General features: G+C 39.0%; 1 protein-coding gene across 1 annotated transcript; it reads left to right on the forward strand.

The window, feature by feature from the left end:
• The first annotated feature begins 48,510 nt into the window (after positions 1–48,510).
• Positions 48,511–118,218, forward strand: SLC22A15 (solute carrier family 22 member 15). The gene is made up of 12 exons (XM_063106878.1): positions 48,511–48,597; positions 62,340–62,552; positions 92,450–92,582; positions 93,233–93,397; positions 99,959–100,088; positions 104,207–104,422; positions 108,139–108,279; positions 110,277–110,362; positions 114,002–114,122; positions 115,578–115,650; positions 117,627–117,815; positions 118,129–118,218. The coding sequence occupies exons 1-12, from the start codon at positions 48,511–48,513 to the stop codon at positions 118,216–118,218; spliced, it is 1,644 nt and encodes a 547-aa protein (XP_062962948.1).
• The last annotated feature ends 15,199 nt before the right edge of the window (positions 118,219–133,417 follow it).

Below are 133,417 nucleotides of genomic sequence, written 5' to 3' on the forward strand. Positions count from 1 at the left end.
CCAATAATGAATTATGAAACTCACAGAAACGTTTCCAAATTATTAATAAACAAATAGATTTGATCAACAACGCTATAGGAAAGACTGATTTATGTTACACTCTGTCACGTCTCTCCCTCTGGGTGATGGAGATGCAAAGGATTACTCAAAGCCCATTTCTTCTGAGCAGTGAGAAGCCCCAAAGGGGTTAATTTTCCAGGAACCTTCAAGAGAGAGGCATTCCTCCTCAGAAAATTAACACTGAACTGGGGTTCTTTCTCAGCATCTATTCTCCAGGCCAGAAAGTTACAGAAAAGGAACATAGGTGGGGTTCTGGCTAAGTATACTTTAACAATGGAAGCTGGTAACATCAGTGAAATAAAAAAGTGACATTCCATAATGCAATTAGTAAAAAGTTAAGTCAGTCCACCAACAAAAGCTTGTTCTTAGCAAACACTTTCTTTCCTTGGTACCCTCAAAAAGGGAGCCTTAACATAAGAATGTGGGAGCAAATTGGTCACTGGTTAATTATGCAATGGGTCTCTTTAAGGCTTCCCATCTAACAATCTGGAATCTATGTCAAGTCACTCTGAGACCTTTTCTAGACCTTAACAAAAAACAGACATGTTCAAGTCACCAAAAAAGGATAAAACTTAATCTTTGCCCGTAACTGGAAAAACTTTAAATTGGACAATCTAAAGTAAAAAGGGTTAATACTTCTTTGCAATGTTGGTTTTGTTTGAGCATGTTTTCTTTTCTTATTTGCATGATGCTTCTCTTCTCTCTTTAAAGCAGTGGTTCCTTTCTTAACTGCATATGCTACTCTTCTTCATCAAAGATTCTGAGGCTTTATGAGAAAAGCAGCCATGGCTCCAACCAGACCTCCTTTTGGGTCTACTGCTTTTCTCCTACAAACTCCAACAGTCAAATGGCTTTCATTAGCTCAGCACTTAAGCTCAGTAACCCATTTGAGAAACAAAAACTAGACTAAAATCTACCAGTTTAACTAGATGGTCTCAAATTTTCTGGCATCCAGCTGGTTATCTTGAACAGACTTCTAAATTTTCTTCTAGGCTCATCTATGTATTTTTTCACAAAATCCTATGGTAGAGTGCTATGCCATTTTTTAAAAAAGAGGAAAACTTTCTCTGCATCTTGAAAAGGCTTGCATACTTTGCTTTACAATGTAAATTTGTTACCTTGCTTTCTCTAAAATAGGGTGAGCCCTTGCAGATAAGCTTTAACATTCTTTAGAAACACAATCTAAACCTGACTCTCCTTTTATACTAGTGGGTTTTCTATTTTATCTGTCTCCTTGTTACATTTTAAACAAAACCTATAAGATTCTTATTTGTTTTTGTTATTTATGTCCGTATATATATGTATGTAAGCTGTATGTTATGTCCACATATTCATGTCTATATGTGTGTTTGTATTATCTGCATGGTACCAAATTGGCTTATAATTAATGTGTGCTCATTAAATAAATAAGTATACTTTTCAAGTTCATGTGACTTTAATTTTCTAAAGTTTTGATAAGACAAATATGTTTTCAGAATTTGATTAAACCTTTTGCCTAAATTTGTCTTTAAGTCAATATGCTTCTTCCTTATTTCAGCTCTGCCTCCCGGCCATGCTGAGAGAAACAATATCTTTTAGACATTATCTTTGTGAATGCTGCCCTCTGCTTTGAACTCCAGATGGCCTCTCTGGATTCCGCATAGCCATGTGGATACTTGGAACCCAGGATGGCTAGGTGAAAGGGGACCTATGCCCGATATCTCAAAGGCCCTAGTTAACATTATCTGATAAGGGTATAGATTTAATACACCAAGTTTTTGTCTGGGAAACCATAAATATTTATTTGGCAAAAATACCTGAGTCTCAAACTGGGCTTTGCATAATCTGCTCTGACAAATGGACCCCTATTTACTAACCTGTATGTGTAAAAATGTTCTTATCAACACACATCATTGCCTAGATTTACTAATCAAACAGGATTACACTTGTCTTTACTAGAGATAAACCCTGCCAAAACCAGAAAAACCTTTCTATATATAATTTTTAGACAAATGAGGCCAATTTAACATTGATAGAGAAAAAACAAGTATGTAAAAAAGAGGTGATTTTCAAAAGGCTATGGATATAAAAATGTGGTTGTGGTTAGAAAGGCTAAAAAGAAAAAGAAAATAATTTTTATGTGAGAAAGCATCTGTTACAATGTATTTTTGTCCTAGAGTAAAATAACTGTCTATTTAAAAAGTAAGAAGTATAGAACAAAAACAAAAGGTCTGAGTAAGTCATGATAATGGTTTGTACAGGTTAATTTATAAAAGAAACTTTAAAAATTGGCTAAAATTAAAAACAAATTATGCATAAATTTTCTAAAAATTAAACATTAATATCAAAAGTATTCTGATACAGGGTTAGAGTTTTCTCTCCTGCAATGAAACAACCAGATTTCCTAAAAAACACTTCACTGCTCTTAATACAAAAATTATAAAAGGTTTTCTTTATCTTTTAGATAACTGGTCTAAGAAACTTACTTCATGTTTTATCATGATAATTTCTTGTGCTCCCTCACTTTGAAATCCTTTGTCACTTTGGTTTTATTTTTTGTAGTAATTTGTGATCTTATTCAACTAAGTGTTTTAAGCCTTTGTTATTTGACAAACTTTCCAAAACTAAATTCTGAAAGCTCAATCTTTTGACTTAAACTAACTTTGAGGAGTTCCAAGGGCCCTGGAGCTTCTCAGAGGATATATAAAAAAATGTATCAAAAATAATTGGCTTATTTGATAAATTAGACTATATGGGAAAGCATTATCAGTATTGAGATGTTATTAATATGCGTTCCAAAATTTTGTAAGGTCCTTGGAAATCTGTGTCTTGATATGAATGCTACCAGTCATAATCTTGGTTCAATTATAATTTTGAAATGTTATATCTTCAAATATTTCATGAAAAAAACTCTGACAGGTACAGTTTCCTGATAAACTTTGAGTTCATACCTTTAAACTAAATTTCGAAAATTCTAATGAAGAAACTGATGGGTTTATTACTCACCAAGGTCAAAACAACAAAAGTTAATTAATGAACTGATTAAAAAGAATTATGGGTTTTTACAATTTCCTTATTTTAAAACACTGCTGGTTCTCTTAATGTTTTATTTTCCAAATTTAAGAAAACTCTCTCTCTTAAGCTATCTGCAACTGACAACAGTTTGGTAAAATATCATTTAAAACAGAAATAAAAGCATTTGTTTTCTCTTTATTTGATCACCCCAAATTTAATAACTTTCAGTATCTTTATGATTATATGATAATGTGGCTATTTTCATAACTTCAATAAAAATTAACTCTCTCTCTCTCTCTCAGAGGATATAATTTAAAACTTTGGTTATAAGATAGCATGTCTCTTCTAAGTTCCTGACCCCTCTTCATGTTGCCCTAATTTGGCGTAACTGCTGCTTAATCTTGCTGTTTCAACTTTTTCCCGGATGTGGGACATGACCACCTGGAATGAGCCTTCCCAGCACCGAGGGATCTATACAAAGAAAAGTAAGACCTTTTCAATCAAAATATTGATCATCAATGCTTTTATGAGGATTATTTTGATCATAAAGGGGGAAATAATATCTTGTCTACAAAAGCAGTTCTCTAAAGTTTCACAGCCATAAAGAGGGTGTTTATAACTTGGATGAGACATCCTGTTCCTAAACAAAAGATGTGTAATTGATCAAAAATTTTACAAAGACTAGATGCTTTGGAAACAGTGATGTCCTGGACAGGTGAACATCAACAAACTCTGTAGACTAAAAATCAACTATTATATGGAACAGAAACCCATTCTGGAGTTTCAACAGCTTGCAGTTACACCCCAATTCACACCACCAGGAATGATGCCGATGCAACCGCCCTGAGAGATGATGACATCATCAGTCCTCACCTGGGATAAATTAAAAAGGACTTGCCATGCTAAATGATACTACTTTGCTCTAAATGTCTTTGTCTTAACTGTAAAGCCTTGATCTATAGATTTTGCTCTTTCTTTTTTATTAAATAGATAAAAGGGGGGAAATGTAGAGAGCACTAACATTAATAAAGCAAATGTATTTTACAGGGCCTAACCTCCAAAGCCCTGTAGTTTCAGGTTTAGCTTAACTTTTTAAAATTACATATAGAAATGCTAAGCTTGCAAAAGACAGGAAACTTTCCCCAGGCTAAAGTATCTGTTGTAGATAAAGAACTGTAACACAGCAAAATTGCTGGCTCAAAGGGCAGATGTCCTTGGTGCAGGTTAACCTACTGATTTATATGTTAAGAAAGTTACTTGATTGTTATGTAAATATGCTAAGGAAATTGCTGTAGGGAAAGAAAGTGTTTGCTAAGAACAAGCTTTTTTGGTGGACTGACTTAAGTTTTTACTAATTGCATTATGGAATGTCATTTTGTTATTTCACTGATGTTACCAGCTTCTATTGTTAAACTATACTTAGCCATAACTCCATCTGTGTTCCTTTTCTGTAACTTTCTGGCCTGGAGAATAAATACTGAGAAAGAACCCTAGTTCGGTGTTATTTTTCCATGGAGGAATGCCTCTCTCGCTTGAGGGTTCCTGGAAAATTAACCCCTTTGGGGCTTCTCACTGCTCAGAAGAAATGGGTTTTGAGTAATCCTTTGCATCTCCATCACCCAGGGGGAGAGAGGTGACAGATTTATCTTTATACTCTATTGATAAAAAATATTATAAAATCTTTGTCATAAGAAAAGGTGATCTAAGAGTATAGAGCCAAAAAAAAAAAAAAAAAAGAAAGAAAGAAAGAAAGAAAAAAAGAAAAAATTATTCAGGGCTGTCAAGCAAGTAGAGTAACAAAAATATCATGTTTTTTTGTTTGTGTGTTTGAAGTTTATGGCATATAAACATTTTTAAATTGTGTACTTTATAGCAATTTCTTTTCTCAGTTTACACAAATACTTGAACATAATTTGGTATAAGTAATCATATGTTCTTTTTCCTTTAAAAAGCTTCTAAAATTATATAAGATTCAGTTCCAAAAAGCAATAATTTATTAAGAGGAAAAGATCCTGAATACACCTTCTCTTCTAATCATTCCAACTCTGAATTTATTAAACCATTACTGAGATTTTAAATACACCACATACACACTAAAACACAAATAAAAGAAAAATTTCTAAAATGAATGAAATGAACAAAATGGATTTTTTCATATTCTCAACATTTCCTCAGTAGAGATCCTGACACTACTTTGGATTTTGGTGGTGGGATGGAAGATGTGTGTTGGGGATGGAAGGGAGTTATGAATACAGTTCTGGAATTCAGAAGCCCTCTTAAGGTCTGTAAAGGGGGGGGTGGGGGGGAAGAGGATCACTGAATGTCCTAGTCTGCTCAGGCTACTATAATAAAACAATATAGGGGCCGGCCCGTGGCTCACTCGGTAGAGTGCGGTGCTGATAACACCAAGGCCACGGGTTCGGATCCTATATAGGGATGGCCGGTTTGCTCACTGGCTGAGCGTGGTGCTAACAACACCAAGCCAAGGGTTGAGATCCCCTTACCGGTCATCTTTAAAAAAAAAAAAAAATAATAATAATAATAATAAAACAATATAAACTTGGTGGCTTATCAACAACAGATATATTTCTCACAGTTCTGGGGACTGGGCAGTCCAAGATAAAGATGCCAGCAGATTTTGGTGTCTAGTGAGGGCCAATTTCCTTGTTCATAGATGGTGCCTTTTTGGTGTGTCATCCCATAACGGAAGGTGTGAGGAAGCTTTTTCCAGCAGCTTTTATAAGCCCACTAATCCCACTCATGAGGGCTTTGTCCTCCTAACTTAGTCACCTCCAAAAGGCTCCCTTCTATTTATACCATCAACTTGTGGGGGGCAGTAAGGATTTCAACATACAGAGACACACAAACATTCATACCTTAGCACTGCCTTAGGCAATAGTATTTAGAGAATATATGAATAAACATTTACTTTGGACTTGCAGCATCTTGGGTTTAAATCCCAGTCCTACCATTTAAATAGTTTTGTGATCATGAGACATGTGAGCCTTGATTTTTAAATTTGTAAAAATAAGTAGACTATTAAGTGCCTTTTAGATTTCTTATGAAAACTAAATGCTAGTTCTGAAATTAAATGAAGCTATAAGAACTAAATGAATAGGGCTGTTTTAAAGAGTAAATGTACTCAGTGATAGGTATTCTGTAAATGTTAGCTTCCTTCCGAAATATATAGATTGTGATGTCAATTTATGAAAAGAATGCAAATCTGTTCTGGTCATAAATGCCAGTGCATTTTTCCTACAACGCCAGTGAATCCGTAAACTGTATGGTTATGTTTCACCTTTTTGCCTTATCTTAAAGCTAATACCAAATAGGGCAATGACATGTATGGGCAATTTATGAAAGAAGAAATAAGAATGTCTGCTAACATAGCAAGAATTGTTTAATGTACCTGGTCATCAAACACTGGAAACAATCAGATACCATTTCATCTCTTAGACTGGCAAAGATTAAGAAGAATCAGAGGAAGAGATGGCCCACTTATAACACTGCACAGTGGGAGTTCAAATTGGAGCAACTGCTTTGAATGCCAATGTAAAAGTAGAGCAAAAAACAAAACAACCAAAAACCCCAAAACAAAAACTTTAAAATGTTTATCCTGTATGTAAAGCTAAACATATGACTACTCTATGACCTAGTAATTCCACTTCTAGTTTACATTTCAAAAAATGTACATATGTCCCCCAAAAGACATAAGCAAGAATATTTATAGCAACTTTGCTCATAATAGCCTAAATGTCTATCTTAATAAAATGAATCAATAAATTGTAGTACAGTATATTAAAAAAAATATAGAACATATATATACTATACAACATAGTACAAAGCAATAAAAAGAATAAACTATTTTTATATACCACAGCATGGATGAATCTCACAGATATTATATTGAGTGAAAGAAGCCTGAAACAAAAGAATATTCACTCTATGATTCTATTTATGTGAAGTTCAGTAACACAAGATAGATATTAACTAGGAAGGGGCATGACAGTGTGTGCTGGGGTAGTACAAATGTTTAGTATGTTGATATGGGTGGTGGTTATACAGTTATATATACATATGCAGAATTCACCTAGCGGTACACTTTTTTGATTTGTTCACTTTACTGTATATATGTTACACCTCAGTTTAAAAGTGTTAAGAAAACATCCTTTGATCTTGCAATTATATTTTCATCCTAAAGAAAAAGCCAGAGGAGTACAAAAAAGTTTTACATACAAGAACGATCACCATAGCATTATCTATAAGAACAAAATCTGGAAATAAAGTACAATGATAAGGAAGTAGTTAAATAAATTATGATACATTCAAACCGTAGTGTGGAGTATACTAACATTTATAAAGCACATGTATTTCATAGGGCCTAGTTTCCAAAGCCCTATAGTTTCAGGTATAATCTAACTTTTTAAAATTACATATAGAAAATGTTAAGCTTGCAAAAGACAGGAAACTTTCCCCAGGCTAAAGTCTCTGATGTAGGTAAAGAACAGCAAAATTGTAGGCTCAAGGACAGATGTCGTTGGTGCAGGTTAACCTAAAGTTACTTTATTGTTATGTAAAAATACTGAGGAAACTGCTATCAGAAAAGACAGTATTTGCTAAGAACAAGCTTTTGTTTGTGGATTGACTTAACCTTTTGCAAATTGCATTGTGGAATGTCACTTTATTATTTCACTGATGCTACTAGTCCTTGTGTTCTTTGTAATAATTAAATCAACTGAATTTTCTTGTGAAACTTCCTTGTCGTTTCAATAAAAGGGAGAGGCTAACTTTGAATTGGGCTGACACATTCAGTTTCTCTACTCCTACTGGGGAAATTACTGAAGTGCAGTCTGTCCGGGCCTCAATGCATACACAGTGCTTGAGTAATTGTGTGATTCTTTTTTTTGTCTCCATTACACAGGGAAAAGAAATATAACACAGTAGAGTACTATATAGTCAGTCAATAAGATGAAATAGAAAAATAGTCAAAAACATGGAAAGGTATTCATAATATAATGTTGAAAAAATGTAGGCTAACTGCTATAGGTCGAATGTGTTCCCCAAAAGTGTGTGTTAGAAACTTAAGCCCCACTGTAACAGTTTTAAGAAGGTGAGAAATCTGATTATATTTGAAAGGTGGGGCCTTTGAGACGTGATTGGATTGTGAGGACTGTGCCCTCATGAATGGATTAACCCATTCATGGAGTAATGGGTTATCATGGGTGTGGACTGTTGGCTTTACAAGAAGCACAAGCAAGAGCTCTTGTCATTCTCAACATCTGACTGACACTGTGGTTGCCACGGGACTCTGTAAAGAGTTCCCACCCAGAAGAAGGCCTTCACCTGGATTAAATTAAAAACCTATATGCAGTGCTAGCATGGTGTCTGACACATCATAGACAATTCATATTAGCCACTGCCTTACTCTGGGACACTGGCTAAGCCTCTTCATTTGCCAGCACTGACTTAACGGTTATTGCCTTCTTTTCATCTTGGGTACCTGCTGACCTGGCTATCACTTCTTCCTTTAAGGAGTGACTTGAACACTGCCGGGGATGGGCTGACAAACACATCAGGAGTCGATGGCTTTAGTCATCTGAAAGGTCTCATCTGATCAGGGAGATCATTCTGATAACCAGGTTCTAGAATTCTTTTGCAGATGCATCAAATTCCAACTGATGCCGAGAGCCACAAGGACAGCCTTGTGAGTGTCCCTCAGGGAAGCCTCCTGTACCATTCTGTGTAACTGTTTGAGACCTATTCACACAAGTGCAAAGTTAGGAGCTAGCTGATTTGCTTTCTTTTTTGGATTTTCTTCCTAAAAATCACTGTGGAGGTCTATTGCTCAGTGGGTTTTAGTTTCATTTTTTCCATTGTGTCTCCTCTTTCCCTTATTCCCGCTTTCCTGGTTTTCTGTTTCTATTTCTACTCTCCTCTAAAATTTTCATTTCCAGACCTGCTTCTGTGCTCTTCTCCCTGCGCCAACCCACCCCCACCTCCCCTCCTTTTTCTCTCCTTCCTCCCCTTTCTCTCTCTTCCTCTTCATCTCTCTTGAGACAGGTCTAGTGGCCTGGTTGCCATCTGCTGCCTTTTTTTTTATGAGGTTGAGATCAGATGGCATCTAATCGATCGTCATGGTCTCCATGGTTACCAGGGTGACAGAGTACTTGGGAGAGACACATTCTCAAGCCTGGGGCTGTCAGACCATCCCTGAGAGGGGGAAAGAAAATAAAACCTCTTCCATCATATTTACACATTTACATCTTTCTCAAATGCAGCAAAACACAGACCCTGTTTACGTTTTCCACAGCTACTTAGTGGGTTGAGGCCAGGGAATGCAAAGTGACTTTCTCTGTTAAAAAAAATGCACATGGACAAAAGTAAAGATTTTTTTGAATCTCAAAACCGCACTCCTCTCAGCCACCACCACCATACCCACATACTCTCACCTTTTTTTCTTTCCCTTATTTATGTTTGGAAACTAATTTAGTAATTCTAATGAGTTTGTTTTTCTTCTAATAAATCACGGTGTAGTTCTAAAACTGACTATTGACAATTTTTTCTTCAGAAAAAGAAATAGCCATTCATAAAATTGACAATACTTTAACCTTTGATTAGGATCAATGGTACATTAACATTACTGTTGTTTTTTGGCCAAGAATTACTTATAATACAGGAAGCCATTTTTCCCATGAAGAGCAGCCACATATGATGAAATGTAAATGAAATGACCCTTGTCCTTAATGCAAAAGGTGGGAGGACTTGACTGTGGTCCATAACGCTTTAACACCTAGTGGCTAGCCCATCCCTGGGCTTTGTTATAATGCTATATGATGGCGTTCACAGGCAGCCAGGTCTGGTTGAAAGAAACATGAGAAAGATCTTGGTATGAAGGTTATATAACTAACACAACAAAGGCTACATTTTTGGAGTAACTCAGAGACAAGAAAAGAAAATAAGCAGTCATCACACCATTAAATAATGGTAAGCTGCGAAGGGAGTACTGTCCTTGATTTATTCACAGACTCTTAATGTTAGGCACAGATGACTTAGGACTATAGGCTGTTTTACTTCTTTTCCTGGTAATATGTTATGCTTCATAACCCTTATTAGAAGTTCTGCTCTTTTTTGTCTTTGTCAGAGAAAAGCAAACTTAAAATTATGGCACAGATACAAATCCTATCAAGTATTTATTTATTTTTTCACTTAAAGAAAAAAGTGCAACACCAAACGATGGACAGTGCTTCCTTCCTTCCTTCCTTAACTTCCTTCCTTTGTCTTTTATTTCCCTTCAGACCTCCTGCATCTCCTTCCGTACAGTATCTTACTAAGAATCAGATATATTCATCTGCAGTGCCTTCGACTGTTAAGCAAATATCACACTGATATTTGAAATAGAAATAATGCCATCAATTGGAGGAGAGACTTTAATATAAAGGGAAAATAATTTATCATGAACACACGCCCTCATATTCATTTCACACCTCTACATCTTTGCTAACGCCTGCCTCTCCTTTCCCTCTCTGCAGGTCTTCCTACTCTCCCTCTTTACTGGTGATCCTGATCACCAGAAGGCCAGAAAAGCTCTCCCTAAACTCCCCATCACACAGAGATCTGAATTCCTCATGTCCTTTTGGTCTATACCTCTCATTCAGGACTTACCCGGGCCACCTCCTGCCCTAGCTTATATGGTTGTTATGTAAAAGGTGAAAGATTTATACGATCTGAAGAGAAACCAGAGTATATATATGGTTGTTATGTAGATCTCTTGCCTCACATTTAAATGGTAAACTCCAGAGGGGAGAGACTGACCCCTACTTCCAGGCTCCACCATTTTTGTACCTATTTAGCCCTCACTAAATGTTTGATGAAGATAAGAGCAGCCTGTTATGCCTACAAGGTGATCACAGGTTTTCCTTTTTAAGACCAGGAACCAAATTTGGTTCTTAGCATTTCTTCAATGGCAGTGATTTTATTTGTGTCAGCCAAAGGCTTTCCTTTCCTCCCTGTCTTCAACACTCAGAGAAGGTGGGTTCTACCTCGGAATGAAATGACTCGTTTGCTCCCATCAGGACAACTGCCACAGCATGGTGTCAATTCACTCTTGCCTTTCCTAAATTGAGTTTGTCAGTGCTCAGCCACACAGCTGAGTGAAATGTTGTGTGATGGGGACAGTCTCCTGGGAGAGAGAAACTGGCATAAACCACCTCCTAATGGGATCCAGAAACAAAGAAGCGTGAATGAAGTGTTAATTGCATTCATAAAGACATTAACAAAGGAATTAAAATGGCAGAAGCTTCCATCCCTCATTCAAGATTCACACAAAAAACGTTACCCAAAGAATGTTTTAACGATAATCATCAAAGTTTATTGCTTGCCCACTGCAGAGATAACTCTCCGTAAATATTAACTTTTCAAAGAACATTTTGTGTCCATTATCTTGAGTACATTAACTAACAGACAGTTTAATCCATCCAACCTCCAGTTCTTTTCGTGCTTTTGTATGATTTAAGTTTGCAGAATCAAGAGGCAGTTTCAGTGCTGCTTCATTAACCATTAGGATGTCTGTTAACAGTTTGAATCTAATCAATCCTGCAGTTCTTATTAGAGCAAAATGCTCATTATCTGGGAGATTTTTTTGCTTTTTGGAGTAAAATTACAAGGCTGAGGTTTATTTTGCTGTCTCTCTTGAATATTCCTGAGATAATCTGCAGTGTGGGCAACCTGGGGCTCCCTCCCCTGCCCTTTGGCAGGGCCCCCAGCTGCTGACAGCAGGGCTAAGCTGGCAAAAGGTCAGGAGGCTGCATTTGACTGAAGATGGATCACATAGATGAATATCGCGACTGCTTAATGAAGTCAAGGCCACGGATTTGGGGCCTTTCATGGTTCTGCTTGTTCACTCAATTTCACCTCACAGACCACACCACTAATCCCAGCCAATCATTTTGTATATAGGTGCAACTGGTGACTAAGGGATGAGATAAAAGTAAATGAATTTCATCTAGAAGACAGTGACGGGAAATCTACGTGTCTATAACGGAAATGAAACTACAAAATGTGTCACATAGAGTGTCTCATGTAATACTGGCAAAACTCTGTGCGATATACAGAGCAGATATTCCTACCCTCATCCTGCAGGTAAGAAAACTAAAACTCAAAGACATTAAATAAAGTCCCAGAATTAGAATTCAAGTATTTTTAATCATCTGACTTATTTTTCTACTGCAGGAGTCTAACTCTCTTGGGGTCTCATTTGATTCTCCCAAGAATCCTGAGAAGTAAGGAAAGCTGTGTAAACAAGTGGGTCTATTTTTTCAGGAGCCACATTAATGCAACCAGGGGAGCAGGTGCTCTCAAGCCTGTCCCTAGAATTTGGCTGAATCCCTTGCTTACCTAAAAAACCATATTTTTTAGTCGTGTCTAAATCAATTATATTCATGGATGTGGCATCAACCCAATGGTGGTGGATTTAAAAGTGACAAAATTCTAGTTGGTTGTACTGTCTGGGCTGACTAGCATGAATCCGTCAGTGGCAGGGGACTCAGGAGTGCACATTCCGCATCTCAGGGGAGCTCACTTTCCAGTCATCAGAGTCAGACAGATTGAGTCTCTGGTTGCTTCTGATTGTGCTGCAGACATTGGGAACATTTCCTCTCAGACATGGTATGTACGCTAAATTTCAGGACGTCACAAAACCAGAAATAAAAATTTCTGGATTATTTGCTGTTTTGTATTAGTTGTGCTTAGTCTCATATGTATTACCATACACTCAAGAGATGACTGCCTTCATTTCCCATTAGAACACATCATTTATAGTACTTGATTCCATAATTTTCAAATAATGGCAAATTTAGCTCAGTGTAGACATGCTACCACATTGTTCAGCAGTCTGATCCAAATACCGTTTTGAGTTAATTATCTAGAGTTAGTTAATATTATTATTTTCTTTTACTTTATTTTTGTCCTGATTAGAGGGTCTTATTATGCCTTTATGTTGCTCCTGAGATGGAAGACTAGTAAATTTCAATCTTACTTGTCTAAGTCTAGGTGTGGGAAGCAAAGATGTATAATAAATTTTTTAAAAATCAAAGTGAACAGTTGATCAGTTACGTATTCCGTCTAAACAATTGAGGTTAAAGCCTCATTTTTTCATCAGTAGGAGAAGGGCTGAAGATTTTTCCTCTGAATTTCTTGGATTGAAACGCATCACTCCCTGTTGCCTAAAAATGCTGAGAACAGAAGTCTGACACTATAATTATCTACTGAAATTCAAAACCCCTAGGTAATCATCTGGTAAAGCATCTAGTCTTTTAAGATTATTTTATTTTCATCTTGATATTTGCATATTGAGGAGACACGGCCTGAGATGACACCTGAATGCTGGGGACAAAAAGATTTCATACTTTTATTCATTCTATTTATGTCAAAATTAAGAGAATTAGTTCATGCTCCTAAGTCAAAATTGCTTCATTACCATAGGGTGATCATTTATTCATTTCTATTTCTAAAAATTCAAATGGATGAAGTTATTTTCTAGAGCTGTACTGTCCTTTATGGTAGCTTCTAGGCACATGTGGCTATTTAAATTTAAATTAATTAAAATTAAATAAAATTTAAAATTTGGTTTTAAATTGTAAGTGACTGATAGCCACATGTAGTTAACAGCCACTGTACCGGACAGTGCAGATTTATAGAACATTTTCGTCACTGCAGAATGTTCTATTGGACAGCATTGTTCTAGAGCAAACGACTGAAATTCACACACACCACAGAAATACATCCTGTATCCAATTCTATAGTTATTTGTAAAACACTACATATAGTTTCAGGGACAGTGACTTGTGGGGCCAGCCCACTGGGGCCTGGGCATCAAGTAGAGGGTGGCTCGCAGCCTCCTCTCAGAGTACGAACTAGCCCTGCTGTCATGAGAGGGGATGAGCCAAATCTCTGGAGAAAGGGCAGGTGCAGATGAGCCATTTCCATTTTCCACACTTGCAACTCCCAGAACCTCGAGTCTAGACCTGCCGCCAAGACGTGCTTGTACAGCAGCCCAAAATGAAGTGCATTTTGGATTAATTTTCTGGCTGTTATTTCTTTGCAAAATCTATTTTGTGCCTTTGATTAAGGACTTTCTTTTTGCCATGAATTTCAATGAATCTGAACCTAGCAGTGTTTTCCACCAGCCATGACATTTAGCATAGGCATTGACTAAAAAAAGTAAAGCCTCAAGATACACAAGGAAGTACAGTCCAGAGCTCCCAGACTGGTCACCTTTAAGGGAAGGCCATTGGCTCATCATCACTGACAGTAAATAAACATGCCCACAGACTGAGGAAAGGTCTCTCCCTAAGATGATGGCAACATCCTCCAATGTTTGACCCATTAGCCACTTTAAACCTAAAAGTAATAAATCACCAATCATATCCTTTTCTGTGATATATCTCACTAGGACTATCTCTGCTATGTTACGAAAGAGATTGAAGTAGAATGTTTTCACAAAATTGCTCAAAGTCATCTGCAGCAAGCACATGAGATATACAGTTCTCATTACTTTTGTCACTTAATTCTTCAAAGTGGGTTACTGGGTGCATTTTATTTTCTTGGTAGACTGTAAGTCCCTTAAAACTGCTAATTATACATATTTGCATCTCACAAGTACCTGATACAGTAGGAGGTGCTTAGCACCTTGATCCAATCCCATAAGTTAAGTATTTATTGAACAAATGAATGAATGAGTGAATGAATGAGGAGATCAAAGGTAACAAATTTGTCTAGCCAGAGTTATGGTTACTTTCAGCTGACAGCTATGGAAAAGAGGGGAGAAAGAGATACAAAATTTAAGAAGAATCATAGATTGTGAGCTGATTGAAAAGGGTATCATTTCAAAGCTTCCTTTAAATCTCCATAGGGATGTGATGGGAGAGAAAACATTTTTAAGGGCAACTGTGTATTTCAATTAGTGAAGCAGAGGTTCAGAGAACATGTGCCTCTAACCTATTGTCTCTATGGAATATCCTTTCTGACATTCTTCAAGGAAGTAGGGAATCCAAAGGTATTGTGTTAATTTGTGTTGTATTGTTTAGTATTAATAGCGGAATGACACAATAGAGTTAACTGACATTGAAAATGATTAATGCAATTGAACCCAAGCCCATACCCTTTTTCACCAACTGGATGAAAATGAATCGTAAAACTAAAGTGGCCACAGGAAAACCTTGTAATTCATCCCCGTACTTCAAATCATCCCTTATAAGTCAACATCCAACCCAATCTTCAACATTTTCAAGAAAAGAGAACCACAGGTTTGTTAAAGACCATAAAAGAGAATTTTAAGAAAGGTCTGTAAACTCTTTTGGGTTTAAATGATGCCGGTCACCAGCTTAAACAGACAAGTTTTGTGATGCAGCTTTCTAGGCCATGTATCTTTAAATCACCACAACTCATCTTTGTCTCTGTTCCAACTGTTTTCTGGTGTCTCTCTTGCCGAAATGGTTTCAATTAGAGCCTGGAAAGGGTTGATACAGAACTCTTGCACCATGCTTGCCAACATGGGAATCGGTTTTAAACATTGCTGGTTTTCATCCAAAAAAAAAAAATTCCCCCTTCCCACCCTTGAGTTAGAAGAGATTATTCTCAGACAGGCGTTTAGCTGATTTTTAATGTCAAAGAAACTTAATTTACAAACTCGTTAGAAACTCTAGTAAAAGCTGCCTAGTAAAACAGATGATTAATATTGGTAAGCTCCTCATTTGCATATTAATTAGTCTCCATACTCAACTAATTAGACCTGTACGGCCTGTTTGAGGGCTTCCTTCTAGACTGCTGCTGGTCTTGTTTCTATGTTTAAGCATGTATTTTAACTAAAATAAAGGCTAGTGATTATGTCTGTACTTTTCTTAATGTGACACTTAGGACTCCCTGAGGTCCTAGAATCATCTCGAAGCAGCCACTTCATTGGCTCAAATCACTTTTGTCCCAGTATTCTTGTGCTCTTTCAGATTTTGATGGGAAGAAAACATTGGATGACCCAGTGACTGGTAATAATTAAAGATAACTTAGAAAGGTATCAAATTGTATTTCAGTGTTTGTTTTCTTTAAGTCTTGCTCTATAAATGTATCTTCCCAGTACAATTTTTAACATTTAACCTAAGCTACTCTAATAGTTTATTCTACTTTCTAATTTTTAGAAAAGAATTACTGGATGGGAAAGTAGGCTAAAGTAACCATTTTTTTAAAATTATGCCTGCAGAAAGCCTAGCTGTTTGGACCACAAGACCCTAGCTCTTATTGTTATAATGAATTTCCATTGTAGGCAGAATAAAACCAACTAAATAAACAAACTAACAAAACCCCAAAACACTTATGAAAATAAACTACCTTTGAACACAGAGTCCCCAGATGAGATTCAGGAGAAATTATATTGTTCCCAATAATTGGGCAACATTGACCAAATAGCTGAATTTCTTTTTCATCTACAATTGAAAAGAAATACACATTGAGTACGTGCATCAGGCGTTTTCCTGTGACACCCTCTCCCCAAATTGATGCCACTGCTAGGTTCTTCCATAGTACCCAGTGTTTACCCTTCTAGCCCATAATTCATAGTACTATAATCATATCTTTATTTGTCTATACCCCTTATTCAATGCTTCTCCCTACCAGGGTCCTAGTCTTGTTCATTATTATAACACCCAGTGCTTATCACAGTGCTTGTGATATACATAGTAGATGTTAACTAAATAATTGCTGATAAATGAATAAGTAAACAAGTTAATGCATGGATAAACAATAAATAAGGTATGTGCTTTAATTATCTAGTACTGTATAACAGCCCCCCAAGCTTAGAGTCTAAAAACAATAATTTACTATTTTTCATGATTCTGTGAGTTGGCTGGACAGCTCTTCTGCTGTTTCACCTGGGCTCAGTCATGGTGCTGCATTCATTTTGGGGGTACCCAGGGGGCTGATTTCAGCTGAGACACCAAGAGGTCTGGACCCTTCTCTCCATATGTCTTTCACCCTCAAGTTGGCTCCTTGGACTTCCTAACATGGTAGAAGTAGCAGTGTTCCAATGTACAAACACTTAATGATCTTGTTTTCTGACATCTCATTGGAATCAATGAGAGAGTCAATCAATGAAAGTCTGGAATCAATGTGAGAGGGGATTATACAAGGTCATGAATGTTTGGGAGACCCTGAGTATAATAATCAACTGTAACATGTCACTACCTTAAGAAAGTTGCTAATCAAGGCAGATTAGTGAGTGTACAAGTACTCCAATGTGATAAATGTTGTACTAGAGATACCAACAAACTGTTAAGGATATAAGCATAGACAGCATTAGGACCAGGAGATCTTAATTTGAATCTCTCTTCTTTCAGTAACTGCTGTGTGATCTCGGGTGAGTTATTTAATCTCCCAAAATATTGGCTTTATAATTCTAAAAATGGATTTTGGCTTACTTGACTTTTGTTGCAACCTCCTTCTAATATGACCTCCTGTTCTGCAGAGGTTTAAAAAACTAAAAACTATATTTATCACACTCCTTTGCAGCTAAGTCTGTTGATGTGACAGCTTCAAACAATCACATATACACTACGAGAATTGACTTTGAAACTGAAACTGAATCAAGTGGGAAAATATGCAGCAGCTTGAAGGGCATCGAAGGGCATCAACTTTTGCTGGTGTGGCTCTAGCAGCTATAGCATAGCTCTTGGGCCAACAGTCCTGGCAGTGAAGTCATGTCTGGATGCATGGCTCTGATGGCATGATCTCTGAGTCTGCAGGAGGTGCAGCACCTCCTGGACTCCTAGCATGCCAACTACAGTAGAGGGAGCAGTTGTCTTTGCAGGCTAGTTTGATGGTGCTGTTTTGGGAGTCATTCCTGGAGGTCTTGTCTAAAGTCTGTTCATTTAGCCCTTTCAGTACTTATATAGGCATCAAATTCCCTTTCTGCTTAAGATAGCCAGAGTAGTTTCTGTTTTCTGGACTGAACCCTTATGGATAGATTCTCATCCAAAATTATTATGGAATTTACCTAAAACGCTTTATGGCACTAAGGAAGTGCTTAGCAAATATTAATTTTCCTTCTCTTATAATTTTTGTATGTAAAATTACAGATGAAACATCCAGATGTTTTGAAAGATTCTGATAACCGACTCTCTCTCAGTTTTCAATTGACATGTAAACACAATCTTTTAACAAAAACATAGAATCACACTAATATACAAACACAGAAATAGATAGAGAGATAAAAAATACATCCCACTCTTATTCATTCTTTTAACAAAGACTTATTGACCATGTATTAAAATTAAGTGCCTGATTCTGACCTTGAGCAAATCATTTTACCTTCTCAGTTTCTTTATTGAAAGCCTCCATTTTCTCATTTATAAAATGAAAGAGATGGACTACATAATTTTTGAAGTTTCTTCCTTCCTTGCTTCAAAACTGTGTTCATTAGACCACTAAGCAACTACCCACCAATGCTAATCTATACAAGGGGTCTTCAACACGTTGATGGGAAGATTGGTATCATCTTTCAATTCCATTTTTCCATGAGCTTTTTGAAGTACCCTTGTACACAGGCAGTTTAAGTTTGTCTCAGGATTCTAGGCTTCTCTAGTGGTTTGGTATCGTGAGGAGAGTTGACTGTGTGTCTTTGTGTACAGACAGTCCCCAACTTACAATGGTTTGACTTATAATTTTTCAACTTTACCATGGTGTGAAAGTGATACACATTCAGCAGCCACACAACCATTCTGGTTTTCACTTTCAGTACAGCATTCAATAAATTACATGAGACATTCAACACTTTATCATAAAACAGGCTTTGTATGACGTGATTTTGCCCAACTGTAGGCTAATGTGAGTATTCTGAGCATGTTTACGGTAGGCTAGGCTAAGCTGTGATGTTCAGAAGGTTCAGTTTATTAAATGCATTTTCAACTTAACAATACTTTCAATTTATGAACAGGATGTAACCCCATTGTTAGTCGAGGAGCATCTGTATATGTTATTTCTCAGATAACCACTCCCTCTCACAGAACATATTTTTTAGCTCCCTTATTGATAATATGTTTTCTTGACCAAATTGATTATGAATCCACCGCTCCTAAATGCAATTCCTCCCTCCCTTTCATATTTAAGAAAGTATTGTTATCATCATCATTGACAACATTTATTGAACAATTACTATCTATCATGCCCTTTCTAATTTCTTATGTACATGATTTACTGCTCATTTAACTTCCACAACACACTGTGTACTTTTTGTATATGAAGAAACTAAAGCTGAAAGAAGTTAAGCAAGTTGTCTAAAGTCACAGAATCACTAAGAGGCAGAGTTCAATATTGACTAGGTTTATTGAACTGAAAATTGATTTATATTTTTGCATTTCTAAACAATTTTATTGAGATATATTTCACGTAACATAAAATTCACCCACTTAAAGTGTACAATGCTCACTGGTTTTTAGTATGTTCACAGAGTTATGTAACCATCACCACTATCTAATTTTATAACATTTCATTGCCCCCTGAAAGAAACCCCTATTCATTAGCAGTCACTCCCCATCCTACCCCTGCCACCTCCTCACCCATGGCAACCACTAGTCTACTTTCCGTCTTTGTGGATTTAAAACATAGCATTGAGAGCCTCTTTCTTAACCACTGCATTAGATGGGCTCTTTGTAATAATAACAATAATAAAGTAGTAGTAGTATTGGAAATAGTATTATTTTAGCTAACCTTTATTGAGCACTTACTATATGCCAAACACTGCTCTTTTATTCATGTTCTGAATTAATTCTCATAATTTACAACCTAAATTCTTATAATAGGGTCCTTATAACCCCCATTTTATAAATGAAGAAATGGAGGCTTATTCATTTTAAGTGTCTTGACCAAAGTTATTCAGCTTGCTTTTCATTGGTGGACCTGGGCTGTGAACCCAGGCAGTATGAAACTGTAGAGTTCTTACACACCGTGCTTTATTGCCTCCTGTCTCCTAATGGTGACAGTATTGAGGGAAAAACCTTGACTCTGCATTAGTTTATGGAAAAAGTAAGTTGTTTGCACACTTGAAAGCCATGTAAGTAACAAACTACGTGACCCCCACAACAGCTGATTCTGCCCAAGTATGCCATGACATAATGACTGAGGACCTCTAACACAGTCTGTGAACACAAATAGAGGAAGGAATGAAGTGGTATGTGTATGTGGGAAAAGCTATGGCATGGACACACACTCTTCATTTTCTCACATTGGTGTGTGAGGACCATAACAATCCATTTTATTTTCCTCCCAGAGGTATAGAGTTTCTGATCCTTTTTCTATCAGGGTGGCAGTGTTCATGGGAAATCACTCTATACAAGGGGTTGTCAAAAAGTTCATGGAAGGATTCGTATTACCTTTTAATTCATTTTTTTCCACAAACTTTGTGAAGTACCCTTGTATTTCTGTCGTAAACATAATTTTTAATATATGGTAGACATGAGTTTAAAATTTGTGGGTTATTTTTTGGAAAAAAGTATGGCAATATTAAAATTTGAATCAATCTTATAAGTGAACTGTCTGCTAGAATTAATGAGGAAAAAATATTGCAGATCTAAGCACTTAATTATTAAACACCTAATAGCCAAATATAGTACCTGTGGGCAGAGAGGCGCTCTCCTCTGAGGAGGTAAAAACTAATTGCAAAAGCAGAGTTGCTGAGAAGTCACACTGGGAAGCATGGAGTGCACATAGCAGTTGTCGTTTTCTGTTTACTGAGCTACATTAAAAGGAAAGGTGGAGATCTAAGGAAAAAAAGCATTTAAAACCCTTGGGAAACTTATTCAATAACTAATCATGAGAAGAGATAGGTGATAATGAGAGCCAGTAAGAAAGGTGGTAAGGGGATGCTTAATCTGGGTTTCAGGAGCTCTGGGAGTCCTAAGGCTTTCAATCCTCAAAAGAGCACAAGTCTGTCACATAGTAGGTGCTCAAAAATAATTAAAATAACCAGCTAATGAATGGATGGAAGGACCTAATGAATGGATGGATGGATGGCTTTTTCCCCCAAATTTGAGAAAAGAGAAAATTTGATATTTAAAAATATTATTGAAAATAGTAGATGTCATGGAGTGAATGTTTATGTTCTCCCCCAAATTCAGATGTTGAATCCCTAGCCTCAAGCATAATGGTATTTAGAGGTAAATGAGCATTAGGTGAGGTCATGAGGGTGGGGCCCTTGTCCGATGGAATTAGTGCCTTCATGAGAAGAGACAGCACAGTTTGCTTTCTCTCTCACTCTATGCATGTATACTGAGGAAAGGCTATGTGAGGACACAGCAAGAAGGTAGCCATCTGCAAACCAGGAAAAGAGCCCTCACGAGGAATCAAATTGGTCACCACTTTGATCTTGTACTTCTCAGTCTCCAGAACAGTGAGAAATAAATTTTTGTTGTTTAAGCCACCCAGTCTGTGCTATTTTGTTATGGCATCCCTGAGCAGATTAAGATAATACCTATACCTAATTCTTATATATCTTTAAATCTTGCTGTACTTGGGTACATATATAATTATATAATTGTACATAGATTACACATTGTATATAAATTTATATATAAATATTGATCATTTTAATTTTTTTAATAAACAGGTTTTTTGAATGTAAAATAACTTCCTAACTGAACAAAAATTGTACTATTTTCTATGACTCAGATATCCACATCCAAGGAGAAGATGGTATTTAATTCATGGAACTATAACCAGGGCCCCTCAATCAATGTGGTGATATAATCCCCAACATAAGGGAAAAATTCAGGTTTCTGCAGCATAAGTGAGGCACAAGCCCATACTTCACAGCTCACTTTCTCTTGTTTTCTCTCTCTTTCTTCCTTCCTTGGAATAGAAAAGTAATCAGAGGCCAGGTGGCCACAAGCTGGGGTATGTTGGGTGCACTATGGGGCTGTCATAATAAGAACTCTCAGTACAGGTTCAAAGCCCCTGGGGCCTATTTCCTGAGGTTGAGTTTCAGGGGCTGGCGATTTCAGAGCTGGATTTCTCTCTCTCTCTCTCTCACAGTGAATGCAAACCACTCCTGAGCATTGGATACAGAGAGTGCTAAGTCCCTAATTATTAGAGCTCCTGTTTTACATGTAGGACCAGTCCCTTCCTTGGTTATACACAGCCAAGAGCTGACAGTGCTTTAAAAGTTTATCATAAAGGTGAGTATCTCCCTGGAAGCAGAGTATGATAAAAGAGTAGCAGAATTTTGGACACCAGGGTTAGCTCTAATCTCCATTTCTTATTAACTATGATACTTAGTATGTTAATTCTTCTGAGACTTTTTCTCTGTAGAGTGGGGCTAGTAATTTCTGCCCTACCTGCCTCAGTGGGTTGATCTCAGAAACAAGTGAGGCACATTTTAGCATGCAAAAAACTTTTGTAAAATATAATATTCTATACCAGCAGTTGGCAAACTGTGGCCCACAGGCCAAATCTATCCTACTGCCCATTTTTGTATGGCCTACAAGTTAACAATGGTTTTTACATTTTTAAATGGTTGAGAAGAAGAATATTTTATGACATGTGAAAATTATATAAAATTCAAGTTTCAGTGTCCATGTGAGTGAGTGTAGATACTCATTTGTTTACATATAATCTGTGGGTACTTTAACACTACCATGTCCAAGTTGAGTATGGCCCAAAAAACTCAAAGTATTTACAATCTGGCCCTTTACAGAAAATGTTTGCCAAGGCCTGCTCTACACAACTGTATTAGGCAGAGTTCTCTAGAATTTACACACACACACACACACACACACACACACGCAGAGAGAAAGAGAGAGAGAGAGAAACAGAGAGAGAGAGAAACAGAGAGAGAGACAGAGAGAGAGAGATTTTGTATAGGTATTGGCTCATGCTATATTATGGAGACTGTGAAGTCCTGCCATTTGCTGTCTGCAAGCTAGAGAACCAGAAAAGCTGGTGGTGTAATTCAGTCCAAATCTGAAGGCCTGGGAACCAGGAGTGCTGATGTCCAAGGGCAGGAGAAGATGGATGACCCCAGTTCAGAGAGAATTCACCCTTCTTCTACCTTTTTATTCTATTCTGGCCCTCAAAGAATTGGATGATACCTGTACACATTGGTGAGGGTGATATTCTTTATTTAGTCTAATGCTCCAAATGTAACCTCTCCCAGGGCTTGTTCAATAGGCTCATGAACAACCATCACTGGCCATGATGATAGAGCCAGAGTATTCATAGGCTTCACCTCATGGACTTCACTTCTGTCCTTGGGGAAGAGACGTTATTGCCATTGGCTACTGCCACTTCTGAGCACCTAACTTGTTCTCAGCATTGGCTAATCCAGGAGTCCTAATATGGTACCATATTCCACAGGGTCCCACCCCATCCCTGGTAACACTGAGGCAGGAAAGAAGAAGTTTGTCCTGCCTTGAATAGATGTATACTCTAGGCTCAGAACTCTTTCGCCACCCACCACACCTCTGCACCCCTGGTTATCTGTAGAAGTAATGGATGCCCAGTATACTGCCATGGTGTCCCACACAGTGTTGCCTTTGACCAAGGACCTTACTTCTCTCTGAAAGAAGGAAGGCAATGGGATTTGTGGGATTTATTCCCCATCACTAGAAGCTGATGGCCTTATGGAATAGTAATGACAACTAACACTTACATGCTGGGCAGTATTCTAAGCACTGTGTGCTAACTCATTTAATCCTTATAACAGCCACATGAGGCAATTATCATGATCATATTAATATCCAAGAAGAGGACACTGAAGTAAGAATGGTTAATAAACTGATTCTGGTCACTCAGTCAGTAAGGGGGAGCTGAGATTTGAATCTAGACAGTCCAGCTTCAGAGCCTGGGCTCGTAACCACTACTATATGCTGCTTACAACAGAGCTGTGGAACGGTCCACCAAAGGCCCATTCATAGAGTCTTATGAGAAACAAAACAGGTGAGGGTACAGTGTGGTCCTAGAGGGTAAAGTTTATTCTCTGAAACAGTGACCAATATACAGTGCCATTTCTTCCATAGCAAGAATATGGTCATCTGGGAGTTAAGAGGATGGAAGCTGGAGTTATGCCTCACTCCCACATGGAGGATTTTGTATACGTTCCCCATAACTCAGGGCTCCACTGATAAAGAGCATTTAAGGTCAAAAGAGGAATAGTTGAGGGGGATAAATGAAGCAGTGGTTCCATTGAATTAGATGCTGAGACTGACATCTGACCATTTTAGGCTCCTCATAACAATGGTGAGTAGGCAAAAAGGGGAGCTCTGGTGTAGGTCAGGGTGCTTGAGCCCAACACTGTAAAGGGACTATATCAGCTCAGGTGCATTTGGCTTTAAGTAACAACTACAACAATACATTTATTTTTTTATTTTATTTTTTTTTTTTTTTACAATTTTGAAGTTTTATTTTCCTTGGTACTTACCTTTTTTTTTTTTTTTTTTTTAAATTTTATTTTGTCGATATACATTGTAGCTGATTAATGCTCCCCATCACCAAAACCTCCCTCCCTTCTCCCTCCCCCCCTCCCCCCCAACAATGTCCTTTCTGTTTGCTTACAACAATACATTTAAAAGTGACTTAAATTATAACAGCCTAAATGGGAAGTCTGGAGGGAGGCAGTCCATGGGTAGATTCAACGGCTCAAAGATGTCATCCAGGAACCAGGCTCTCTGCAGCCTCCTCCATACTCAGCTGCTTGGCGGCGTCTCCCCTCATGGTGCCATGATGGCTGCCCAGAGCCAGGCATGAGAGAGTGAGGCAGAGAACCAGGGACAGCAGAGAACCTATTTCCATGGCTGGCCACTGTCTCCAGGCCAGTAGTTTCTTGTGACAGCACCAAGCATCCAGAGCTGGTGGTGCTGCTGGTGGTGATACTGGGGGTGCTGGCCAGGCAGTCCCACTGGCATGATTGTGGTTGTGGCTTTTGCTTCCTCACCTCCATTTGTTCCTGGTCATTTTCTGACCCTGAATCCCCAGCCTTCCCAGTGAGTCAGTGAGCTACCTGATATTTCTTTGGCACATCTTTTTTCTGCTTATATCAGCAAGAATTGATTTCTGTTGTCCGTAGCTAAGTCTGACTGATAATGTGCATGTTTAATTGATTCATTGAAAACGAGGTTTTTCTCTCTTTTTGTTGTAGTTGTTCTTTTTGGTGTTTTCAGCAGGTTTCAAGAAGTAGCCAGAGAGCTAATATGACTTTATTAGAAAATAGACCATCTTTACCAAGTCTCTACTTGGTTTATTTTAATGTCCTCCTCTCAGTAAAATCCAGACCACACAAGTCCTGAAAAATATCTCAGGAAGGCGCATAGCTGCTCACAAATACCATTTACTGAGTGCATAACATGCTATGAAAAGTACTTTACTATGGATTTAATTTTCACTGTATCTATATTTTACAGATAAGGAACTTGGCGTGGAGATTGGTCATACATGGCACAAATAGCAAATGACCCAGTGCAACCTGACTGCAAAGGCCTAGGATTGCTCCAGCATTCTGGGTCATTATTTTATTTACTTATGCTATCAGAAATTAAAGCAATAGATTGTACCCTACAAGGTCTCCATAATACTGCTCAGCCACAGTTGAAGTTGATATCAAAGGCATTTATCTTGGAGTCCAGCCAAAGGATTTTGTTCTGGAAGGACCATAAAGACATTGATTACTTTTTAATGTAGAGTAAGGTCAGTGGCACAAACGCTGAGGTTACCTTTAAAGTGTGGCTCCAGGCCATGTCCTCATTTTAACTGAGCTGCACCTGCCTCACTCTGGACTTGTTTATCATGCTTGTCCACCCACATGTCCCTCTAAGAGAAACTTCCCACCACCTCCACTCCCTGCAGCAGTAGCAGACACGTTTTATACTAATTGCCACAATTGACAAGTGAGGAACAACTTGCCTAAAGGCCATCATTTATAGACTGGCCTGTGGCTTATGCAGCCTGTCTTGGAAAGATGGGCCACTCAGATAGCTCTTATCCAAATTAGGATTTGGGAAACTGAGAAATGGAGTTAACAATAGAGCTGAAAGTAAAGGAATGCTCTGATGTCAAACTGATTCGAAAATCACATGAAAGCTAATATTATGAGGAGGTAAAGTTTATGCTCCATTAAATAGAAGATGGAGGGGCTGACCAGTTAGCTCAGTAGGTTAGGGTTCGGTTCCCCATACCGGCGAGCCGCTAAAAAAAAAAAAAGAAAGAAAAAAAAAAATATAGAGGATGGGAAGCCCGTTGGTGGAGAGAGAGGATGAAACAGATGGGAAGAAAGAAACAGAGATGGGGGATGGGGGAAGATGAGAGGGAAGAAAAATGCTAAGAGAGAGACCTAACCCTGGAGCTTCTGGATTTTCTGAATTTCCTAGGAAACTTTGGTGGATCTCTGTTCCTTACAACCACACTGCCTTGTTTGAAACTCTTCCTTGTGAATTTTTAAAAAAGAACTTGTGGGGCTGAACCCATGGCTCACTTGGGAGAGTGCGGCGCTGGGAGCACAGCGGCGCTGGAAGCTCCGAGGCCGCAGGTTCGGATCCTATACAGGGATGGCCGGTGCGCTCACTGGCTGAGCAAGGTGCGAGTGACACCAAGCCAAGTGTTACAATCCCCTTACCGGTCACACACACACACACACACACACACACACACACACACACACACAAAAGAACTTGTGAACTAATTTGTCTTTCATCTTTTTATTTTCCCTCTTCTTTCTCCTATGATCTAACTAATCCAAAGGCTAGAACTTAGAGAAAAGTAAAATAGAAAGCAAGAAGGCTGAATAATGCACAAACATGAAAACCAGACAGTGAAGGGTAGAAAGTAATTATTTTGTGCTACGACATAGGCTTTTATAACCCCTCTGCTCCCCTCTGTGGATAAAGACAGAATTGAGAGGATTTTTCCTTCTATAAACTCCAAAAGCAGAAGCAAAATGCCATTCTTTTTTCTCCTTTTATTTCATGACCACAAACTAAAACCATCTGTACACGTCCTTATAAAAAATTTTTTTTCCTGATCAACAACTTCCTCCACTTGAGTGTTTCAAATTATAGATAACTTGCTTTTAGAAAAAGCAGAAATGTACTATTTAGGTATAGATTAATTCACTGGGAATTTAGAGTATGAAAAATCAGTAAAAACAAAAAAGAATGGAAGACTTTGAAGTCGTTGTGCCAAAAGACCTGGCTGAATCCCAGCTCTGCAACTTTTTACCTGTTTCACCTTAGCAAGGGCCTTACCCTCCCGAAGCTTCAGTGTCTGCAAAATGGGGACACTTGAACCTGTCTCACAAGGGGGCCTGAGGATGAAGTCAGACAACACAGCACAGTGGAGGTCACAGTGTATGCACTTAATGACTCAACGAATGTTTGAACTTAAATTTGTAAACTGTTTCCACCAAGGTCTTACACAGATACCTTCAGAGTATGGCTCAGGACCCACTGATGTCTTATTAAGCACAATTCTACCAGGCCAGGTCATCTGATTTTTCAACCACAACCAGCCAAGGCAGTGAGTGGGTGGTTCAAGAATGCTGCAAGGGGGAAACACACTGACAGGTGATAAAAAAGACAATAAACAAGTAAAGAAGAAGATTGAAAATTTCATAAAAATAAGACAAAACAACTCCAAAGATTAATAGTTGGGGGTCTTTTAGTGTAGGAAAACAGCCCTACATATGACTTAGATAGCCCCTGTGGGACTCACTACAGCACTCAGCCTGGTGCAATGATTGACACTCATGTGGTCCAAAGCATGTTGGGCACAAATAGTATCTCTGACAAATCCTGGTAGGGTGGAATGTGCCTGCATCCCAAGGGAAAGGAACTTAGGGGAAGGAACCACCAGATTATCTCAGGTTATTTGAAAATGAACTGCAAGAAGACTAGGAAAGGCAGTGGCTGCTTGAGGTCCCAGCTCCTCACTACAGCACCTTTAGGGATAGGAAGGGTCTGGGAGGATATCCTTGTGCTACCCGTATAGGGGCAGAATCCTTTGGAACCTAGTTGAGGGTATGCTCCCATCCACTGGAGGACAAGCTGAAACTGTTTCCCTTTGAAGAAGAAAAGAAGGTCAGTAACAGAAAGGGCTGGCTGGGAAGATGAGAATGGTCAGACCACAGGTTACGTCTCCCATAGAGACATGCAGGACAGAAGGCGGGCAGCCCTTTATCACAGGGGGATTGGGTATCAGGGCTTGGCTGCTGGAGCCAGATGCGTGGGTTCAAACCCAGCTCTGACTCTTACTATTTGCATGACTTCCAGCTTAATCTGACTTAATCTCTTCTGTCTAAAATAAATACCTCATAGCATTGTTGTGAGGATAATTGTGTTAACATACATGAGACACTTAAAAGACTGGCACACTGCAATAATGGCAATGTTTGTTATTATCAAATGCATCACTCACATACATTTTACCCTCCTGTATTTCTAGTCATGGATGACTCGGCTGCCTCAGCTCCACTCACAAACAACACCATGGCAAATACCTTCATGCTTTCAATTTAATTTCTTGAGTGCCTGATATGTGCTGGACAATGTTTTTATTTTAGTCCTGTGCAAGAGCATACCATAGGCATATACCTAGCAATGGGTTGCTTACCCAATATCACTGAAGTCTGACTACCTGCTCACAAATTTACATGTGTGCTGGCAGCTCTTGGTTCTCCACACCTCTGTCATCACTTGGTGTTATCAGACATTTTAATTTTTGCCAATCTGATTGGTGAAAAGTGGTATCTTAATTTTCAGTTCTGTTGCGAATGAGATAGAGCATGTCTTCATATACTTGTTAGCTATTCCAACATCTTTTTTTAAGAATCGCCTATATGTATATTTTTCTATTGAATTTTCTGCTGCCTTCTTGTTGCTGTTGATTAAAATTGTTTCTTGTATGTTTGAGATATGTACACTTGCTAGTGTTGTATATTGGGAATATCTTCTCCCGATTTGTCAACTTTTTTTTTTTTTCAATTTGTCAACTTCTTATTACCTTTGTTTAGACTTTCATTTTTGCACAGAAATCATGTGGCACACTGAAGGTACCAAACTCAGCTCAATTCCTGACTAGATTGACTTAACCCTCTATATTGATAGCCTGTAAGAAAAAAAAAAGCATACCTATTTCTGGACACAAATGTTATTTAGCTTATTCTCAACTGTTTTTCTACACACAATGTCTAGCAATTAATCAAAAATTATAAGACACACACAAAAAAAAAATCAAGGGGAAAAAACCACTGTTAAGACATACAGCAATCATTAGGGCTGGCTGGTTAGCTCACTTGGTTAGAGCATGGTGCTGATAGCACCAAGGTCAAGGGTTTGGATCCCCTTACCAGCCAGCCACTTAAAAAAAAAAAAAAAAAAGACATACAGCAGTCAAAAGCCTGATTCAGAAATGACCCAGATGTGCAAACTATCAGACTTTAAATAATTATGAATAACGTATTAAAGGATCTAGTAGAAAAAAAGGACAAGAAGCATTTAGAGATTTTGGTGGATAGATGGAAACCATAAAAAAGAGTCAGAAATGACATACTCTATTTTCATTTTTTCTGGTTGTTTCCCTAAATCATTATGACCTTTGCTCACTTTTATTCTTTTCTCTTTGATTTTTTATTGTTATTTGATTGTTTGTTTTAATAGTTCGGCCAGTTCATCAATTTCTTTCACTTCTTTGGTATCCCTAGGGTTGAGATCGAGGAAAAAATAAAATTTACTGTCTCATCAGAATAGATAACCTTGTCTCCTATGCCTCAGCTGTGATCTTCAAGGAGTGGATACTTTGAAGGAAGTGGCTTTCAGTAAAAATGTCAGGAAATTACCACAAATTTAGTTAAGAATCTCTGTGGTTTTATAAAAAAAAGGTTAATTTGTGTTTTGCTCAAGTAGAATACTTTATTCTCTAATAGTGCCACAAAATGAAATATCGCCTAAATTACAATAGTTTTATTAGCAGGCAGTAGGATTTGACAAACAAAACAAAATAAAGGAGTTCATCATCCAATGGTCATATTATTTGCCCTACAGTTAGGGTTTTTTTCTCTCATTAATATCAAAGTCAGACATTATATCTTATACCAACAGCCACATGTCCTGAAATACACAGTTTCAGATCAAATATTTTAATGTTTACTGAGCTTTGGTTCTACTGCCATTTTTACATATTTCCCTCCATTCATTCACTCATAGTATTTATAGTCTAGACTAGCTCTTTTTATATTCTAGTTACGAAATAGGAATTACTTGGGCTTAAAGAAGAGTTGCTGGAAGAAAACAGAAGATTTTGCACATTAGCCAGTTGTGCTCCACCATGTTTTGTCACTGGAATCAATAGATTTGAGCCTGTGGAGACATTACACTGAGACATCTTCCTTAGGGCTGTTTATCTATCAGGCCCTAAAGGCACAGAACCTAAAGCCTACACATTTTTAAAGGACTTTTCTAAATGTTTTAGACCTGAAAAAATTGTCTCTAAAATAATTTTAAAAATCATGTGTTTGATATGCTATGGGGTAGGGTAGTGGAGCTCCAAAAGAAATGTGCTTAGAACCTATGCAATTCCTAAGCCAGCCTCAAACCTCCTTGGGAATGATCTCCTATCTATTTTGTTCTCAGTCTAAGCTTGAGTTAGTTGGCAGCATTGGCTGATAGAGTACAATGGAGGATGACAGAGAATTAGAACATTTAATGCTGAAAGCTACAGTGGAGACTATCTATCCAGGTTTTCAAACTGTGCCTCAGATGCAAAAGGAAGGCAGAGACAGTGAACTTCTGTTCTGTCCTGCTACTGTTTTTACCCTCATCCCCTGTAACTCCCTGTCCTTACTGGTAAGAGTAGCTCCACTTGAATCTGTTCAATGTATTGGGATTCTCTGTAAATTTTATTTGGAAAATGAGTTCACTGCTTAGTATTAGAAAACCACTGATCTATTCTAACTTCATCATTTTACTAACGAGTGCCCTGAGGCTCAAAGAATTTAAATAAATTTCCCAAGTTCTCCCAACTAGCTGATAAAGCCAGGTTTCCAGAATTCCAGTTCAGGACTATTACTTTGAGCAGAGACTGAAGGATCACAGATGTAAGAACGCAAATTTGTTTCAAAAGCTTCCCCAGACCTCATGTTGAGGTGTTATTGCTGTCTTGTGAGACACTTCGGTTTTGCTAGAGCAGTCCTAGTATGTTTTCATCACCCTTTCTCCTGTGCTGTCTTTCAGGCCAAGGTCACATTCTGAAACTTGGAGGATATCTTTCTGATGGGCTCATAAAGAATCTGTGAAGCTAACCAGGGTAATAAAAATCAGTTTACCTCATTTTTAGTACACTGGGCATCCTCCACCTTCCACCCTGCTTTAGTCCATTTCTGTTGCTTATAACAGAAATATCTGAAACTGGGTAATTTGTAAAGAAACAATATTTATTGCTTTCAGTTTGAGAGGCTGAGAAGTCCACAGTTCAGGGAACACAGTTGGTGAGGCCACTACACAGCAATTCAGGGAGTTGCATGGCGAGAATGGCAGAGTAGAGAGAGAGAGGGGAGGTGCCAGGCTCTTTTTAACAATGAGCTCTTACAGGAACTAATAGAGTGGGAAATCACTCACTACCCTTCCCTGCCAGGTCATTAATCTATTCATATGGGATCCACCCCCCATGACCCAAACAGCTCCCAACACTGCAACATTGGGGAGCAGATTTCAAAGTGGGCTTTTGAGGGCCACTGTATCCAAACTATATCACACCCCTTAAAAGAAAGTTCCTGTTTCCCACTGAAGAAAATAAAAACAGCTAAAAAGAAATCTAATAAGCAAAAAATACAACAAAACCAGAAAGTACATAAAGGAGTAAAAGAGTGCATCTATGATGGCAGAAGAATCACTATTGACTAAAGTTTAGTTAATTGCTCAAGAACACTATAATCATATTGTCCAATATGATAGGCACTATCCACATGTGGCTACTGAACACACCAATAGGTGGCTGGTCCAAATTGACATGCAGTGGAGGTGTAAAATACATGCCAGAATTAAGACTTTAATATGAAAAAATAAAAGAATTTAAAATCTCTTAATAATGATTTATTTCAGTGATTCATGTTGAAATTATAGTATTTTGGATATACTGAATTAAATAAACCATGTTATTGAAATTAACTTCACTTGCTTCTTTTTGCTTTTTAAAATGTGGCTACTAGAAAAATTTAAATGACATATTTAAATGTAATGCTCATGTTATATTTCTATTGGGCAGCACTGGGCTGAAAGTAACTAAAACATGTCCATTGCAGCTGAGCTGAGAAGGCTGGGGTATAGGCTCCTACCTGCATGGCCGCAGACTAAGGTCTTGAAAGAGTAGCTCCAGGCTCTGGACTCAGGCTTTGAACTCAGGCCAGACACTTACGGGCCTTCAGGGAGTGGTCTTCATGCTCTCCCTTTAAGAATAACTTGACTTTAACCTGGGTGCTGTAAACTGGATACCCCCCTGCCCCCGCAACATCATAGAAGCTTAATTCTCACTATAAGTGTTGAGGGTGGGAAATCCTATTATGGTAACTGAAAGTTGGGGCCTTGAGGAGGTGGTTAGATTGTAGGAATGGATTAAAAATGGTGGTCATGGGTGTGGTTCTGAGAGTTTTAAAAGAAGAGCACATGCGAGGTTAGGCTGTCTCTGCTCTGCCATTTTTCTACCATGTGAGATCCCTGGGTCACTGTCGCCATGACCAAGGCCTTCACCAAATGTGCTCCCTGGTCTCTGGACTTCCCATCCTCTGAAACTGTAAGCAATAAATTTCTTTTTCTTACAAATTACCCAGTTACAAGTATTCTTGTTATAAGCAACAGAAATGGACTAATACACTGGGCATATGTAGTTTGGCAGGTTTTCAGGGTTACTAAATAACAGCCTAAAGGGCAAACTGATTTAAGTTGATTTTCAAGCTCCAGTTCTGTGGAGCTGAAAAACACAAAGCTCCCTGCAGTGAATTTCTACTTCATCTAGGTAAGTGGGACTAGATCTGATAAGACCGGAAACATATTAAAAGGTGTTGCTCAGCTCTTTGCCAAACTCTGAAAGCACGTTCCAAAATCTCGAGAAGTTTTATACTCTCACATCTCTAAAACTGATCTTCAATCAGATAAAGATTTACTTTAGTTTCACTGGAGACAACTCTCAAAAGAGATGTCTGATGTAAAACAAAGCTGAAGTTGTTTTGTTGACTTACAATACACTTTCTCTTGTAAAAATAAAGTTTTGGGTCTAGAAGAAATGAGAAGCATTACACATAAAGCTGAAGTAAGCATTGAAAATTGCTAGAACTCTGCAGGAAAAAAAAAAAAAACAACTGTAAGAAAAACCTGTTAGAATTTGTTTTTGTTTTTTTTTAAAAAAAACAACGAAAACCCAATACCAAAAACAAACAAAAATCACCTGTTTGTTTAAAGAGGCAGTACAATAGAAATTCAAATTTGAAATGGTTTTCAGAGATATCCACCTCCTAAACCCTGGAACCTGTGAATGCTACCTTATATCTGCAAACAGGACTTTGCAGATGTGTTAAGTTACAGATCCTGATTCAGGGAGATTATCCTTGATATAGGGAGATTATTCTAAACTATCCAGGTGGGCCCTAAATGTAATCACAAGTGTCCTTATGTGAGGGAGGCAGAGAGAGATTTGACTACAGAAGGAGAGAAGGCACACAAAAGAGAAGGCAATGTGACCACAGCAGCAGAGACTGGAGAAAAGTAACATAAGCCAAGGAAGGTCTGCAGCCTCCAGAAGCCGGAAGAGACAGGGAGGGATTCTCCCCTGGAGCCTACAGAAGGAACCAGCCCTGTGGACACCTTGATTTTTGCCCGGTAAGACTCATTTCAGACTTCTGACCTTTACAACTGTTAGAGAGTAAATTTCTGTTGCTTTCAACTGCAATATTTGTGGCAATTTCTTATGGCAATAATAGGAAACTAATACAGGACTCCAATGACTTGGCAAAATTAACCTAGAGGTTGAACATTTCCTTCAATCACATTAAGTTTTATAGGCTTAAAGCATAGAAAATAAAAATTTCTAAGATATAGTTCTTGGAAGAGCACAGATCAAAGGGTTAAATGCCATTTAGGATATTTGCTCCCTAACATTTCCTCATCTTTACCTCATTCTCTGGACTGTCCTTCCTTTCCTTCCTTCCCTCTCCCAGCACCTTCCATCCTCAGTGAAGGAATCTATCCAGATGCAACTTCAGATTTGCTTTTATGCCTGACTTGCCAAGCTGCCATAATGTTAGCAAAAAACATTCCAATTTTCCTTTCAGGCTATGTATGGTTATAATTGTTAATAAATATAACCATCAGCTCTGATTTATTGTAAATATTAAGTTATTTGTTCAACAAATACTTATTGAGTACCAACTACGCCCTAGGCACTGTGCTAGATCCTGGGCAAGACAACAGTGAACAAGGTAGATGTGGTCTGTGCCTTCATTTACAGATTAGTAAAGCAGATAGACTGAAGTAAGTAAATACATATATAAACTACCAACTGTGGTTAAATGCTATGATGGAGTGAAAGGGAGTGCAATGACATAGCTGGCCTCTCTCAGGAACTGGCATTTGTGTTGTAAAGGTGCTCACCTGTAAAGAGCAAGGTGGGTATGTAGGAAGCATCAAACGTAAACGTACAGGGACAGAGAGGGAAAAGGCTTAGTGTGTTAGAGGAACTGAAATAAAACCCATCCAGGTACAGTACAGAAAGAGGGGAGTAGTGATAGCACAAGGTGAAGTGAGAGAGGCAAGCAGGGGACAGATGACCTAGGGATTCAAGGGTAATGGCAGACATTTCTGTTCCCTTTTCTCCTAGTGAACAGCCCAAAGAGTCAGGAGCTAGAAAGCCTGTAGCTAAGAAATATGCCCATAACTGAAGTTTTCCCAGTAGAGGTACACTCCTTCAAGTTAGGAAATTTGATCTCGATATACTCCACCGTTTAGGAAGCACTTTAAACCATTATCACATAACACTTTGGTGGGAATTATGTTTCTGGACTCCTTTCATTCATTCAGCATTTATTGCATGCTCTCTTTGTGCCAGACAGCCCTATTTGGAGTGCTGTGCATGTCCTAGGTTTGAGGATAGGTGAGTCCCTGGCTCTGCTGTCATGGAGGACAGTTGTGGTAAGGTGCTGTGAGATAAAATGACAGGGAGCAAATGAGAGTGGGCCACATGATGTTCAGCCTGACTTGGGCAAAGGAAGAAGGCTTCAGGGACGAAGTGGCACTTAAGCAAGGATCTGAAGGATATATAGGAGTTGGCCAGGTTGGTCAGAAGGTTGGTGGGGGTGCAGAGGGGGACTGAAGAGGGATATTCCAGGCAGAGGAAATCCTATGGGGCTGAGAAAAGTCCAGTGCACTGCTCTGGGGAACAGACAGTGAAGTGAGAATAGAGGGAGAGGACTGGAGGGATAACTGGCAGGAGGGTGCGTAGTCTTGGAGGTCCTGGGAGATAAATTTGGACTCTAAGAACACGGAGAAGCAGTTAGTAGGTTATAAGCAGAGAAGTGAGAGGATCAAGTTTGCATTTCAAAAATATAATTTATATTTTGATGTGCAGAATGGATTGGAGGTAAGCAAGAGCAAACACTAGAGAACACTTAGGAGATGATTACTGGCATCCAGGCAAGAGATGATGGTGGCATGGGAGAGGACGGTGGTGGCAGAGATTCCTAGTTGCAAAACCTACTTGATCTTTGCATTATGCTCTTCACAATTTAGGTAAGATATAAAGTTTTATCTATGGTGTTGTTCACATATTGGGTATGATTTTTCTTTCTTTGCAAGACATATAATATTATTTTTTATATAAGTGAAGATAATTTCAGTTCTAAGCTTCCATTTTTCTGGAAGTTGGACATTTCATTTCAGTCAATTTGGGATCTCTCCATTTCCTCCTTGGTATTGCACCTAAATTTGTGTTTGTGGGGGGAGGTATACTGAGATCTTGTACAAAGTGGGTGTGATCGATAATCTGGTCTCCTTGATTGTGTATCTACTCTGGAATCCACTGACACATCCTTGGTCCCATCATACCTATGGTCAGAGGTTCACCCAGGCTTCTGCTGCACCCTCTTTGTTCCATCTTGATACCTCCTCAGGCCCACTGATCCCTATGCCATGTCTAAACTGTTCTCCAAGTGCAGAGAAGATGTTCTGCCTCTTCCAGAACAACCCAGCTAGGGACAACACTCTGAGGCTGTCTCAGCCCTGCTACATGAACATGCCAAGTACATTTCTTCTGCTCTAGAATCATTCTTGGTGTTCTGGGCCAATGGTTTCTTTTGGGGTCTTGGGGAAAGATTCAAGAGATATTGAGGAGGAAAAAATGATTATATTTGATAATTCATATATGTTGGGAGTGAAGCTTCAGGAATGATTACAAGATTTTTTAACTCAAGGACCTGGATGGTGCCTTTTAATGAGACAGGAACCTTGGAAGAAGAGCAGATGTAGGGAGGTGGGCTGGACTCATCAGGTGACTTTTGAACATGCTGTGTTTGACATATCCAAGAACAGATATTCAGGAAGTACTTGGTAATGGGGGGCAGTGGAGGGTTGGGAGTGCTGAAGTTTGGAAGAGAGGTCTGGGATTGAGAACACACACACACACACACGCACACGCACACACACATGCACACACACACACACACATAATGGTTTTTTCAGTGTAAAATACGTGGTGGTAGTGGAAGCCATGAACAGCACGAGATCCCCTGGAGAAAGAAGGAGTGTAGAAAATGAGAAAAGGGCTTGAGAAAAAGCTCTGAGGAATATTTAAAGATTGGGTAGAAGAAGGAGAACCTGCAAAAGAAGAAAACAAGGAGAATGTCATGAAACAGAAGTCACAAGAAAAGAGTGTTTCAGGAGGTGGACGTGGTTAACAGTGTTACACGCCACCACCAAGAGGTCAAGTAAGATGAAAACTAAAAAGTATCCTTTGGATTTAAAAGTCACTGCTGATATCAGAAAGAGCAATTCTAGGGAATGGAAGAGGCCAAAGCCAAATTTATGTGAAGAGTCTACAGTGAACATTGGGGGTGTGCATGAGAAATTCCAAAAGGGTCACACCTTTGCTGGAGGACCAAATTAGCCTTGTAGTAAAGGTTACTCTAAATCCACTCCAACAAAACTTAAGAACAAACTTCAAAAGCCTCAGGCTGATGCATGACTAAATTTAACTGCCTCCTAGAACAAATACTGACACTCTTTAAGACAACAGAATCCAATGCTCAATAAATTTTGTTTTATAATTTCCAGTATCCAATAAAAAATTACTATATATGAGAAGAAGCAGCCAGGAGAAAAATCAGTCAACAGAAACAAACCCAGAAATAAAGAGTTGATGGGCCAGCCCCGTGGCTCACTCAGGAGGGTGCGGTGCTGGTAGCGCCGAGGCCACAGGTTCGGATCCTATATAGGGATGGCCGGTTCGCTCACTGGCTGAGCGTGGTGCTGACAACACCAAGCCAAGGGTTGCGATCCCCTTACTGGTCAAAAAAAAAAAAAAAAAAAAAAAAAAGAAATAGAGTTGATAGAATTAGCAGATTAGTAGACAAGGACTTCAAATCAGTTATTATAAGTGTATCCATGTATTTAATGGAGAACATGAATGTAATGAGAAATGGAAGATATAAAAAAAGAAAATATAAGAAATCATGTCAAAATTCTTTTTCAGTAAGTCCCACCCACCCCCCTCCCCAAATGCTATAATCAGCCCTACTGCCTGTTTTCTGTAAGATATTTTATTTCATGTAACTTCATACTTTTGTTTTTTCTATATGGAAGTATTTTAAAATTATCTTGGAGAACATATCATCTATAATCCTAAAGAAAGTTTAAAGTGACCTTGACAGATGCTGGGGAAGTAGGGAGGAAGATATAATCATGATAGATTTCCAGATGCACTTCTACCCTGAATTGACATTTTTTTGTAGAAAGTATAAATGACTTCCTGGTCTCCGAGCACAGAGCAGCTGGCTAGGACTGAGGGGGTGTTCTACAGAATAGGTTGGTGTTTCAGTCTACCTGTCTGATTGGCCCATCTGAACCTGAGGTCTAACAGTCTTGGCAGGTTCTAATAACTGCTGGTCATATTATCTTATTTTTTCCTCTTTTAACCATCTGTTGGGAACTTTAAGATCACTTTTTAAGGTACCTTTAAAATTAAAAGAGAAATACTAATTAAAAGGGAAACAAAGTTCAAGAGCTCATTTGAAATATTTGTGAGTCTTTATGACAGCTGTGTTGGGTTTAGGTCAAATCAAGCAACTTAGGGTTAAAGGAAGCAGGGCTGAATCATCTCACCTAGCTGTGTATCTCCATCAAGAAGTTATGTTTCAGGGCCAGCCCCGTGGCTCACTCGGGAGAGTGCGGCACTGGTAGCACCAAGGCCACGGGTTTGGATCCCTATATAGGGATTGCCAGTGCACTCACTGGCTGAGCATGGTGCAGACAACACCGTGCCGAGGGTCGCAATCCCCTTACCAGTCAGAAAAAAAGAAAAAGGTATGTTTCCCCTAAAAATATTCATCTCATTAACATTGACCTCAAAGCTAAACTTTCAAATTTGAAATCTCCTATATTATCCACTTTTCTGAGTGTGTTCATATAGCGGAGAACTCATGGGACCCACATTACTTTAGTCCATAGATCATTTTAGTTTCTAAAACATTGCTACTAAGCTTAATCTTTAAAATTCTACATTACTGAACATATTTTTATTTAGGATCTTTAAATCAAAACTCATTTATTTCTGCACTGCCCCAGGTCAGTAAGAGAATTAGAGATCATGTTCTTTGCCACTCCTTGGATGGAAGGAAACAGAAATGTGGGTCTCAGTTGAGTGCACCAAGCTATCATACTCATATTTGGTGCCAGCTGGTCACCTTTTGGCAAGGCCAGCAGACAACGCCGAGACTAAATCCATCCTGCCCTTCTACGTCCAACGTCAATAGACATCTCTGTCAGAACGTCTACTCCCTGTGCAAGCCATGTCATTAAACAGAAAAACTCTGTGCTTAAGTGATATCCAGTTATCAGTTTTAATATCCAATGAATTAAAAACTACATTAACTTTGAGGCAATATCTTTCTATTCAATGTTGTTTTAAAAGACACCTACCTCCTTGTAAAACACACGCACAGCTGAAAAGAATAATGATAAAAATAAAACCATAACAAAATGACTCATTTCCAATATCTTTATTACTTACCATTTCTATTAATTTATTTTATTGCCAAAGATATTTTGTTCCTAAAATCTCATCGTCCTTATTTTTCTTTCACCTACCTTAGTTCTTCATTTTATCCTCAATGGACATGTCTCCACCACGAGAGGAAGATGGAGAGGAAAAGAAAAGCTGGTCACCAGGACACTGTAAATGGCAAATGACACATCATTAGGAAAACAGTCATTTAATAGACCAGACTGAGAATACATCATTAACAACCCAGACAGAAGATCCTCATCTTCTATCATTTGAAATTAAAAAGTACCTCCAAAGGAACTGTTTACTGCTTTGTCTGTAAAAACTGCTACAAACAGTAAACCAAAGAGACAAAACAGCCTTTAGTGGATTGTTAGAGCACTTAAGGAGGTGTAAATTGTAATTTGCCATATGCTAGACTTTCACAGTCCAATAAGAAATATGCCTGATGGGGCAGCATCTCCGTGGCCCAGTTTTCAGGTCAAAAGCGGAATGGCTGTTGAGTAAGAAATAACTCACAAAGGAGGGCTGCAGACTATACCATCCTTTGGTTTCAAACACAACAGACGAGAACTCTCTGCATGTGTTTGTGATTACAGTCATATCGCTGAGTTATTGTATGTGCTCAACCAGAGTTTCTGGCTTAAGAGACGGAGGGAAGGCGCCATGGCTAAAATTATTGTGGATCTGGGGACACATCTACTCTGTTTACAAGGGAATCAGAGTGCAAATGTGTTATAAAGATAATGTTGTTCTACAGTAATATTTCCAGATAAGAAAAAGTGGTTCAGAGATGGGGACGTATACCTCAGACGGGGCTCAGGTAGCGAAAACAGAACAAACTTTTGAGAGTTTGGTTTCATGAGCTGCTCTGCCCACAACTGTGTGACTTTCAGTATGTCCCTAACCATCTTTAGCATATTTTTCATCCTCCCGTAGCCTTAATTTATCATTTTTATAATGTGGGGTTGGACTCGGTGATTTTTAAAAAATGGTATTCAAAATATGTGCATGCATGTATGAGTGCACTCTCTCCTGTACCCTCATTTTTTCTGAGAAACTCACAATTTTTATTAGATTTGCAAAAGGTTTAGGGACTAAAAAAAGGTGAAGGAAGAATTTTGGCCATGATGGATTAACTGTAGGAGCGTAAAATGAAACAGAATGTTCAGTCTTGTGCTGGAACACATAACCTAGAGGAGGATTTGATTTGCCCTGTTTGGCTGGGAATAAGACACTCTTCTTATGCAAATGAAGACTGACAAAGAAGATGAGTTTATATTGTTTAAAATGCACTATGATCTTTTGGCTCAAATAGCTGTATGCCAGTAAATTAGGGATTAATTTGGTTCTGAAAATCATGCAAATTCTCTTTGTGAATTTATGCATTAATGTAATGTTTTAGTAAGCGACTTTCACTACAGGGAGATAAGATTTGGCGACATTCTTCTTAAGGCAGATAAACACAGGGACAAGGGCCATTAGACCAAAGAAAATGGACATCATCCTCCTTTATAATCCACTTGGTTCATATTGCTATGTTTTGATTCCAGGTTGATCTCATGATCAGATAATAGAGCAAGTGTGCAATCTCTACAAACAAATCCCTACTCCTTCTCCTTGCTCTAACCCCACTCATCCCCTCCAGTACTGCTGCCAAGAAGGAAAAGTCTTTGCTGGAATGCAAGCACCACAAGGGAGGGACTTTGGTTTAACACTGTATTCTTAGCACTAGAACAGTGCCTGGTACAGACCAGGTGCACAGCAACCATCTGTGAAATGAATTCTATACTTATGATTTCCAGAATAGTTTAGGATTTGTGATCCCTCCTTTCTGAGCCTGAGTAGATCAAGTGTACCAAACTTGATTCTCTGAAATCTATTTTGGCGTCCTATTTTCTGAAAGCAATGCAAATTGCTGGTTTTGATTTATAAAGCCCAGCTGGGGTTGAGACTCTCGATCTGGAAGTTACCAGTACCCTTGTGCAACAATATTGAACAACTAAAGTGGTTCAGAAGTTCTAAAAAGTACATATATTTTAATCCTGGGAAATTCTGAAGCATTTGTTCCTGTTTGGGCAATTTTTCATCCATCCTACTGAATCATATCCCCAATATATTGACCCCATGAGTACAGCAAACTCATCATGTCATTCAGTAGTCCCTAGTTATGTAACTCTCCTGTGTAAGAAATAACAGTGGCAGCAACAACACTGCCATTAATTTGTTGAATTAAATGAATGCCCTATTATCTAAGCTCAGTGCCTCTTGGACAACATGTAAAATTGGACTCTCAGCAAGCAAAACACTCCACTACCTACATTCAAATATAATTAATGGCCAATTTCGCTCATATTTCATATTTCTCTACCTTAACCTGAATTTTAAACCTAGTTCTATTCATACTCTTGTTTAATTGCTAAGGTTTGAGACAAGGAAATAGCCCATTTCTCCATATCAAATTTAGATCTATTTTAATATGTTTTTCACCCACTTAGCAATGTTTTTTGAATGATGCTGTTGCTTTGGGAGGTCAGATGACAAAGACATGTCCATCTCACTGCTAATTCCATTTTCTTTTTGCTTCTCTTCCCTTTGTCTTCTTGCTCCTTCCTCCCAGACATCTACCCACAAAATCTCCTGGCTCCCTTGTGATCTGTTTATTCCCATCATATTTGCTGGGTTTATATCAATTTAATGTTGACAGAGGTATTTGTACTTTGGCTATCTTTATGAAGGTATGTTGCCATGACGTACTAACAATAAAATGTTATCTCAGCATGAATGAAGGTTTATGCAGAGGGAGAAATGTTCTTCAGATTTTTAAAAAAGGCAGTACCTCTGGGTACATTTAGGCTGCTATAGAACACTGATTTCCAAGGATTTGAAACAGTACTTAACATATATGAAGTCTATTATCTCACACATGAAATTTCAGTAGTGATCTGGGACACCAAATAATGATGAAACAGATGACATGACAGTGGTTAAGTGTGTAGGTTTTGTAATTTTTATAAAAGATGATAATGATTGATTATATTTTCTTCCAAGCTTTATGTAATTTACCAAATCAAGTTAATCTTTTTTTCTCTCACGGACTAAAGAGTGTGAGAGTGTGTATTTATAAAAACTGTATTCTAAACATTATTTTAATTTTTTACTATTAAAAAAAAAAAACCCCAGATGTGCGTTTTTCCTGAGCTATAAAAGAAAGATACAGGTACTATAAAATTATAGTAGAAAAAGACTTAAAAAGAAGAAAAATGAGAAAAAATAGCCAGATGGGAAAACTACGCTCTCAAAATCGAACTCTTTGCAAAGCGCCACGGATGCAATACTTTTAACCTCAGGAGAGCTTTAATTAGTGCGGATCCTCCTTGAGCGCATGCTCAGAAGCTCTGGCACCGACCGTAAATTAGGGCACGGAAATCCAGCCCGGGACTGGGTGGGTTAAGGGGGAAGGGCAGGATCTTAAAGGGGCAATGACCATTTAAAAGAGAAATGCCTGTGGGACCCATCATTCCTGTCAAAGGACCCTCAACCTGCCACCTCAAACCTACTCCACCTTCTGTGTTCCCTATCTCACTTAATAACACCTCCACTCTCTCAGTCTTGCTTCGATGACTAAAAATGGGCGTCTTTCCTGCCTCGCTCCTGCAAAATGCAAACACTATCCATTTTTGCAGATCTTACCTTAAATTCGACCTTTCTTCTCCATTCCTGTTATCACTGTTCTGGTTTAAGCCCTCAATGGGTCTTTCCTGGGTCATTAGAATAGTCTCTCAACTGGTGTTATATGCATTTCCCACCGCTGCCAAATTAGCTTTTAAAAATCATATCACTCCAGCTTAAAACACTTCAGTGATTTCCCATCACCTGTAGAAAAAAGTCTCAGCTCCTCAGCACTGCATACCTGGCCTCTATCAACTCATCAGACCTCATTTCAGACACTCCCTAGGTTGCACTTTCTGTTCTCACAGTAACCAATTGCTTCTGGCATTTACATGTCCCAATATAAGGTAAATAAACACTAAACATATAGAAGCGCTTTGGGTCCACTTAAAATATACACTTTTAAGGAGTAGAATGAAATAATCCAATATCTAATTAACATTTTATTAATTTAACTCCGTCATATAACATATCAATTTATAATTATTGTTTTTTTTTCACTCTAACACATCATGATGTCAAAGAAAAAAAAATTTTTTTTGGCAGCTGGCCAGTACTGGGAACTGAAGCCTCACCCTTGGTGTTGCAAGGCTGTGCTCTAACCAACTGAGCTAACTAGCCAGCCCACAAAGAAAAAATTTTTAAAGGTAGAAACATGACTCTCTTACTAATATAGAACAAACCCGTAGCAAAGATTTTATCCCATCCAGTAATTGATGAGGGAACCAGTAGAATGGCAAGCTGGTTCTAAGAGCATTTGAAGAAATGGTTATTTACAGAAAAAAAGAACATTAGAACAGAATTGCTAAATTACATACAAAACAAGTTAATGCCCTACAGGGCAATGTAATCATAGATCATCTTTCCTACTGAACAAAATCATTTACATCTCCACCACAAAAAAATCTATGAGTTGACATGTCACTTCACAGTGTCTGGGCTCTTATTGATAGTAAATAGCAAAGTCAAACACAGGTAAATTTCTCCTACGACATTAAATAATCCTGGAGTAAGCCTGTTAATGCTTCATTACCGCATTGAAAAAACATACCATCCTCTTCTTGCTTTCTTATTATTTCCAAGTTTAGGATAAATTTTCTTAACAATGGAAGGGTTTTTTTGATTAAAAAAAACTTCACAAAATCTTCCACATCAGCGTTTTTGGCATCAAGATACTCACTTTTTCAGTCAACTAACAAAGTTTTCCAGAACATATCATCTTTATGACCTTCTAAGTTTTCTCAGACACAGTATCTTGTGTAGGTTCTTATCTAGTTTGAAAATAAGATATAATAACTATAAACATCATAGAATAGTGTATAGTTGTGCGGATGTTAAAAATGTAGAAGTAACTACTAAAATATTAATAATAATGTAATCTGTAGCTCCCTAAAATAGCAAAAGAGAGAGGGACAGTATAAAAATAGCTTTAAGAACCCAACAGATGGCTAGAAAAGAAAAAGAAAAGACGGTAAACAGAAAACAAAAATAAGTTGGTAGAATAATTTCCAATATACTAATCCAATGAATACAAATAGGTTTAACTCACCTATTAAAAGACAGAGACCATCAAATTGGAAAAAGAAGTCATCCTTCCATACACATGAGGCTGTGGTCTGAATGTTGGTGTCTTAGTCTGTTTGTGCTGCTGTAACAGAATACTACAGACAGGGTAATTTATAAAGAACAAGAATTTCTCATAGTTCTGGAGGCTGGGAAGTCTAAGATCAAGGTGCAGTTTTATTGTCTGGTGAAGTCTGCAATCCCTGGAGGAGAGGAACACTATGTCCTCATGTGGCATAAAGCAGAAGGGCAAAAGGGGTGAACTCCCTCATCAAGCCCTTCTGTAAGGGCACATGACCCTATAAGTTGCCCTTATAAAAGCCCTCAAGACTCAATCACCTCTCAAAGGCCACACCTCCCAATACTATTGCATTGGGAATATCTGAATTTTGGAGGGGACACATTCAAGCCACAGTATTTTGCCCCTGGCCCCCAAATTCATATCCTTCTCACATAAAAAAAAATACATTCATTCCATCCCAGTAGCCCCAAAAGTCTTAACTCATTCCAGCTAACTTTAAAGTCTAAAGTCCAGAGTCTCACCTAGATGTCATCTAAACCAGTTACGAATGAGACTCGAGGCATGATTCATCCTGAGACAAATTGCTCTCCAGCTGGGAGCATGTGAAATTAAACAAGGTATTTACTCTAAAAATACAATGGTGGGACAGGCATAGGATAGACATCCCCATTCCAAAAGAAAGAAATAGGAAAGAAGAAAGGGGTAACAGGTCTCAAGAGGTCCAAAACCCAACAGGGCAACCCTGTACCATGACTTTGGTAGGCGCAGAACACACCTCAGCTCTCATGGGTTGTAGTCAGGAACATGCCTCTCAGTTCTGTTGCACTGGGGACACCTGAATTTTGGTAGGGACACATTCAAATGATTGCAGGGTTCTCCCAAAATTCATGTTAGAACCTAATACCAAATGTGATAGTATTAAGATGTGAGGCCTTTGGAAAGTAAGTCATGAGGACCCCATCATAATGAATGGGATCAGTGTCTTTATAGAAGAGATTCCAGGGAGCTCTCTTGCCCTCTTCCACCATGTGAGGATGCAGCAAGAAGGTGCCATCTTTGAAGCAGAGATTGAGCCTTCACATGACACAGAATCTGCTGGTCCCTTCATCTTAGAATCCTCACCCTCCAGAACTGTGAGCAATACACTTCTATTGTTTATAAATTACCCAGTCTAAGGTATTTTGTTATAGCAGCTTGAATGGACTAAGATACATACTTAAAACAGAACGAAACCAAAAGGATCAAAATAAAAAGGTGATATAAGAATAACAAGATTACAATGAAAATACTAACAACAAAAATGGTGATGCAGCAATGTTGATATTAAACAAAATAAAAATTAAGACAAAAAGCATTAAAAGAGAAAAGAGCTATTTCATCATGATAAAAGGAATGATTCAATTAGCACTTTTATGAACCTATTGAGATAAAAGCGAACTTAAAAACTCAAAAACGATAAAAATTTTGGAAGATTTTGATCTATTTATTAAAAAATGTTATATCTAAAAGAGATCATTAATAATATAAATTACTTGAATAAAATTAACAAGGTTGATCTAATAGATATACAGAGAACTTTGCACTCAACAAATGTAGAATACTTATTATTTTCAGTACACATGGTACATTTTTAAAAAATGACCACATACTAGTTCATAAGAAAACTCAATTTGCCATATTTAATATCACCTCTGTCCACAAAGCACTTAAATTAATAATCAACAGTAAAAAGATGGTTACAAAATAGCAACAACCTTTAACTGGAAACTAAAATAGTTCACTTGCTAAAGAAGAAATTGAAACTTCACGAAATATGTAAAACAAAAGACAATGAAAGAACCACATGACAAAACTCGCACGACACAACAAAGTAGTACCTAGACAGAAATGTATAGCCTTAATATAATTCTTCTTAAAAAAGGAATATTGAAAGCAAATAAGCTAAATTTTCAAGTCATGTAGCTAGTAAAAGAATTATGGGGTAACAAAAGTAAGTAAAAGATAGGAAAACATTCATATAATCCTTAAAATAGAAAACAAATACAGAAAAATCACAAAACAAAACTGGTTCTTTAAAAAATAACAAAGTACACAAACCTCTGGCAAGGCTGAGAAGACTGGAACAATAAAAATGAACATTATTAGGAACAAAAGTGGGGCATAAAACCAGCTAGAGCATGATTTTTAAAAACCCTAAGAGAACATTTTTATAGCAAAAACAATCAAAAAATTAGATAGAATAGAAACATTTCTTTAAAAAAACTATGTGATTCAAGAATAAATGCAAAGCTATACAAATGGATATAGATATATCTATTTTATTTTATTTGAATATATAAAGTTCATGGAAAAATAGAATTAAAAGACAATATGAATCTTTCCACGAACTTTTTAAAGTCCCCTGGTATATATCTATAATAAAGAGGACTCCCCTGCAAAACAAGCTATATCCAGATGGTTTAAAGGAGAATTTTACCAAACACTCACAACTCACGTTATAAAATACTATAATCTTACTGCCAAATCCAAACAAGGGCGGTAGGAAGAAAAAACAATTATAGGCCTGTCTCACAAACTGTAGACATAAAATTCCTAGACAAAACATTAGCAAATTAAATTTTGCAGTAAATAATAATAACATGACCGAGTAGGATTTATTCCAATAAAGTTTAACATTGAAAAGATCTATTACTAATGCACTAGATTATCAGATTCAAGGAGTAAAACAATACGATCATGTCAATAAATGCAAAAAGCATTTGTTAAATTCCAACTTTTAATAATGATGAGAATTCCTAATAAACAGCCAAAGAAGTATATTTGCTTAATTAGTATCTATACAGAAAATCTTTCATTAAAAGAGCAAAAATAAAAATCTGTTAGAGTTTATGGTTTCCAACCCACCGATATCCAACTATCTTGAGCATTCTTTAAATTACTAAAATAAGAAAGTAGGTGATCAATAAGGGGTAGATACCAATAAACTATAACAGACATCATAATTAGTGGAGAATTTTAGAAGCATAGCAAGGATGCTGGCAAGACAAGAACACCAGCTGGTCGCCTTTTCTGTTCAATACTATATTGGGGGCCATGGGCTGGAAAAGGAATAGTATGCAGCTGTTAACCCTGCCCCGCAAAGGAAAACAAGCTTGGGAGGTGTAGCCATGAGAGGACTAAGGCAGGCGATCAGAGTCCCACCGCCCTGCCATATCCTTCTCCACCTTCCCATCCTGGCAAATCTGACCTTTATCCTTTATGTACCTTGGCAGCCATCACCTGCCCCTCAGATTAATTTTTCCTCTTTTGTATTTCCTTTGCACCTCGTGCATACTTCTGTAGGCAAATGTATCTCACGGTTTTGCAAAAATTTGCTTAGCTCTCTGTGTACTTAACCCATGGCTAACACAGAGGAGGACAGGAAAGAAAAGCCGCACAGCTCTCTTGTCCAAAGGCTGTAGAACTCCCCGCGCCCCGGCATGAAAGTGGTTTGTGCAAAGGACAAATAATGCAGCGACGCGGCCAGGCCACCCAACAGCCGTCGAGCCCACCGTACGCAGGGGCCCTGGATTAACACGAATGCTGTCCCTCCCGGTGTGCCTCCAAACCCACTTCCTCCTTCCTCTCACTTTAAGCGGCGCGGACAGAAATCCCCCTCCGTCCCAAACGTTTTTTTTTTTTTTTTTTTTAAACAGGAAGCCAGAGGCCCGGGTGCAAGGCATCCAGCACGGTCTCAGGCGCCCTCGTCGCCCGTCGTCCCTCGGTCCCAGCTCCGCCGCCCGCGCAGACGCCCCGCCCCGGCCCGCCCGGCCCCGCCGCCCGCGCTCCCACCCCCACCTCCAGCCCGGCGTGTCGGAGCCGGAGTCGGAGCCAGAGCCCGGCGCGCCTGGGGCTCGCGCGCCGCGCCGGGCGAGAGGGCCGCCATGGAGCTGGAGGAGGCGTTCCAGGCGGTGGGGGAGATGGGCATCTACCAGATGTACTTGTGCTTCCTGCTGGCCGTGCTGCTGCAGGTGAGTCCCTCCGTCCCCTCCGCCCCCCACCGCCCGCCGCAGGGCCGCCGAACACCCGAGGTGTGGCGAGCGCCGCGCGATGGCCTGGGCCCGGCAGCGCCAGGGCCGCCCGCGGGCCTACGAGCCTCTCCGGTTCGCCCGGGTCCCCCCATCCCGCCAGCTTGAGGGGGGCAAGGTATGTAGGGGGATGTGCTCCAGCTGATGATCTAATTAATAAGGTATGCAGAATAGCATTACCTGTAATATGGTGCAAACATGAAAGGGAATTGTTACCCTAACCTGTGGCACTGTCTCCTTGGAATCTAGGACACAGACATAACCCCGATAACCTGCAGACAAAAGGTTGGGTCTAGGGCCGCCTCCTTCATTCGGCTCTGGATATCTACTTACCATTTTCTGGATTTGAGGGGACTTACTATTTTAGGGGCTTTCAGCGCATAGGATTTATTCCTCTCTGGTTTAAGTTCTGCTGGGTTATTCAGTCCTGAGGCCAGGCTTGGGTTGAGACTTTTATAAGCCAATAGTGCCTCGTCTGTGGTTGTCAAATAAATCACTTCTTCATTGTACAGACTTCTCGGAACCTACTTGCATACCCCAACCTAAAAATGTGGGTTCCATGTGCTAAAGGTCACTACATCCTAACATTTCCAGGCAAGAGTTACTCCTCCTTCACCAACCAAATGGCCCATTCGACATCAGTTGCTTCTGCCAATATTCTAAAGGCATTTCGTTGACAAATCCTTTATTAGTTATCTACTGTGAATGAGCTAGCCCGTTTACTCATTCCTTCAGTCCACTCAGTGCCCAGTACGTGTTGAACACAGGGATGCACTGGCGGACACATCAACATCCCTGCCTTCATGAAGCTTGCATTCTCGTGGGAGTGGGGTGGAGCAGGCAGACAGTCAAGTAATTGTAGCTGACATGTGATGATAGTTATTCTGCAGGAAGTTCAGGGTGGTCATGGGTATAACCATGAGTCCACAAGTTGCTTAAACCTTGTGTAAGGCAATGGCTGAACAGGAGAATGGGGGAGGTAGGGGTTGACTTACTCACTCTCTTTTTCTGTTAAAATGTTTGCAAGTTTATTTGATTTCATCACCAGCCAGAAAAACAGTTCAAGTGATGGACTGATATATGGAGTCAGTTCTTTATCTTGTAGAACAAGTTCTCAGCTCACAAATATGCAGTTCTCAGCTCACAAATATGCAGTATTCTGAAGTTCTTTTAAGCTTGTTGTTTTAACTTTAAATTCACTTTCTCTGTGGAGAAAAATTGTTCATGCTAAATCACGAGAGCATTTAATAAGAGTACAGAGAAAACATAATTGCAACCACGATGCCTGTTCTTCATTTATAAGTTTCTTTGAGAAAATTCTTTTTCTGTTGCAACCAAGAATTCCAGGAACATACTCCCTCTCTGAACAATCCCACCACCCCACCTCTCTATCCCTACTCTCTACTTCCTGTGTTACCATCTTCTTACCTGCCTAGCTAGGTATCCACTGACTTGGAAAAGTTTCTCTTGAGTGAAGGGCAGTACTAAGAAGGCCAGTGTTCTAGGATCAAGACCTGTGAAGTTTCCTTCACTTACTTTTGTTAGTAGTTGACCCATCTGGTTAGTTTGCTACCAAAGAGTTCCAAGCCCATAATCATGACTGTTGACTAAACCTTGGCTGACATATGGTCAGTATTTGCCATACAAAGATCAGGTCTTAGGGTGCTGGGAATGAGTGACTGATTGTTTATTTTGTAGGTATGGGCTGGGGAGGGGCCCTGTGGCTGTGTCTATACTAATGGAAGAGGTGCCCCAGTCTAGGCAGAAGTGAGTACTTCACAGCTGCTACTTGTTTATGAGGACTCAACTGCTGCATATAATCCAAGCAGTTGTAGGGCCACCTAAAGCTATCCTGGATATGAGAGTGGAATTCCCCAAAGACCTCTCTACCAAGTCTGTTGTTAGAGACATTTTGGGTTAGGGGAGCAGGCCTGTGGAGTGAGCATACTGGGGAAGCCCATTACACAGTTGTAGCGTGGATGATTTTGTCATTCTTGGGTGGATGGTGGTGGGGGACAGGTGGACAATTGCTTCTCCCAACAGAGGGAAAAGTAAGAAGGCTTTTTCACAGATTGATTTAAATGGAAGAAGGTTGATGTTTGTCTTCTTTTAAAATCAAGATTTTTCTTACCATGTCCAAGGAAGGTACAGAACAACAGCACAGCAGCACTTTCAGAGAGAGGGAGCCTGTACTTCTGCAGGAGTCTTTTCTCCCCCAGCCAAAAGGCACAAAACTGGAGGACAGACATGGAAGCTTTACAGATACTTTTACATTTTCTCCTTCTGGAATCATTATTATTATTAGTTTTTGAATGGTTTTAACTCCCTTTACTTCAAACCCATCCAGGTTCAAACTAAAAGGACAAAAGCACATTCCAGGCCAACTCTAAAGGTCTTTAGGTTAACTGTTTTCTTGAATTATTGATAACTTCATGTAGATTGTCAAAAGTTACCTCACTATCCAACCAATTTCCTTTGGCTAGGAGACTTGCCTTCACACTCCTTGCAAACGATCTTTGGACTCTCCATAGTAATCAACTTTCAGATACAGAAAGAAAAGATGCAGATTTCATATTTCCCTTTAGCATGATAAGATGTGAATGCGCTGTTAATAGTGATATGCAGTTTCAAAGTACATAAACAAAAAGTTAAAGAAAAAAGATTGCCTTATATAAAACTGATTGACTTATGAATAAGCAATAAGATTTACAATTATACAGTAAAAAAGTTTTAGAAAAATTCTTACCATCAAAATTCACTTGCTCTCCCTAAGGTCAGAGCTATTGCGGTATTTAAATAAATATGAATAATTCTACTTAGTTTATTACTGTTTCTCCCTTCTGATGGTGATTGACACCATATTCACTATTCTGTGTTTGTGTGTGTGTGTGTGTGTGTTTGTTTGCCAGGGTGTCTGGAAAAGGAAGGTTGGAATACAATTTGTTATTTCTTGATTCATTTAGACATAAAATGAAAATGGACCCTACTTCTTTGTTGTAAGCCAGAGGCTCTACTCCTTCATTTTCCTCAGGATCATGAATCATAGTTTGTGGTATAATTTGCACAGAATTTAAAACATCCATTAACCAACAGGAGCATGTAACCTGTAACAAGCATTAGTTTCACCAGCAAAATTATGACGCTGTGCTGTGAACCTTATTTTGTGATACAGTATTCTGGTGTTCAGGAATGTTATTTTTATGTAAACTCTTAATGATCCAAACCTTATTTTTCAGATCCTAGAACTACGAGTGCATTAATATTATCCATACAACAAATATCTTTTTATGGCATTTAAGAAAGTGAAATGATTGAACAGGTATTTTAACTATAATAGTCAGCACATGAAAAGATGTTTAACTTCTGTGGTCATCTGGGACAGGCATATTAAAATGGCTATGAAATACCATTTCATACTTATTATTTTAGCAAATATTAAACAGTCTGACAGTACCAGTGTGATGAAAATGAGGAGAGATAGGAACTACCTCACTTAGAGAACAATTTGATGCTGTCCAGTAAGATTAAAATCAGCATTGAACCTCTAAGTACATATCTTACATAGTATCTCTTGAACATGTACATAAGGAGATGTGTATAAGATGTTTATTGCAGCAATGTTTGTAATAACAAAAATTAAAAACCTCCTAAATGACTTTCAAAGAGGGACCAGATAACCTGGTGTAAATTTGACAGAATACAAAAGCTAAAATGAATGAACTAGATCTATGGACAACTATATGAATGAATCTCCAAAACACAGTGTTGAGTGGAAAAAATAAGCAGTGCTATATATGCAGTGAGACATGTATTCTTAATACACATTTTAAAAACACAAAATAATACTATTTGAATTGTGAATGTGTATAAACAATGTGGAAGTACAGACATGGAGTAGAAGGATCCACAGCCAATACATTAGATTGGCTGCCTCTTGGGAAGGAAGGAAAGGAGTGGATTTGGGGAGGGGAGTACAAAGGAGATTTCATCTGCATCTGTAATACTGTATTTTAAAAATCTGAAGCAAATATAAAATACTCTCATTTGTAATAATTGTGAAAATGGGTTCATGAATCTTGTTTTTTATTCATTTTGCTTTTCTATATTAAATTTTTTACAAATTAAATAATGGTAAAGAAAAGAAGATATGTATATCTAGGAGTGAATGCTACAATTTGCTCTATGAGAATATGGCTTATTCTTTAAATTGATACTCCTTTAGTCAATTATGGCTGCGAATTGTAGTCGTTTAACACAGGAAAGTGGGGTAAAGTGTGTTTTGTTCAGAGTGTGTATTAGTCTGTTTCTATTGCTTATAACAAAATACACGGAACTGGGTATTTTATAAAGAAAATGAAACTTATTGCTTACAGTTTCTGAGGCTGAGAAGTCCACAGTCCATCTGATGGTGGCAGCAGTGACCCATGGGTCTCACATTGCAAGATGGTGGAAGCAGAGAGAGCAAGAGAGAGACTCTTCATGCTCCCCTTTTAAAGCCCTCCAAACCACACCCATGACCACCATTTTTTAATGCATTCACTATGGTGTGGTCTTATAATCTAATCACCTCTTCCAGGCACTACCTTTCAATTACCATAATAGGATTTCCCACCCTCTTAACAGTCACAGTGGACACCAAGTTTCTAACACATGAAACGGGGGGGGGACACAATTCAAGCTTCAGTGAGTTTGGGGGGGCCATAATTCAATCCACTACAGGGTGTTTTATGAAACTTTCTGTAGAATACTGAAACACCTAACCTTCCTGCCTGCTTATATTTGTCACCATGTCCCACCTTCCAGAGGAGGTCATAGGAAAACTACCTTTTGATGAGATATCACTGAGGTGATAGCTGGTTCTTCTAACTTCCCCACCATAAGCAAGTGATGAAGTTCACTCCAATCATGCCCCAGGGTATTCTCACCACTACCAGGGGTTCAGCCATGATGAGAACCAATGGCATTAGTAAGAGCTTCTCTATTATGACTTGAAAACGTGACCATCTACCAGGGTTCCCTGGTAGTTTGAGCAAGTTTTATGCTGCTCCTATCTTCTGGAGCTTGGGTCTCCTGCGAGTTTATGATGATTTGAGAAACCTTTTGCCTGGGGATCCTTCCACCAGTTTAGGTGGGTGGGGCACCGCAAGTCAAAGAGACTAAAGCCGTGCTTGCCCCCAGTAAACTCTCAGGAAAACTGTTGTTGTCCGTAGACAGACACTGCCCCCTGGTGTACAGCAGATGAAGTTGCAAATCTATCCTGTACTCAGATTTCCATCTAGGGAGCTTGCGGGGATACAGGAGGCCTCTAGAAGGTTTAGGGAGCTCCTTTGGGTCCCAATCTCAAGAACTGGGGTGTGCCTTGGAAAGAAACTAGCCTGACGCCTCTGCAGCACCCAGACCTCCAGTGGCATGCCTGACAAGGCCATTCCCAGCTGTTTGACTTGTGTTCTGACAGAGAAAGCATTATCTTACTACCCAGCACAAAGACAGTTACTAAAACTGTGAAGATAGGAAATGTGGCTGTCACAGAAAGTACACAAGACTAGAATGCTGTGCTGCTTTCCTACGAGGTGGCTCAGTGAACTTGGCAAATGACCCCTCAGTCTTTACTATGCACTTGGAATGTCTGGATCATGAAAGTTTAATTTGTTTTGCAAGTTTAGAGTCTTTTAAAGTTGCCCAGTGCGCTACAAGTAGTTGGCATCGTGTCAGTGTTGATCTTGGTCTTCAGAATACTAGCTTGGTTCATCACTGCAGTTAGAGGCTACCTTAGAAGCAAAAGGCCATCAAATCCAGAGACACACACAGCTCAGCAGTTTCTCCTCTCTGACTTCCTCGACCAAACGTGCAAACAAACTAATGTCTGTGTTCACGGGCATCATACTGTACTCAACAAGTAGTACAAGGTGACTGTAGAAAAGAGAGGAAATATAGAAAAGAAAAAAGAAAAAAAAAATCACCACAGCATCTACCACCCAGAAGTAAAGCTTGCTTACATTTTGATGTTTAGCCTTCTAGACTTTTTGTTACATAAATATGTACATTTGTCTTTTTGCAGAAATTGTATTATACCCTGATTCTGTCTCTCAGCAATGTCGCGAATGCCTTGCCGTGCTCAGAAACAAACTGTGCATTTTTAATGGCTGTAGCATAGGACTCCAGTACATGGCTGTACCACACTTTGCTTGTTCTGTTCTCTGTTGTTGCATGTGTTGTTTTCTCTTTTTCAGAGTTCAGAAACAACGCAGCCCACTGCATCGGGCTGTTCTTGTCCTGGCCTCTGCTTCTTACTGGTGGTCGTTCATGACCCTTCTCAGGCCCAGACTTCCCCTGCCACCACTGCTTTCATTCTCCCCAGATGCTCTTTGTCTGGATGAAAAAGATGCTCCTTATCTGGCGTAAACTTCCTAAATATCCTTTTACTTCAATCTTTATTTTTCTCCTCACCTATCACTATGTTTCTCCACAGAGAAATAACCTTCTCTGTCAGGGCACGTGTCTGTGAGGAAGGTATGTTCCTACCCTCTTTCCCAGGATATGCTTTCACCTTTGCTCTGGATTCTGTTACTCCATCAGTTATTTCCAGTCCTATCTCCTTACTCATTCTCTGACATCCCAAAGAATGGCTGCATGGAAGGTGTAGGTGTTGTCTGGAATCTTTACATTAACTCATAGTGAGAGGGCTACTCCCTTTTCTGTTCTTCTTTAATCTTTCTGTTTATCTAAGGAGAAAGTCTCATTTGGTGCTAGCACTTCTCAAAACATTTGCAAATATTTCCGTTTTAAGGAAGGGAATGAACTAGAATGAAAGAATTAAAGGAGGTTCAGACTTTGGCATATAAGCGTTACCTAGTTAGAATTTAATAACATTATTCTGTTTCATTGCATTATTATTTATTTTCTTTTAAAACTTTTTAAAATTACAAAACATTTCGAATGGAGAAATACAAAGAATAATATCACAAACACACATGTACCTACTTCCAGATTTGATAAAGGCTAATATGTGGCCATATTTGTTTAAGGTTGTGTCAGTCATAGTTCAACCAGAGAGGCAGGAAGCAGAACCCCTAGGATGGACACGTGTATACGTGTATATGTGGATGTGTGTGTGTATGATTTTACACACACACACACACACACGTAGTTGACGAATAATGTATTATGGGATCTGACCATATGCTATTGTGGGACATGGTTCAGCACTCCTGTAAGGCTTTTGTCTTTGTGTATGATGTTGGAGCTTGAAATCTGCAGGGCAGACAGTTGGGAAGGGGAGATCTGAGCTGTAGCCCATCAAAATTGACTGGAATCTGTCATCCTCACTGCCTCCAACCTTGAACAAGCGGATTTCTCTTATCATAGAATTAAGCTTATATCTGACCAAGGAGTCAGGGCAACTGAAGGAGGATTCAGAGGAAAGTAGGGCAGTTGCAGGCCCAGCTGCTGTGCTGCACCAAGGTGAGCCACCAAATAAGTGGCAATGTACGTGAGGCACAAAAGCAACTGCCCCAACCAGTGAGCGTAAAAAACAAAACTAGCGGCTCCTTCACCTTCATCCCCAGCTCCCTGCCCCCAAGTCTTGCCTGAAAAATATGAGGGTACTTCAAAAAGTTCATGAGAAGATTCATATTAACTTTTAATTCTATTTTTCCATGAACTCTTTGATATACTCTATCTCTTGTGGCCCACTATATATAAAAACATACTAGCCAACACTTGGCATTGTAACATTGTATTTAGTTTTATAGTTCCATCCAGCAAGTGATATCTGTATTGATTTTTTAAAAATTGTATTTTATGTTAATTTCTTTAAGTTAAAAAATTGTAATTGATGTTATTTTTTAAAATTTTTATTTATTTATTTATTTATTTATTTATTTATTTATTTATTTATTTTAACTTCTCAATATACATTGTAGTTGATTTTCATGACCCTTTAAATAAAACCATACTAGCCAACACTTGGCATTGTAACATTGTATTTATTTTTATAGTTCCATCTGACAAGTGATATCTGTATTGATTTAAAAAATTGTATTTTTATGTTAACTTATTTAAGTTAAAAAATTGTAAATGATTTTAAAGAAGACTATTAAGTAAATAATTGCAGACAGGAAATGGACATGTAAAACTCTTGTGGGGGTACCAGGTGATTGAAGTTTAAGAAAAGCCCTATAATACTCCACAGATTGCTAAAAATATGTTCTTTATTTTTCTGTTTCTGTTTGGACTCCTTCTTTTGCCAAAGAATTCCTTCCCCTGAATTTTGTTTTAATTAACTTCCTAGCAGTCTTTCACTGCCTTGCTCAAGTATCAATTCACAACCTTTTCCTGATTCCCCTAGGTGGAATTCACGTCTCCTTTCTTTGTGCTCTCATGAACTTCATTTCTAGTACAGCTAATGTAGCATTCTTTATGATCCGCCTTGTATTTATAGCTTTGAATATATTTACTGAAGTATGTGCCTTGAAAGAAAGGACTCCTTCTTATCCATCTTTGTTTTCACTTGAGGCACATAATATGAAGTGTTGGTGCTTGCTAAATATTTTTTAAAAATTTAACCGAAATAACAGAAAGAGGGGTGATCAGGTGGTTGTATTCCCACTTTATGTCAAAGAGAGAAAGAGAAACAGATGCAGATTAAATAATTTGTCCAGAGTCTTAATTAGTGGTTGGAACCAAAGTTAGGTCCCAGAATTACTGATTTTTAATTTATCGTCTTTTTTGCTATACCATTCTGTGAGAAATAAGTTTAAAAAAAATATGGTCAACTATTATATACACAGTGGTGTGTTGTTCCTTGGAGAGATATAAAATTATAAGTTAGAGTTTCTTTCCTTCAGCAGATGACGAATCATTGGCAAATGAATTTAACTATATCTATGCATTTAAATAATGATACAAAGCAATATTTCCCCAGTAAATAATACAGCCAACTAATGCTCTGGAAATTAAGAAAAGAGATAGTATGGTCTAGAGTGGTTCATTGACGCCTTCAGAAAGACAGCTGGGCTTGAGCTGAACTTTGAAGCTTAGGTGTAGAGAGAAATGGGAAAGTCATTTCAGGTGGAAACACAAAGTTGGAAAGAGAGTAGAAGAGGAAATAATCTACACCCGTGCTACACAGTGTGGTCCAGAGCAACAGTATTGTTGGAGCGTGTTAGAAATGCAGAATCTCAAGCTCCACCTCAGACCTAGGGAATCAGACTCTGCACGTTCAAGTTTGGGAAGCACTTATATATACTGTTAGCATAGTGCTGTACAATTTACTGTTGACTGTAGAAGCATCTCAGTTGACCTTCAGGATAGGTTAATTAGATATGAGTGAGTTAGATAAAGATAGACCATTAGTGTCCAATCTTACTGGAGGAGAACAAAGTTTAGAGAGATTTGGATTTGCTAGAGCTGAGGGTCAGGTATACAGATTCCATATGCTTTTTATACCACACAATGAATACATCATATTTGGGGAATTGAATAGGCTAGTACAGAAAGCTTGAATGTGGATTAGTTAGCAATTGGGCCATGTGGTGGAGGATCTGTAATGCTAGGCCACTTATCGTTTATCCATTAATATGTTTTGACCAGAACAGTTTTATGAAGAGTTTCAGGGAGACTGATCTGGTTGCATGCTGTGGATGGATTGGAATGAGGAAGAAATAGTACTTAGAGGCATCAGTTACTCAGAGCGTGTGTGCTCTAAATTTTAAATGCCAAAATGGGTAGTATCAGTAAAGCAGTCAACAAATATTTATTGAATAACCACTTTGTCCTGGGCACTGGGCATATGATCCTGCCTTCATGATTATGGTCTTGCTCATGTAATATTTTTCACTGAATTGATTAGATAACAGTACTAAATGCATACAAGATTAACAGTAATGACAACAATAAAATCATCTTTGATTTTTTTCCCCTTTTATTTCCCCTGAAAAAAGCTCTGGCCTCAAACTTAGGCGTCTCTCAACCTCATCATGGTTTTGCTATCAAGGTTATAAGTAACCTTGAACAAAATACTTAATTTCTGTGGGCCGGCCAGTTGGCTCAGTTGGTTAGAGTGCAGCCTTGTAACACAAAGGTTACAGATTCGGATCCCCCTACTGGCTAGCCGCCCCCCCTCAAAAAAAATTAATAGGTCTGCATCTCATTTTCAAAATAAATATCGTACTTAACCATGACTTCACAGCACAGGATATTGTGATGAGGTAATTATGGGAGACGTTTTTGGCTTCCTAAGAAATATTATAAAAGCTCATAATGCTGTTGATATAAAATTACTTTTAAAACCTTCACTTTTTGAAACTTTTAAAATTTCAGTCCCCTCGTACATTTAGTCATTTTTCTAATTATAATTACATTGAAAGGGGGGAAAAATCCAGCCATCTGTGGCATTTGCTCTCCTTCCCTGGAGGTAGAGCTGGAGAAGACAATGATTTATTTGAGATGTCGTTAGTCCCACTCTGAAGGAGAATGGATAGTGGTTTCCTTTGTGGCTTTAAGGCCCATCTGCTGATGAGTACGATTTCATCAGACAAAAATATGTGGGTGAGTGTGTGCATGTAGTTGTAGAGAAATAGTAGAGAGAAAAACGAGAGAGTATTTTTTTTCCTCTGGGGAAAAAAACAGGATGTGAGCTATGTGAAACAGTCATAGCCAAAGATGGCAAACCAAGGAAAGCCACCCCCAAGTTTTCTGTGTGTAGGTGCTGCTTTCCCATGGCTAGTTAAGTGCTAAACCATCTTTGACTTCCTGTGACCATATGACTGGTCTGTGTGGCTCTGGTATAGAGGACCTAACATTAATCAGTATGGGGGGTTTAAGCATCATCTCTCTGACCTAATCTCTCATGTGCCTCCTTCATAGAGTTTATCACTCAGTGTCATTGCTGCCTGCCTACTCTGTCTGCCTATGATTAGCAAAACCAAGCATGACTATGGGTGTCAGAGGAGACAGAAAGGTTGACACTGTTTTATTAAGGCTGGCACCGCATGGAATTGTTGCAGGTTTCTGACCCTTCTGGTGGCCCTGTGTGTTCTGTTCAGGACTTTGGATGTATATGTGTGTGTGCATGGGGTGGGCAAAGGAGACATTGGGAGCATTGGGAGGAGGGCAGAGAAGATGGGGAAGGGGGAAAGCACTTACTCCACCTGCCCATTGCTCTGAATAACACTGGTTAACACTGGTTAATACAGATAATACTGATTAACTGGAATTCACTCTTCTCTACATTATGAGTACGGGTATACGATGGTACTTCAAAAAGTTCATGGAAATAACAATTACAAGATAATATGAATCTTTTTGTAAACTTTTGGAGTACCTTCGTATATCAACACCACTTCTTTGTTTTTGAATTGCTTTCTTCAGATTGTAGTTTCTACTGAGAATGGTGCCTTCATAATGAAACATGCCTCAGATCAGAGGACCTTTTGGAGCATTTACTCTTTTACCCAGAACATTGCTTATGCTAGAACAATCCAGATAGGACGTGTTAGTGAATATTCAACAGGATGTTAGAACAGTGCCTGGCACACAGCGATGCAGAAGCATATGCTGTTATCATAGTGTTCCATCCTGGGCATTTATTCATTCACTTGTTGGGCAGGTAAGCTCTGCGTTATTTGCTTTGGAAGCACAAAGGTGAATCAGACATAGATCCTGCCCTCAAGGAGAATATACTCCAATAGAAAAAATAAGACAAAAAAAAAAAAAGAAAGAAAAAATAAAACAAGCAAATACATAAATATAATGCAGTGAAGAAAATGACATGTGCTCTAGAAAAGCCCACATGGAGCTTTGGGGGTGAGCAGAAGCAGGAGAGGCCTACTGGAGGGGTTGGAGAGTAAGGCTTCATGGAGGAAGTGATATCTGAGTTGCATCTTGGAGGATGAGAAAAGTTCAAACATTCACAGCAGGAGGAAGTGACTTCCGAGTGAAGTGAATTGTATGAACCAAAGCAGAAAAGAGTGCGTTTAGAGAGAAAACATGACCAGTGTGCTTTGCCTGATTGAGGGCTGTGTGTTCACCAGGACATGAGTTTTGAGTCATCTCCTCAGTTCCCTTGCCCCGTGTTTTTCATTTCTTTATATCCATCAATTAAATTTCAGCAGATTGTAATTAGGAGGGGCAGTTACTAAGCGGGTGAAAGTAGATTTGTAATTATAGCTGCTGCTAAATGTGTAATCTGTCTGTTCTTGTAATTATTAAGGGTTTTATTTTTATAAGCAGATTGGCTCCTGTTCTAAGACTTCCTTAATAGTATGCAAATAGGGGCCAGGAAGCATATAAATCTGGGAACATATTTTCCTTTCCATTTTATAATAAATCACCCACACATACTGACCTCTGGCAGCTTTGTACATCTCCAGAGAGGCCCACAGTCAGTTGACTCCAAATACATTAGGACTGCTTTATATCCTCTCAGCCTTATCTAGAGTAGAAAACTGACATTGTGGGTTTTATATTAGCTTTCTGTTATGACACACAAAATGTTGTGACTTCTTTCTCTTTCTTTGACAGTAGTTCCATCATCCACTTGTGGGAAATTACCCTGCCTTTGCCTCTTCAGCTTATGCACTTAATAGCTGAATATGCCCCTACAGAATGGTGTGGAATCTGGGAGTTCTCCCCCAACTGGAGATAAAAAACTCTTGGCAAATCCCTCCACCTTTTTGTACCTCAGTCAACTCATCCATACGATGGGCTTGCTACTATATGCTGTAGGGAAATCACATACTTTGTATTTTTTAAACACTCATTCTGTTTAAATGTATTTTAAGACATCAAGTTCTAAGTTAATAGGGATAGTTTCTTATAGTAAGATTGTCTCACTCTGAAGCAGACTAATTATGTGTTTTCTGTAATAAACATTAAGCTTGAAATAAATGGAAACCTATAAATCAAAAGGCTGCATAGGGCTCAACACCTTATAAACCTAATTGTGAGTAGCAATAAAGCCCAGAACAATCAGTGACAAATGGCAAATGTGTTCAATAAATACTTATTGAATGAATGGGTGACATATTTTTTCTTTGGTGGGGACAACTATGTTTAGATCAAAAGAGGATTAAATACAGCTAAAGGTTATGAAATGAATATCTATACTTGGAATTTTGAATTTCTTTAAATCTTATAAGGAGTTGTATACCATATTTTATAACAGTATGTACTCAAGTACATATTATGCTTACCTGCTTTAATAAAGCAGTATTATGTATGCTGTTTTCTGAGATACTTAATGATGCCATGGTAGGTCTCTTGTTTAGATCATGAATACAAGGCCAAGATACCCCTGGCCCCCTGGTGACTGCTTATCTAGCTGAAGATACAGTGTTGAGGAAAAAATAGCTGGAATGTTAGTCTTTTAAATCTGAGCGAATAATGTGTGTCCCCCCCCCCAGTGTCAAACCATATAAGTGCAGAGTTCTTAGCATCAGACATATCTCAAATGTAGAAAAAAAAACTCTCTGAAAAAGTATAAAGTGCATTACATGTGGGATTGCTGATGGCTCTATTTATAGTAGGTCAAGAAGCTTCCTTTTCACACTTTTCTCCTTTGTGTCTGATGTGGCCGGCTCATTCTACAGGAACTGATCTTTCAAGGTTTGCAGGCTTACTGAGTGAGTTTTCGACACAGAAGGCAAATATCTCCAGTGTTTGGTTTTGTGTGTTTGCTCTTTCAGCTCTACGTGGCCACGGAGGCCATCCTCATTGCACTGGTCGGGGCCACACCATCATACCACTGGGACCTGGCAGAGCTCCTGCTGAATCAGAGTCACAGCAACCAGTCAGCTGGTGAAGAGCAGGCCTTTGGGGCCTGGCTCCTGACTGCCAATGGCAGCGAGATCCATAAGCACGTGCATTTCAGCAGCAGCTTCACCTCCATTGCTTCTGAGGTAACATCACGCCATTCTGATCACTAAAGGAATATTCTTCCCTGTCCCGACAGAACCCCTCTTTTTGTCTTGTTGATTTAAGTTTCAGCCACATCTTCAAGTAACTTTCTAGTAAATTGAAGAGTTGAAGGTTTTAATGTATCGAAGGAGAATATCCTATGAAAACACATTCTTTCTCCTTTCTTGGGAGAAACAAGAATCTTACCAAATTGGTAAGATGAATAAGATAAAAAACTTCAAAAGGGCTATGTTTTGGTTAGAGTGTCCTTTTAAAAAGTGAATTAAAACTTTCATCTCTCTTTATTATTACATATGCAAAAATTAACAAAGTAAAGAGAGAGAACCGTATTGACCCATCTATAACATTCATTGCTCATTTTTAAGTCCAGTCCTATGTGCAGACCACATGGGGTACCTTGACTGTACAATATAAAATACAAATGGTACCACCTAGTGTGGGCAGGAAGCCTTACTTTCAATGGGGCTTTGCTGGCCAGGGAGAAGGTTCTGGTCCTCCTGAGCCAGCTAAAGGTAAAGAAGCTGAGCATAGGCGGTCTGGTGAAGAGAAGCCCTGGGAGAGGAGGGACAGGGCTCGTGCTCAGCTGGAAAGCCCAGGTTCTGGTTATTAAAACGCTGAAATACTCCTGTCTCCATTGCCTGCTCCCCATAATCTACCCATGTACCTGTCACCACCTTGGCTCTGTCCTTGGACCCTATAATCCAGTTAATTGAATAAATGCCTGATGCTGTAGGGGGCCTCAGGACCCTTGCCAGCTCTCAGTTCTTGTTGCCGTGCTAGTCGGCTCCCCCCAAATCCCTTTGACCACTCCCCTGCAGTGACACCTGAGCGCCTGCCAGATGCCCTGTCTCATTGCCAGTCCAGACCTGGAAACTGCCCTCGTGTGTGTGTGTGTATGTGTGTGTGTCTGCGTGTCTGTGCCCTCGTGTGTGTGTGTGTGTGTGTCTGCATGTCTGTGCCCTCGTGTGTGTGTGTGTCTGTGTGTGTGTATCTGCGTGTCTGTGCCCTCGTGTGTGTGTGTGTGTCTGTGTGTGTGTGTCTGTGTGTGTGTGTCTGTGTGTGTGTGTCTGTGTGTGTCTGTGTGTGTGTGTCTGCATGTCTGTGTGTCTGTCTGTCTGCACCATGGACCCAGCCAGCCTTAGCTGTCATTGATTATCACCCTTTGGGTGAAACATACTAAATACAGAGGAGGCAGGCTGAGGGTGAGTTTGGCCTTTCCTTAGGTGTCCCCCATTGGAAGGAATAATTATTAGATTAACTTTTTAAGTGACTGCCAAAGCAGTATTTCTGACAGTAATCCAGTCGTGCCACCCCACACTCAGCAATCTCCAGCAATTCTCCCCCTGCACACAGAACACAGTGGAGACCTTCTGTGTTGTGTACAAGGCTCCTCGCACTTCACAGCTTGGTCCGGATGTGCTTTTCCAGCCCCACTCTGTACTTGCACCTGCTCTCCCCTTCCCGGGGGTGTTTCCTGTTTCCCACACGTGCCCAAGCTCTCAGCCTAAACCTGTTACCTCGGGCAGGAACGCCCTCACCACTGACCCCACCTCCACCAGTGAAATGCTAACCTGCCCTCTAAGGCTCACTTTCAATGTCACCTTCCCTGTGAAATCTTCCCAACCTGCTCTCTAGAAGTAAATACACTTTGGTTTCTGCTCCAGTAACATTTGGTTTGCACTTATGTTACAGACTGCTGTTTTTGGTTCAAATCTATTTTTTAAAAGTCCTTTGAAGGCAGAACCATGTTTTGGTCATCTTTGTATCTCCATGGGCTACAAGCATCAACAGTAACTTCCCCTACCAACACCACTACTAACCTATTAAATAGCAAGTGGCATTGTTAAATGATTACTATATGCCAGGCATTGTGACATTTTATAGCCCAATAATCTTCAAAATAATTCTGTGAGGTAGGCATTATTTTTTCCATTTTACAGATGAAAACATTGAGACTCCTTGAGGTCCAGGTTAGCCAATAAGAGTAAAGCTGGGATTTGGACCCAAATTTGTCTTAACTCAGAAGCCTTTGCTTGTAATTATTGTACTTTTTAGGAACCTATCCAATCAAATTGGTATACACATCTTTTAGGTGCTTTTTGATAGATAGCCAAAGAATTTGAAATAATTCTTTTTTATTTGGAAATAATTTCGAACTGACATAGATTTCAAGAGTACCCTTATGTATAAGTCTGTTTTGTGTTGCTATGACAGAAATACTGAGACTGGGTAATTTATAAAGAATAGAGGTTTATTTGGCTTATGATTCTAGGACAGCTGCATCTGGCACGAGCCTCAGGCCGCTTCTACTCATGGCAGAAAGTGGCAGGCAGCCCAAGGGTACAAGCAGACCATATAGCAAGAGGGAGAGAGGGAGAGAGGGAGAGAGGGAGAGGGAGAGGTGGGCAGAGAGAGAGAGAGAGAGAGAGAGGGAGAAAGAGAGAGAGAGAAAGAGGGAGGGAGGGAGGGAGAGAGGGAGGGAGGGGGGAGAGAAGGTGCCAGGGTCCTATAAATAACCAGCTCTTGTGGGAACTAATAGAGCGAGGACTAACTCACTACCCCTCCTCCCCCGGGGAGAGCCTTAATCCACTCATGAGAGATCTGCCCCCATGACTCAAACAGCTTCCAACACTGTCATGTTGGGGATCAGATTTCTGCATGAGTTTTGGGGGGACAACACATCCAAACTCTTAACATCTTATATCCTTTAGTTTTGTCTATTTAATATTGTGCTTCATTGGTGTTATTGATGACTTTCTATTTTTTTCTAAGCCATCTGAAAGTTGCATATGCCAGTGCTCTTTTATGCCCAAATACTTGAGTATGTATTTTCTAAAAATAAGGACATTCTGTCATATCATCACAGTAGTTATCAATTGAAGAAACTTAACATTGATGCTATAGTTTTAGTTAAACTATACCCAATTTTGGCATACCATCCATATCTAATTTTGTAACTTGATCCAATATTGTCTGTGATGGTTAATTTTAGGTGTCAACTTGACTAGATCAAAGAATACCTAGAAACCTGATAAAGGATTATTTTTGGGTGTGTCTATGAGGGTGTTTCTAGAGGAAATTGGCATGTGAGCCTGAGTGGACTGGGTGGGAAAGATCCATCTCCTCAATGTGAGTGGGCACTATCCACTCTGCTGGGGGCCCAGAGAAAACAAAAACAGAGAAAAAGGTGAATCTCTCTGCTGGAGCTTGGATACATTCTTCTTTCCTGTCCATGCACATCAGAACTAGAGACTCCAATCATTGGGTTCCAGGACTTACACCAGTGGCACCTCCAGCTCTCAGGCCTATGGCCTCAGACTGAGAATCACACTATTGGCTTTTCTGGTTCTGAGACTTCTAGACTTGGACTGAGCCACACTACCAGCATCCAGTTTGCAGATGACCTGTCGTAGGACTTCTCAGCCTTCACAATTGTGCGAGGAATTCCCCTAATAAATCCCCTCTCATATATTTATATACATATCCTATTGGTTCTGTCTCTCTGGAGAACCAGACTAACACATTGTCCTTGATAGGGTTGTTTTTTCCTCTCATGTACTGAATTCAGTTCAGGATCCCATATTCATTTAGTTGTCATAGCTCTTCAGTATTCTTTGACCTTCAGGCTTTCATTTTCTTTTATGCCAGTGATATTTTTAAAGAATTTATACCTCCTCCCCTTTTAAAAATAAGAATGTTCTTTATTTTGGGTCTGTCTGATGATTTCTCACTCAAGTTGTTTATGCATCCCCAGACAGAATAGTACATAGTGATGTTGTGTCCTTCACAGGGTATCACATCTAGAGACACACAATATCCATCTGTGCCTTTTTGGTGATGTTAATTTTAATTATCCATTCCAGGTATTTTCTGACTTCACACAGTTACTGTTTTTTTCATTTCAAGGAATATGTAAATTTGTTTTTCTTTATCAGAACACCCCGCCCAATTTAGCATCCATTGGTGATTTTTGCGTGCATTAATCTAGACTATGATGGTGACAAAATGATTATTTCTTAACTCGAGTACTACCTGCACATTTACCACCCTGCATCCTGCTTTCTACTGTAAGCAAGGACCCTTTCTTCTACCTTGTTTGTCTGCCTGCCTGTCTATCCATCTACCATAAGTATGTACCTATGGATTCCTGTTTTTTTAATGAATATTCATATTCCGGTGCTCAAATTATCCCCAATTTATCAGAGGGAACCTCTTCAAGCTGGCTCTTGTATCCTTTTATTTTTAATTAAAATTTTTATTTTGAAATAATTGTAGATGTACATGCAGTTGCAAAAAACAGTACAGAGAAATTTCATGTACCCTTTACCCAGTTACCCCCAATAGTAGCATCTTCCAAAATTATAGTATAATGTCACAGCTAAAATATTGACATTGACACAGCTAAATTACAAAACATTTCCATCACCACAAGAATACCTTATGTTGACCTTTTACAGATACTCTCACTTCCCTTGTACCCTGTACCCTTTCCCTAATCCCTGGTAACCACTAGTCTGTTCTCTTATACTATAATTTTGTCATTTTAAGAAAGTTATAAAAATGAAATCATAGTGTAGAAACCTTTTAGGACTGGCTTTTTTCACTCAGCACAATTCTCTGCAGATTCATCTAGGTTTAGTTATATTACTGTATTTAAATAATACATCCTGAATTGGGGTATATTGAAGTGGGGGTAGATTGATTCCTCCCACTTTATTGTTTTTCAAAATTGTTTTAGTTATTTTAATTTCTTTGCCTTTCCATATAAATTTTAGAATAATTTTGTCTATATCTACAATAAAATCCTTGCAAGATTTGGATAGGAGTTTTGTTAAACCTGGGTATCTATTTGGAGAAAATTGGCATCTTTACTATGCTGAGTCTTTCAGTACATGAACACTGTGTTATTTTGAGCCGCTTTAGTTTCTTTCATCAGCATTTCACAGTCTTTAGTACGTATATAAATCCTGAACATGTTTTGATAGAGTTACACCTAAATATCTATTAATTTGTTTTTTGAGTGATTGTAAATGGCATTGTATTTTAAATTTTGGTGTCTGCATGTTCATTGGTAAACTATAGAAATAAAATTGATTTTTGCATGTTAACCTTTATTCTTTGACCTTGGTGAACTCACTTATTAATTCTAGGGGTCTTTTGAAGATTCTTTGGGATTTTTTAGATGATTATGTCAAAATAGGGACACTTTTATTTTTCCTTTTCTGATCTGTATGGCTTTTGTTTCCTTATTGCTCTGGCTGGAATTTCTAGCACTATGTCGAATAAGATGGTGTATTATTCTGTTTTGTATTGCTGTAACAGAAATACCTGAGACTGGGTAATTTATAAAGAACAGAGGTTTATTTGGCTTACGATTCCAGGACAGCTGCATCTGGCATGGGCCTCAGGCTGCTTCTACTCATGGCGGAAAATGGCAGGCAGCCAGTGGGTATAAGCAGATCACATGGCGAGAGGAAGCAAGAGAGAGAGGGGAGGTGTCAGGGTCTTTTAAACAACCAGCTCTTGTGGGAACTAATAGAGCAAGAACTCACTCATTAATCCCCCCACCTAGGGAAAGCATTAATCCATTCATGAGGGATCCATCCCCATGACTCAACTCCCAACACTACCACATTGGGGATCAAATTTCCACATGAGTTTTGGTGGGGACAACACTTCCAAACGCCATCAGATGGTAAGAATGGATGTTCTTGCCTTGTTCCTGATCTCAGGAGGGATGCATTCAGTCTTTCACCAGTAAGTGTAATGTTAACTGTAGGATTTTGTAGATGCTCTTTATCAAGTTGAGGAGGTCTTTTCCTATTCCAATATTTTTGATAATTTTTATCATGAATGTGGTTTGAATTTTGTCAAGTAATTTTTCTACATCAATTGCAATGATCTTGTACTTTTTCTTCTTTACCTTCTAATATGGTGGATTAGATGGAATGATTTTAAAATATTGAACCAGCCTTGCATCTCTGGTTTGCATATTATCTTTTTATGTATTGCTGAATTCTATGTGCTAAGATTTTGGTAAAGATTTTTGCTTCTATATTTGTGAGGGATATTGGTCTGTAGTTTTCTTTTTCTTTTTTGGAATATCTTTGTCTGGTTTCAGTGTTAGGGTAATACTAGCTTCATGAAATGAATTGGGAAGTGTTCGGCCCTTTTCTATTTTCTGGAAGAGATCATATAGAAGTGGCATTAATTCCTTAAACCTTTGGTAGAATTCCTTAGTGAAACCATATGGGCCTGTAGATTTCTTTTTGTGGAGTGTTAAAATTACAAACTTAATTTTCTTAATTATCTGATATTGGCAATTTGCATATTCACTCTATTTAATGACTTCTCAGTTGTGATAGAGGTTTGTCAATAGTATTGATCTTTTTAAAGAACTAGCATTTTGTTTCACTGTTTTTTTTCTATTGTTTTTCTACTTTCAATTTTGATTTCTGCTGTTATTTTTATTATTTCCTTCATTCTGCTAGCTTTGAGTTTCTTTTTATTTATTTATTTTTTTTACGTTCCGGAGGTGACAGGCTTTGTTGGGGCTACCTTTCTCTGCTCCTCTTCGCATTTCTGACTCACTGGCTCCTCCAGTACCCAGTCCTGGATATGTGAGACAATGAAAAACCCAGAGAACTCACTGAGTCAGTCCTTGGGTCCCAGGATCCCTGGGTCCCTGGGTCCCTAGCTGGTCTTCTCTTTACCTTTCAGAATTGTCTTACATTTGTTTCATATATAATGTCCAGGGTTTTCAGTAGTACTTAGTGGGAGAAATAGGGAAATGTATGCCTACATTGTCTTCCTGGAAGTGGAAGTCCTACTGTGTCTTTTTAAACTGACAGTCATTTTTTTGAGCACTTCAAAAATTTTTGGCATAACAAGATATTTCAGGTTCATCTTGCACCCCTCTGCCCCAACTGTGGAATCAGTCAGTTCTCCAGGAAGCCCCGATCCCATTTAATACCCCCAAGTATTTTAAAATGGGTGAGTGCTATGGGTCTGCTCTCCAACAAGCCCACTACCCCATTATGGTGAAAGTGAATCTCAGACCAAATTCTGCCACACATATAAACATTTATGAACTAAATTCTTATTACCAAAGAAGCACACAATATACTGTTCTGAACCTCCATGCAGGGTTACTAGAGGGGAACTCCAATTTTCCATAGGCAAGGTACTGATACCACCACCCCTACCCCTGACCCACATCCCACAGCCAGCATCAGGCAGACAGAAGCTTCCAGAGTTCATATTGGCTCAGAAGCAAAGAGTGGGGTTTAGCCTAGGGCATAACCCTTGTAGGTGAGGAGTAACGACTGCATTGGATTATCTCACAAATTCATGCAAAGGTGGGGAGTGTATCTAAAATATATTGAGAGAGTCTATGTATCTTGAATGCCTTTAATTTCGCCAGTGATAGCTCATTTCGGATATTCATCACTGCTAGTCAACAGGCTCCTATTTTAATTAAGACTAAGCAAAGGGCTCATTGTTGATAGAGACAATGATTCCAGAAGGCCTTGTAATAGCTCCCTCTGGGAGAAAGGGCTCTCTGAAGAGAAGGGCAGCTGACCACCGCTGGACAATGCAGTTTTGATTAGAATGCTTGTGGTACCAGGGTAAAACACTTATGCAGAATATCCCACTGTATGTGCTTAATTCTTTAAAACAAATTAGATAACATAGCAATACTATGCTTTAGCACAGCAGGAACTCAACAAATTTTAAAGGAATTGAATGAAATTAATATTAGTGAAATCTATAATTAGGAACTCTTTTAGATATTACCATAGGACTGCTGTTATTAACAAGTGTTCACTGACCAACTAGTGCTTGCCTTGTGCTAGAGAAGGCTTGAAAGGACAAGGGATAGATGTCAGATACTATGCTTCAGGACAGCAAGGACTGGGGCACCCTGGGCCCCACTGTATCTCCTGTGCAGACACATAGGAGGCTCACAGTAAACAGTGCTTGACTGCAGGCTAAAGATGGAAGTGGGGATTAGTCAAACCCAGAGAGCTACTACTCCCAAGATAAAGAGCTGGTAGATGCAGAGAAATGGAATTCAACGGCTTCCCCAGCAAGTGCTGAAGATCTTTAAAGCAACTCTGAGAAGAGAAGAATAAAGGACTAAGATGGCCCTTCCCTTACCTACATGTGATAGTAGCTACATGTTTTTCCTATTTACCTGTATCTTAGCCTTCCGACATGTACCTGTGAGTCCCTGATTCTCTCTCCATCTGTCTCTGTCAGTCTGTACCTCTGTGTCTCCTTCCCTTTCTCCCTCTTTCCGTTGCTTCCATCCCTTCCTTCCTATCTTCTCCTCTCACCCCCTCTCTCCTTTTTTCTCTCTCTGTCTGTCATTTTGTCATTGTGTCTGTTTCCATCTGCCCCCATCTCTCTCCATCTCAGTCTCTCTCTGTATTTACCTCCCTGTATTAGTCTATTTCTGTTGCTTTTAACAAATTACCTGGAACTGGGTGATTTGTAAGAAAACAAAATTTATTGTTTACAGTTTCAGAGGCTGGGAAGTCCAAAGTCCAGGGACGCTTATGATGACAGTCTTCTTTCGTGGTAGCTTTACAGCAATGCAGGGGTCTCACATGGTGGAAAATGGTGGAGCAGAGAGAAGGATAGCTCCTCATGCACTCTTTTCTTAAAGCCCTCAGAAGCACGCCCCTGACCACCATTATTAATCCATTCACTATGGCCTGGTCCTGCAATCTAATCACCTCTTCAAGGGCCACCTTTCAATTGCCATAGTAGGATTTCCCACCCACAATAGAGTGGGAATTTAAGCTTCAATAACGTTGGGGTACAGGACATCCAATCTCTAGTACTCCTCATCTTTTTCTCTGTCTTTCTGTGTCCATCTCAATGACTCTGTTTTGCCTTTCTCTCTGTGTCCCTCTTTCTCTGTCTTTCTCTGTGTCTGTGTGCCTTTCTGTTTCTGTCTCTTGCTCTTCTTGTGTTATTTATCTGTCCTCTTTCTCATTCTACCTATATGTTCCCACTGTGACACACAGACTTGGATGTATATGCCATTATCATATAGATACATAACTGATTATAGACACATAATTATTATTTATGTGGTACTTTCTTCCCATGATATAGAGGCACACATATTCCCCATCTCATCATAGTGTCAAACAATTATCCACTCTCAGAAGTGTACTGCATGGCACAAATTACCTGTATGTGTAGTGATCCTCAGTTTCCAGCAGGGGCTCTAAGATGTGTCCAGATTGCAGGGGGAAGTCAGGCTGCCAGAGGGTGCTCTTTGGGCACTCTGGGGTCATGATATGGGATGCATTATCTTTGGAGCATCTCATATGCTAAACAGGCTAAATCAGCCTGAGGGGGTTCCTGATGCTTTGCAAGGGTGGCTGTGGCCTGCCTGCTGTGTTGATGGTGGAGTACACGTGGTGTGGCTGGCCCACACCATGGGCCAAAACTCCACAACCCCACAGGACCCTCAGCTGCAACAAGACCATTCCATACTTGGCACAACATTTGTGGGTGAGAAGAGAGTTTATGCAAGGTGCAGAGGTAGAAGAGAGAGTGAAGGGGCAGGTGACTACGACTGCCTTTTAGTGCACTCTGGGGCGAGCACTCTGCCTTCCATAGACGCTGCTTGTTTAGTCCCCACTCTATAAACGAAACAACTGAGATATAGAGAATTTGAAGAGTTTGCCGTAAATCATATGCCTAATAAGATGCTGGTCTGGGATTTGATGAGCCCATATTCTCTCCACTACACCACTGATTTTCAAACTTTTTTTTAAAAAAAATAAGAATGGAAGCCTTTAGTTTAAATGGTACCTTAGTTGGTATTCAAGTATGTAAAAGAGCTAGATGCTTGGCTGTTGTCATTGAAGTGGGGCAGGGTCCAAGGCCAGTCATCCGTGGCTGCCCCTGAAGCTCTTCCATGAGAATAGGGTAAAGAGCTCGACTGCCCAGCCAGGTGATTCATTGGCCATGAAGCAATGGGAGGAGCCCATAGGTGTGGGTTGGCAGATGGGCGAGAATGCAGGTTAGCACGGTGACCATGGGAAGACAGTGTACCGTGTGCACTCATTAGGCTGAAAGCTGAGTGAAATAAACACTCACCCACCTGGCTGTCAGTCACCTGTTTGCAAGTTCTTTTGACAGAGTGAATTCTAGGGGAGAAGAGAAAACAATAAAGTTTGTGTTGTGACTTGTAACCTAAACAGATAAAAACAGTGTCCCATGGTTAGTAAATGGAGGGGGCTGGCCACTGATTCCTGTGGCCTTTCCATGGCAGCATGTGACAGAGCAGGAAGGGAGGCAGGGAGTGAGCCCATCATGAATGGTGTCACACTCTTGCCTTCTTGAAGGTGATATGACTCAGAATATTTGTATTAGACTCACAAGGATCCTGGCTGGTGGTCCCCCCATCACAAAACTCACTCAAGTATAATGAAATAGTAATGATTCAGTTAAGCTTTATTCATTATTAAACCCAAATAACATACGTCTTTCCTGATATAACCAAAATAACAAAGGAGAACAAAATAGAACGAACATGTCCCATGCTGCTCAGCCCCGCAGCCCCAGTGGCAATGCTGTCACCCACATCTCTCCTCTCTGGATGGGTACAGGGAGACCTAACAAGGGGCTCCACTGCTTTACATTTTTAATGCAGAATCTCTTGTTTTCCCTGATGTCCTTTTATTTTATTTCACGGTATGAGTGAAGTGTCTGCCCCCTGTGCCCTCTTCTCCACCATCCAGAGCATGTTGCATGTGCACTCAGGTGGCTCTGCTCCTGCCTTGGACGTTAGAGTCCTGTTTGGGTGGTGTTCCAAGTCCTGGGGTGGTTGGGAGCAGGTGGTATAGGTCACTTCCCAGTTTCTTCTCGCTGCTACCAAAATGAGAAGAGTCAAGGGAGAAACAGCCTCAGAGCAGAGAATAATGAGAATGGTGACCAAGGAGCAGCCACGGCCAGCAGTGCCAGGCAGGATGGTGACATCAGCCATGCTTTAGCCGGTATCTGCCAGGAGCCGCATCTCCACACTATGAGTTGATTTCATCTTCATTATGGTGAAGTGCAGTCCCAAACAAAACCCTCCTTATAATTTCTTAGCCTTAGTTCAATTCCAATCACCCCTCTAGTTTTTCAGTTTCTCCTCCAAATCTCCAACGTGAGAATCCTGAAACTGGCATCCAAACTTGTCACTAAGTTGGTGAATATCCTTAGTATGCAATCTGTGGTATACAGATAATATTTGGTTTTATTAAAATTATTTGTAATGAAGTCATAGTTTAAAAACAAGTACGAAGTCCTGTTGATCTGTCATGTAAAACTCCTGAAAATAAATATTAGAATAGAGTCTACCGAACTCTGTAGTTTAAGGATATTGTGTTAAATACACACATTTTAAAACTCCCACCCTGCAGCTTATTGCCTTTGGATCAGGCCTTGCTGAAGTTTTATGTGGAGGGTTTTGGGAGGGGTGAATAAAGAATTAGATAGATGTGATTAACTTGGTATTTTATGCAAAAAAAATGCCCCTAATCTATGAGTCTTGACTATTCTAAAATGAGGTAATAGCCATTGGGGTGAATTTATGTAGCAAATTGCTGTCTGCTGTATTCAAATTATTCCCTGAGCTCTGACTCATTTAGAAAGCACCAAATATCATGGAGACACACAATTATCATGCTTAATTAATGTTTGCAACCAAAAAGCGTAAGGTTGGAATCTTTAATATCATTGTGGATATTGAAGAGCTGAAATTGACTGACTATTATCTTGAGATTAATATATTTTCCCCAGGCCATACCCTGGGGTCAAAAGACAGAGTATTAAAACTATTCGAAAAATTCACTGCAATTAATTGCTTTAGGGGCTAATTTTTTTTAATGTCACACTTCCTTACGCCTGTGCTACTGATTACTAAAGCCTGCACACTTCACCCGTTAAGTGGTAATTCAGAGTGACAACTACATTGAAATGAAGCAAGTTAGTTAATCACCGTGGAACTGTTCCTGAAACGCCCTAAGTATGCCCTACTCACAGGAGGCCTCTGATTACCTGATTTTCTACTGAAGGGAGATTTTCCTGTACAAAGCTGTAAATATTTGTATGGGAAGTACAAGACCAGGGGAGGGCTGAAGTTTGGTTGGAATTGTTATTTGAACCATTCATAATTTTTCACGGCAAAACAGTAACTGGCTCTCTGGTTGTATAGAGCCCTCAAGGACGTACTGCAGGGGTGTTGGACAAGCTGCTGTTTGTTCCAGCCCTGCAGCCTTGAAATACTGCCAAGCTGGGAGTCTGGGTAGGTATGGCAGTTGTAATATGACTTGTTTTTCATCAAAGCACAACTTGGAGTGACAAGGAACTTGATCAGTAGGCACATGCCCATCCTGTTTGCTATTTCGGTTGGACTGCCAGGGGAAGCTACCCTTTGTCTTGCTTTTTCTTTGTGATCAGGTGAGCTATGCCCTGAACAGCCATGTGGTCTGTCTCCCTTTTGGGGAAGGCCCGTTGGTACTAGTGAACTACACCAGGCTCCTGAACAACTCCACCTTGTAAGAGAGACACAGCAGCCAGGTGAGGAGCCAGGTGCCCCTCTGTGGCTCACCATAGCCCCTGCCTGGCTTGCAGGTTCGTTGATATACTGTGTATCATCCATGGCACATTTCCTATTTTTGCATGATCGTATAAGCTTCTCTCTGTGGGGAGATCTGTGGACCAATTAAAGTGCTTTCAGGGGCTAGAGATAAAACCGAAGTATTCATTCTAGATGTCAGATTGGGTATAGGAAGAAGGAAAACCCCTTAAATTCCAAATCTCTTTCACACCGCCTTTCATGAGAATGCCATTTGGTGGCTCTAAGGAAACGATGACCAGTTAGGTGGTTCCCTGCATGCCCATAAACTCGCACGTTGATGCCTGAAGTGGTGACATTGAGATAGTGCATGTGAAGATGCTATAAGACTACAGCATTTACTCTTATTGCAGAAGTAATTCAGCAAATATTTGATTAGTGCTGCCAGACACTCTGAGCTTAGCACTTGGAATACAAATTTGCCCTTAAGAAGCTCACAGCATCATAGAGGAGAGGCGAGTAAACACATGTAGCATGTTAGGAGCAAAAGCAGGAGGACATAGCAGAAAGGAGAGGGTGGTCAGGCAAGATGTGAGGTGTGTCGAGAAGGATGAAGAGGAGTTCACCAGGTGACAAGGTGGGTTGGGGGTGGCAAGTTGGGAGACGTGGGGAAAGCATACATGAAGAATAGTCAGTTTCCATCAGGTGCCAGGCTTCATGGCAAGAGTAGAATAAAAAATCTGTTTGTTTTCCTGTGGGTAGCTATGCCTTCACCTGGACTTAGTCCTACATTACTCATATGTGATAATGCAGAGTCAGTCACCTATCCTAGCCAAAACAAGGAAGGCAAGAAAGGGCAAAGCCTACTTGGGGAAGGGAAATGACCCAATGCTTGCAGAAGCTTAGCGTTGGTGATTTTTTATTTACCACGTACTGCCTCCTCCATTACAGTGGTCTGTGATTATAGCATGCTTCTCAACTGTTATTCCATGAAATATCACCATGAAGATGAAAGAGGAGAAGGAGGGGGAGGGAAATAGTGAGCAGTGTAGGTCACAGGGGGAAACTGAAGAAGAGACAAGTGAATGTGTGACATGAACAGCCAGTGAGAAGTGGCTCAGAGTAGAGGCTGGGTGTATGTCTCCCTTCTCAGAATTAGTTTGAGAGGTCCTTCTTGCTCTTTGGTCTCCCTAATGTTCATGGTCTATTTAAGAAATGTTCATGATCTCTGTGTTCTATTACAGTAGGGAAGGATAAGGCAGCATGTTTGGCAGAGGAAGGAAAAGAAAGAAACCTGGAGATGGTTGGTTTGTAAGTGCCACCAGAATGTCAGATAGGCAGTAAGTAAATATACATGTTCAATTGGAAAATAGAAATCTTAGTAGGTATTTGTATTTAAACATGCACTGTGGAATGAGGTAAACCCTGACACAAAACGATCAACTAAATGTGAAAAAAAAAAAAAAAAAATTCACGTTAGAAGTTGATTCTCTTCTCTCTCACCCCAGACTTCTCTGTGCTATTCTCCGAGCACGGGGGCCACATAACCTCACTTCATGCTTTAGGTTCACCCTTCCTTTTCTCCCTTTCCCCTTCTCTCTAGCAACACCTAATGCTATTTTCCTAAGTCTCAAGGACTCACTTGTATCTAGTATTCCTTCTGATATTCCATTGAGTTTTTCTTACAGCTTCCCAAATGGAACATGTGCTGTGGGAATGAGAGGAGAACATTATGTGAAGTTGGTTAGTTATTAATTATCTGGCTATAAGGTGTGGCAGCCTTCCTATTTGTTGTATCTTTGAAATATATGTTTCTTGTTACTCAAATGTTAATTTTGTTTTTAGAATTACATAGCATGTAGTCAATTTTATTTTTTAATTTTTTAAAACTTTTTTTATTGTACATATCTGTGGGGTACAGCATCAAACAGCAATACTGGTGTGCCACATGTGATGTTCAAATCGGGACAGTCAGCACATCTACCATTACACAATGCAATTGATCCTAGTGGCCCCCTACCATCTCTCCCATCACACACCCAGCAACCCTAGCTCTGGTCTGCTCTCCCAAAATGTCCAGTGTATTATAGTGATTGCTGCATCCCTTTTCCTCCTTTCTTTATGTATTTGTTCATTCATTCATCTATTTTATTAGCTCCCACACATAAGTGAGGACGTGATATTTCTCTTTCTGTGCCTGGCTTTTTTCACTTAATATAATTTTGTCTAAGTTCATCCATGTTGTTGCAAATGGCAGAATTTCATTCTTTTTTATGGCAAAGTAGTATTTCATTGTATAAATATACCACACTTTCCTTATCCACTCATCCGATGATGGGCATTTAGATTGGTTTCAACTCTTGGCTATTTTAAGCAGAGGTGTGATAAACATGGGAGTACAGGTGTTCCTTTGACATGATGATTTCCATTCCTTTGGGTATATACCCAGCAGTGGGATTGCTGTGTCATATAGCAGTTTTATCTATAGTCATTTGAGGAACCTCCCAACTGTTTTCCCTAATGGCCATACCATTTTACAGTCCCACCAGCAGTGTAGGAGGGTTCCCCTTTCTCCACATCCTTGCCAGCATTTGTCATTCTCTGTCATTTTGATAATTACCATTCTAACTGGAGAAAGATGATATTGCAGTGTGGTTTTTCATTTGCATTTCCCAGATGCTGAGGGATGTTGAGCATTTTATCTTGTGCCTGTTGGCCATTTGTATATCTTCTTTGAGAAATGCCTATTCAGCTCCTTTGCCCATTTTTTAATCAGGTTACTTGTTCTTTTACTGTTAAGTTGTTTGAGTTCCTTATATATTCTGGATATTAATCCTTTGTCAGATTCATATTTTGCAAATATTTTCTCCCACTCTGTTGTCTTTTTACTCTGTTAATTGTTTCTTTTTCTGTGCAGAGGCTTTTTAGTTTGATATGATCCCATTTGTTTTTCCTTTTGTTGCCTGTGCTTTTGGGGCTGTATTCATAAAGTCTATGCCCAGTCCTACTTCCTGAAGAACTTTCCCTATGTTTTCTTTCAGGAGTTTTAGTTTCAGGACGTATATTTAATTCTTTAGTCCATTTTGAGTTGATTTTAGTATATAGCGAGAGGTACAGGTCTAGTTTCACTCTTCTAGATGTGGATGTCCAACTTTCCCAGCACCATTTATTGAGGAGGCAGTCTTTTCCCCAGTGGATGTTCTTGGTGCCTTTGTTGAAGATCAGTTGGCTATAGGTATAGAAGCTGATTTCTGGGTTATTCCATACCATTGGTCTGTGTGTCTGTTGTTATGTCAGTACCATGCTGTTTTGGTTACTATAGCTTTGTAGTATAATGTGAAAGCAGGTAGTGTTATACCTCCAGCTTTAATTTTTTGCTCAGGATTGCTTTGGCTACTCTGTGTCTTTTGTTGTTCCATATGAATGGTAGGATTGTGTTTTCCATTTCTGTGAAGAATGTCATTGGTATTTTGATGGGGATTGTATTGAATCTGTAGATCACTTTGGGTAGTATGGACATTTTCACAGTGTTAATTCTTCCAATCCAAGAGCATGAGATATTTTTCCATCTCCTTGTGTCCTCTTTAATTTCTTTCAACAGTGATTTGTAGTTCATTTGTAGGGTTCTTTCACCTCCTTGGTTAACTTTATTCCTAGTTTTTTGTTGTTGTTGCTGTTGACTATTGTAAATGGGCTAGCTTTCTTGATTTCTTTTTCTGTTGGAGTAGGAAAATACTACTGATTTTTGCATGTTGATTTTGTATCCTGCAACTGTGCAGAAATCATTTATCAACTCTGAGAGTTTTCCTGTAGAGTCTTTAGGCTTCTCTGTATATAGGATCATGTCATCTGCAAACAGGGACAGTTTGACTTTGTCTTTTCCAATCTTGATATCCTGTATTTCTTTTTCTTTCCTGATTGCTCTGGCTAGTACTTCCAATACTGTGTTAAATAGGAGTGGTGAGAGTGGGCATGCTTGTCATGTTCTTGTTCTTAAGAGAAAAGCTTTCAACTTTTCCCCATTCAGGGTGATATTGGCAGTGGGTTTGTTGTGTATGGCTTTAATTGTGTTGAGATACTTTTCTTCTGTACCTAATTTGCTGAGAGTCTTTATCATGAAGGGATATTGAATTTTGTCCAATGCTTTTTCTGCATCTATTGAGTTAGTCACAGGGTTTTTTCTCTTTGATTTTGTTGATGTGGGGTATCACATTTGTTGACTTGTGTATGTTGAACCATCCTTGCATCCCCAGGATGAATTTCACTTGATTGTGGTGTATAATTTTTTGGATGTGTTGCTGTATTCTATTTCCTGATATTTTATGGAGGATTTTGCATCTATATTCACCAAAGATATTGGCCTGTAGTGTTTTTGTTGTTGTATCTTTGTCTGGTTTTAGTATCAAGGTAATGTTTGCCTCATAGAATGAGTTTGGGAGAATAACCTCTGTTTCAATTTTTAGGAATAGTTGAAGAGTATTGGTATTAATTCTTCTTTAAAGTTTTGGTAGAATTCAGCAATAAAGCCATCTGGTCCTAGGCTTTTGTTTGTTGGGAGACTACTGATTACATCTTCAGTCTCTTTGCTTGTTATTGGTCTGTTCAGGTTTTCTATGTCTTCTTGGTTCAGTTTATATAGTTTGTATGTGTCCCCAAATTTGTCCGTTTCCTCCAGGTTTTCAAATTTGTTGGCCTATAGTTGTTTGTAATAGTCTCTAGTGATTCTTTGTATTTCTATGGTATCAGTTGTAATGTCTCCTTTTTCAGTTCTAATTTTTATTATTTGTGTCTTCTCTCTTCTTTTTTTAGTTAGCGTAGCTAATAGCTTGTCTTTTTTGTTTATCTTCTCAAAAAACCAATTTTTTGTTTCATTGAACTTTTGTATCATTGTTTTGGTTTCTATTTCATTTAGTTCTGCTCTGATTTTAATTATTTTTCCATCTACTAACTTTGGAGTTGGATTGTTCTTGTTTTTCTAGTTCTATGAGATGTAGCATTAAGTTGTTTATTTGCCATCTTTTTGTTCTTCTGATGTACGTGTTTATTCCAATAAACTGCCCTCTTAATACTGCTTTTACAGTACCCACAGGTTTTGGTATGATGTGTTATTACTTTCATTAATTTCAAGAAATTTGTTGTTTCCTGTTTAATGACCCACATGTCATTCAGGAGAATGTTGTTTAATATCCATGTATTTGTACAGTTTCCACAGTTTCGTTTGTTATTGATTTCTAGTTTTAATCTATTGTGGTCTGAAAAAATACATGAAATGATTTTAGCTTTTTGAAATTTGTTTAGACTTTATTTGTGACCTAACGTGTGGTCTATCCTGGAGAATGTTCCATGTGCTGATGAGAAGAATGTATATTCTGTGGTTGTTGGATGAAATGTTCTATATATGTCTGCCAAGTCCAGTTGGACTGAAGCATGGTTTAGATCTTGTGTTTCTCTGTTTATATTTTGCCTAGATGACCTGTCCAATGTTGAGAGAGGGGTGTTCAGGTCCCCCACTATGATGGTATTTGGGTCTGTCTCTTTCTTTAGGTATAATAGTGTTTGCTTTGTATATCTGGCTGCTCCAACATTGTGTGCATATATATTTATGATAGTTATGTCTTCTTGCTGGGTCGATTCCTTTATCATTATATAGTGACTCTCTTTATCTCTTTTTATGATTTTTGCTTAAAGTCTATCTTATCTGATATAAGAATAACTACTCCTGCTCGTTTTTGGTTTCCATTTGCATGGTATATCTTTTTCCGTCCTTTCATTCTTAGTCTATGTGTATCTTTACAGGTGAGGTGAGTCTCTTGAAGACAGCATATTGTTGGGTCTATCTTTTTAATCCGGTCAGTCAGTCTGTGTCTTTTGAGTGGGAAATTTAATCCTTTTACATTAAGAGTTATTGACAATGTTGATTTACTCCTGGCATTTTAATGAATTTTGTTTGGATGTTTTAAATATATTTTGTTCCTTTCTTTTTGTTTTATTGTTTGTCTTCTTTGTTGATTGGTTTCTTGAGGTAGTTTGATAAAGTTCTTTTCTTTTTACTGTTTTCATTTCTTTTCTACTGGTGGGTTTTGTTCTTTCTTGTGTATTCATGGTAGTGATAGTTATTTTTCAGATACTAGGTGCAGTACTCCCTTGAGGATTTCCTGTAGGGCTGGACATGTGGTGGTGAACTCCCACAGTTTTTGTTAGTCTGGGAAGTATACAATTTCATCTTCATTTCTGAAGGATAATCTTGCTGGTATAGTATTCTTGGCTGGCGATTTTTGTCTTTTAGTATTTTGAATATATCATCCCATTCTCTTCTGGCCTAAGGGGTTTCTGATGAAAAGTCTGCTGTTAGTCTGATAGGGGGTTGCTTATAGGTGACTTGACACTTTTTTCTTGCTGCTTTTAAGATTCTCTCTTTGTCTTTGAGCTTTGCCAATTTGACTATAATGTGCCTTGGAGAGGACTTTTTTGGGTTGAATCTGTTTGGGGAACTTTGAGCCTCCTGGATCTGCAGGTCTGTGTCTCCCCCTATACTTGGGAAGTTTTCCACTATTATTTTGTTGAATATGTTTCCAGTGCCTTTTCCTTTCCATCCCCCTTCTGGAACACCCATGATATGGATATTTGTATGCTTAAGGTTGTCTGCTAGTTCTCTTAGATTTTCCTCAATTTTTTAAATTCATTTTTCTTTTTTTTGTTCACCTGGGTTATTTCGACAAGGCTGTCTTAAAGATCAGAAATTCTCTCTTCTTGTTCTAGCCTGCTGTTTAAGCTCTCTGTTGTGTTTTTTATTATGTTGAATGAATCCTTCAGTCCTACAAGACCTACTACATTCCTTTTTAGGGCATTTATTTCTTTGTAAATTTCTTCCTTCAGGTCCTGGATACTTTTTCTCATTTTGTTGTGTTGTCTAACTGAATCTTCTTGTATCTCATTGAGTTTCCTTAGGATTGTTGCTTGGAATTCCTTTTCAGTCATTTCAAGAGTTACTGGTCTATAGGATCTGGTATTTAGGAATAATTATATTGTTAGTGATGTCATATTTTCTTGTTTTTTCATATTTCTAGCATCTCTACACTGGTGTTTAGTCATCTGGTAAAGCAGTTGCTTTTTATAATACTCTGAAGTGGTGTTTGAGGAGACGGAGTTCCTCTTGTAGATGAATTTTATGGCAGTTGAGTGGGGTGTTTTAGTGTTGGTTCCAGGTAGACACAGTGGTATAGTCTCTATGTTGGTACTTTGACCAAATTCCATGTTGGTTTTATGGGAGAGTGCCTCTGTGCCCTGGCACACTTAGTGCTTCCTTGTTGAGGTTGGTAACACTATGTTGGTTCATCAGGATGTAGGCAATCTCTTGAATTTTGGGGGGTAGCACCTTGGAATCTTGTCACTCTTAAGTTAAGGCAGGTGTTCTTGAGTGTGCCTGTTGGTACCCTCACTAGCTCTGTCTGACGCTGATGGGTGCACTGGGGTATGCTTGTGCTCCTCAATTTGAATGGGTGATATTGGGTGGGTTTTCTCTTTTTTCTTTCCTCTTTCCCTGGGTTCCACTAATGACTGTCATTCTGTGTATGCCAATGAGTGGTCAGTGGGTCTCCTGTGAGGTAGCAGTGGCTCCTGGTGTGGCAGTGAGCCACCCTTGTGGCAGAAGTTGCTGTAGTGGTGGCTGTCATGGCCCACTCCTTCAGCAATGGTGTCTCTGGCAGTTGCAGAGTGTTGCTGACAGTGCGGCAGCCTGTCATGCTGGCACCCTTAGTGGTAGCTGTAGCTAGGTCAGGCTCTTGCGTGGGTAAGGCCAACAAAAGTGGATTTTCTGCTGCTGCTGGGCTCCAAGTGTGCACAGGGAGCAGCAGCAGCACCTGCAGGAAGGTGCAGACCATGGAGGCCAAGCTCTCTCTACAATGCTCCCCTGCCTTGGCTGCAGCCCTCCCCCATGCAGTTAATTTTAAAGCAATACTTTATTTTTTCAGATTTTCATATTTCTGCCATGTCAGAAAAATGACTGATTTGATTTGTGACATTTTCATAAATTTCAGGTTTGATGATATCAAGAGAGATGTTAAAGACATATTTTGTTACTTCCTTTAAAACTTATTTTCAAACTTCACTAAATCTGTGGTTGATCTAATTTATCCTAGTGGCTTCACATAATACCTGTTCATGGATGACTCAGCTCAGATCTCACCTCTGAACTCTAGATCCCTATGTCCAGCTTGAATCCATTCTCTTCTCAAAGCTTCCACCCTGTCCAATGCTGGCCTGGATCACTGTAATGGACTTTGATGGGTCTTCCCACTCCCCTGCCTGCTACCTTCATTCCATTTTCTGTTGGAGCTAGAGCAACTTTTCTTGCCATACACCAGTACTTTATCTTTTGTTGGGACATGCCACTTATTCTCAGCCTTTAAGCAATAAGAATATAAGTATTAAAAGACCTTCCTAGAGCTTCCTTAATACCCAGCTGATAGCATCTCTGTCTCAACTCTCTTCACTTCAACTCACCTACCTTTTTTCCTCTTTAAGAGCTGGAAAACCTCATAGCGCCTGGCTCTGTGCTCAAATCTGTATTTGCCATAGTTATGTTCCTTTCATCTTTTATGTTAGAGCCACCTGCTACTGGTTCTGCTCCCAGTTGTGCCTGACTTCCTCTCAGGTCTGCTTTCTTTAGGTGAGTGAATGATTGTACCAGTGCTTCTAACGATAGGCCCCTCAAATCCTTTTTGAAAATAGAGTATAATAAATGCCCAACTTGTGAAGTCAATTTAGTGATTGTGGTAATCACATGAACAAAAATACAGATGATGATTATAAAACAAAAATAGATTTAGGTAGGTTGACCTGAGAACCTGAAACTATGCTGCCTTTATTCTTCCTTTTCTATTAATATATGGGAAAAGAAAAATGAATTTCCTGCTTTTTCAATTTGCAAGTGATTTTTCAATTTGACGTGATTTAGTATAAAAAGAACTTTCATTCTGCAGCTTTGGAATTTGGCCTGTCATTAACAAAAAATCACAGGAGAGTCATCATTTTAATAGTCTGTAGCCAATAAGGGCCTGACTGACTTGTACATTTGTGATTTTAAAAATCTAATGCCTCATAAGAAACACATTGCTTGAGAATATTACACTCATTATATTTAGGTTTATTATAGTTTAATTTCTAAGGGAGATAACCTGGTTTACGTTTTACCCAGGAACTAAGTATTGACCAAAGTGGCAAGAAAATGAGCTAACATCTGAGTCTAGTCTGGTGGGTGACCTCCTTCTACAGTGTTAAAAATTGGTCACACCAGTACATTTTCTCAAATACTATAAGGATCACTGTCCTAGTGTATCTTGTCTGAGCTTTGACAAAATGAAACTCTAGATCATGTAGTATGTGATAAACACGAATATTTAAATGTTATTTGCAAAGTTTTTAAAATTGAAAACAAAACAAAGCATTTAAACCAAAATCTCACATTTTGGGGGATGAGATGATGTGGAAAGCTGGTTGTCAACACATTGTTCTAAATCCTTGAGATAGCATCCCTGTGTCAACCATCCCCAACTCACCTAGATCTGTCAGGGAGATCTCCTTGGTTCCAGCTTCAAATTCTCTAATTTGATTTTTTAAAATCTGCTTTTCAATTTTTCTATCAGTTTCTAAATGTATTTTAGGAGAAATAGGGAGATGCATTAGCCTAACCAGTATTAACATAAAGAAAAATTACTGGAAATTACTTTCACACTTGGAATTGGCAACTTGAGAATCAGAATTTGGAATTTTCTGGTTGAACATCCCTTGGGCTACGTATTCCTAAAACTACCATCCAAATTGACAGCTATTCAGTTGTTGGAAGCATGGAGTTGTAGCCTTTTTGATGGATTTGAGAAGTTCTGCAAATGTTGTCAACAGAATAGTTGATTATGGAGTAGCCAAGTGAGTCATTTTATATTGATTAAGCGAAAAATAGAACAGTATGAGCTTAAATATCTTGACCTTATAAGCAGACTAGCAAAAATTGAGGTGCAGGATAATCAAGGCTAAAGTTGCAGGATTTTAAAAGCATGAAAACACCAAAACAAGTACTGAAACAAATACCAAGAACATAAAAACATAAAAGCAATAAAAGCAAGTGTTTGAATTTCAAAGTATTAAAACCAAGTACAACAATTAGGTCTTGTTTATTGGCCATTGTAAGAGAAGGGACAGCCCTGTGACAGATATAGTCCTATCTTTTCTAGGACAACCTGATCTCTAATATTGATTCATTTTTAGACCTGTAAAAGGTCCACGATAGGCATTCTTCATGAGTTGAAAATTCTACCACAAAACTACCCATGTATCCAAAATAAATTTTTCACGAAACACAATATCTCCTTCAAGTGTCAGAGCTCTTTTAATCTCTTTTATATGAAACTTTAAAATGTTTTATACTCTTTCCTTTACAGATTCTTAAATCAGGGCTTCTTAACATTATTTAATCTTTTTTGATTACAGGCCATTTGAGGGGTCTTCAAAAAGTTCAAGAATTTCAAAAATTTTTTGCACTAAAGTAAACTCTTACTAACTTGTTATAATGTCTAAATAGGATCTAGTTTGAGTCACTAAGAAGGATAAGACATCAGTTTGAAAAGTGCTCCTTTTAGAGAAATATGAATTGTGCTAAAATTGGAGCAAAAACAAATATCAAAGTTGTGGTGAAACTTGGGTGGAAGAATGGTGAAATCACTAATGCTTTACGAAAAATTTATGGGGACAGTGCCCAAAGAAATCAGCAGTTTATAAATGGGTAACTTGTTTTAAGAAGGGATGATGTTGAAGGTGAAGGCTGCAGTAGCAGACCATGCACATCAATTTGTGAGGAAAAAAATGAATCTTGTTCATGCCCTAATTGAAGAGGACTGATGATTAACAGCAGAAACAATAGCCAATGCCATAGCATATCAGTTGGTTCAGCTTACACAATTCTGACTGAAAGATTAAAGTTGAGCAAACTTTCCACTTGATTGGTGCCAAAACTGTTGCACCCAGATTGTCTGCAGACAGAAGCAGAACTTTCAATGGAAATTTTAAACAAGTGGGATCAAGATTCTGAAGCATTTCTTCAAAGAATTGTAACAGGAGGTGAAACTTGGCTTTACCAGTATGATCTTGAAGACAAAGCATAGTCAAAACAATGGCTACCAAGTGCGAAAGTGGTTTAGTTACTGCAGATGTGGACTGGTCAAGAGCAAAGGTCATGGCAACAGTTTTTTGGGGGGCTCAAGGCATTTTGCTTGTTGACTTTCTGGAGGGCCAAAGAATGATAACATCTGCTTATTAAGAGAGTGGAGAAAGTTAGCCAAAGCTTTAGCAGAAAAATACCCAGGAAAACTTCACCAGAGAGTCCTTCTCACTACAACAGAGCTCCTGCTCATTCCTCTCATCAAACAAGGGCATTTTGGGGAGAGTTTCGATGGGAAATCATTAGGCATCCACATGGCAGTCCTAATTTGGCTTCTTCTAACTTCTTTTTGTTTCCTAATCTTAAAATAAGATCTTTAAAGGGCAGCCATTTTTCTTCAGTTAATAATGTAAAAAAAGACTGCATTGACATGGTTAAATTCCCAGGACCCTCAGTTTTTTAGGTATGGATTAAATGGCTGTTATAATCACTTAAAAAAATGTCTTGAGCTTGATAGAGCTTATATTGAGAAACAAAGTTTATATTTTTTATTTTAATTATTTAATTCCATTTTTCCACAAACCTTTTGAAGTCCCCTCATATTCTGTAGAGTTTGGTAGTTGGATGTCTTGAAGAGGTGTAAGAATGTTTGGAGTAGAGATGCTAGAGAAGGTGAGATGGGAGACTGGGGATGGTGATCTGAGAGTGAGTGGGATGCTTGAAATCAAGGTTTTAGAGGGGATGATGGGTCCAGGACAGGGGTTCTTAACCTGACTGTGTGTGAGAACCTTCTAGAGAATTTAAAAAATATATCCATGCCTGGCCCTTGCTCAGTGTTCTAGGGTCCCAGGCCCCTTCCAGCTTTTGACCACATCCTTCCTAATGTGTGACCATCTTTCTTGTGGCCCCAGATGGAGCTCCAGCTTTCACATGGACATTCTAAACAGGAGGATAGCAGAAAGGAAGAAGGGGCAAAGGGCAAGTCAGCTGTCTTTTAAGACAAGTTCCTGGAGGCTGCCACATGACACTTTTGCTTATAGCCCATTGCCCCAACTTGCTAACATGGCCATACATAACTGCAAAGGAGAAGGCACATTTAGTCATCCTTCTGAGTAGCCATATGCCCAGCTGAACATTCTTTTGCTATGGAAAGGGGAAAGAATGGAGATTTCAAAACAAGCTAAGCATCTCTGCCACAGAAAGGCAGTGGGTTACACAGTCTGATAATGTGATCTTCAGACGAGCTCGTGGTTTTGAAGTTTTGTTAACTACCCCCATCCCAGGATCTCAGGTCCATGGGTATAAAAGGCTCCAGTTGTGAGGGATCCAGTTCACCAAATGATTTCCTTAGAGAACAACCAGGTTTCAATTAGAACAAGAATAGTAAGTTTAGAGAAGTTAGAGTTATAGGGGATTTTCCTCATGGTGACATTTCTCCACTATCCCCCCATCCCCTTTATGTCTTCCTTTTCTTCTTAACCAGCATATATTCCATGAAAGTAATCACTTCTTGGCAATACCCTCAACTCTCTGGTGTCTCTCTCCCTCCATAATACTCTTGGAAAATCACCAGCTCTGTGCAGGTGTAACTCTCTACCTCATCCTCATAGAATTAATAACCACAAAGCTCAAATGAGCATTCAGAGCAGTCTGGACCTCAGGCAACATTTCCCTTGAACATGCCACGTCCCACTCCTTAGAGAGTTATGTTTATCATTTTCCTCCTTAAACTTCTTTTATTATTATTTATTGAAACATAATCGATTGTACTTGTCTGTTCCTCAAACTTCTAACTCCTCCTCCACTTCCACTTCCTTTAACTGATGGTATTTAAATAATTGTTGATATTGAAATAAATTTTTAAAAATATGAAGGCATTAGACGTCATCAGGAGCTCCTTCATTCCTGCTTCTGAACCCGTATTCTGTCTTCCTGTGGCTTCTAGTAGCAGTCTCCCTGCTTCCACAAAAGGCTACCTTATACACTCAAGCCCATCCCTTCTTGCTATGTCAAGAACTTTTCTCCTGCTAGCATATCTTCTCTACTAGATTGTTCTCATCAACATGCACTCATGCTCAACTATATGCCATCTTTGGAAAACATAAATAATCCTTGACCCCACATACCTGATCAGATGCCATCCCATTTCTTGGCTCTGCTCCATAGCAAAACTTCTTCCAACCATTTTGTGCTCATCTGCTGTCTGCAGTTCCTTGTCTTCCTCCAGTTCTTCAGTGCTCTCTAGTCTGGCTTCCATTCTCATTCTACTGAAGTCTCTATTCTTAACAGTCCATTTTATTTCCAAATATACCTTTCATGTCTCTTTCATCACCTTACTTGACATCTAATGTAGCATTCAACATGCTTGACTACTCCTTCTTGAATCAAATTTCTTCTTGTAGCTTCTGTGACACTATGGTCCCACCATCCCCCCATTTTCTTGCTATCTCTCTGAGTTCCACCTGCGAGTTTTCTGTAAAGGTTCTCTTCTACTCAGCCTTCAAATGTGCAAGTGTCCTGGGCCCCAGTCCTGGGCCTTCTTTCCTTATTTATAGTTTCATAAATCCTTATAACCTCTCCCATGAGCTCAAGACTCATATCCAAATGCCTGCTTGGCATCTCCACTTATGTGTTTTATAGGCACACTCTGAACATATCCAAACAGAATTCTTGAATTCCCACCACATACCTGACACTCCTTGTGGCCTTCTTCATCTCAGTAAATGTCACAACTACCCACTGAGTGGCTAAAGTTAAAAAGTTAGGTGACTGTCCCTTTCCTTTCTTCCCTCACCATGTCCCCTCCATCAGCAAGTCCTGCCAGTTCTGACTTCAAAATACATCCCAAGTCCTGCAGTTCTCTCCATCACCAGTGTTTCCATCCTTGTCTGGGCCACCATTGTCTCCTGAACTATTGCAGTAGGCTCCCTGCCCCCACTCTCTCCTGTTGTAGTGTATTCTTGCAGAGTGGCCAGAGTGAACATTAGAAACACCAGTAATGGGGGCCTGCCCCGTGGCTCACTTGGGAGAGTGCGGCACTGGTAGCACCGAGGCCACGGGTTTGGATCCTATATAGGGATGGCCGGTGCGCTCGCTGGATGAGCGTGGTGCAAGCCACACCATGCCGAGGGTTGTGATACCCTTACCAGTCAACAAAAACAAAAACAGAAACACCAGTAATGGGAAATCCAGTAGTTCAGTGTCCTCTCTTTGCACTAGTCTCAAACTCCAGCTCCTTACGGTGGTGCAGGATCCTGCCTGATCTGATGCCTGCCCGCCTCTGACCTCACTTCATCCCACCCTCACTGTAGACACATGATGTCTTCACTGTGGCGTTGTTGCCCTGCATACTTACTCTTATGTTCCCTGAATAGCTTTTCATGACTGGTTACTTTTCATCATTCAGGTCACAAGTGTCACCCCCATCCTCCCCCCACCACCTGAGAAACCTTCCCCGAACACCTTATCTAAAGTGGCTCCCTCCCAATCTCTCTCTGTGGATTTATTTATTTACTGTCTGGCTTTCTCCACTGGAACTTATACTCCATAAGGGTGGGGGCCATGTCCAGTTTATTCAAATCTGTATTCTAGTGTGTAGAGTAGTTATTAACCAGTATTAGAAACTCAACAAATATCTGTTGAATACCTGAATGAAAAAATGTCTGGAACACTGTTCAGTTTTGTCACATCACTTCCATCCCTCTCTTACTGTAATCATGACTGCTGCCAAGAGCAGTAATTTCCTGGTAATTTTTTCTAAGAGCAGTAACACCCTGTTTATTATAGAAATAGTAAATCCAGGAAGGGCTAGGAAAACCAGTTAATTAACCTTGTGAAGAACTGAATGTGAAGAATTAGAAAATTCAGAAGTAAAGCACAGCATTAGCGAAGGAGCATAATCCTTATCTATTTCCCAATTCCTGAGTCTTTTGTTTGTTTTTGCATAGAGATGTCCAGAAGCTACCTGATCAAGATCTTTATCAGTCCAGTCTTACAGGAAATGCAGGGAAGGAGAGAAGTTAGTTGTGCCGTGAGCCATAATGACTGGCTGTCAAAGCATGGGAAAGCAGTGGTCTGAAAGGGGAGAAAGGCAGGAGTGCCTTCCTGCAAGTTCTTGATGCGAAGGGGCTCTTCATGAACCTTTGGTCACTGGCTCTAGGGACGGGGACTGAGAAGAGGGAAAAGATAAGTGGTCTGTTGTTTCTCCGGGGTTACCTCTGTGACATAGGCTCACTTCATTCTTTTTACCAAATATCACTTTTAACACATCACTAGCCAGGACTCGAGATAATGTTGTTTTAAGCAGAGGATGATTGCTTTCTCTTTTTTTTTTTTTTTTTGTTTTTGTTTTTGTTTTTTTTTTTTGTCATTTTTTCGTGACCGGCACTCAGCCAGTGAGTGCACTGGTCAGTCCTATATAGGATCCGAACCCGCGGCGGGAGCGTCGCCGCGCTGCCAGCGCAGCACTCTACCAAGTGCGCCACGGGCTCGGCCCTGCTTTCTCTTTAAGTTCATAAATTGCCCTGAAGTACAAGACAGTAGTACTCAACGAATTTTTTTTATTGTGGTAAATATACCATTTTAATCATAAAATTTGCCATTTTAATCATATTTAAATGTATAGTTTCGTGGCATTCTTTGCATTCACATTGTTCTGCAACCGTCATGACTGCCTATCTCCAGGACTTTTTCTAACTGAAACTCTGTACCCATTAAATAATAACTCCCTATTCCCCTCTCCTAGCCCCTAGTAAACACTATCAACTTCCTATCTCTATGAAGCTGACTATTTCAGGTACTCTATTGTATTAGTTAGGGTTCTCCAGAGAGACAGAACCAATAGGATATGTATATAAATATATGAGAGGGGATTTATTAGGGGAATTAGCTCTTGTGATTGAGAAGGCTGAGGAGTCCCATGATAGGTCATCCACAAACTAGATGCTGGTAGTGTGGCTTAGTCAAAGTCTGGAAGCCTCAGAACCAGGGAAGCCAATGGCGTGATTCTCAGTTCAAGGCCAAAGGCCTGAGAGCCGGAGGTGCCACTGGTGTAAGTCTTGGAACCCAAAGGTTGAAGAGTCTTGAGTTCTGATGTCCACAGACAAGAGAGAAGAGTGTATCCCAGATCCAGCAGATAGAGTGAGTGATTCTCCTTTTCCGCTGTTTTTGTTCTCTCCAGACCCCCAGTGGACTGGATGGTGCCCACCCATATTGAGAATGGATATTTCCCACCCAGTCCACTCAGGCTTACATGAACAATCTCTTCTGGAAATACCCTCATAGACACACTCAAAAATAATGTTTTACCAGGTCTCTATGTATTTCTTAATCTAGTCAAGTTGACACCTGAAATTAACCATCACACCTGTATAAGTGGAATCATGCAATATTTGTTCTTTTGTGTCTTGCTTATTTCACTCAGTGTAGGATATTCAAAGTTCATCCATGTTGTAGCATGAATCAGAATTTCATTTCTTTTTAAGGTTGAATAATATTTCATTGTATGTGTGTACCACACTTTGTTTATTCATCCATTGATAGACATTGGTTGCTTCCACCTTTGGCTATGTGAATAATGCTGCTATGAATGCGGGTGTATCATGCTCCTGTTTTCAATTCTTTTGGTTATATATGCAGAAATGGACTTGCTGGATCATATGGTATTTCTTGTTTAATTTTTTGAGGAAAGCTTCTCAAGGGATTTTAAGTCCATTGACCTATTGAACAAAAGAATTGTGCATTTATTGTTTCATATATGCCATGTAGTGTGTTGGGCATCAGAGAAATGGAAATGAGTGGGATGAAGCTTCTCCTCTCAAGAAACGCAGGGGTGCAGAATGGGGGGCTTAGACAACAGGTGCATAGATAATCAGCTGTCGTACTATGTTCAGTTCTGCAATAAGGTATGTGTAGAGTATTCTGGGAGTACTTTATAATAATAATGTTCCTGAAGATAAAATCTCATTGGCTGTTGTCCAAGATGAATGCTCTACCGAATTATGAATAATAATGGATCATGCAGTAGAGAAGTTCCAGTGTAGAAGTTTTTGTTGTACATTTGGTTTTTTAATAGCTGACTCAACCCGTTCATCTTTTCTGTCACCTAAATGTCTCTCTTTTGTTTTTTCTCCCTCTAGTGGTTTTTAATTGCCAACAGATCTTACAAAGTCAGTGCAGCAAGCTCTTTTTTCTTCAGTGGTGTGTTTGTTGGAGTTATCTCTTTTGGTCAACTTTCAGATCGCTTTGGAAGGAAAAAAGTCTATCTCACAGGTAATGCATTAGACTTCATGAACTGAATAAGAGGACTTATTTCCCTAAGATTCTTAAGGAAATAATATGGGGACTATATCCTTAAGGTTCTCAATGAATTGGCATGTGGATACAGAACTGATTTTGATTACACTGGCAGGAGGCCAAACTGCAGCCAAAGTTGATTCTGGCCAAGCAGTTTTTAGTGACTAGCCACCTTGTAAGGCCAGATATTCGCATTAAACTTTTCATAGGTAATAGTGCATTCTGCAAACCCAAAATTCCAATTTATGCCATGTTTCTAAGGAGAGGAGTAAAAAATTGAAACAGTCTTATTCAGTCCATTTCCTTATATCTCTGTGTATTGATTCATTTCAAATGAGCTCTACAGGACTCGGAATAGTTCTCTTGACAAAAGTAAGTATGAGCGAGGATTTTTCCATTTTCAGCATTATTGTGAGTAATTGAAAACTGTGTGTGATTGACAGAAATTGTGTAATAAAGAAAGTAAACTTCAACTTTTCTTTATAGTTTTTAAGAGAAACTTAAAAAAAAGTTCAGAAAATGTAAGTTTACAAAGGTTTATTTTACAGACTAATGAATATAATGTATTACTTTCATCAAATGTTGTTTTGCCTCTGTATTACTGAATATTGTTCCTCTCCTTCTAGGTTTTGCTCTTGACATCTTGTTTGCTATTGCAAATGGATTTTCCCCCTCATACGAGTTCTTTGCAATAACTCGCTTCCTGGTGGGAATGATGAATGGAGGAATGTCACTGGTGGCCTTTGTCTTGCTGAATGAATGTGTGGGCACCGCCTACTGGGCACTCGCAGGTACTGCTTAAATCTGTGCACGTCTGGACATGGTGACCGCCTCCAGAAAACCTTGCAGGGAACCAGTTAACCCTAGAGTTGGAAAAACGCATTTGAAATGGAGGCGCTCTATCCAACTATTAGATTTGCTCTCCTGAGTTTGTTCTGTGTGACCTAGAACAAGTCATTTTATTCGTATTCCTCTGTAGAAAGTCTCCCCTGGCGCCTGCCTCACAGATGGTGAGCCACCACCCATCTCATGCACTTCCTATGGATTACTGCAGAGTCTTGATTCCCTCAGAAGGCATTGACCGCTTTTACCTTAAACTGAAAAATTGTGCAGATAGGAAACACTAGAAACTCCTTTCTTGGAGACTTCTTAGTATATTTAATTAAATCCTTATTTCATGGCCCTTTCTTGTTTTTACTGTCCTCTTCAGGTCAGTAGATAGTACTGTTGCATTTCTTTACCGATGCTTTATTTACAAAATTGAGACTATCTTCTGTATTATTTTTAACCCTCCCATCATCTTCTCAAGAATTACATATATAGTAAAATAAATGATTTTAAAAGGTTACTTGATTTAAAATATTGTCTTAAGAGACTGACTGTGTCTAAGACTCTGCTTTTTCAGACTGCAGGTTTGCAATAATAACTTCTTGTTTGTTTTGCTTTTGTTCATTTGACAGTGGTTGAATACCACTGATGTTCTTGTACTGATATAGAAAACAAGTTGACCGTGTGACTGATAAAAATGTGTCTAAGTGAGGATATATTAGGGGACTTCAAAAAGTTCATGGAAAAATGGAATCTTTCCATGAACTCTTTGAAGACCCCTTGTATATGAGAGTGCCATTTTCTTTTTTTAGAACTAATGCACAGTTCCAGGTAACAGCTGCTGAGCACCTATTACGTGCCAGGTACCACATGAGGCATCTGATATACTGTATATCTGTAATATTTCCAGAGCTTACAAGTTTAGAATTTACACCTTCATTTTACAGATGAGGACACTGAGCCTCAGGTGACATGCCTGCTTTCACACAGCTCATAATTGATAGGACCAGGATTGCAGCCTGGGTCTGGCTGATGCCCAAGCTCACATCCTTCCTGCTGTTCCCTGAGGACTCTCCTCTTGGAACTTCAGTGTGTCACCTCACGTGAGTGCTGGCCTGGTCAAGCTATTACTGGAAGTTGGGGCTATTGTATTGAGCTGGCAGGCAAAGGTTAAATAAAACAGACCACTGCTCTGTTTGTATGTCCACAGCGCTACTGTTGAGCTGCAGGATGCATAGGGTTGGACTAGTTAGAACTAGGCTGGGGAGTGAAAGACACCAGCTCTGTCCTAGCCAGACAGGCAGACAGGCTTCCTGCTGGTCTCTCATGTGGTGGTGTTTTATGACTCGCCTTGTCTGTAGTAGCTTCCAATGCCTTTTGGAGCAAGCTACTTTCTCCCCTAACCCAGCTCCTAATCTAGGACCAGTGAGAAAACTTCCTCTGAGTCTTCAATTTGCATTGATACTTTAAGGTCATTTTTCTAAATAGTGGAGTTAGACGTAATGGGAGTTCCCTAAAAGTTTGTAGGGATGGTGATCATGCCCACTCACTGTATCCACAGAAGGCATAAAGGCACTCTCTCCTTTGATTTCTGTTTTCCTAAGGTGCAAAATTTTGCTTACATGGCACATCATGAATACATATTTTTCATGTACCTCTCACATTTCTTCATTAAAATATTCATGTTTGACTGTAGTTGTTCCATGAAGATGATCTTTTACAAAAGAGATATACTTCCCCCACCCTGCCAGATTATCTAAGGATTATTCCTGTCCTATTGCATGTGCTGGGCAGAAAGAAAGACTTCCTGGTCTCTTGCTCCCTTGCTGGTTGCCTGAAGCCAGAGAAAAGACTCTTACTAAAGTATTTTAACTTCCCATTCTTGTCACTGAAGCTGGGCTAAGATGAGGCTATTAAAATATCTGTAGAAAAGAAAAAAGGGAGTTGAGGAAAAAACTGTAACAGTAGATCCAGGTGGTTGCCAAGTTCAATGTGAAATTCAGAACCAGTGTGGGAAAGTTCCCTGAAGGCCAGTTCACAGACCTGCACCCAGGACAAAAGTAAGGCTCTTATGACACCTGCAACTCTTTTGTGAGGTGTTTTCTTTTTCCCTCTCCTGTGAGCCAAGGTCTTCCTCAGAGTTTTGTCCTTGGCTTTTCTTTTCAAGCTGGTTTCTCTCCAGCATAATCTTATGCACCCCTGTGGCTTCAACTATGCTCATGAACTGCAAGAATCTGAAAAAAAAAAAAAAACCCTAAATGTTCAGCAATAGGGAATTCATTGGAAATAGCTTAATTATTTATCAGTGAAAAAGTTTGAAAAATTCTGCTCGATTACAAAATAATATATGCAGCATGTATAAAATAGTAGGAAAAGTATGTACAAAAAAGTGTAAACATAAACTGAAAGTATCAATTTTTGATCAGTTTGCATTCAGTGCTTAACAAGAAGAATGAGGCTCATTGAAAATTATTGAGAATTAAAAATAAACTATTAAAGCTATGAAAATTCCACATTAATATATTTATTTGTTATATTAATTTTTTAATAACAAAAATAATTGACGCTCATGGTAAAAAGTAATTCATTAAGAAATATATACAAGTCAAACATGAAGAATATACATAGTCCTACTCGCCGAGAGACCACTGCTGTTAATACAGTGCCATGTATCCTTTCTGCGCTCTTCCTTTGCATGTCTATTCCATAGCATTCGTTTATTAAACAGACCCTGCCATGTACCAGACACTGCTGTTTTTTTTTTAAGGGACTTTGGATAAAAGGCTGGACAAGACAGGTATATTAGTCTGTGTCTGTTGCTTATCACAGAAATACCTGAAACTGGGTGATTTGTAAAGAAACAATATTTATTGCTTAAAGTTTTGGAGGCTGTGAAGTCCAAAGTCCAGTGGACACATTTGGTGAGGGCCTTGGTGGTGCCGGTGACTCTTCACAGCAGTGCAGGGTGTGACATGGTGGATGACTTGAGTGAGAAAGAGAGAGAGAGAGAGAAGAGGGAGAGTGAGCACACTAAGCTGCTCAGTTGCTCTCCTTTTAATGCCATCAGCACCATGCCCATAACCACCATTAAACCATCAATAGATCAATCCATTCACTAGGGTATGACCCTCACTATCTAATCTCCTCTTAAAGGCCCCACCTTTCAATTACCATGATAGTATTTGCCACCCTCTTAATAGTGTCACAGTGGGGGTTAAGTTTCTAATACATGAAACTTTGGGGGATATAAATTCAATCTATAGCAATAAGAATGGTTGGGGGGAGTCTCTTGCTGTCGTGGAGTTTATGCTTTGATTAGGAGAGATAGAACAAATAGGAGATAATTTCAGAGAATTATGAGTACAATGATGAAAATTAAACAGGACAGTGGTCTACACAATAACTGTGTGTGTGTGGGGGGGTTACACTAAATAGGATAGTTAGAGAAAACCTACAGGTGGGTGTTTGATCTAAGACATGAATGATGATGAAGACCTAGGCGTACGAAATGCTGGGAGAAGAGCATTCCAGCCAGATGGAATGGCAAGGACTGGGGCCCTGAGGCAGGAAACTTCTCTGAGGACTTGAAAGGATGCCTGTGGCTACAGTGCAGACTTAGGGGAAGAGTGAAGTGAGATGAGGTGGGGGAGACCAGATGACGTGTAGGCCGTGCTAGGCTGGATGAGGAATTTGGTTTTTATTTGAAGTGCAGTGGGAAGCCAGTGGCTCATATGCAGTTGAGGAACAATAGGATCTCATGTACAGAAAGATTTCTCTGGTAGGTGTGTAAAGAATGGATGATAGCAGAGAAAGTAGAAATTGTGTGCAATGAGGAGACTGTTGTAGCCGGCCACATGAAACCTGATGGTGCTCAGGCCAGGTGGGAGCAGTACAGAGGGAGGAAAGAAGGTGCATTTGAGTTGGATTTTAGTGGGCACATGACTTGCTAAGGGATCCACAGAAAGGGAGACAAAGAGGACTGAGGGAGACTTCACAGCTTGTATTTGAAAACTGGATGGATCCTTGGTGCCATTTACAAAAATAAAGTCATAACTGTATTGTTTTCTAACCTGCCAAAATTTAGCTTTTACTGGTGTGATCTGAGCAGGAATAGTAGACTTGAAATTAATTAAAAATAAGCAGAAAATAAATCTGAAAAATAGGCATAAATACCTCAGGGCACATAAACAGTACAAAACCACCTGTGGTACTCCAGAATTGTAATAAGCAAAGTGGTGATTTGAAATGTTCACTTTTTATTAATTTTTTTAACCAAATAACATAGAGTCTTATCACATTTACATCTCTACACCTTATCCCTGTTGTCATTTGTAGAGATATGTGTGCATCTTCTTGCTGTTCATTACATATGGAATGCCTGTTGGCCCCTCAAATAAAAATTATTGTTTTCTTTCCCCTTATATCATCTTTTGGGACCTCTGCCTACGGTAATGTCATCACAGTATGTAAGTTTGTCAAAATAGATGCCTGTGAATCATTTCCTCTGGTACATCATATCCAGTTGATACCAAAAGTCTTACTGATTGTGACAGATACTCAACTCTAATGAACTTATATATAAAGGGAAAGGAAAATCATTTGGTTAACGTAACCAAACATAAAGAACCAGGCCTTGGAGATGCCCAGAACCAGGAAATCAGATGCTTTTTATCTCTGCTCCCCATCCTCTCTGAGAAGATTTGTCTGCTCAGTGAGGGATGGGGCCCAGTAGCTCCAAGTCACATATTTAAAGTCCTGGGTAAGAGCTCTGATTGGCCCAGCTGGGGTCACCTCTGCAGCGAGGGGAACTCTAACTGGCAGCTCCCACTTGCACCACAGAGATGAAATAACGGGAAGTCAGTTCTCCAACAGAGGGAGGGGAGGGGATTTGGGAGTTAGCAAGGAGAGATAGGTAGAAAATATTCTGTAATAGATACTCATGACAGGAGGCTTTCAGGTGGCATTTTTTTTTTTTTTTTTTTTGAGGTTAGTAAATAAAAGCGGCTAAATCCAGGTTACAGTAGGACAATATAACTAACATTTGTATAACATGCATTACTTCATCTGAAGCTAATAAAACTAATAAAAACTACCCTTTGAGGTCAGTATTATTACCTCACCAATGAGAAAACTGAGGCTCAGAGACATTTAGTTTGCCCAAGATCACACAATAGCGTGTGGCAGACCTAGGGTCTGAACTTAGTTCCTCTGAAATCATCTCATCCTTTAGGCTGTCTTCTTATTACCTGCATTGTTGCCAAGGGATACTGAGTGCTCAGAACTGTTCTGAGCAGTGACAAGGGACTTTATTCTTGGAAGCCAGGTGCTATTTGATGCACTGTGATGAACTTATAATAGCTATTGATTATCTTAAGTTTCCAGGGAAATCATAGTTTTTTTTTTTTTTTTTACACATTGGACCATGTGTTCTGAACATGATGAACGTGCTATCACATTGATTCCTTTTTGTGGCTCCCCCTGTTCCTTCTAGGGCAAACAGTATACAGGTCATTATTTTTTGTTATAGAATGATAAGATATGGACAGAAATCAAAGAAAATTTGTTTTACAGGATTATTATAGAAAATTTTTGTAGTAAGATAAACAAAGTCCTGTTGCTATGGGAAGCTCACAGACATTGCCTTTCTGTAGAAGGCAGATAGGAGAGAGGAATGGTACAGAATGCTGGTCCTCTAGTCAGGCATACCTTCAACAGCTTCACTTAACCTCTTGGAGCTATTTCCCCACTTCAATGTGTGGTTGATAACAGTACCTGCTTCATAGGACAATGTATGTAAAACCATTATGCTCAATAAATAGTTGCTGTCACTACTACTAATAGTGATAGTAGCAGGTATAGAAAGTGTGTCAGAGGTATAGAATCTACAGGAATATTGGGCAAGCCAGGGGGTTTGATACTTATCTGAATATTTATTTCAAAAAACATAGGATTCTTTACAATTCCATAGTTGATATTTTTCCATCAGTGCTGATAAAAATCCATACTTCATGGAGCTTATATTCTACTTGGGAGAAACAGAAAAGAAACAAATAAATATAAAATGTCGTATATCTGATGGTAATAAATTAAGTAGGGAAGGATTTCAAGGACACCTTCTGGGTTGAACATTAAGTTTCAGTATTTCAATAGCCCCATGACCTAAAAAAGCATATCACTCACATGGCAAAAATATTTCCAAGCCTCAGCCACGGGTTCAGGCAGGTGTCAGTACAACATTCACTACAGAAAGCATTCGAGCAAACCCTTAAAATTCATCTTGTCCACCTGTGGTTTGTATTTTTCATAGATCCCTTCTCCATTTCCACTAATTTCCTGGGCTCTCTTACAGTTTCATCATGTGATGCTTAACGTTCGGGTTGATTTTTCTCTTCTGCTCTGCCTCTTACACTTGACAGGGTAGGGCTGACACCTCACGAGAGAGGAATTGGCTCTGTGATGTGGGGTTGGAAATGGTGCTGCAGATGGTTCTTTCTCCAGTGACAGTTCTCTTTTCCCTGAATTAGGATCGATTGGCGGCCTCTTCTTTGCAGTTGGCATTGCCCAATATGCCCTGTTAGGATACTTCATTCGCTCCTGGAGGACCCTAGCCATTCTGGTTAACCTGCAGGGAACAGTAGTCTTTCTCTTGTCTTTGTAAGTATTTTTTCCTCTTAGAGTTTTAATTTAATAAGGCAAAGGAATGACTTAAGAGGATGTGGGTCAATGAGTGGCGTTATTCCCTTTCAGGAGCTTGCTTGCACTGGCTTTGGTGAAGAACTAAATTCTGCACGTGCTCCAATTCTTGGCAGCTCCTGGGAAGAGAGATGCTTAATTTATGCAGAATGCAGGTATCCCTTTTTTAAAGTAACCTCTCAATGGACTGCATTTTAACTTTCAAATTGTTGGCATAGGAAACCAATTTCTTTTTAACCTAATGCATCAAGCTTAAAGATCTTCAGGCTGGACCAGATCATGTACTAGGTATGCAACTGAGGTATGATATTTTAGAGCAATATATTCATATTGATTATATGACAACTGTCCATTCTACAGATGAGTATCATTTCAGAGCCTCTAAATGTGGACTCTGGAAGAGTCTCAAATAGAAGAGAAATCTTTAGAGTGTAGGGGCTCAAAGCTATAAAAGGATCATTCTCTGGTCAAGGCAGGTTTCTGCAAACAACTGTTCAAGTTGTCACACCGGGGTGCTCTAAAACACCCAGATGCAACAAGGTGAGCCACCAACATAGGCCCGTTTCAGCAGGAGTTTTAACGTGGTGTATGAAAAATTTTTCCTCTCTGAGGTATTAGATCTCTAATTTTAATCATTAAAATCTTCAGAATTAACAAAATCGTTAGCCAATGGTACGAGCTTTCTTCTGTGCCATAAAGTGAGGGAGACCTGTAATAGCATTTTAATTTGGATAGCTCTTGAATTTAGTAGCTCTTTTTCAGGTTCTAAACTGAGATTTGGTGGGGACTGAACTGAAATTTGTTTTTATACTGTCTTTGAAAGCAAGAGAATTGTTAAGTGCAAAAATGAATAGAGTGGAAATAGTTAACCTATATTAAAAAGCCAAAATTTATTAAATGTATTTAGCTATGTGAATTTGAGTAAGGTAATTAGAAAGGGAAACTAACAATATTTTATTAGCTTTTTGTATCATAAATTCCTGAAAGTAATAAATGGGTGCCTAATATAGTACCTTGAATTAATAAGCATTCATGTAAATATTGATGAATAAATTAATTTTCCTTTCAAATATTTAATAAACCTCATGCTTCTTCATCCAGTCTGGCTGTCATCTCTCCTTCAACAGTAGCGAGACTTCAATGGATGATCCGAGCCGTTCTGCTTTTCTTTTTCTGAACGTGTGGTCTGCGTTAGTTACTGCTTAGTTTTAGGTGGGAATGTCTACTCACTGGGAAATGAATTCAAGTCATGAAGAACAGAAAGCAGAGGGGAAAAAACACATAAGATTTAAATACATACTTGCTCCATGAAGCCTAGTGTGTAAGGCTTCCCACAGTCTGTCCACAATTTGTCTTTGCTGATTTCTCCCATCTCATTCCCACACGATAAATTCCAGCACACTCAGCTGCTAGTTGTTTGCAGTGTGCACCTGTGCTTTTCTGCTCCATGCCTTGACTCAGTGCTGTGCCTACTCTTTCGACACCCCTCTCCCCATTTCTTCTTAATACATCTGAGTATCTTAATTGATACTCAGTCATCCCAGTTTGCTGTAATGCCATTCACCCAAGCTTTTTATGGTCCACTACAAGTCGCTCTCCTCTTCTGAAGTCCCAGCATCAGCCTCCATCCTTCCAGTGGCCCTTGTGTTTGTGCCCTGTACTGGACCTGTCTCTCCCTTTCTAAACTGGGAACTCTCAACAGCAGCAGGCTCTTTTCTCCCTGATCGCATGTCCCCCAGCACCGAAGCCCAGGGCCCTCTGCACACTGGCTCCTTCATGTCCGTTGTATAACGTTGGCACAAAAACATTTGGAATCACCTTCAGGATTAGCTATCAGCAACATAAGAAGTCACATTATTATAGTCATATCTTGTTTGTTTACCAGAAACATGTTCATCTAGCTTAAAAATTCCTCATTTTTACAGTACATTAATTTGAGTAGTTTTATTTATTTATTTAATAAAATCAGTGGTCCCTTAATTTACAAAGATTTGCCACCATTAAGGATATTCACAGAACATTTTTGAGCGGAGGTAACATTGTTAGGTGAATATTTTAGCTTCTGAGGATGACCATGCACAGCACAGGGACCACGCTGCAGTGTAGACAGCAGTACGTTCAAAGGCTTGCTTTTTCTTTTGTTTTGTGTGAATAATCTGCATGTGTTGGAATTTATATTCCCTATCCATCCATTGGCAACTAAGTGACCCTTTGTATAAGTAAGCTTACTGGCCTGCCAAAATGCAGAGAAATATTAGGTGCTAAGTTTGCATGATCAAGAGAAACCCTTTCCTAAGTAGAAATAGTTTTAACTCAAATTCCCAAAGCCTGAATATCTCTCAAATATCATCTTTAAAAATGATTTATAAAGCTTACAAAGTAATTTTTATTGCTTACAAGCAATTCTGAAAACACAGAGCGGCTTAAGGAGAGGGGCAAATGACTTACATTACCCAAAGAAAGTGGCTGTTAATTTCTTGGCGTATGGGAGTATTTCAGAAAGGTCCTGGAAAAGCAAAATTAAAAGATAATATGAATCTTTCCAAGAACTTTTTGAAATATCCTCATATTTCCTATCGGTTCTTTTTTACCTTTTCCAATCCTGCTTAGTTTTAATTTTTATTATTATATATTTTCTCTATATATCACAATAGTCTTCTTTTATGTTCTTTTTATTTGTGTTTAGACTTAATCAGGTAGTTTTTCATAGTATCTCATACGTGGCCCCATTGATCCATCTGAGGATCTGCAGTCCTAACTTCCAACAGAACAGTGTTTTACTTGATCATTTACTTCCACGTCAGTAATAATAGTCAAAAAGCAATGAAGAAGTAAATAAAGGGATTTTTTAGGAGGTTGTAGATGGCCTTTGTTCCTGCTTTTGTTGATAATCAGATGTTGTGTATAAATATTCTTTTCCCCAGTAGCAAAACTCTTGGGAAAATCCCTGCCTTGTTTGTAACATCTTCTCTCAGCACCTATTACATTGCTCTGTACAAAATGAAAATGTTCAATAAATGGTTATTGATGGACTGGCTGTCCATTAAGTTTCCAAAGCCTGTACCATTTATTGCTAATATCCTTATTGAAAGGCACAGCAAATTCTGAAAAGCACCTTAAGTAGTCAATATTATTCATCCAAGTTTCATATTAGGAAGATAATGGCAAGTTAGATCATAAAATACTTGATGTTGTATTTAGTAAATAAGATTTCCATGTTCCTGCCATGGCTGTGTCTCTGACAAGTCCTCTAAAAGTATATGCAGAACAGTGAGGAGGAAGAGAGATACGTAATATTTCACCCTTGAAACTGTTTGACGATATTCGTGGCAATATAATTGTTCAACACTGTAGTTATATTAGAAAATAACTATTGTAACTGGAAGTTAACCAGAAATAACTATTATTCTTTAAGGTGCTGGGAGTTCAGGAAATATCCTCAGGACATAGTAAACATAGTGTGTCAGATGTTGAATATTTTGAAGCAGTAAACACTCAGAAGTAGCTAAGATATGATAAACTCTGTTTCATTTTTATGCGTAGTGTTAAAATAATCTCTACTTTCAAACATAACACTATGTTAAAAACACTCACTTTTTTAAAATTTATTTTTTATGATGTGATAGTAAAGATTTCTATCTTCTTTGTTAGACTTTTTCGGAACTTTAGAAAACCAGTATCTCTGTAGTATTATTCTAGCAACCCTTGGCTAGAATAGATTTACAGCCGTATCTCTAACCTGTCCTTTATGAAGAGTTTATATTATTCAGTACTACTGACTTAATTTCCCATTCACATATTAAAATTTATTTTAAGATAAATACGTATTATTTACCTTTTTTTACTGCTATTTTGAAAGAATATTCTTGGTTTCCACTGATAGAGTAGGCCACCATTTAACACTGGCATGCCGTTGAAAGTAGCCCTCGCTCCCCATGTATCATTGGGAGAATCCAGCTTTCAACCTAGCATGGGATCGAGTTGTGGCGAGGGAATCGACGTATTGAGTCGGTGATCTGTCTCTTTCCTGTGGACGTGTACCTGTTTGAATACACAGCCTTTAATGACATCTCTTTCAGATTCATTCCTGAATCACCTCGTTGGTTATACTCCCAGGGTCGACTGAGTGAGGCCGAGGAAGCACTGTACCTTATTGCCAGGAGGAATCGCAAGCTCAAGTGTGCCTTCTCACTCACACATCCAGCCAGCAGGAGCTACGGGGAGACTGGAAGTGTCCTGGATCTGTTCCGTTACCGGCTCCTCTTAGGACACACTCTGATCCTGATGTTCATCTGGTAATTGTATCTAAGGAGTGTTGTGCTGGTCTTCAACTCGGGTTGCTAAATGTCCCTTGATAATCTCTTCCTTTTTCAGAGTTACAGAAAATTTTACCTCTTTGTCAGCTCGAGGTTGTTTTCCCCCAAACAAGGCCCCTGTCCCTAAGCGCTGGTGGTGTGTCTGCGTCTGCTTTTACAGCTCTCTCTCTCAAGTGGGCAGTATGGTGCCTGCTGGGAACTTGAGTGGGTAAACAGCAGAAACACATCTTTGCTCACAAAATATCTAATGTAAATATTTAAGCCTCCCTTCAAAAAAATAAACAAACGGGGAAAGTAAACAAGCATACTAGAAACAGAAGAGTTTCTAAATAGGATTTTGAAAATACCTACCTTTGGTTTTGGCATCAAGCAGTTCGATGGCACATTCTAGTGGTAGTGCTCTGTGCTACATTTTGTGAGGCATTCCCACTCACTAACTCACTGAGGTGGGCTAAATGTTATCCTTGTATAGGTGGGATCCCAGACCCAAAGCCACCTGTGCAAATCAGGGAATGAACTGATTAGCACTCCCCAAACCTGCTTTCCTAGTTGTCTGGCATATTCCCACCTGCCTATCAAATGCTCTCAGCATTAATGTAAGTTGCAGTCTGTGGTTCAGTATGGTTCTACTTAAAGAATGAAGTTTTAGAAAGGGTAGAAATGGATGTGGACATACAGTTTGTGGATTGCATATGTGTTTTAACATTGTACATAGTGCTAAAGCACCATCAATGTTATTTGGCTCAGTATCAGGCATGATCATTATACCTACTGGCCTAAAGGATTGTTGTGCTATCCTTGCCACGAATGCTGCATGGAAACCTACATTTTTATGTGAGGATAAAGAAAAGTGATTTTATGGGAAAATAATCTTATGTATAAAGCTAAAAAGGACAGTAGTTTGAGAATAAGAAGGTACAAAGATATTTTTCAGTATCATGATTCTCTTTCCTGCCCAAGCACTGGCTGCCACCTGTATGGTCAGGGGCCATGTCACACCACCTGCTGCCTTCCCCACAGAGCAGTACAGAGCTGGGAATATCACAGGTGCATAATAAATGTTGAATGACGGACACAAGCTTGGAGACATGGAGATTAAGGGAACATTTGAAAGCCAAATGTGACAACACAGCCTAGGAGCTACTAATTTGAGGAATACCTATTCAGAAGCAAATACTTACAAAGTATGTTCAGATACTTAAGGCTCCATAAAACTCTACATTTGCATATCATATAGACAGTCAAACCCTCTGCCTTGGGGGAGGCATCTACTTCTTGGAGATTATATACTGTTTTTATTTTTGTGTAAGTTTTTTATTTTTTCCCAGATATGTTATCTTTTGGGTTCTGGCCTTCAGTGGATTAAAAACACCTAGACTTAGAGCCAAGGAGTCTGTTTCTGTTTATTTTATTTCTCACACAGCCAAAGGAGCTCTTCTCAAATTCTTCCCTTTGGGCTCAGAATGTTAAAATACATGATAATAGAGTTAATGTCATTCCACATATTGCCATTCTTTTTGAAGATGCTGTAAAATTCTAAAATTTTTTCTATGCATCCATCATTGAAGGAAGCCTTAACTGGGGGATAAAATTATACCTCTGTGTTTAACATCTGTTCTTTTGGTTATTTTTGACAGTAGTGTCTTTTTAAATAGTTCTTTGATGTCCTAAATATACTGTTAAATATTATGCAAGCATTTTAAATTTTGTTTGGGGCACATAAAGAGATTGAAGTGATTTTAATAGCAGTAATTATGTATCCCAACAACCAACTCTGCCATGAAGGTGACTTGCAGAGCAGAGGCCCAGCCTTGGGGATGATGAGGCCTTCCTTACCTCATGTTCTTCCTGTTCTCTCTCACTGCCAGCTGGTAATTCCTCTGTTGTCCTGAACTGGCTTTGTTTATTCTTACCCTGACATGATACCGTCACAGCTTGATTTAAATAGGTGTGTGTGTGTTTGTTTGTGTGTGTGTTCATGGCTGGAATTTCTTTACTGGAATTTCTATTATAAATGCAGAACAGACACACAATAACACAGACAACCCATTAGGAAATAGCATTATGTAAGAGGAGGATGTCTACTGCAGGTGGAAAGAATTCTTAAAATATTTTCTAAAACAACATGGCTTTAAATTTGTTTAGTCTTCTGCTGACATGCAAGGCGCCTAGGGGACAGGGAAAACAGACAACTCAGTGTCACCTTGCATCCTTACATGTGATGTCCTGGCTACAGTACTACTCATCATCCTTAGTATGTGAGTGACAGCTCTGTGTCCGTAAGAAGTAATGGGAAGTAGTTTCTGCTTCTGGCTTACTTGCTAGGGAGGGATGAACTACTCACCAGTCCAGTTCCAGGAGTTCCTCTTCCCTCCTCCTCATCCCTCTCTCCCTGCACTACCGTAAATAGTCTGAGGCACTTGGCCCCTCTGTGTTTTGGCAGAGATGGGAATAAAGTTTTCTCTTTCCTTTTTGATCTCATGATAGCCACAGCTCATTAAACTTTAGAGAACTAAAGGGAAGCATATAAGAACCTCTCTTTAATAAACACTGGTCATACTGAATTGCAAAAGCATAAAAACTCATAAACTTAACAAAGCCAAGGTTTTTTACTGCTCATATAGGAATTTATGGTTTCATAAATGTATTCATATATTAGTAAAGCCCAGTTTCAGGGTTTTGGTTTTGCTTGTTCTATTCTGTTTTGTTTTGTTTCTAGTAGTGCAGATTGCGAGGCACAGAAATTCCTATTACCACCTTCAGTCTGTTTGAGGAACCCTGATGTGGAGCTTCAGGTTGGCACTTTGATTGGCTTAGCTCCTCAGTTTCTTAGTTCCCGGGCTGCAGAAGACAGGCCCAGTGACTAGCACAGTGGCTAGCACCCAAGAGGCACTTGCTAGTGTTTGTTTTTGGAACGATGTGCATAAGTAAATTAATGGTTTTTCAGAGGGCTCTTCCCCAGTTGATCCTCTAGATGATTCTGCCTCTGTAGTGACCCTCGTCTTTTCTTTCCTGTCGGGTGTCTATTGCAGGTGCACCTGCTGAATGCAGGGTAGGGTTAAGACCAGGGCTGGGAGTGACTGGGAGTGACAGTGGGTTGTAGTGCCAGTCATTTCTGGCCTACAGGTGACCCAGAGAGGATCCAGTCACTTCACAGCCCATGTTCTCAGTACCATCTTCTGTTGATTTCTTCGTGGTAGTTCTTTTCTAGAGTCATTTTGATAATGTCACAGCAACTGCCTATGGCCAAGGTTCCATAAATTGTTGAATTAAATAAAGTAAGAATAGGGCCATTGTCTTCTATTAAATGCAAAAATTTTTGCTGCAAGCACAAACAATGTCTTTCATCTTTCAGGGGCTGACTGTCCATTTGCTTTATATGAGGGTGCTTCAAGAAGGTCATGGAAAGATTCATATTATCTTTTTAAGTTCTATTTTTTCATGAACTTTTTGAAGTACCCTTGTATAATGTATAGACATAACTCACATCATTTCCAAGACCCCATTATTTTTTGGTTTTTCCAATATAGAAATTTAGATTGAGATGGAAAGGTTAGTGAGAAGTCAAACTTATTGCTCGTAGCAGATGGCATTACATTAAACCAATATTTGAATTTTATCTGGAAAATTCTTATGTGCTTTTTCTGTTGTTCTTCTTGTCATTTACTTCCTGGTCCTTTGACCCCCTGTTGCAGGTTTGTGTGCAGCTTGGTATATTATGGCCTAACTCTGAGTGCAGGTGATCTAGGTGGAAGTATTTATGCCAACCTGGCCCTGTCTGGCCTCATAGAAATTCCATCTTACCCTCTGTGCATCTACTTGATTAACCAGAAATGGTGAGTATTGATGAATATGCAGTGTACCATAGAGAATGTGCATGCTTAATGCATACATTCTTTTATATACTTGAATACCTAAATATTATTGTCTTTGTCTGTATGTAGTATCTGCTAATAATAGTAGTAGTGATTAAAGTTTTTTTAGGCCAAAAACAATTAATTTTTTAGTGCTGTATTTTTGAGTTTCATGTTTTCAAGTTTTTATATAGGTTTTATATGGGTTTTAATCCAATATTGAATATTGAAGTTCAAGATAGTATTTAATATTACCATTTGAGGGTTTTTGAGTGTCAGTGTGTAATTTGTTAGTCCCAAGAGACAGGATTATTAGCTCTGTGTAGATAGAACTTCATAAACCTAATTAATAATATTTAGAAGTTCTTACAGGTAGACAAAGTGCTGAAGGAACTAGAAAGACTTTTCTTAACTCCTAAGACTCACTTTACTTTGCTGAGGGGAAGACTATATCCTGCTTTTGCTACTCATTGTCTGTGGGCACAGTTTTGAAATACATTTTATAGAGCATCCTTCCCTCAGTTTTTCTAGATCACTTCTGTCCTTTAACCCCTGACCAGGGCAGTGCAGAATCCCACTCTGCGTGAGATGAGAATCAGTTGGATTGTGCGATTTCTTGATCTCCAGAAATCATCATTCTAACTAAAAACAGGCTTCCTTTAGCATTGCACTTGATGTTGTTGTCATGATGTTTTAGCTTAGAGCATTTTGAAGAGCAGGTGTAGATTCTTTGGAAGGACAGGTACGGATTCTGTTAAATTGAAGGCTTTTCTCCCGTGTGGTGTTCCCAGCTGCCTCTGTGAGTGATTGCTGCTTACCGTCATCATGGCCAAAGTTGGGTCAGACATCATATTCAGAAACCTTTGCCCAACACCCCCAGTTGTGCCAGACGCCCCTCCTTTGTGCTGTGATGACTTCTTGTGCATATCTCTTGACAACCACTTCATGTATTCTAAGGAGGCTGTCCATGGGAGTAACCATGTCTTCACATCCCTAGTGCCTGCCTAACATACTACGTGTCACTTGAAAGGCATTTGATACTGAATGTTAAATTAAGCAAAATGACAAGGAAAAGAAGATTCAAGACCTTTCCTGTATACCAGCAGCTACCACCCAGAGTCAGGATTAAAATCTGAAACAGAGGGAAGGATTGTTGCCCTTGGGATCAGGCAGACCTGAATTCGAATCTAGTCTTAGCCATACGTTAGGTTTATGACTTTGATGAGTTCCCTCACTAAGCCTCCATTTGGACTCATCCTCAAACAAGGGATTATAAAATTCGGCTGGCAAAATTTTTATCAAAATCGCAAGTAATATTAAAGTTCCTGTCAGAGTACTTAGCAGATTGCTGGCCCCCAGCAATGTTAATATCTTTCTCCTGAGTCTAGAGTTCTTATTTGAAAATTACTTCTCTCAACAAAGTGTGCAATACATTTCACTTAATTCTGATCCACTAACAAGAAATGTTTTTCTGTTTGTGTTTTTAAGAGAGAGAGATTTTTTTCCTTTTCTATAGAGTTTAAAACTTTTAACTCCATAAGATTCAAGAAACCAGAAAATGAAATGAGCTAAAGGACTTCATTCTTCTTGGTTCAGTTTCATTCACTAGAAGATGGAGACTATAACAGTATATACCTATGGGTTTATTATTAGGATTAAATAAGATGATAGATGAGGAATACATAAAAACATATAAAACAGTGCCTGGAACGTAGTAAACACTCATGAAATAGGTAGAATGAGTCTTTGTTCTTTTCCTGCACACATCATTTAATCCTGCCATCTAGCAAGTTTTCCTTTGTTTCATGATAATTATTTATGTCCCAGTCTCCTGATCAGTCACATTTGCCACCAATCTTTCAGAAAATATGAAAATATATAGGGATATTGAGAACAGTTAAATAGGAAGGTTGGGAGAAAGGAGCAGATAAATTTATAAGATTCTTAAGAGAAATGTGTAATTTCTTTCTGTTATTTAGGTTTGGTCGGAAGCGGACATTAGCAGCATTTCTATGCCTAGGAGGACTGGCTTGTCTTATTGTAATGTTTCTTCCAGAAAAGAAAGGTATGCCTTTCAAATTTCTGCAAAGGTTTTGAACAGCACTTTTATTACAATGAATCTCAGTGCAGTAGAGAAAGGACCATATGCTGTGCTTCATTTCTGTGACTGCAGATTATTTAGCAATTGTGTGGGGTATAATGGGCCAGATTCTTTCCATTGCCTCAACTGTTCTCTGGGTGAATAATGCACTTAGAGGTACACTGTTAATTCTTTCATGCTATTAAGATCCCATCTGGGGTGTCTGGGATGTAGTACCGGTGATTTTAGAGTTGTTTATTTGATGAGGAGGAGGACTGGTTAGTTCTGTACAGAAAGAAACCTCGTCCAAGGCTGAAAATTACACTCCTCATTCCAGCCATCACAGGACTGGAGATCAGAGTCACTGGTCCTCAAAGGTGCCTTTGCCTCCTGTCAATATCTCCATCAGTCCTCACAAGGCACCCTGATAACAATAATAACAGCAACATCAATAAAAGTAACATTCACTATTGGTGATAGTGGATAGTCTCTTAGTCTTGTATAAAGCATGAATAAAACGTATTTCAGAAACTTTGTTATTTTTATATATTTGTAGCCTTGCTGTGCAAACACAGCTTTAGAAAAGGTCTTTTTGGCCTCCTCATCTAACTTGATTACTTCCCCTATATGGAGATGCCATAGATACAGCCTTTTTTTGCACTAGTGCACCTGAGGCCTGCCAGCTGTTGCACTGGAAACTGGTTTTGTCAGTGATTTTCAACAAGGAGCAGTGGGTCCTAACACCTCTCTGCTACTGGGGCATATGGTATGGCAGAAGCCCTGTTTGGGGGGCTTTGCTATTTTGATAAGGCTCTGTTATGGAGCTTCCACTCCTCGCAATCTTTATGAGGTGGTTCAATATAAAGTTTTGATAACTGCTGGAAATGCATGATGAATTCATTTCCTGGCTGTGCGTACCATGTACTAAATGTTCCTTTAGTAAATTGCTTCTCCTTGAGGTTCAGTTGTGCCAGTGTCTCACTGAATACCCCAGGGCCATGTGTTCTCCTTGTTCTGTAATCCACCCACGCACCTGCTTTGCGGTTGGTTGCTGCCTGAAGTTCTGTATATTGAATTCAGAGTGCACTTTGTTCATTGCTTAGAGATCTTACCCAATATTTAGGTGATTTTCATGAAATCATGGAAACTAGAGAATTAAGTTTGCTCATTTCTTATTCTCTGAGCAAACTGGTGCCTCTGCTAGTGCCAAGTAGAGGAGAAACTCCTCAGCTATTGCTCTGCCTTGGGCTTTGTAGAACTAGGTGCCCAGTTCTGTCTGGGCAAGACAGTGACAGGCTTCAGATCATTGTAGCTTTGTGTTCAGCAGATTTTGGTGTTCATAGGCACCCTGGGAATTCAGTTCTTTTCCTCCTGGTTCAAAGGCTGCCTACAGACTCCATTGGAAGGAACATAGGGGAGAAATTCCAAGCATCAGATGGGGTGTTAGATTGATGTGAGCACTCTGCAGGTGTGTGGCTGGAGCCAGCTCCCCAAACATGCTGTGGCTGCAGGTGTCCTGGGCTCACGTGGGAGACTTCTTCCAACCTTGGATCTTGTGGATATTTGGATGATAAACTTTCTTTAACACACCATTTGAATTCACATTTCAGAATGGTAATCTTCTAACCTATAGTTGAAGATGTGTAGATTGTCTCCATACAGTTTGAAAGATGCCATCCTCTATGAGTTGAAAACAATCCCAGAGGCCATTTGCAGTCAAGCAAATGTGCACATTTTTGTTTGCTTCAGTCCCACCCAGTACCCTTTCCTGATTCATTAAGTTTTCTGGAAAATAATTGATGTATTTAATTTGCCCTCACTATTGGTTTAAATGAAGAAGTTGTCAGATCTCAAAACACCAGAAACATATCTTGCGGTAAATGCTGAAGGCATAATTCTTTTTTCCAGAAGCACCTCATGGCTTAAAAATATATATTCAGTACTTAAAAGAGGTTAACATCTTCTTCCAAATAGCCTGGCAGAAGAGGCAAAAGCAGCCCCAGATGGTCGAGTTTGGTGGTGCCTGGGCCATTGTGCTCAGGACAACATCTTTAAAGCAGATGATAGCAGTCAAGCAGGGAAGGTGAAACTTATTTTTTGGAACAGGGTGTATTATGTGCCTCTCTCCTTAGAAGCAGAAGGAGCATGAACACAGATCCCTGTTGTTGTCCTTCTACTTATTCCACAAGTGTTTAGTGAACACCAGTGTGCACAGTATAGGGGAGGTGTTATGAGGAACACTAATACAGACAAGAAACAGCCTTAGCCTGAGTAAATTTGAAATATACTTTGGGCAGACAAGATGGAAGAGTAAGCAACTGTAAGGGAGGTTCTGAAGCATGCCAATTGAATGGATTGGAAGATGGGGGCATTGGAGGTCAAAGGAAGGAGAGGATATTTCATTTGAGTTATTTAAGGGTAGAGTGATTTGTATGAGCCGTGCAGAATTAAGGATGGGGACAGGAATATTCTATTTGGCAGAAATGTCAAGGAGAGTGAGAGGCAATTACATTTGGTGATTAGAACATCACTGTTGACCTTCAAGAGTAGGAGTTTCAGGAGATGATGGTGTTGGAAGCCAGACTGTAGTTAGTTACAGGGCAGGTGCATTTGAGGAAATGGAGTGGTGGGCATTCACTGGAGATTTTTCATCGTGAAGGGGAGCAGGTACCACAGAATCAATGAGATTTTTTTTTTCCTTATAAGAGACATTGTTATTTTGAAGGTAGGGGCAAATGGCTTATTGAAGGGGAGAGATTAAACATGTTTGAAAGGGGAAAATTAAATTGTAGAATGCCAGAGCACAGTGTTAATAAAGGAAAGAACCATAGGATAATTGATAATATTTTTGATAAGGAAATGAACCGGAATAAAGTATATTTTTGCATTTTATATAAAAACAGTACATTAAGAAACTCAAATATCATTACTGATTAGTAAGTCAAGTGAGAAGTTGGGGAGGAGGAAGGATTAAAAGTAATTCCATATTTAGAGTCTTGATCTTTAAAGAACATTGTCTTATATTTTCCGGTAGTAATTTAATGGGATTGTTTCTTCTCAATGGAACTCCTTGGTTTATACCGAGGAATGTAAACTGAAGGTAAACACTTTTCTGGAGCTCACCTCTGCTTCATATCTATCAGGGCTTATCGTACTGACCACAGTTTTACATCATTGTTTGTTTGAATAAGGTTGCGAAGAAAGGACAGTCAAGTCACACCCTTGGTAGATGAAACTTACAATTTCCATGAAGCTCACTTACTATAGTACAAAAGTTTTCAGGGTGCTCTGTCACGCAGTATTGAGTGCAAGTTTCATTACATTTGATGACACCAGTGTGTAAGATTTCATGGATAGAGCCAAAACATTGAGAAACTGTGTGTGTGTGTGTGTGTGTGTGTGTGTGTGTGTGTGTGTGTGTGTGTGTGTGTGTGTGTGTGTGTGTGTGTGTGTGTGCGCGCGCGCGCGTGCGCGCACTACACCTTGCAAATGTGTGTTCAGTTATACTACCTCATTGCCATTTGAGATCAGCATGAATGCCTGTCGCTCCTTCAGAGTGAAATGTGTCACTTAAAGGAGTTGTTCCAACTGCGGACCTCACAGATGTCACCTTGTCCTCCTCAGCCACGGGTGTGTCTGCGGTGGTCAACAGCCATTCCCTGTCCTTGCTGGGGAAGCTGACGATCAGCGCTGCCTTCAACATTGTTTATATCTACACCTCTGAGCTTTACCCCACGGTCATCAGGTATGTGTCTCAGCAGCCACGTGCTCCTTCACATGGTCCACGTTCTGTTGTCCAAGCCTGCCTCAGCGGAGGTAGGGTTCTCGTTCATCCGGAACGCGGTCAGTGTGGGCCCGCGGCAAGTCGCGGGCACTGGTAAGCTCAGAGCTGTCTGCAGAGTGCCCTCTGCCTGCTCAGCTGAGCAAAGCTCTGTCATGGCTGAATGCCCTCGGGTACATCATGAGAGAAGTGCTCTACACTACACATAGCCCATCAGCTAAACAGTACTCGGATGCGGTTTTTATTCTGGTGGATTTCGTTTATTCATTCACTCATCCTGCATCAGGCACGTCACGGACAAGGGGGAAAGGCTCCTGTTCTCACAGAACCTGTGTTTTCGCACAAAATATGCACATTTTTAAAAAGATAATTTCACATTGTAATAAGTGAATATTAAGTTTGAAAATTAGTTGTTAAACATGATTTTTAATGACTAGGACATGCTTATATTGAAAAGAACATATTGTGTCCTAAATTTCTCCTCATAAAATAAGTCTGAAAACAAAACAAACCCAAATTTGAAAGGTAAGGTGCAGCTTAAGCTCTGCAGAACCACCTCTGTGGTCTGGGCCAGTGTTCCCTTTCCCAGTCTTTTTGAGGACTTTCCCAACTTGTCCTTCTTTCCCTTATCCAAGGAAGAAGCCTCATAGTTCTTTCTGCCTATTAATTTAAAATCCCTTTTCCCAGTAGGTGATCAGATTGTCTGATTGCCTAGTCATTTCCTAATTGTTTCTGTAACCTGCTTTTTCTGTCTATTGGCTATAAAACTAGGATGACAATTTTGTCCAAACTGGAACACTTTTGAGAGCAAATGTGGCCGTTATTAACAATTAGGCTGGGATAACAGTGACATGCGGTCCCCTGCCTACCTCCCTTACCATTCTCTCTCCCTCCCTCCCGCCTCTGTCATGCCTATACTCCTTGCTTTCCTGACAATATATGCTCAGTCAATTCCTATTTATATGCCTGACCCTTTAATAGTTAATTAGTTGAGTTTAAATAAATGGGCAGACTTTTCAGATCTGGCTTTCTATAGCTATATTAAGTGACAGAAGACCTAAGACACAAAAACTCATAAGAACATTTTACAAGAAATACTCAAATGCTCATTTCTGCACCATCTTCTCTAGCTGTACTATCCAGTATGGTAATTTCTAGGCTCACGTGGCTATTTAAATTTAAAATAATTAAAATTAAATGCATTAACAATTCAGTTCCTTGTCCTCACTAAGCCACATTTCAGGCACTTAGTAGCCTCATGTGTTTAGTGGCTTCCATGTGGGACAGTGTAATTATAGAACATTTCCAGCATCATGAAAGTTCTAGTAGGCAGCACTGCTCTATAGGAGCCTACTTCCCCCCAGAGTCTTTAAATTGTCCCCCTGGAACTTACTGATATTTTTTATTTATACCTTTCAGGAATGTCGGGCTTGGAACTTGCTCCATGTTCTCCCGAGTCGGTGGGATTATTGCTCCCTTCATCCCCTCACTGGTTGGTTTGTACCCCCTAGTTTTGTTTTTCTTCATTCTCTGCTTTGGAAATACTTGTACTTTTGTGTAGAAAGATGTAATGAGCAGATGCTATTTAAGATCACTCTGACACAAATGTGAGCCTTGTGCCTTTTAGGTTAGGAATCTAGTTCTTTGTGGGAGCAGCTGGACTCTTACCAAGGATTCTTTTACCCTGATGGGTCTGATTTTTTTGTTCGTCTGTGTTCATTGAAGGGTCAGCTAATGCCAGTGGGCCCTGTTCCTGTCCTCACTCATCAGTTAGTCAATCAGTAAATATTTATTAAGCTTCTGCTGTGTGTTGGGCTCTGTGCCAAGCACTTTATGTATATTACCGTATGTAATACTCACAATAACCATATGAAACAGGCTTTGTTGTTACCCCTATATTAAAGATGAGAAATGCTGCAGAAAGAGGTTAAATGCCTTCCCCAAAGGCACACCTTGGAAAAGAAAATTGGAAGAGAAATATGCCGACCGGTGTGTCTGTTAATATTTTGGGGGGATTTGCTAAGTTTCATAGTCAAAAGAAAGGGTGATAGACTATATGACAGCCCTAAAGTTCTTCCAGTCTTAAAATGTTCAAGTTCTGTAAAAGAACTCAGGTCTCTCCTTGGTTGTATCTGTGACTTTCCTACCCAAGAGTCATTGAAAGGTTATTAGACTTGATGCGGGACTTGTGAAGCTGTTCTGTTAACAACTTCATTATTCAGGCAGCTTAACTCACCACCTCCTAATACAGGATGTCTCTGAAATGCCATTGTAGCCTTTCCATTTTTTGTGTTGCAATACACTTCCATTTTCTGGGTATCTGTCTCCATATTTCACGCTTAATTTTAGGTCACAAGTCTTATGGAGTCATACTAGTTTCATGTTTTATTCTGCAAAATGTGTCTGACATTAGGTGTTCATTGTTAAAGGTATCTGACTTTGGATGGCTATCCTAGAACATTATCGTACCCAGCACTCTGTCTCTAGTGATCCTTGCTAAGTTTAGAAGAGGAGAAAGTGTTGTGTCCCCTTGCTTCAATAACACACCCACAGTGCTGCATGTGTGGTTGCATGTAGGTGGCGAGAGATGAGAGTCTCCTCCTCTCTCCCCCTCTCACTACCTCTCCTGCTCCATCATCTCTTTGCTTTTGAAAAATTAGGAAAACATTGTCTGAATAGTGGACCTACCCACAGAATTTGTAAGCACCAACTAGAAGATCATAAAGCTCAGCACCTCCTGTGCAGAATTCTAGAGTGTTAATCAGCTCATAGAGGCCCCAAAGCAGCATCCTTCACGCAACTGTTTTCTGTGTTGTTGTTGAACCCATTTGTATTGAAAGAAAATATTTAAATTTTCCTGAGAATGTCTTTTTCATCACTGAAGCAATTGTCTGTATCACCAGCCCTTAACATGTTCAATTTAAGTAGTTTATAGACTGTATGTATGTTGCTGGGTTCTCTCTTTTCAGAATTTTTATGCCTTCAATACCTGGGCCTCTCAGTTATGGCATTAAGGCATATGGAATAGTATGGCCGATTCCAGGGTTGAGAAATTTAATGTTCATTGTCAGTAAATATTTTGTGGTGTCTCTTATGTGATGAGCATGTGGAGATTGCTGTGTTATAAGCTCCTCACCTGGAGTGGAAGCTGAACACCAGATTTCCTGTCAACTGGCCATGTAGACTGCCCTGCTCAGATCTAGCCATGGCCTCCGCTCCCACAGTCCCCACCCGTGCATATGTGAGATGCACATGCCAGTGTGTCTTTTTATTTCCTCACTACCGTCTCCATGTGCCTGAGGAATCACTCTACAATTTCCCAGGGTGGTGGTCTCTGTGTTGTCTAGTGGGAAGGGATGAGCTTGACTGTAACCCTGGCAGTTTCTCAGTCATGAGACTGCTGACGTCATCTGCTGAGGAGGCTAACGCTGCATGTGTTTGTTTTCATTCCACACTCTGTCCCCACAGAAGGACGTGCAGTGGTCTTTACCCTTCGTTGTCTTTGGAGCCGCCAGCCTGACCTCGGGCCTCCTGAGTTTGTTATTGCCAGAAACCCTTAACAGTCCGTTGCTAGAGACGTTTTCTGACCTTCAGCTGTATTCATATCGCAGGCTAGGGGAGGAAGCGTTATCTTTGCAGACCATGGATCCTCCACAGGTATGGCAGTGTTTTCCTTAATCATTCAACATCATTGGATGATGATAGTTGTTGAAAAAAAGAATGTTTGGGTTAGATTAAATAGAACTGAGTGATACTGTTGGAAAACAATGTTGGGATCTAACAGCAGCTGATTTTCAGAGAAATAAAGATGACAGATGATTCATTAGCTTTCTTAGAACACTTTAGGGGCACTTCTTGGGGGAATAGATGTTATAAAAATACATTTGTCAGTTGAATAGCTAGAGAGTAATTTCCATTTTAGAAATGTCATGACATCGTTTTACTGCCCTCTTCTCCTTTCCTGTTTCAGTCTGCAGACAAGGAGAGCTCTTTAGGGAGCGAGAGTGAGCAGGAGGAAGAGTTTTACGATGCAAATGAAGAGACTCAGATGATCAAGTGAACAGCCTCGGAAGCAAAGGATCCTCTTTTATGCCTCTGGCTAAGGCAGGTTCTCCCATGAATCTTAAGAGAGTCGTAAAAAGACTGGCTTGGCCTGAACATACATGGGTGGCACTCAGTGTGGACTGATTCTTTTCAGGCACAAAGGAAGTTGGAGAAGAGATTTCATGAGAGACAACATCATGCATTGAGGGAATAGGTGTTAATTTGTCCAAAATTCCATTTCAGCTCAGAATTATGACCTCTGGCCAAATAGCTCAAATTCACATTCCAAATTGGTAGGCTGATTTGTTTCTAGAAGTTTGATCATGTTGCTTTTCCTTCATTGTGACCTAAAAGCAGATGTGTAAAAATTCTCACCATTTTAGTGACGTAAGATAAACTATCCTCAAGATTTATCTCTATACCATGTTTGACAACTGCATCTATCAGTTAGTTGCTCCTCGCCAGGAGTCTTCTGAGGAAGGTTGATGTCAGCATTTCAGTTTTGTGTCTGAGGAAAAACACTCAGAGGCATTTGTGTGACCTGGGGCTTTCCAGCTCTGCCTCAACTAATGAAATTTGAATCCTCAGCTTGGTTCCCAGCCTATGGGTTGACTTGGGCTCTTTGTGCCTTTTGTCACAGATGATTCACTGGTCACTGCCAGCTACACCAAAGCAATTTACCCAGTCAGAGGCGTGGCTGTGGTGCCCTGTCAGCTCCTGTTGATACTGGAATTGTGTCGTTTCTTTAGTTCCCACTCATACGTACACCTCCAACAAAATTTCCTTCTGAGATTCTAGCCCAGCTGTCACTTCAGGATCATTCACAGTAAATGGTAAAGTTTTATGAAAGTAGACAGCAGTTAAAAAGTGACATGTAGAGCACTTGGCTGAAAAAAAAAAAAAAGGGATTTTTTAATACAAAGAAAAGAAAATTATCTTTTACAATTTTTTATTTGTTTTGCTTTCATTGTAGTACAGTGAGGGACTTGGGCAACATTTAAGAACTTGAACTCTTTTTGTCCTAGGTTGTCCCCTGCCTGTTTCATTAGAATGGAAGGCACAGTAATTTTATAGGAATTCTTGGTTTTTCATTAAGTTTTGCCAGTTTTCAGATAAACCAAAATCATATTTAGTTTACTAAAATCATGTGCTGAAAATATGTTTCCTCATGAAACTTGAATGTTATCTCAAATAGGAGAATAAACCTGGGGTCAACAAGCTTGGGCAACATTGGTTTGGGTCACTTTCCCAACCAGGAACGTTTCTGTTTTCAGAATTTCCATTTCCATGAATCTCTTGGAGAAAAAGAAACTGCATTAGAGGTAAGGAGAAGATGTCACGGTGGCTGCTGCTGGAAACATTGGAGGCATCACCCCCAGTGGGTTCCCAATACTGTCCTATTCTCTTCCACATTGACTTCTAGGTTTGCACTCTATCAGTCTGTAGCTCTGTGTTAGCTAAACTATTTTCATGTCCCTTATGCCCTTGATTATATATTGGGCTCCTCATAAATGGGTCATCTGTACTACTGTTATTTCTTTCTGCTGTATCCAGAACATTGGCCTAGACACAGTCAGGACCTAATAAATATTACTGTTTCTAGCCATCAGGGAGATTATGGAACTTCTCCTAGTGTCATTTTTGCAAATCCTGGGCGGATCTGACCCAAACCCCCAAACTGTGGAATCCTGCTTGTCTTTCTCTGGAAAATGAAGACCTACCACCATCAGGAGAGGAAGAGAGAAAGAATTTACAAAGACACTCAGAAGTTCCTCTTCAATGTTCTGGCATTTAAAATAAAACAAGGAGCTAACATATATATAAATTTTGGTTGGTTGGAGCTCTCTTTGCGTTATGAGAGTAATACATTCCATTATAGAGAATTTGGAAACTAGAAGTTAAAAAATGTATCGCCCATGGGCCCAATACCTAGAGACAACCAGTGTTATGGCTTTGTTTCACTTGAAGACCAATTGGGAGTCCATCTCTCTATTGGCACTGAGGTTCCCTCTGCCTCTGGCTAAACAAATGAGGGAATTAGTTCTGTCCTTTAGTTCCCTCTTACCCAGCTGTGGGATAGAAGAAAGGAGGGAAAGATACACAGTTTGAATACTTGTTGCTTAATGAGCCTGAGCTGGATGTCAGCTACTGTCAGATGTGTCACTAAATTTTGTTTCTCTCTAGATGTTCCTTTAGCAAAGTTTAGTAATTATTGTTTTCTATATCCATTGCATTTATTCAAACAGATTTTTTTCCCTCTTGATAATAACTGTTGAAGAATATTGATTGTAGACAATGTGCACCTGTATATATTTGCATTGATTAAATTATTGGAAAACTCTTTTAATTAATAGATAACATTTTGTTTGTGCAGATGATTTGTGGAAACTATCCCATTTTATTTTTTTTTTTTTTTACTCAAAATTAAATATATTTTCTCCAAAAAAGCGGCAAGAAAAATGTAGGACGTATAAGAAATCCCAGAGTTTCCAGGGTCAAAGTTCTTATTAACAGCTTGTCCAGATCCTTCATACCACAAAGACATGTTGAAAGAAATCATGCTACAGTTTTCTGATTTTATGAGTTAAAACCATGGCCTATTGAAAAGCCAATTCTTGTCATTTGGCTGCTTTCAAGCAACGTAGAGTTCTTTAGTATTTAAAAATGAGGAAATAGACAAAATACAACAAATAAACAAGAAGAAAATGAAAGTTTCTGGGGCACTGCTTAAGTGTCTAATAATCTGGACAGGTATTTTTATGGTTGTCAAATTTATGAAGATAGTTATAGTAGATGATTTATATTCTTAACATATATATATTGAAATAATTGTCACTATTATATCATAATTAAAATCCATTAGGGCTTACTCCTTCATACAAATTCTTGAACATTGGTTCATAAATTGGAAAGGTATCTATAAAGGGTTAGTTTTTTTTAACTAAATGCAGGTATTTTAGCTCCTTGTGGATTTAATAAAGGATTGCAAAACATAGGCCCTTGTGTTCTTACAGAATGTGTCAAGATGTATAAAAGCATCTTTGACAAATTGGGCAAATACAGAACCAGCTAGAAATTATGGGTGATATGTGGTACACGACTTGTAGTGAAGTTGGGGAGTCATAGGCACCAAAGATAACTTTTAAAATATTTTTAGAAAGAGAAATTGCAAAGATGATTTATTATGGAAAATTTATCGATATAGTACATGAAAGGAAGAAGTGCTATGATTACCGCAATAGTTGCATAGACTGTTTGACAAAATTCAACACCCATTTGAAATAAAAGCTATTAGCAGATTAGGGATAAAAGGAAGCTTCTGTAACAAAATCAGGGACATTGTAGTAGATATGGTGAATTGGCACACAGCATCTGTTCACCTACCTATTATCTTAGCCTTCAAACTTTCCCGGTCATGATCCACAGTAAATGTTTTTATATTCTCTCTACTCTCCCCTTACCAATATATGCATATGTTCATATTATATTCATAAAACATACTGATAACTTGTTTCATTTCATTTCATTTTTTAAAATGCCACTTGTGACTTATTGAACTGGTTTTATGACTAACTAGTAGGTTGCAACTGATAGTTTGAAATCCACTGCCGTACTCTCCCTTACTGTACTGCAGAAGCTTTAAAGCTAAAATGTACATTTCCTAAACTCCCTTGCAGCTAGACTTCTGGGTGCAATTTAATTTTGGTCAGTCAGACACAGATGGAATTTGGGAGGTGCAAGGCAGGTTGAGGCCATACTTCTGATGGGTCCGTTTTTTCCTGCTGAAGTTGACAGTGATGGAGCCATTTGGTTTCTCTGAGGCAGGTATTTTTATGGTTGTCAAATTTATGAAGATAGTTATAGTAGATGATTTATATTCTTAACATATATATTTTGAAATAATTGTCACTATTATATCAGAATTAAAATCCATTAGGGCTTACTCCTTCATACAAATTCTTGAACATTGGTTCATAAATTGGAAAGGTATCTATAAAGGGTTAGTTTTTTTTTTAACTAAATGCAGGTATTTTAGTATTCACATGGGAAAGTAAAGATCCAAAAATATTCAAGACAATCCTGAAAAAATTGAACAAACAGGAGGAACTTGACTTCCCAGTTATCAAAACTTACAAAGCTGTAGTATTGTTCAGCAATAAAGTAAATCAATAGGACATAATACCCCGAAAAAGACCAAGCATGTATAACAGTTTGGCATTTTTTAAAGATGGCATGACACATCAGTGGGAAAAAAAGTGAAATATTCGATTACTGATATGGAAACAATTTGGTTTTCATATCAAAGAAAATAAAATTAGGTCATTCTCATCCTAACAAAAATACCAAATAGATTGAAGACTTAAAAAGAACAGAACTTTAAGACTATTAGAAAGTGATATAGGGAAATATTCTTATGACCTTCAGGGATAGATGGATTTCTCAGACGAGAAGTGAAAATCCCAAATCATTAAAGTAAAAGATTAATACATTCTACTATATCTAAATTTAAAACTTCTTTCTGTGTAATTGAACACACCACACAGTTAAAAGAAAAGCAATACATTACGAAGAAATATTTGAAACTTCTATAAGAGATGAGGATTAATATTCAGAATATATAAAGTATTACTGCAAATCAGAAAGAAAAGTAATCTGGAAATTTATAAAAAATATGATTAGGCAATTCATAGATGAAAAGATGCTCAACTTCACTAGAGAATCAGGGGAATGCAAATTGAAACAACATTAGGATATCATTTAAAACCCATTATATTGGGGGGAAAAAGAATATCAAATGTTGAAGCTATGAAGAAAAAAGAATTTACTGACGTTCTGACAGAAGCATAAATTTATTCATCAACTAGATTGTCATAAACAAATCAGGTTGAAAGTGTGCATATTCTATTTAGAAATTCTGCTCTTATAGTCTATACTGTAAGGGCCACGGGAAAACTTCCTATAATTCCAACTGTGTGTTTTGACCCATTCATGATTTGTAAAACCATTTTAGTGTGTCTTCACCAGTATTCTTTTCATTGACAAAAATCACTGACAGTTTTAAATTAATATGAAGAAAATGCATAACAAATATTATTTTAACATGCTAGGAAGGGGCAATGCATAGGGGAGTGCAAGAGAGTAATTTCCCAACTTTCCAGTGGTGTACAGAGCTTATATGCCCATCTTCATAGGCAAAGGGGGGATGGGGGAATAAGAGCAAATGATTCTTAAGGGACACAATAGGCTTAGAGAACACACAATGGCCTGGGACAAAGTCTGTTTGACGTTTGACCTGCAGAGCAGACAATGACTGGTAAATGGTTCTCAAAAATACTGGATAGGACTGAAATAGAAGACAGTGGTCTGTGACAAAAGTCTGTCCAGGTATTTTGGTAGACTACAGTCTCACTTCCTGTGGTATGAACTAAGTTAATGAAAACTCAGGGAAAGGACCAGAGATGACTGTCTTCTTTGGCAGATCCAGACTTTGGGCAGATAAGGAAACAGCTTCATCCTGTGCTTTGGAGAGTGACAGAGGATGGAGAGATGGGGATGGGAGTAGAGGGGTCAGAGAGACCTTGAGCCTGCTTCTTTACTCCAGAATGTCAAAGCACCATATTTTGGGGTATCAGCCTCTGAGCCCCAACAATACTATGGAACAATGTTTTCAGAAATTTTTACTATAACTCATTGTGAAGAAAAATGTTTTGTGTTATGACACACAGTACCCATACCTACATATATATATATATATATACATATATATTAAGGGTAGGTATTGTTTTACAAAATCATTTCAGTTTTTTATATGTGTATTATATATGTATGTATAAATCATTTCACTTACATACAACTGAAATGATTTTGTAAAATAATGCCCACCCTTAGTATCTGAATTGCATTATATTTTCTATTCTATTATACTTTAAAAAGAAAAGAATACTGGTGAAGACACACTAAAATGATTTACAAATCATGAATGGGTCAAAACATGCAGCTGGAAAAAGTGAAGCATACTACCCTTAGTATTTGCTTTAGTACTTGCCTAGTGCACATATATACAAGGAGATGTGTACAGAGATGTTCATTGCAGCATTATTAGTTGTAGTAAAACAATGAATTAAATACCTTCAGTAGGAAAATGTGTACATATATATGTATACACATAATATAAAATACACATATTTTATACATATAGGATGGAATAAAAACATAGGAGTTTTTGTATTGAGGTGAATGAATCTCAATTATGTTGAATAAAATGTTGGCAATTTTTTGATGGATTAAAGTCATTTCATGGTTAAATTGTCTAGTGAATGACTGGAGTACTAGTTAAAGAGATTCAAATGCTTTTCATACCATACTCTACAGTAAAGACTACTGATATTCTTTTGCAAAAAATATAGAAGTTGCACTCTTATTCTCAACCAGACAAAGAGTTATCCTCTTTATTATGGAGAAAGTCTACAAATATGCTCACATATAGGTCTAAATTTCTCTTGAAAAAGAGCTTTCCATCTGTGGAAACATTTAGACAACTTTTCAGCCGAAACCCTAGAGCTCTGTGTTGTAAGGTTTAGAAGAGGTAACTTATTTATTGAAAAATGTCAAGGGCAGATGTGGCTAAATTAGTATTAAAAGAACTTCAGTCTAGACCCTGCATAACAATTGATTTTGAATAGAGTAGATTCTGATAGAATCACTTTACTTCAAAGGATGACTTCAGGAAATTAAATGAAATGATTGTGTATGACGAGCAAAAAAATGCACACTCAACTTGGAGAAGAGTTTAATAAATGAATGATTTATGAATATGTGGGCAGAGCTTCCAGAAACCATGGAGGAGAAGGCAGTATGTGAAAGGAAGCCCACCGATAGTCTGCACAGGCCAGCCTCCTGGAGCACTGCACAGCATGAGGAGTGGATCCAGAGAGGCAAACAAAATACTCATCACTAGGAGGCACTTAAAAGTTGGTGGATATCTGTCACATCACAAGATTGAGGTTTTAGAGTTGTTAAAGCTAAGCTATTCTTGGCAATAATGATACCAGAGGAGACGGTCTGGGGAGGCCCAGTAGCTGGCCTCCACCCACCTAGTCCTCTTACCAGTTTCTTGACTCTGCCACAGGAACGAATTCAATAGCAGAATTCACAGTGGAAAGTGAGAATAGGTTTAATGTAATGAATAAGAGATACAAATTTCACAGAGAGTGCGGCATAGCTCCAGAGACTGAACAGGGCCTGCTGTCGACCAGTACCCAAGGGGAGATGGTAGGGAATTGAAGAAACATGCTTATGGGATCAGGAGGGCTACACAGGCTGCTGAACTGTGAAGCATCTTAGTTTATTTTAGGTTCCTTTTTATAAGCCAATAAAAATAACAAATTGTACTGATTAAGTCAGTTATGTCTGGTACAAAGCTATTTATAGAACATTCACCACTGCCACGGCACTCGAAGGTTCATGGCTAACTTTATCAGCAAAATAAGAGCATAAGTTCCTCACTTACAAAGCTCTCAGGATCCTGGGTTCAATCAAAGGTCAGACCTCAAAGGGAGGGAGAGGGGGGAAGCAGGCAAACAGGAAGCCAGCCTTGCTGGCTTCCTCCCTTAGAACAGCAAGGACCCTGTCAGCTTGCTGTTCAATATTCTACAAGGGCCCACACCAAATTTAACACAAAAGTAAGAAATACAAAGTTAACGTTTAGTATGCAGTGCAGGCTGGCTCAGGAGCATGAGCAGCCACCTGCTAGAAGTAAGCTTAACACAAAAGTAAAGCATACACATCTCAGCTGGCAAAGTGCAGGTTGGTCCCAGGAAATCTCGCTTCCTATTGGGATTCTACTTTTATAGTTTCACGATCTAATACATATTCATGCTAATGAATATTCAACTAAAGGGGTGGTGGTTCCCAGTTATGTAACCCAATCTTACACATGTTTAGTTGGTCTCCTTTCAGGGCATGTTCATTGGTCAAATCCTATCACGTGCATCAGATATATTCAGAAATATTCTGTACTCTTTAACACCTCCAGTGGAAGGTCAGTCAAAGGATAAACTCCCTTCCACTGAGGATAAACTCCCTTCCACTGAGCATGCCCAGTCACTGGGGTAATATAAGCCTATATAAATTTCTCTTACTGAGCATACTCAGCTACTAGAGTTATATAACTCCTTTCTATTGAGCATGCTCAGCTACTGGATTTGCATAAGTCCACCCCTTGTGGTCTCAATCTCCCTGTGTTGATATTGAAAATCCAATAAGCAACAGTAACTTCTTCTAGAGGAGGGCCTAGCACAGGGGCTTGAGACCTTGGGTAGTGGCTTGAAATGCAGAGGTGTGTCCTGAAACATGAATCCGTGGAAACTGAACATCTCTTATCTCAATAACAAAACAGATTCATTGGCTTCCTAGAGCCACATTTAATTATTGTTACAGATACATTTCACCATATATGTAGAATACTTGCTTTCCTATTTGCTATTGCAGCATCCATTTAATTGTGTAGCAGGATCAAGTTATATGTATGTGAATGTGAACTAAGAGGGACTAGAACATGATTTACACTATCTACAGATGGAGTGTGATCTGCTGAACAACTCCTTTTACTTCTCAAGTTCTTTCAGTGGGTATTGGAAGAAATACTAATAACCCGAGAACTACATCAAGGTCTACACCTCACCACTTTGATGACCCTTTTTGAGGAAAACAAAGATTAACTATGATCATCAAATGCTTTAAAGCCTCACAACCTCCTCTCCCTAATTTCCTTGCTAATATAAAACAGCAAAACAGTGACCTGAAATGAATTAAATCTATAATATGTTTGCCTCTAATGCAGCATAGTTAGATTGGAAAATGTAATTCTGAAGTTTATAGGGAAAAAAACTGACAGAAGCAGTTTACTTTCAAATAATGCTTTTCTCAAATTGTTTATTGTAATTAATTTTTCCATTATAGTTCTTATCTGAATGGGTTCTATAACCAAGGGAGAGGAAGAGGATGAAGAGTATTTTGCTTTAACAGGAAGAATGACTGCAGAAAAGACCAGTGGCTAGGAAATGCCAACCAAACCAACTTTTCCGCAAAGAATAATCCCAAGGGCCTTTTTAATATACATAAGGAATAGGTGTTGTATCAGTTTCCTATTGCTGCTGTAACAAATTACCACAAACTTGGAGGCTTTGGACAAGATAAATTTATTCTGTGACTGTTCTGTAGGTCAGACTACAAAATGAGTCTTAAAGGGCTAAAATAAAGATGTCAGGTGCCTCGTTAGCGCAGTAGGTAGCGCGTCAGTCTCATAAAATAAAGATGTCAGCAGGGCTGGTTTCTGAATTCTCCAGGGGGAAAGTAACCTCTTACCTCTTGCAGCTCCTAGAGGCTGCAGCATTCCTGGGTTCTGAGCCCATCGCACCAGTCTCTGCTTCTGTCTGTCATAACATACACTTTTACTCACTGATCTGCTTCCCTCTTAGAAGGACACTTGTGATTACAGCAGCACACCCAGATAATTCAGGCCAATCTCCCCGTGTCAAGGTCCTTACCTTAATCGCATCTGCAAAGTCCCTTTTGTAATAAAAGGCCACATTCACAGTTATGGAGATTAGAATGTGGATAATTTTGGGGGGCCATTATTCAGCCTATCACAGGTGACTTAAAGTGTGTGACATTAAAGGATTCTAAGTAGACAGGACCTGGTGGAACCATCAGTGTAAACTGTAAATTGAATGGAATGATTCGGTCATATTCTGAAGAAGCTAGACCCAGACCATGGGTAATAGCACTGAATCTGCATTTACTATTGATCTTATCTACCCATTTGGCTAATTCTGAGGTCTCCCACTGAGACATTGTCACTTATGGTTCGAAAGAATAAGCTGCTTACAAAAGAATTTAAATCTAGTAAGTCTTAGTTTCTGAGTTTCATTTGCTGCTGTACCTTAACAATATCTAGTAGTTATCTTATCAAAATAAGTTGTTATTACGTATACCTTTGTTATGTTCTCTTAAACCATCCTATACTTGTCCCTTATAGTCCTTATTGTGTAATTTGATAAATGATGATGTCTTCCCTACTAAGCCATAAGCTCTATGAAAAAAAGAGTCCATGTCTTCCTTTCCTTCCAATTATATTTCGAGCCATAGTACTGGGCACAATAGTGTCATAGGCATTCAAATGTTTTTGAAGGAATTTATGAATCTCTCACCACTCTTTCATATGAGTTTTATTGTTACATTGAACTCAAGGACAAACAAGGACTGTATCTTATTCACCTTAGTAACCGTAAGAACTAGCACAGTATCTGGGACATGGTAGGCATTTATTAAATTTTTAAATGGATGGATGCCCAGACATAAGACAGCCAAGATAGGTTTAACTGTTCTATCTAGTAATGTACTCAAAAGGAATACTTAAGGTCTATGGATTATTTAGCTCCTTACGGCTAATTAGAAAGACCCTAACTCCACCTCAACCTTCTCATTACCTAATCTCACCATTTTGTGCAAAGTTATAGTTAGGATTAGAGTACATTGAAGAGAGAAGTGGTCCCTTTTAACATGGTTTAAGATGTCCACCTTGAGAATAGAAATAAGCAAAGAAGGATTAATTACTAAATAATAATCTTGCCCATGTACTCATAGACTTACTACCAACATAACATTCAGCCTACTTAGCTGGAATTTGGTCATCTTTATTGCTGGGCTATCTCCCTACCTCCATGGAGAGATAATCTTCCTCATGAAAAGGTATTCTTTGTAGGAATTTCTGGCATAGTCATCAATGTTGTAACATTCAGGTTTCTTAAAATAATTCATCTAATGCAAACAACATATAAAAAGTTCAGAAATACTGTTAGTTTGGTTCCAGGCATTTGAGAACCAATACATTAAGAAAAAAAAAATCATTAGGTGTTTGACAAATGTTTAGATTTTTTAAGTTGTTTTCTAGGTAACTCAGAAGCCAAATCTTGTATATTGACCCAAATATGACACCTCCGATTTGTCAGAGGAATGCTTTTTCCGAGGAATGAATAAATACCTGAAAACACCTTAGAGAAAAGCCTAAGGGGAAAGTTTGACAGGCTGGTTGTATTTATTTCTTCATCTTGATGTTTATTAATTTGCGAGTAGGTTCCAAAATATCTTCAAGACCAGAAAAAATCATTCAGATGCCATTGGGCTGTTGAATTCCATAGTTATTGGTCATAGTCACTAATATCAAAGCAGAGACACAGCATGGCAATCACACTTGCACAGTGAAAGAATTTATAATCTTTGCAATTCTGCCCACCAAGAGAGGGCTTGGTTTGTATCCAGCTGATGATGAGGAGGAGAAAACAAGGTAAAAGGTTGAAGGCATGGACAGCAGCAGGGAGTTTTGGAAAAAAAAAACATTGAAGAGCAAAGTCAGTGTTATTTTGATCATGTACAATAAAGTATTAGAGTGAGTTAAGCAGAGGAATAGAATTATTAATAAGTTCAGTTGGCAAAGGTGTCATTATATAACACACAAGTGAGAAATAGAGTGACAGCCTAGGCTCTGCATATCTTCAACTTCCTTTCCAGCATTTCAACCACCCCCAATAGTTTCAAGGTTATCCTTAGGTAGATGTGCATAAAAGATCAAAGAATTTCTTCAACTAGCTTATAGTATTCAAGAGATTATCTCATGGAAAAATCACATTATTTATTCATCAGATATTTTGAGTACCTACTGTGTGCCAGGTTTTATTCTAGGTGCCGGATATAAAAGAGATAACGTATTATTTTCCTTGGGATCTGTTTGATGATGATGACAGGGATGGGCATCACTACCATGTATTGAGTACCATGCACCATGTCACCATGTTAAGTACATTCCATAATTATGTCATAAAATTATCACACAACTCTATTAGGTAGGTTTATAATCCCTACTCTGTTGATGAAAACAATGAAGTAAAGAGACATTAAATAACTTTCTCTGGTCATAGCTAGTAAGTGGCAGTGCCAGGTCTAGGTCCCATTTTTCATAGTCAAGGCACATACAAGGGGCTTAATTGCCCTTTCTGTGCTGCCTCCTGTGAAAGTTAGTTAATTCAAGAGAAGAGGGGACACTTCTTTTTCAAAGACTGTTAGAAATGACTCCAGCTCCTCCCTGGCTTTTGGAACAAGGAAAGGAAGTGGACAAGAGCAGACACTGGTAGAATTCTTATGAAGCCAAGCTCACACGTTTTGATTAGGCTTCTTCTGGAGGCAGACTGTTTTCAGAAGGATTCTAATTAGTTAAGGATTCTTCCTATTTTTTAGAAACATCAAGATTTTTTTTTTCTCCAGAATTAAACCAGTAGAGGAATACTTTTGTCCAGCCAATAAGATGGGTTAACTAAGAAGCCTGTCAAGATTTGGGTTCCTCATTAATGGGCTGAATCCAGTTATGATCTCATAGAGGAGGTGGCAAAATTCTCCTTATCTCTAGCGTGCTCTTAGAGATTACTTACTTGCATTATTCTCTTTGGGGAAACCATTAACCTGCCGTTCCACCAAATATATTCAAGAAATATTCACTTAGGACCTGTTGTGTGCCAGGCATTGTAGTAGGCTTGGTGCTGTCAAAGATAAGTGACGTGGGTTTCTCAAGCTATGAGCCTTCCCTGAGTCTTTGACCTGAACAGGATTTTAGAGATAGGGGAGGTGGGGAGGGGAGGTTGGGAGAGGGATTTGAAGGACCTCAAAGGGGAAAGGCCTTGATGAAATTAGAGAGACCCTCAGGTATCCAAGCTAGGGAAACTGGCTGGTAACAAATGGATTTCTTTTTAAGGAAGAATTTCTTGAGAAATGAGGTCTCTGGCTGAGATTTCTGCTAGAGTTTCAAGGCAGTCTAAGTCTCGTAACTTCTAAGCTATCCCTCACCCTATGCTTTAGTTATGCCACTGGCTAAAAGCTGTTATTATGGGAGAGGAAGCTTGCTGCTATCAGTAAAGGGACAGTTAAGCGCTTCCTCTTGCAAATATTCTCTGCCCTTATCCGATCAGCCACATTTCAAAGTCCAGAGCAAACAACCAGGCCTTCCCAACTGCCACCAATTTTTCTTTTGCATTCCTCATTAAATTTCTTTATTTGATGCTTAATAACTTTTGGAGTAGTTCAAAATATTCCTGAAAGACATTTTTAAATATGCTTTGAAGTCTTCATAATCAATATCGTGTAAATAATGGTTTTAGAATCAGGGAGACATTCTCACTTTCTTCAGGTGTTAACATGAAATGTTAATAATGCCATCTTTATTATAGGTCTGTTGTAGTGATTACTAAGTGATGTGCATATAAAATTCCAGCTGCCATGGAGTAGAACTTCAATAAATTGTACAATTTAGGAACTGTCAAAGATTTTAAAACAATGATTTAATGCACAGAGTTAAAAAAAAAAGTTTTTTAAAAAGTTTTTTTTTTTTTTAAAGTGACCTCTGGTGGTACTCTACTCTTTCCAAAAGATGAAATTGATATGAAATGTTTCAAGAAAACATATTTTCATTTGATCCACTTCATTTGCCAACCAATAATATAACTGAGGAAATATGATGAGTGTAAGATTGTTTCCCTCTTCTATATGGTCCTTGAAGATCTGTGGTTTCCTACAGAAGAAGACCTATAAGCTGCCTTCTCCTAGGGGGAAGCAGACTTTGAGGAATCTGGCACTAGGGACGAGGCTGTAACCTCCAGGTGGAGCAGTAGAAATTATATAAAAAACTACTTCCTCTGGCTCTGAACAACATACCTTCTCTCTTTCTTTTTTTGGAACCTGGTCAGTGGGTAAGTGTGGAAGAGAGGTAACTGGGGACTGTGTATTTGTGTGCACGTTAATTTGGTCTAGAGCTGTACAAGGGAACAGAGGAGAGGAGGCCAGAGCACTGGCTGCGCCATGCTCTGAGAGAGAAGGATCCTTGAGGATTCTTTCTGGCTGAAGATATGCTCAAAAAAAGAGTGTGATCTGTCCATAGTGTCATTTTATTTAAATTATGGAAACCCAAGGGAGGCTTAGGTGAATGAACAGGAAGCAAATTCAATTACTTATTATATATACCACCCTTAAGGTTGATGGACTGGTCTCACTGTTTTAAGGACAAAAAAATATTTCTAGACTCAGTTCTGTCTAGCTGTTCACTTATGGATCTGTCCTTTGTCTTCTTCCCTTTCCACTTATATGTTCTCTATATATACTTTCTATTATATACTTTATACACACTTTATATATATACTTTATATATATGCCGTGAGCAATCTCACCATCATCTGTCTGAATATTGAGTTTTATTGTTTGTGTATTATTTCTTTTTTTCTGATTATAAAATATAATAGTATGTTGACTGTAAAAAAAGGTTGGACAATACAAGTGTAACATGGAAAAAAAAATTAAATGCAATACCGCCACACAGAGGTAACCATTCCTAACCTTTTCTTTATGTATGGGTAATGTTTTGTGGCCTAATTTTTTTCCCCCATTTGTCAGTATATTATGAACATTTCTTGATATTAAATTTTTTTCTATATTATTTTTAAGGGCTGCAAACTCTTGCATTATATGGCTGTAATATAATTTATTTAGCCATGTCTAATTTTAAATATTTAGCTTAAATTAATTTTCCCTATTGTAAATGAAGCGTATGGGGAGTTGGCATACCTCCCATGTGTCCTTCAGATAAATTTTAAGATACAGAGTCATTGGGTCAATGACACAATTTGAAAGATTTTGATGAAAATTTTCATATAGTTTACACTGCCATTGTTAATCTATGAGGGCCAGATTCCCCACAGTCTTTTAAACACCGTCATCTTTTTCTGATCTTTGCCAAATTATCACATTATGGGGGAAGGGGTTAGGAGTTGGATGAGGGGAATATCTTATTGTTAGGACTTAATTTGCATGCTTTTAGTAATTAGAGATGTAATAGTTTTTATGTTTATTTACCATTTGCATTTCTTCTTTTGTGGATTGCCTGTTCTGGTTCTCTGCTCGTTCTATATTATGAAATGGTGTTTTCTAATTTTGAAGTTCTGAATTTTTTTTAGTTTTCCATACCTTCAGCATATGAGTATGTTCCTCATACACAAAAGTTCAGATAAATGTTCATCTCCTTTTTGTTCAGGTTCTTTTATGATTTGTTTTTATGTTTAACTCCTTAATTTACTTCGAATTTATTTTGGTATATGGCATGATGCAGGGGCCTGGCT

Source organism: Cynocephalus volans, chromosome 8, assembly GCF_027409185.1.
Source record: "Cynocephalus volans isolate mCynVol1 chromosome 8, mCynVol1.pri, whole genome shotgun sequence".
NCBI classification, from domain to species: domain Eukaryota; kingdom Metazoa; phylum Chordata; class Mammalia; order Dermoptera; family Cynocephalidae; genus Cynocephalus; species Cynocephalus volans.

Coding starts and splice junctions, on each gene's coding strand:
- SLC22A15 (XM_063106878.1), top strand. CDS start 48,511: ATGGAGCTGGAGGAGGCGTTCCAGGCGGTGGGGGAGATGGGCATCTAC. Junction 93,398..99,958: donor CGCCTACTGGGCACTCGCAG/GTACTGCTTAAA, acceptor TCCCTGAATTAG/GATCGATTGGCGGCCTCTTC. Junction 114,123..115,577: donor CTTTACCCCACGGTCATCAG/GTATGTGTCTCA, acceptor TATACCTTTCAG/GAATGTCGGGCTTGGAACTT.